We start from the raw sequence: 141,338 nt of genomic DNA, 5'->3' as shown, positions 1-141,338 counted from the left end.
TTGTTTCCAGCTTTTGGCTATTGTGATTAATGCCATAATGAACATTGACATAGACATATCTGTTTCAGTCCCTGTTTTCAATTCTTTAGGAGGGAAATTGCTGGGTCATATGGTAATTCAGTGTTAGATGTTTGGAAAAATGTCAAACTGTTTTCCACAGTGGTTGCATCATTTTACGTTCCCACTAGCAATGTACCACATTCCAATTTCTCCATGTCATCACCAACACTTGTAATTCTCTGTGTGTTTATATATATATATGATAAACATCCTAATAGATGTGAAGTGGTATCTCATTGTGATTTTGGTTTGCATTTGCTTAATGGCTACTGATGTTGAACATCTTTTTATGTGCTTGGTGCCATTTGTCTATCTTCTCTGGGGAAATGTCTACTCCATTCTTTTGCCAATTTCTTAAATTGGGTTGTTTGTCTTATTGTTGTTAGGAGTTCTTTATACATTCTGGATATTAAACCTTTATCACATATATGGTCTGCAAATATTTTCTATTCCATTGGTTGTCTTTTCACTTTGACAATGTCCTTTGGTGCACGAAAGTTTTTAATTTTTTAAGTGCAATTTATGTTTTCTTTTGTTGCTTATGGTTTGGTGTCATATCTAAGAATTCATTGCTAATAAATCCAAGGTAATGATTGATTAGTGTTTTCTTCTAAGAGTTTTATGGATTTAGCTCTTATTTTTAGGTCATTGATCCATTTGAATTAATTTTTGCTTATGGTGTAAGATAGGGATTCAACTTCATTCTTTTGCATATGAAAGTCCAATTTTCCTGGCACCATTTGTTGAAAAGACTTTTCTTTCCCCATTGAATGGACTTGGCACCCTCACTGAAAATCATTTGACCAGAGACACACAGGTTTATTTCTATGCTCTCAATTCTATTCCATTGGTCCATAAGTTTATCCTTAGGCCAGTGCCACACTGTTTTGATTATTATATCTTTGTAGCAAGTTTTGGAATTGGGATGTGTGAGTCTCCCAACTTTGTTCTTCTGTCTCAAGATTCTTCTGGCCCTTTGGGTACTCTTGCAATTCCATATGAATTTGAGGACCACCATTTACATTTCTGCAAAAAATACCTCCAGTTGTTCTTTGTCCTCTTCCCATAAAGAGCATTCAAACAACTGCCTACTTCCCCAAAGGCCACTCTGGCGCCAGCTCCTCAGGCTGTCTGTGTGATTCTTATCACTGGTGTTGGTCCTATCTGCCTCCCAGGACAGAGTAATCATCTCCTTGGCTGCAGACTTCCAAAAGCCTGACCTGCTCAACTCCTTTATCAACAAGCTCCTTTTGGAGGCCTAAGAACACTTTCTGATATGGGGCTAATGGATTTTTGAGCTGCATTAAGAGAATAAGGGGAGAGGTAGTTGGGTTGGGACTTAAGGACTATTTCTATGGAGAGGAATAAATATGATTGCATTCTATCTCTGACCTTTTTGCCAACCTACCCCATTCCCTGAGCCAAGGGAAGAATCCTACATGGAGTTATGGGGTGTTAGCTATCATCTTAGCATGAATTTGTTGAGCCTCTAATATGTACTTGGTTGGGCAGTGTAACCATCAGTACACAAGAAACCCTAAATTCATAACCTCAAGGAGTTTACCATCTCCTGGGGGATTTTTCTAGACATATGAGTGTTCCAAATATCTAAAGCATGTGCATGATGCATTATTCAATATCATGATGCATTTTCTGGTATAGACAATGCATGTGATTGAGGTTCAACTAAGGGAGAGTGCCATGTGAGCCGCAGTCATCAGAGGGCTGCATGGAGAAGGCAGTATACAAACAGGGATGGATTTCCAGAGGTAAGGAACAGAGGACATTCTAATAGGTGCAAGAAGTGTGAGGAGAGGAGATGACAACAAAATCCAAGACGTAGTGGAGATTTAATGCCTCTGTGAACCAGTAAGAATCTCAGTTTGAGTGTAACCTACTCATATGGGAGAAGAGAAAGGACCCACTTGCAGAGCCAGGGTGGAGCTAAATTGAGAAGTCCTTGAGTCAAGAGGAGTTGTCTGGAATTGTGGTGTTCTGGGACTTAGGAGCTCATCCTATGCAGCTCTGGCAGCCACTGCCTTTCCAGTTTCTATAGGACTCATTGTTCTCAAGGTGAACGTGAAATGTGGCTCTCACGGACACATCAGCAGGTGCAGGAGTTTGGAACAACTGCCAGGCACACCCATCTGTATCCAGCTTTTATCCAGGCCACCACCCTGGTCAAGGCCCTTGTCACTTCATAACCTGGAATGACTGACTAGTCTCTCATCTGATCTCCCTGCCCTCAGGCTCAACTGTCTCCAAACCCCGGGACAAATGAACACCAGTTAAATGTGCCTGCAACAATGTCAATGCCATGTTATTCCTTTGCTCAAGAGCATCCTACAGCTAGGATCTGGACTTCTCTCTCTGGAGCTCAAGGCTCTCCATGATCTTATCTGCTTTTAGTGTCCCACCAACCTCCCACTGTATCTGCAAACAAAGTAATCCCATTTACTTCATTCATTCAGCTTTTCAACTATTTCCTGGCTATCTACTGCGTCTCAGGCATAGGAACTGTTGTGGGCTGAACGGTGTCTCCCTTTAATTCGTATGTTGAAGTCGTAACCCCTAGTATCTCAGAATGTGACTATATTTGCAGAGAGAGTCTTTAAAGAGGTTATTAAGTTAAAAATGAGGTCACATGGGTGGGCCCTAATCCAATATGACTGGTGTCCTTCTAAGAGGAGGAGATGAGGACACAGACACAGACACACAGAGAAGACTACGTGAAGACAGAGGGAGGAAACAATGTCTACAAGCCAAGGACAGAGGCCTCAAGAGAAACTAACCCTTCTGACACCTTGCTCTTGGACTTCCAGCCTCCAGAACTATAAGGAAATAACCTCTGTTGTTTAAGCCCCCCACGCTCTGGTACTTTGCTATGGCAGCTCTGGCTGACGGAGACAGATCACTTTGCCAGGCCGCCTCAATAGCAGCATCTATGTGCAGTGCACACGCCATTTCCTTACAGAAAAAAATGAGATGATACTGTACATATTCTGCAACTAAATTTTTCAGTGTAGCAATATTCATAAGCATCTTCCATGTCGGTACTTATAAATCTGCATTCTTTTTAGTATGTGCACAGTATTCCGTGTTCTTCCCTCGGTCTTTTTTTTTTTTTTTTTTTTTTTTTTTTGAGACAGAGTCTTCCTCTGTCACCTAGGCTGGACTCTGTCACCTAGGCTGGAGTGCAATGGCATGATCCTGGCTCACTGCAGCCTCCACCTCCCAGGTTCAAACGATTCTCCTGCCTCAGCCTCCTGAGTAGCTGGGATTACAGGCACACACCACCATGCCCGGCTGGTTTTTGTATTTTTAGTAGAGACAGTGTTTTACCATGTTAGCCAGGCTGGTCTCGAACTCCTGACCTCAAGCGATCCACCTGCCTCAGCCTCCCAAGGTGCTGGGATTATAGGCATGAGCCACCGTGCCTGGCCCCCTATGTCTTTTTAATAGCAAAATTCGCATGACATCAATTTTATTAAAACTCCTAGAACCTATATAGCATGAGTGAATCTTTTTGATTCAAAGCTCTATGTTGCCTTCAGAATGTGAAGATGGATTAGAATGCCAACTTTCTATGAAAAGGATCATAGACGCCCCCTTCTAGAACTCCCATATTTTAGAGATGCAAAGACAAAGGGCCAAATAATTTCATTACTTTCTCAAGGTCATTTCAATGGTAAATACTGAATCCAGGGGAAGAGGTCACACCTCCAGGGTTATTTCCACTGTATCACAGTGCCACTGAGATGGAGAGACCATGAGTACCTTTCCTGGGATTGCTATGCCAGGTTCTATTCCTTAGCCCATTTAACCATTGTTTTTTATTAACATGGAACAAAAAAACCCAGAGAATTACACGTGACCCTAGAGTCAGCTGGTCTACCCTCATCTTATAAATAAGAACACTGAGGACTGGAGTTCCCTAGGGAGGGTTCAGAGGTTGATCAATATTTCCTATAACTGAAATCATACAATACGAGTCTGGCTTTTAAAATAACTTAAATCTGATTTTGTTCATTTTAGATTTCAGTCCCTCCAAGAGTTGCCTGTTAAACTTACAATGAAGCACATAGTCCTCCAGGCTCCAGGCCTGATCTGGGCCCCGAGGCTCAGCCTGTTGTCTCCTCTGCCTACCACACTTTTTCATACTGTCCTCCTTGCTGTTCTTTAAACCACAAAATATTTATTGAGAAGCTATTTCATGTAAGACCCACTGGCAGATATTAGAGGAAATACGAGTCAGATTTAACCCTGGTCTTTTTAAATATTTTTATTTAAAAAAATGCTTAATTAAAAAAAATTGTAGTAGAGACGGGGTCTCACTTTGTTGTCCAGGCTGGTCTCAAACTCCTGGGCTCAAGTGATCCTCCTTCCTTGGCCTCCCAAAGTGCTGGGATTACAGGTGTGAGAGCCACTATGCCCAGCAAACCCTGGTCTTAAATTAGCTTTATATGTATTTCTCTAGGTGGATAGACAGATAGAAAGATAGAATGGGCTGGGGTTCACTCTTTCCTTCAATTCCTTAATACAAAATTATTATCTGTCTATACGTTCTAAGTCCAGAGCTAAGCACAGTGGACACAAAACCCAGCAAGGCAAGAGCCCGGAGTCCAGCAGGGAGAACAGCCTGGCACATCACTCATAAGAACAGCATGCACTGAGTGCTGGGAATGATTGGAACAGTGAAGAGGGCTCTCTCCTCAGCCTAGGAGGGTCGGGGGACCTCTCAGAGGAGGTGATAGTTGAGTTGTGTCTTGGAATGACAGGGAGTTAGTAAATGTGGGAAGTAGGGAGTAAGGTGGAGGTGGGCCGGGGAGGAGGGGAGACAGTGAGAACTGCCTGTGTGAGACTCGAGTGCGTGGAAGGACATGTGGAAGGGCGTGCTGCACGGGAGAACTGTTCATACTTCTGTCTTGGTAAAGGGGGCACGTCAGAGTAGTGGGCGGAGCAACCGGGGCAGCTGGGCTGCTGCGTGAACAGCCTTACAGGCTAAGCTAAAAAACCATCCCCACTGCACTTTTATTCTAAACACATTCTATTTTATTTGATTAGCATTAAAAGAAAAGTTATGTATAGAATTTTATGTCTTTTATAGAGTTCATTGGTAGTGTAGTGGGCACAGGATTTTATTTGTGTGTTGTGGCAGCCAGGGGCTAGTTAGGAAGTTACTTTATTAACTCAAGCAAAAAGAGTCATAAATTGATAATTTTATTAGTACTTATTATACATGGTAATTTCTCTCTCTCTCTCTCCCTCTCTGGATCAGGATATATATATATATATGTGTGTGCGTGTGTGTGTATATAATAATCACTGATTATTATGTGTGTGTGTATATATATATAATAATCACATAATAATATATATATAAAATAATCACTGATCCCAAAATCTGAAACCTTAAATGCTCCAAAATTCAAAACGTATTGAGCACCCAAGACATCACAGGTAGAAAATTCCACAACAAACTTATGAAACAGGTCATACTCAAAACTTTGTTTCATGCACAAAATTAAAAATATTGTACAAAGTTGCCTTCAGGCTATGTATATAAGGTGTGTATGAAACATAAATGAATTTCCTGTTTTGGCTTGGGTCTGATTCCCAACATTATCTTATTATATGCAGGCATACCTCGAAGACATTGTGGGTTTAGTTCCAGACCACCCCACAATAAAGTAAATGTAGCAATTAAAGTGAGGTACAAATGTTTTGGTTTCCCAGTTCATATAGAAGTTATGTCTATACTATATTGTCATCTATTAAGTGTGCAATAGCATTATGTCTAAAAAAGGTATATACCTTAATTTTAAAATTGTTTATTGCTAAAAATGCTAAAAATCATCTGAGCCTTCAGGGAGTCATAATCTTTTGGCTGGTGCAGGGTCTTTTGTGAATGTTGGTGGCTGCTGGAGGTTGCGGTGACTGTGGCAATTTCTTAAAATGAGACAACAATGAAATTTGCCACACCAATGGACTCTTCTTTTTAACCTCTCCTGACTTCAAACTTATCTTTTGCAGCTTCCTCATCTTTCTCAGCCTTCACAGAATTGAAGAGAGTTGGAGCCTTGCTCTGGAAAAACAAAAGATTTCTGTAGCAGGTGATGCTGTTCGATAGCATTTTACCCACAGTAGAACTCCTTTCAAAATTGGAGTCAAGCCTCTTAAACCCTGCCACTGCTTTATCAACTAAGTTTATGTAATGGTCTAAATCCTGTGTTCTCATCTCTACAGCGTTCATGGTATCTTCACCAGAAGCAGATTCCATCTCAAGAAACCACTTTCTTCGCTCATCTTTAAAAAGCAGCTCCTCATCTGTTCAAGTTTTCCCATGAAATTGCAGCAATTCAATCACACCTTCAGGTTCCACTTCTAATTCTAGCTCTCTTGCTATTTCCACTACATCTGCAGTGACTTCCTCCACTGAAGTCTTGAACCCCTCAAAGTCATCCATGACGGTTGGAATCAATTTCTTCCAAACTGCTGTTAATGTCATATTTTGACCTCCTCCCATGAATTACAAATGTTCTTAATGGCATCTAGAACAGTGAATCCTTTTCAGAAGGTTTTTAATTTGCTATGCCCTCATCTAACCAAGGAATCATTGTCTATGGAAACTATAGCTTTATGAAATGTATTTCTTAAATATTAAGACTTGAAAGTTGAAATTACTCCTTGATCCGTGAGCTGCAGAATGAATGTTGTGTTAGCAGGCATAAAAACTACATTCATCTCCTTGTACATCTCCGTCAGGGTTATTGGGTGACTAGGTGCATTGTCATTGAGCAGTCATATTTTGAAAAGAATCTTTTGTTCTGAACAATGGGTCTCAAGAGTGGGCTTAATATATTTAGTAAACCATGCTATGCTGTAAATGGATGTGCTGTCACCTAGGCTTTGTTGTTCCATTTATAGAGTACAGGCAGAGTAGATTTAGCATCATTCTTAACAGCCCTAGGATTATTGAAATGGTAAGTCAGCATTGGCTTCAACTTAAAGTCACCAGGTGCGTTAGTCTCTAACAAGAGAGGCAGGCTGTTCTTTGACGCTTTGAAACCAGGCATTGACTTCCTCTCTTCTAGGATGAAAGTCCTAGATGGCGTCTTCTTCCCCAGAAGCCTGTTTTGTCTAAATTGAAAATCCATTATTTAGTGCAACCACCTTCATCAATGCTTTTATAGCTGGATCTTCTGGATAACTTGCTGCAGCTTCTCCATCAGCACTTGCTGTTTCACCTTGCATTTCTATGTTATGGAAATGACTGTGCTCCTTAAGCCTCATGAACCAACCTCTCCTAACTTCAAACTTATCTTCTGCAGCTTCCTCATCTTTCTCAGCCTTCACAGAATTGAAGCAAGTTAGAGCCTTCTCTGGATTAGTTTTGGCTTAAGGGAATGTTGTGGCTGGTTTGATCTTCTATCCACACCACTCAGACCTTCTCCGTATCAGCAAAAGGCTGTTCTGCTTTCTTATCATTCATGTGCTCACTGGAGTAGCACTTTTAATTTTCTTCAAGAACTTTTCCTTTGCATTCACAACTTGGCTAACTCTCTGGTGCAAGAGCCCACCTTAGCTTTTGACATGCCTTCCTCACCAAGCTGCACCATTCCCAGCCTCTGCTTTAAGGTGACAGACTTGCAACACTTCCTTTCCCTTGAACACTTAGAGGCCATTGTAGGTTATTAACTGGCCTAATTTCAATATTGTTGTATCTCAGGGAATAGGGAGGCCTGAGGAGAGGGAGAAAGATGTGGGAAAGGCCAAGTGGTGGAGCACAGAACCCATGCAACATTTATCAATGAAGTTCACTGTCTTATATGGGCGTGGCTTGTGTTACCTCAAAACAATCACAATAGTGACATCAAAGATCACTGGTCTCAGCTCACCATAGCAGATATAATAATAATGAAAAACTTTGAAATATTGCAAAAACTACTAACATGTGACACAGGAATGAAGTGAGCATATGCTGTTGGAAAAATGGCGCTGAGAGACTTGCTTGACACAGAGTTGGCCACAAACCTTCAATTTGTAAGACATGCAATATCTGCAAAGCATAATGAAGCAAATTGCAATAAAATGAGGTATGCCTGTATATATACAAATATTCCAAAATCTGAAAAAATCCAAAGTTCAAAATATATCAAGTCCCAGGCATTTCAGATAAGGGATACTCAATCTGTGTGTGTATGAATTTTGAGGGTGTTGTTTATTTTTATTTTGTAAAGACAAGGTCTTGCTCTGTCACCCAGGCTGGAGATCAGTAACACGATCATAGTTCACTGCTGCCTTGAACTCCGACTCAAGGAATCCTCCCTCCTACCTCAGCCTCCCAAGTAGGTAGGACTCCCAAGTAGATGGCGTATACCACCATGCCTGGCTAATTTATTTTATTTTTTCTAAAGACTAGGACTCTCTGTGTTGCCAAGGTTGATCTCGAACTTCTGGCGTCAAGTGATCCTCCCTTCTCAGCTCCCCAAGTGTGTGTGGTTTTTTAAAATCCCCTTTTGCAGGTGAGGCAACTGAGGAAAGGCTGAGGACACACAGGTCATGAGCGAGCAGGGAGGAGGTGGGGGGCTGCCTACCTCAGGGACACATAGAAAGTCCTGCCCCAGCTCCCTAGATGAGTGTGGCCTGAGCCAAGGGAGGGAAAGGAAGGCTGAACAGAAGGGGGTAAAAGGAGGGAGGTTTCAGGGGCAGACTTGGGAGCACTGAAGTACGGGGTGGGGGAGAGGAAGGAATCTAGAACAATTTCTAAGTTTCTGGTGTGGACAACTGAGAGATCATGGCATTCCCGGAGGTGGGCGGGGGGAAAGGAAGAAGGCACAGGTGAAAGAAAACAAGCCCAGGCATTGCTGTGGGACACGGCAGAAGAGGACGCATGCCCCAGACCAGGAGCATGGTGCCATGAGCGGGTACCAGGAAAGGCCCCGAGGGTGCCGTGTGTTTTAAAATGGGCCTTGCAGCCGGGCGCAGTGGCTTACACCTGTAATCCCAGCACTTTGGGAGGCCGAGGCATGTGGATCACCTGAGGTCAGGAGTTCGAGACCAGCCTGGCCAACATGGTGAAACCCTGTCTCTACTGAAATACAAAATTTAGCCGGGCTTGGTGGTGTGCACCTGTCATGCCAGCTATTCGGGGGGGCGGGGATGCAGGAGGAGGGCTGTGGCAGGGGTCTGAGGCAGGGATCTGAGGCAGGAGAATCGCTTGAACTCAGGAGGCAGAGGTTGCAGTGAGCCGAGATTGCACCACTGTACTCCAGCCTAGGCAACAGAGCCAGACTCCATCTCAAAAAAAAAAAAAAAAGAAAAAAAACGAAACAAAGGGCCTTGGATTAGGTTCAAAGGTCTTTCCGCAGGTGAGGTTGCAATGGAGAGTGTTCCGTAGAGAAGAAACAGTAGGGAAACATGAGATTGTGTGTAGGGAGTAGTGACTGTATATTTTGGTCAAGGCACTCCATCTGTGGCTGGAAAGATGTTTCAGGTGGCGGCATAGAAATCCTGGGCTGGGCTTCCTGATGGAAGGCTGTCAGGGTGGATCTAGGTTGATTTAGAATGGGGAGATATTGCAAGTGGGGAGACCAGTTTGCAGGGTTTTGCAATGATGCAGGGAAGTGGTAAGGCACCCTTGGATTGGGTGGTGATGCTGGTATTGGAAAGAGGAGGGTGTAAAGGGACCAGGGACATAGAGTCAACAGGCTTTGATAACTAGAAATAGGGCTAAGTGGGTAGGGAGATAGTCCAAGGCCATCCTGAAATTGTTGAGCTTGGGGTGAAAGAAATAAATTCCTTTTGGGGAATACTGTGGTAAGACGACCATTGCCTATCCAGGTAGTGCAGCCCAGAAGGTTGACAATGTGTCTGGAGAAAGTCAGTGCTAGATTTGGGATTGTCCTCCCAAGGTTACAACTGAAGTCTTGAACAGCAGATGATACTGTGGAGAAAAGAGTGAAGAGACAGGAAGGCAGCAGAGGACGCAGCCTCGCCAAACAGCCCGTTTACGGGGCAGGAGAAGAAGGAGGCATCAAAGGTGACTGAGGCGATGTAGGAGGAGAATGAGGGCAGTGCCGAGATTCAGAAGTCTGGAGAGGGATTACAAAGAGGAGGTGGCATAAATAAAAAATCACCTCAAAACCCAGGACCCGGCAGGGCGTGGTGGCTCAAGCCTGTAATCCCAGCACTTTGGGAGGCTGAGGTGGGTGGATCACCTGAGGTCAGGAGTTCAAGACCACGCTGGCCAACATGGTGAAACCCCATCTCTACTAAAAATATAAAAATTAGCTGGGTGTGGTGGCACGTTCCTGTAATTCCAGCTACTCAGGAGGCTGAGGCAGGAGAATTGCTTGAACCTGGGAGGCGGAGGTTGCAGTGAGCTGAGATCGCGCCACTGCACTCCAGCCTGGGTGACACAGTGAAACTCCAACTCAAAAAGACAAAACAGCCAGGCGCAGTGGCTCACACTTGTAATCCCAGCACTTCGGGAGGCCGAGGCAGGCAGATCACCTGAAGTTAGGAGTTCGAGACCAGCCTGACCAACATGGAGAAACCCTGTTTCTACTAAAAATACAAAATTAGCTGGGCATGGTGGCACATGCCTGTAATCCCAACTACTCAGGAGGCTGAGGCAGGAAAATCACTTGAACCTGGGAGACGAAGGTTGCAGTGAACCAAGATCATACCATTTCACACTCCAGCCTGGGCAAAAAGAGTGAAACTCCGTCTCAAAAAAAAAAAAAAAAAAAGCAACAACCACCACCACCAAAACCCATAACTAGCAAGCTACTGCTGCTTTAGTATTTTGGCCAAGAGTAGATACAACCCTTTCCTTCTTTTTCCCCTCTTACTGTTAGATGCTGGGACTTCCAAAGACTTTTCTAAGTATTGCCAACAGAGAGCGGAAGAGAATGGAGTAAGTAAACATCAGATCTGCAGGGCATACGGTTCTCATGCCAGCACAGCCCTGGTGCCCTACGGGGCTCGTGGGTCTCCCTCCAAAAAGGAGCGGAGTTCCTCACACCCCAGCCCGAAGTTGGTAAGGCCCCTTGGAGTTCTTGGCTGGGCCCCCTGCTTCAGTGGGTGGTTGCCACTCGCTGGCCTTTTTCTGCTCCCCCCACATAGGGGCCCCTGCTCTGACAACTGGCATTTGCATCTGGACAAGATGGCAGCCTGTCCAGGCCTGACCTCCCTCTTCCTTTGCCCAGCATGAGTGACCCCTTGTCCTGGTCAGGGACACCAGGAATCCTGTCACCCTTCCCCAGAGACAGTGACTATAAGCAGGGCCAAGAGCACAGTGATAGGCTAAGAGCTACCAGCACCGCAGTGTGTAAAGTACAGGGTCATGGGGTACAGCTGGGGCGGCTGGGAAAGGAGGCAGTGCTCTCCCTCGGAACCAGGTGTAGCAAACACTGCTGTGGCGGAGGAGGCTGGGACTGAGATGAGCCTCTAGGAAAGGACAAGAAGGATGCTGGTGGCTTTTGGCAGAGCTCACTCATCGTGGGACAGGTCGGACCAGACAAACTGCAGACGGCTACAGTGTGAGTGTGGAGGCTGTGGTGTGGACAGCCCTGCTGGAGGGATCTGGCCAATTCCTCCCTTCTCCTGCATCCCGTGCAACCTAGCCGCTCCAGTTCCTGTTCAGGTCTCACTGGTCCGGGTGGTTCAACCACACAGAAGCAGAGGCCCCATCATTCCCCGCAGGCTCACTGCCCTCTGTGGGGTGGGGTTGTCCCTTTACCTTTCTGAGAGTCAGCTCTTGAGGCTGCACCCTCTAACTTAGGTTTGGGGTGTATCCTGGCAATTTAAAGAATCACCCAGTGTTGCAGTCATAGAATTGTGGCATTTTAGGGCTGAAACGGATTTCACATATACAATGTCATAGAACTTCAGAATTTAAGTAACATGTGGTATTGATCCTGTCTGTTGTTGTCCCGTAACTGGTTCATCCTGGCTCCCCAGAGTCACCCTAAGAAGGTGGAATGCACCCTCTAACTACAGTTTCCATCTCTTCCATCCATCCTTTCCTTGCCTTGCCTGTCTTATACTTTATTATTTTTTTTTTCTTTTGGTGACAGTCTTGCTCTGTTGCCCAGGCTGGAGTGCTATGGCTCAATCAGGGCTCCAGTGATCCTCCAACCTCAGCCTCCCGAGTAGCTGAGACTACAGGCTTGAGCCACCACACCTGGCTAGCTTTCAAGATTTTTGTAGAGATGGGGTCTTACTATGGTGCCCAGGCTGGCCCTCAAACTCCTGACCTTAAGTGATTCTCCTGCCTTGGCCTCCCAAAGTGCTGGGATTCCAGGCGTGAGCCGCCGTGACTGCTGCTCTGGTTTATAAGTGTCCATGCTTTCTTGACTTTTATCCTCCTGTAAAAGTCCTAACCAGAACTTTGAGCTCAGCTGTGCAAGTACAGAAAAATCACACTGTGGGGAAAAAATGCAAACCTCAAAGTTAATTTGCTTTTGTGTTGGAGTCACATTTATCACAAAGACAATAAAGCAAGTCCAAGAAACCATCCTAAATGACATATTGCCAGTCTAGTTTGTTTCTTCTTACTTGTGGTCATGCTGTTGACCCCAGCCTACAGGGCATGCCACTGTAACCTCAAGGGCAACGAAGCCTCTTATTGTTGAGGATATTACAAATACACGATTGTGTCTGCATCTCCCTGTTGCATTCTATGTAAGTATAATAAGAACATTGCCCCATATTCAGCTTAAACTATGACAGGGAATTCCAGAAGGGTTTAATAGTAGTCAGTCTCTTTCCCCTGAGAACCTATTTCCAGAGGAATTATTTATCCCTCACTCCCTATTGACAGTGCAGTAACATCCTCCTGCTTCTATTTTTTTGGCAGGATTCTAGGCTGGGGTGACAGGACTATGCTTTCGGTATCCACTCATTGAAATAAAATGCAAAAGGCCAGGCACGGTGGCTCACGTCTAGGACTTTAGGAGGCCGAGGCAGGTGGATCACTTGAGGTCAGGAGTTCAAGACTGGCCAACATGGTGAAACCCTGTCTTTACAAAAAATACAAAAATTAGCCGGGTGTGGTGGCGAGTGCCTGTAATCTCAGCTACTCAGGAGGCTGAGGCAGGAGAATCACTTGAACCCAAGAGGTAGAGGTTGCAGTGAGCTGAGATTGTGCCACTGCATTCCAGCCTGGGCAACAGAGTGAGACTGTGCCTCAAAAAAAAAAAAAAAAAAAAAAAAAAAAAGAACACAAAAGATTTGGATTCTAAATTCTGCTGCTAATTAATAGCGTGACCCTGGGTAAGTCGTTTCCTGTCTCTAGGCCGAGGTTTTCTCATCTATAAGTGAAGGATTTGCACAAGGTCAATGATGGGCTAGTACATTTTTTTTAGCAATCAGCTCTTAGTGGAGTGGGAGGAGACAGAAGCCTGATTTGTAGTGTTTGTCAGTTTCTGTGGTGTAAATAATCCCACTAAAGGCCCATTTCAAACTACCAATTTGAAGTAAACCGGCTTGAAAGTATCCTGAAAATTAAGCCATTGGCTCTGGTGAGCCAGTTATTTAAATTCTGAAGTTCTATGACATTGTATATGTAAAATCCGTTTCAGCCCTAAAATGCCACAATTCTATGATTGCAACACTGGGTGATTCTTTAAATTGCCAGGATACACCCCAGACCTAATTAACAGCACTCGCTTGCTGCGTCAGTGCACCGGCATCCTGATGAAAGCTGGCTCTGGTCCAGATCCGGAGCCAGACGCCGTGGAAGCAGAAGCTGCTCTGATGCTGTCGTGGCTGTGAGTTGGGGAACTCAGGCCTTGAAACTCAGTCAATCAAGAGCTGCTCCTGCCTTCCCTTCTTTTGGTCAGATGGGATGATTCATCCCTGTGTTATTTCAGCCACTGTTTCCCAGGGTGCCTGGAAGCAGGGAAGGTCTGAGAGCTTGAAGCAGACAGAGGAAAACAGGGAGGAGGAGGAGAAAGGGATCCGCCTTGGGTAGGGCCCCTGCTGAGTCGTGAGCAGGTGTGAGTCATTCCTCTCTGCTTCAGCAGCCACACCTTTTGTCAAGTTCTGAATGCCAGGTGGAGAATCTGCCTAGACCAAGCGCCCTTGATCAAGTCAGAACAGGTTTCCTGAAAGCTCATTCCCATTAAAATTAATGGAATCAGAATAGGCTGATCTTTTCTGTAACGCAACGTGTTTCTTTTCAACGTGTTTCCTAAATGCTTAGAGAGACCCCAAAAAGTATAGAAGAGGGAGAAAAGAGGAAGAAATGTGCTTTCACATCGCCAGGACTTGGGACTAGACAGAGAAGGTGGTTTTATATTATCCATTCCGGCCCTCCCAACCAGCCACCTAACCAACTTGCCAAAGAACTGACCAGTGAGGGCAGTGAGGAGTGTAATGAGCATGAATTCTCATGGGCTGCCGTGTTATGATCAAGATCTTTCCACTGAGTGTGTGTGTTGCTATTGAATTAGGAAGAAAAGGTCTAGAAGGGAAAGACTTGGCATATAACTAATTTCAAAGTCTTAGGGACACACTTCACAACCATAAGGACGGCTACTATTGAAAACAGAAACAGCTCCTCTCTCCGGTCCATGTCTTCAGGGTGACAAAGAAAAGAAGGACCAATAGTCGCGCCAAAAAGGGCCGCAGCCACGTACAGCCTATTCGCTGTAACTGTGCCCGATGTGCGCCCAGCAACAAACCCATTAGGAAATTCACCTTTTGAAACGTAGCGGAGACCGCAGCGGTCAGGGACGTTTCGGAAGCGAGCATCTTTGTTGTCTATGTGGTTCCCAAGCTGTTTGTGAAGCTACAATACTGCGTGAGTTGTGCATTTCACAGCAAAGTAGTCAGAAATCAATCTCATGAAGCCCGCAAGGACCAAACACCCCCACCCCGTTTAGACCTGTGGGTGCTGCCCCGCAACCACCAGCAAATCCCGTGTAAAGAGCTGAGTCCTTAAAGACTGAAGACGAACTATTATCTGGAAAAAAATTAAATGGAAATTGTACTAAAAAAAAAAAAAAAAAAGAAAACAGAAACAAACAGAAAATAACAATGGTGGGTGAGGGTGTAGAGAAATTGGAGCCCTTGTGCATGGTTGGTGGAATGTAAAATGGTGCCGCCAGTGTGGAAAGCAGTATGGCAGTCCCTCAAAAAAACTACAGACAATCACCATATGATCCAGCAATCTCACCACTGGGTATACCTCCAGGAGAATTGAAAACAGAGTCTTGGCTGGGCACAATGACTCACGCTTGTAACTCTAGCACGTTGGGAGGCCGAGGCAGGCAGATCACTTGAGGTCAGGGGTTCAAGACCAGCCTGGCTAACATGGTGAAACCCCGTCTATACTAAAAATGCAAAAATGAGCCGGGCGGCCAGGTGAAGTGGCTCATGCCTGTAATCCCAGCACTTTGGGAGGCCGAGGTGAGTGAATCACTTGAGGTCAGGAGTTTGAGACTAGCCTGGCCAACATGGTGAAACCCCATCTTTACTAAAAATACAAAATTAGCTGGATGTGGTGGCGCATGCCCGTAATCCCAGCTACTAGGGAGGCTGAGGCAGAAGAATCGCTTGAACCCGGGAGGTGGAGGTTGCGGTGAGCCCAGATCATGCCATTGCACTCCAGCCTGGGCAACAAGAGTGAAACTCTGTCTCAAAAATAAATTAGCCAGATGTGGTGCCACGCGCCTATAATCCCAGCACTTTGGGAGGCTGAGGCTGAGGCAGGTGGATCACCTGAGGTCAGGACTTCAAGACCAGCCTGGCTAAATGGTGAAACCCAATCTTTACTAAAAATACAAAAATTAGCCAGGCGTGGTGGTGGGCGCTTGTAATCCTAGCTACTCAGGAGGCTGAGGTAGGAGAATCACTTGAACCCAGGAGGGGGAGTTTGCAGTGAGCTGAGATCACGCCACTGTACTCAAGCCTGGGTGACAGAGCAAGACTCTGTCGAAAGGAAAAGAAAAGAAAAGAAAAGAAAAGAAAAGAAAAGAAAAGAAAAGAAAAGAAAAGAAAACAGGGTCTTGAAGGTATATTTGTACACCAGTGTTCATGGCAATATTATTCGTGGTAACCAAAAGGTGGAAGCAAGCGAGTAACCACTGATGATGGATGAATGGATAAACACAATGTGGCCTATCCATACAATGGAATATTATTCAGCCTTATATAGGCAAGAAATGCTGGCACATGGGACAACAAGGATGAACCTCGAGGACATCACGCTTAGTAAAAGTAAGCCAGACACAGAAAAACAAATACTGGATAGTTCCATTTATTTGAGATACCTAGAGGAGTCAGATTCATAGAGTGAGAGGGGATGGGAGTTATTGTTTAATGGGTACAGAGCTTCAGTTTGGAAAGATGAAAATGTTCTGGAAATGGGTGGTGGTGACGGTGCACAGCGTGTGAATGTGCTTAATATCAGTGAACTGTACACTTAAAAACAGTTCAGATTTCTGTAACGTGTATTTTACCACAATCTGGAAAAGATTCTACACATACACATAAGGATGACAATAACCAAAAACATTGGAGACAAACTCCCTGGGAAAAAAAACTATCTTTTTTATTTATTTATTTATTTTTTTGAGACAAAGTCTCACTGTGTCACCCAGGCTGTTGTGCACTGGCATGATCAGGGCTCACTGTGGCCTCAACCTCCTGGGCTCAAGGGATCCTCCCACCTCAGCCTCCCAAGTCGCTAGGAGTATAGGCACATGCCACCGCACCCAGCTAATTTTTAAAATTTTTTTTATAGAGACAGAGTTTCGTTATGTTGCCCAGGCTGGTCTCGAACTCCTGGCCTCAGGCAATTCTCCTGCCTCAGCCTCCGAAAATGCTGGAATTACAGGCGTGAGCCACCGTGCTGGGCCTTGAATCTCTATTTTGTGTCTTTATAAGAAATACGAGCTCGAGCCGGGCTCGTGTGGTTATAGATGTGGTTACAGATGTAGTGGCTCACATCTATAATCCCAGCACTTTGGAAGGCCAAGGCAGGTGGATTGCTCGAGGCCGGGAATTCAAGACCAGCCTGGCCAACGTGGTGAAACCCCCTCTTTATTAAAAATACAAAAATTAGTTGGGCATGGTGGTACATGCCTGTGATCCCAGCTACTAGGGAGGCTGAGACACAAGAATTGTTTGAACCTGGGAGGCAGAGGTTGCAGTGAGCCAAGATCGTGCTATTGTACTCCAGCCTGGGCAATAAAGCAAGATTCTGTCTCAAAAAAAAAAAAAAAAAAAAAAAAAAGGGAAATGAGTGTGTTTGGTTATCTGTAAAATGGAGATGATAATGACATGTACTTCTTAAACCTGCCGTCAGGTTAAAGCGAGACAGTCAAGTAAAGCCCTTGGTACCGTTTTGGCACATAGTATGTGTTCAATAAGTGTTAGTGGCTGGGCGTGGTGGCTTACACCTATAATCCCAGTACTTTGGGAGGCTGAGGAGGGAGGATCGCTTGAGCCCAGGAGTTCAACACCAGCCTGGACAATACAGCAAGATCTCATCTCTTAAAAACAAAAAGGTGTTAGCCATTGCTGTTATTGAATCATCGGACATCATGGTTGAAAGTCAATTAGAAGCTGTCCACGGGCAGTCTTATCTAATTTATCGTTTTAAACTGGATCCAAAAAATGCAAACAATTTTCTGCCACATATTCACATCCATCAATACATGCATCATTGAGACCTACATGTAAGTGGAGCAAAAGCAAGCTACCCTCTCTAGTCAGCACTCTTAACCCCTCTTCGTTGCTTATTCTGTGTATCAGAGTCCTGCCTTTGTCCTTAGGCAAACTGCACTTAGAGCACAGGTGTCTTATGTTTATCAACACCATCAAAGAGGAGACATTTGTTTTCTATAAGAAACTACCAGAATAATGTCTGTGGTGCTATGGTGTCCACATAAACTTAAGAGGAAGGCCCGCAGGAGCAAGCCAGCTCTGCAGATGAGGCAGTGGTGATGGTAGAGCATGCCTGCATCCCCCAGGGTCCCACCCTGGGATACATGGATCCTCCAAAGCCGTCTCCGTGCTCCCAGCTGCAGCAGCCAGCGTGTCACCTTCAGGATATTTCCTGGAGAGTTCATCCAATGAGGGCTCAAAAGGCAAGGACAGGGAGAAAAACAGAGAAACAATACTAGGAACACCTAATACGTCACCTTGAAATCTTTGAGACAATAGTTAAGGATGCAATATGGCAAAATGTGAACGTGTGGGGTTGCAATGCCACTGAATATTTCCAAAACAGTGGTTCTCAACCTGGGGTGATTTGCCCCTCCCTCTCTACTCCACAGGGGACATGAGGCAAGACATTTTTGGTTGTCACACTGAAATGAGGTGCTGCTGTGTCTACTGGGTAGAGGCCAGGGATCCTGCAGAAAATCCTACAATTTACAGGACAGCCCTCCATAACAAAGAATTATCCCATCCAAAATGTCAGTAGCGCTCAGGTAGAGAAGTTCTACTCTAGAACAACCAGAAGGGATGAAAGGAAATTATTTCCTCCTCAGTGAGAGAAGGATGAAAGAAAAGAGCTATTACTATGGATGGTTACAGACGAGGCCTAAAGAAAAAGAATCTAAAGAAAAAGACTGCCCTGCCAGGTGTGGTGGTTCACACCTGTAATCCCAGCACTTTGGGAGGCCGAGGTGCATGGATCACCTGAGGTCAGGAGTTCAAGACCAGCCTGGCCAACATGGTGAAAAGCCGTCTCTACTAAAAATACAAAAATCAATCGAGTGTGGTGGCACATGCCTGTAATCTCAGCTACTTGGGAGGCTGAGGCAAGAGGATCACTCGGGAGGCAGAGGTTGCAGTGAGCTGAGATTGCACCACTGCATTCCAGCCTGGGCAACAGAGCGAGGCTCCGTCTCAAAAAAAAAAAAAAAAAAGCAATAATTTTAAAAATGCCCTTTGCCTTTTTTAGTTTTTTTCTTTCATTTCTTTCTTTTTTTTTTTTTTTAAGAGATAGGGTCTTGCTATTTTGCCCAGGGCTGGCCTTGAACTCCTGGGCCCAAGGAATCCTCCCACCTTAGCCTCTCAAAGTGCTGGGATTACAGGTGTGAGCCACCACGCCCAGCCCAAGAATGCCTTTTGTATACTATTGGACATTTCTTAACTTTCTGACCTTTATATTCACACCCATACATCCACTACTGAGCAAAGGATACATTATTTATCATCTTTTTGCAACAGAGATATCAACATTTAAAACTGGATCTGGCGAGGAGGGGAAAATTCCTTTAAAAAAATAAGACTTCTTCATTCAGACCTTCATCTGTATTAGTCAGAACTTGTTTCCTATGTAGCTTAACATTCAGTAGGAATGTGTCCAAACATGAAATCATTGTAAACTTCACAGTGGGTTATACCTGTGGGAATGGTTTTACGGACCACAGATTAAAGTGGGGAAAAGGTTTAGAAAACTGTACTCAATGATCTGTTGAGAACTAAGAAAGAAGCAGCAGCTCCCCCAGGTCCTGGAATCCTAATCCGCATCTCTGTGTTCCTGGAGCACCGTCCCCCATAGAGCAAGTGGCCCAATAGTGACCAGCATGTTCTATGACTGCCTGGGTTTGGATCCCATCTTCAGGAAGACAAGTTGTGTGGGCTTAGGCCAGTTACTGAACTTCTTTGTGCTGCTGTTTTTTCATCCAAAAACTAGAGATAACAATAGAATGTACCTCATAGCAATGTCGGGTCGATCAAGTGAGATAATAGAGGTAAAACACTTAGCACCTGTCAGGGCATTGCAAGCCCTCTGGAAGTCTTAGCTGTTACAGTTTGGATGAGAAACTGAAACATAATATATTGATCAAAGTTAAAGAACTAGGTCTGTTTGCTTTTAAATATAATCAACTTTTGTATCTCTGTGGCTTAAAATAATCTGTAGGTTGTTTTAAAACTAGACAAAATAAATTTAATTTTCTGGAACTGACAAGCCAAAATTATACCGGTACCAAAGAATGCTTATAAAATTAGAAAACAGCGTTAGTGGAGAAAGAGCCCAAGAAAGGTAATTTAGATAATTTACTGTGAAAGGAAGCTTAAGAATGGGTTTTGTGTTTGTGCAAATCCTAGGTGCTCAATGAATGTCTACTGAGAAATAAAACTGAGTGATATTTTTATGGAAGATGAGAAGTAATACAATCTTAAGGAAAAGTTGCGTGGGGAAAATAAAAGGAAATCACTATAGAGGCGACACACTGGACTCACAAAATATTGTAGGAGATGTGGGGAGTTCCCATGAAGACACTCACAGTGGTTCTCTTCCCTGGCAGCTCACTGGGGCTCTAAGAATCCTATTGTTGGCCAGGGTGTGGTGGCTCACACCTGTAATCTCAGTAGTTTGGGAGACTGAGGTGGGCGGATCGCTTGAGCCCAGGAGTTCAAGACCAGCCTGGGCGACAAAAAATATAAAAATTAGCTGGGTGTGGTGGTGTGTATCTGTAGTCCCAGCTACTTGGGAGGATGAGGTAGGAGGATGGCCTGAGCCTGGGGAGACCGAGGCTGCAACGCCACTGCACGCCAGCCTGGGCAACAGAGCGAGACCCTGTCCCCAAAAAAGAAGAATCCTATTGCTCAGGGGGGATTGCTTAAATCAGGATGGGCAGAAGAGGGCTGGAGCTCAGGCATCTGTATTTTTAGAGTTTTTTATATTATTCCAATGCGCAGCCAAGGTTGAGAGCCAAGGCTCTAGTCTACACCAATGGTTCTCAACCTTGAATGCCAAAGGAATGGCCTGGGATTTTATTAAAACTCAGATTCCAGTTCCGTCGGTGTGTATAAGGGAAGTGGGGAGCAGAAGGGAGCAGGAGGCCAAGATATCTGTTTCCTAAGTAACTCCAAGAAGATATTAATTTTGCAGTTCTATGGATTCCATTTGCAGCTGCAAGGCTCATATGCTTTGAAAATGGCTCTATATAAACAAATGTATGATATCATTATAAAGTGCTACTACTGTTCTTTCAGAGGAAACTCATTTGTTCTACAAATTTATAGGAGCCTACGTGCTTTTGGAGGGATACAAAGATTGATAAATAGATGACTTCCCTCAAGTTATTTACAATTCAATTTATAATAGATGACATTTAAGTTAAGCAGAAAATAAAACTTCCTGATTGTAAGGCTTTCTGATGATGGTGAGATGGGATGGGTGTTCGAGGACACTGGAGGGGTATTGATGGGTATTGAGGTTGAGGATATTAAGGGAAACTTTTGCTTCAGGAAAGTAATGAAGGAAGAATATCTGTATCACGCAACAGAGGAAAAGTGGAAAATTCAGGAAAGAGGTGGAAGAAGTTCATAGCAAAAAGAGATTGAGCATCAGGGTTTGGGTTTGTTTTTTTGAGACAGGGTCTCACCCTGTTGCCCAGGCTAAGTGTAGTGCTGCAATCATAGCTCACTGCATCCTTGACCTCCCAGGCTCAAGCAATCCTCCCATCTCAGCCTCCTGAGTAGCTGGGACTGCAGGCATTCACCAGCACACCTGGCTAATTTTTGTATTTTTTGTAGAGACAGGGTTTGGCTAATGCCGCCCAGGCTAGTCTTGAACTCCTGGATGCAAGCAATCCTCCCACCTCGGCCTCCCAAAATGCTGGGATCACAGGCATGAGCCACTGCACCAGACCATGAAAGTTTGAAAGAAGTAGTCTTATAGATGGTTATGAAGAGTTGGAAGTTTCTGAGGAAAGAGAGCCTTGTTTCTGAAGGTAAGAGGACATTGCTACTGGATTTGAGGTTTTATCTGGGAGCTCCTACTGGTCTATGATACTCACTGGGCTTCTCACGTAAGCCAAGCACATGAGTTCAGCTAAATTTTCTCTAAAAGATTCGTCCATATGCCATTTGCATCTGACTTCCAAACCAAATAGATTTATAAACATTGAGAGCAGCTTTAGTCAAGTATTGGAACCTGGTGGTTTATACCATGAATCTTTCTGAATAGTTTCTCCTGGTGTCTTCTCCATGTATTTAACATTATCAATCAACAGCAGTCTGACATCAAGAGTGTTCAAATCCATTCATTTGCATCAGGCTGGGCACCAAGTGGACAGAGGTTGCTGGAACTTCATCTTTATTGGTCACCTGGCTGATACCAACTTTGCTGAGGCTGGCAAGCTCCACACCAGGCTTGCAAAATCTCCACCTGCTGACGAAAGCACTAATGGATCTGCTGAGCTTTCAAGCTGTCGGACAAACCTGCTCCTCCTTGTCTAAGTGCCAGCAGATTTAGAAATGCCTCTGAGAGTCATTCCCCAGACTTGAGCACCTTAAATTTTTTTTAACCCACCTTCTGTACACACACATACACATACACACACATCCACAATTTTTAAAGGGTAGTGTTTTTTTTTCTTATTAAAAGTAATATCTGTACTAGGCAAAACATTCAGAAAACAGAAAAGTGTAAAGGAAAACATAAAAATCACCATAATCTCTCTATCCAAAGATAAACATGAGCTCTGTTCATATTTTGGTAAATTTCTTCCAGGTCACGTTTATTACAAATGTGGGATTATGCAGCAGAGGTGCTTTGCTATTCTACTTTGTCAGTTAACATTCTTGTTAAATAAGTTGAAAGGGGGAATCATTTTTCTTTTCCTAGTCTGCTCATATCCATGAAGGCAAATAGCTCTTCCACAGTGTCAATTCCCACTGGTGGGTCATGGCCTTCATTATATACTGGAAACAGCGTTTGGTAAGAGAATTATCTGGTGTTCCAGATGCCATGTGCTGAGACTGCTGTTGGATTCAGTAAAGAATGGCTCTGTCCGAGGTAGGGATTAGTTAAGGTAGGTAGAATTTGCTGATTCTCTCTCTCACAATATTCTTGGGGATAAGGTGTTGTGCCAAACTCCTATTAATCTCAATAGGGAAGGTACCAGGTTCAAGAGGCCAAAGAAGAGACCAAGAGCTGGCAAATGAGACACGGGGTTTTATTAGGGGGTTACATACAGGGGAGAGAGTCCGGCAGTGGCAGGCTGGACAACACAACCACGTAGCCCAGTGGCAGTGGGTTGGGCAGGAAAACTGCAGCTGCCTGCAAACAGCATGAAGTTTTTATAGCATTTCCACTAATACCCTCCCTGTGACGACCTCCACCTGGCAACCTTCGTTTAACCCAAAACTCAGGTCCTCGATGTACAGCCTGTGTTCCATGGAACGTGCCAGGGGTTCAGATGTTTATCATAGAAAAGGAACGAACTTCTGGGTTAGCTACTTGGGTTCCCTAGATTGGAACACACATTTAGATGCATCTGCCATCCAGGGTCATTCTCAGAGTATGCTTAAATAATTGCTACCAGGTGTGTTTACCCTACATAAGACTATCCCAGGTTTAGGATAGCAGCCTCAACTACTTAAGAAGGCCACCTTTGTGTTCGTAAGATAATCTGCATATTGTCATAATATTTGCTTAACTAACTACATAATCCCCCCTCAGGACATTTTCATATTAAATGCTCATTATTTCTTAAATTTGCCCTTTTCTTCTCACCTGTCAATAGACATTGATTCTCATGAGGCAATTCTTTCAACAAGCACTTACTGAACACTGACGGTGCTAGACTTTTCAGAATGCTGATGGTCAGGCCCTTCCCTGAGAGATGATTTTAGACTAAGGATGCATGGTTTGGGGAGCCTGTGAGCAATGGTTCTCATACCTGCCACACATTAGCATCACCTGGAAAGCTTTTGCAAAGGCCGGGGCCCAGGATACACCCAGACCAGGTGATTGACTGTTTCTGAGGATGGGTCTTAGGCCTGTAGTTTTCAAAGCTCCCCAAGTGATTTTAATGTGCAGCACGGGTTGAGAACCAGTGCCAGAAAACAATGATTCTCATCAAATTGGCTGCATATGAGAATCATCCAGGGACATTTTTTAAATAAATTAAACTACCTGGGCCGCACCCCAGAACAAATGAGTCAGAATCTTTGGAAGAGGGATCTGGGCAACTGTATGTTTTCCACAACTCCTTCATATAATCCGGTACATGGCAAGCATTGAGAATCATTGCCACAGGCAATCTAGCGAATGAGAAAATCTGGAGTTGAACCTGTTTCTGGCTCTTTGGCTTTGCAAGCCACGCATAGCTGTAGGATGAAGAGTTACCTCTGAGTGGCCGTGTTGGGTAATGGTAACAGCAGGGCTGAGAACCTGAAGGTGTGGGTCAAGTCTTGGCTTTGCCATGTAACATTTGCTCTGCAATGTCGCACAAATCACAGAACTTCTCTGGGTTAGGAGTCCTGTCTACCTGCCTAAAAATCCAGTGCTCTTTCTACCATACCTGTTTTTAGACTTTTTTTCTACCTTAATTGATATTTTACTGTTTTTTTGTTTGTTTGTTTGTTTGTCTTAGTGATCAGTACATAGACCTAATGATTCATATACATATACAACTATATACATATAATGTATATAGTTGTTTTATTTTTTTTCCACACCTCCAGGTAGTATTTATCCCAGATTCCAAACTCTCCTGTGGCCTGAAAAATACTTAGTCTATTGGAAACATTCAGCAAGCTCTTTACAAAAATGACTGCAGTATCTTCAACACATTTTAATTGTATTCATAGTTTGTTCCAGTCATGTGCAAGTTTAATGTACAGCTCTACGTCACGTAATGGGACATCTTTAACAACAAAACCTCCCTGTGCCCAAGGTCATGGACAGGAGAAGAAGGGTGTAAATTTCTACTTTATGCATATCCTAGGGAACAATACTGTGGCTATCATTGACCCTTTTGAGCACTCTTGATTTTGGTCATTTATAATAGAACATGAGAAACAGTGACAGTGAATACAAATGAGTACTAAGCAAATTCCTAGGCTGCTACCAGAAAATAAAATGTAAAGTCCCTTGCCACATTCACAAAGGTGGCAATAACTATATATAAGAAAAAGACTATAAACTTATAGAAAAGATAAACTCTGGCTTCTAAACAAATTACAAAATAGATTTTGCCTTTAGCCTTGAGTGTGACACAGAAAAATGTAAACCTGTAGACCTAGTTGCCAAAAGATACTTATCCTCCTCAGCCCAGATATGAATTTCAAGTTTGGCCTGAGCCAGTTTGATCTTCAAGTTTTCTCCAAGTTTGTCCATGAACTCAAACATATTCAAGTAGTCAGAACATTGCACACTGGGTAAACCTTTAATGCTAGCAGCCAAGTCCTCGGTCGTGAAACCAGCCTCAATTGTCTCAGAAGCCAAGCTCTTTATCGTTATCAATCTTTGCTCTGAGGGCCAATCCTCTGGTACAGGCAAAAATAGAAGCAATGGGATTGATGGACGTCTCCTGGCCTTTCTGGGACATGCGGTAGTGACAGGTTACAGTCCAGTGGGCAGCCACTGCTTCTACTGTCTTACCTTGCGGACACACCAGCACAGTGGTCGTCATGCCAAGAGAGACATACCCTTGAGCCACAGAGTCTGACTGCACGTCACCAGTATACTTTTTAGAGGCCCAAATGAAGCCTCCTTCTGATTTCATAGCTTGGACCACCATGTCATCGATGGGCCTATGCTCATACAAGATCTTTTGGGCTTCAAATTGGGACTTGTACTGCTTGTTATATATCTCCTAAAAGATGTCTTTAAAACGTTCATCATATTTCTTCAAAATAGTGTTTTAGTGCTCAGATACAAAGGCCAACCCTTAGAGCCATTTGGAAGGAACTGTGTGCAAAATCTTTAATTGACTTATCTTGGTTATACATCCCCATGGCAACACTATCATCCTCTTCCAAGTTATGTACCAGGTATGTCACCTTTTGGGTGCTGTCACTTAGTGTGTAGGTTAGCTCTACTTTTCCAGGCCCAGGAACAATAAAATAAGTTGCTCTGTATTGATCCCCATAAGCATGACGACCTACGATGGTGGGTTTTACCCATCCACTCATAAGCTGGCGGATATTTTTGCAGATAATGGCTTTTCTGAAGACTGTGCCACCCAGAATAATATTTTGGATGGTGCCATTTAGCGATTTCCACATTTGTTTCAACTTGAACTCCTCAACCCTTTTCTCATCAGGGATGACGGTGGCACACTTGACACCAATGTTATACTTTTTTATAGCTTCTGCAGCATCCGTGGTGACCTGGTGGTTGGTGGTATCACGATTCTCTATGCCTAAATCATAGCTATGTAGATCCAGTTCCACATAGGGAAAAATGAGTTTCTGTTGAATCAATTCCCAAATGATTTGTGTCATTTCATCTCCTTGAATCTCTACCACAGAACTGCCACTGATTTTTAAATATATTTTGACTTTAATAAACCTTGAAAGTGAATCAATTTTTTAAAATTATTTTTTATTTTTTTTTGAGACGGAGTTTTGCTCTTGTTGCCCAGGCTGGAGTGCAATGGCATGATCTCGGCTCACTGCAAACCTCCACCTCCAGGGGTTCAAGTGATTCTCCTGCCTCAGCCTCCCAAGTAGCTGGGATTACAGGCATGCGCCACCATGCCTGGCTAATTTTGCGTTTTTAGTAGAGACGGGGTTTCTCCATGTTGGTCAGGCTGGTCTCAAACTCCTGACCTCAGGTGGTCTGCCCGCCTCAGCCTTCCAAAGTGCTGGGATTACAGGTGAGAGCCACCATGTCCCGCCAACAGTGAATCAATTTCTTATCACCCCAATTCCTTCCAGTCTTGCAGACTTAACTGAATGTAGTTTATCTCCTGCCGGGATGATATGCTGACGAGGACCTGGGGCGCCACAGCTGCTCACGTACTCAGACTCACACACGCAGGCTGGCAATCCCAAACGGGACTCCCGCTGCCTTGGTTTCTGTCACAGCCTCTGCAGAAACCCTGTATATAGTTCTTAACAGCGAGTACTGAAAATTTAAAAAGCTATGCAACTGTAATTCTTTTCCAAACAGTTATTCTATTGACTTTTTAGCTTACAATTTGGAGACAAATTTTTTTTTTTTTAGAAAGAGGTTTTCAAATGCCATTATCTTAAAACATTGAAAATTTGTTTGGTCTAAAATTTGACTAATTCTCGATTTAATATAGATAACTACATGCTCAAACCTGTCCAATCTTTCACAACACATTGATAAAATTATTAGGAAAAACTGGATTACCAGGAACAAAGGTGTCATGGAGGACACCCAAGGCCGTCAGGGAATCCAGATCAGGGAATAGTTTTATAAATAATTTTAGTAAAAGACAAGGGAACAAAGCTAAGCAGTATAAAATGCTTACAAGTTAATTGCATGATCACGACTTTAAATTGCCATTTGATTGTGCTACTTTTTTTTTTTTTTTTTTTTGAGACAGGGTTTCCCTCTGTGGCCCAGGCTGGAATACAGCGACCTGGTGCATCTCAGCTCACTGCAACCTCTGCATCCTGGGCTTGGGTGATTCTCTCAAGTAGCTGGGACTATAGGCGTGCACCACCACGCCCGGTTAATTTTTCTATTTTTAGTAGAGACAGGGTTTCTCTTTGCTGCCCAGGCTGGTCCCAAACCCCTGGGCTCAAGTGATCCACCAGCCTCGGCCTCCCAAAGGTCTGGGATTAGAGACATGCACCACCACACCCGGCCTGATTGTGCTTCTGGTTATGGGATGTTGGAAACTGCCAGCTCAGCTTCCACCACCTCCCCTCCCCCATCCACAGACTATAGTCAATATCTCCCTTAATTTGATTTCCACTTATTCTATGAATAGCTAAATTGAAAAATGTATGATGTATATAGAAAAGTATACAACCAGGGTGGGGAAGGGGCGTTAAATAAAAGAAAAAGAAATCTAACGCCAGGCCATGAGCTTATTTCTTTAAAAAAGTATTTACACTTATCAAAAACAATTTTTTTTTAAGGGATGGGGTAGGTTTCCTGCTTCTTACAAGTGTGTTTCTGGAACTACTAAAAACTTGCATTTACAAAATAGTTGGTAAAATGGCTCTTCTGGTGTCTGCAAGAAGGCAATGCTGAGATAATCGAGGGTACTCGGTTGAGGATACTCACCAGATTTGGCTGCTTTCTCTCCTGCTTCACCAGAGTCTGGCCTCTTCTGGTTTAGCATCTTCATTTTCTGCAGGTGAGTCTGATTTCATAGTTTTGCTCCTCCTTTCCCTTTTGTTTACAGTTTCTCACTTTCACTGTTTGCATATTTTAAAATCAGTTTCAGCATCTGCAGGAGCAGGTTTGGATACCATCCTGCTGATCTCTCCATGACTGTCTCTTGAACTGAACTGCTCCTTTTCCCTGGCTTCCTGGCAGAGGCCGTGTTCCAGGATGGCACTGTGAGGGCCTCTGCAGAGCTGCACTAGCTGCAATTCTTACCACCCCTAAGCTGCTGGGACCCTTAAAACTTCTTAAAAGCATCAAAACTCCTTTTTACTTGTGCAATCTTGCACAGAATCCTGATATTTCATAGGGATAGAGCTGTAACTGTCCCTGTTGAAGTGGGAGTAAGTACATTTCTGTGGAATGCTCATACCCTCGACCTAAAAATTCCACCCGTCATCATGATGCTGACAGATTTTTTACCTCTGAATATGAAAAATGATTAAGAATCCTTTGGGGGATTTTCTTTTCATAAAGATAAATTACCAGTCACTTCTCCCAATTCTTTTTATTTTTTATTTTTATTAATTTTACAGAGATGGAGTCTCACTGCGTTGCCCAGGCTGGCCTCAAACTCCTGAGCTTAAGGAATCCTCCCACCTTGACCTCCCAAAGTGCTGAGATTACAGAAATGAGCCATCATGCCTGAGCTCCCAATTCTCAAAGTTGGAGAAAACAGGGGAAAAAGGCGACGTTGATGGTGAGGAGCTTGGGAATCAGTAGCCCTCATGTTCCTGTCTGCTCATGTCAATGAGGGAGAGGATCCTTGGTGGAATACCTCACATGAGAGGCAGGAGTCAAAATCTGACGGGGTAAGAATACAGGACCCCGGCAGGCCCACGTTGTATTGGCCTCCTTTATCCATAAAGGGTGAGGTGGAAAGTGAAAGGAATTCTAACAGCATATATCTCTCATTTCCTCCTGAGAGAATAGGGTTGTGACACAGCCATATTGGACCTGGTCATCCCTGATGGTCCATTAGGTACTACATAAGACCAACAGAAACTACTCACTGAGCCATCCCTATTAGGTGACCCGTGACCTTGATTAATGACCACTAATCTGTGTTCATTGTTTACCAGCAGGTTAATAAGCCTTTAGTAATACCGGAGAAGAAAACAATTAGGAAAGTACAGGCTAGATGACTGTATGACCTGCAGAGAGCCTAGACTTTTATCTGGCCCATCAGTTTGGGCTCTGTGCTAAGTGGAGCCCAGTATTTCCTTTAATAATTACGTAGGACTAACGTCTCATCTCCCTTGGTAGCTCCAAACACTTGACTTATGAATAGGCTGTCTTTCTCTTCATTGCTAGAATTCTATCCATCACCACCCTTGTTAAAGAAAATATATATATAGGCCGGGCACGGTGGCTCAAGCCTGTAATCCCAGCACTTTGGGAGGCCGAGACGGGCGGATCACAAGGTCAGGAGTTCGAGACCATCCTGGCTAACACGGTGAAACCCCGTCTCTACTAAAAAATACAAAAAACTAGCCGGGCGAGGTGGCGGGCGCCTGTAGTCCCGGCTACTCAGGAGGCTGAGGCAGGAGAATGGCGTAAAAACCCGGGAGGCAGAGCTTGCAGTGAGCTGAGATCCGGCCACTGCACTCCAGCCTGGGCGACACAGCGAGACTCCGTCTCAAAAAAAAAAAAAAAAAAAGAAAAGAAAAGAAAAAAAAAAATATATATATATATAAGTTTTGAAATTGCTTATGTTTTTATAGAGATTCAATTGCCAATGAAATAATCTTGAAATTTCTAGATAGCACTGGGCGTGGTGGCTCACGCCTGTAATCCAAGCACTTTGGGAGGCTGAGGTGGGAGGATCACTTGAGTCCAGGAGTCTGAGACCAGCCTGGGCAATATGGCAAAAGCCTATCTCTACAAACAATACAAAAATTAGCCAGATGTGCTGGCAGGCCCCTGTAGTCCCAGCTCCTTGGGAGGCTGAGGTAGGAGGGATCACCTGAGCCCAGAGAGGTTGAGGCTGCAGTGAGCTGTGATTGTGCCACTGCACTCCTTTGGGTGACAGAGTGAGACCCTATCTCAAAACAAAACAAAACAAAACAAAACCAAACAAATGTCTATGTAGGCATTTTGAGTGAATTAAAGTGCGATATTCATATAGAAATATATACAGATCATTAAGTACAGAGTGGGATGAATTTTCTCACTCATCAACACACCACGTCCCCGGGTCAAGAAACAAAACATTACTGTCATCCCAGAAGTCCCCTCTTTGGACCCTTTCGGTCACTCCCCACCCAATGTAACCATTATCCTAATTCTTCTTCTTCTTTTTTTTTTTTTTTTTTGAGGCAGAGTCTCACTCTGTCACCAGACTGGAGTGCAGTGGTTCGATCTTGGCTCACTGCAACCTCTGCCTCCCAGGTTCGAGTGATTCTTGTGCCTCAGTCTCTTGAGTAGCTGGAATTACGGGTGCATACCACCACACCTGGCTAATTTTTGTATTTTTAGTAGAGATGGGGTTTCACCATGTTGGGCAGGCTGGTCTCAAACTCCTGGCCTCAAGTAATCCGCCTGCCTCGGCCTCCCAAAATGCTGGGATTACAGGTGTCAGCCATTGTGCCTGGCCACCACTACCCTAATTCTAACACCATATATTAATATTATCTATTTTTGAATGTTTCCTTTTCAAGTTAACCAGTTTAACTTTGTTCCTGTGGACAGAAAACCTTCCTGTTAGTATTTTTATCTCATCAATTATAAGGATAAGGAATGCTATTTTTTTCATCTTTTCCCTTAGTGCCTTAGAGTGGTTGGACCAGCTTGATATAAAGCTGTAGAGCTCAAAGGCTAAAGCATCTTTCCCACAGATGCTGTCAGTCTATTTGTTTAATCGTTTGACTGAGAGGCGCTGTGAACATCTCTTTGGTAGCTGGTGCATTTTAGTGCTTATTTGTGGATCCGATTCAAGCCATATATATTTGCATATTTTACTTTTATGCACGTGTGAAATGTGCACATACACACACACAGAGCTCCTGTTTTTCCTGCATTGATTTCTCCTTTCCTATTTCTACCCTCAGTAGACGTCCTTCTCTACCCCATGCTATCCTTGCCTTGGGCTCCTCGTACAAACCTTCCTCAACAAATCCCATTCTCCAGAATCAGTCACCCCTGTACACACTGCCTTAAAACGATTGACTATTTATCATTCAAAAGGCGCACACAACCATGGAGAATCCCCTTTCACTTCTACTTTTGATGTAAAGCCCATAAGAAATCCAGGTTTGGAAGGGGAAACCGTGTAGTTAAAGCAACTGGTAGAATGTGTGGCTTTTCATTATCTGCCTGAAGTTCCATTCTGAGTTTTTCCTGAATGAGGATGGAATGTCTGTGTTTATACATTTTTTTCTTTTTCAAATATATCTCAGGCTGGAGTGCAGTGGCTATTCACAAGTGCAATCATAGTGCACTATAGCCTCAAACTACTGGGCTCAGGCAATCCTCCCACTTCAGCCTCCCGAGTAGCTGGGCCTACAGGCAGACACCACTGCTTGTGGTTCTGTGTTGAGACATTTGTTTGCTGAAGTGACAGGCACCCTGTTTATGAGCTCATTCATTCATTCTTTCACTCACTCACTCATTCATTCATTCATTCAACACATCTTTCCTGAGTCCTATAATGTGCCTGACATTGTTTGAGGGGCTGAACTTCTCGGGGGAGAGATCTGTTCTTCAGACCAGAGGGAAATTGGGAAGCCCAAATAGAGAACAGTATTTATAGATCTGACCTTTAGACTACAAGAGGCACCTAATTCCTTAAAATAGAATATTGTTGCTTTTCATTATGCCATGCACATGATAAGAGCTCTGTATATATTTTGGGATGAGGGCAATAGTATTGTACATGTTTCTCTGAAATAAACTGGTAAAACTCTGGATTGTTTAGATTGAAATGAATACAGATCATTATTACTTTTTAAATTAAGTCTAATTTCTTAGTTAAGTCACCACAACGTATTTGCAGTTGTTTGTGTATGGGCCTGTTTCTTTCTTGGAATAATACTCACTCCTTTTTAAGCTGCCACCTTTCCTGTTAGTTCTACTATGATGGTGAGCATCATATTCTACCTTTGTATATTGCCTTTCATTTTAAAGGCTTATGGCAGAAGGATCTGAGGCATCCTTAAGGAAGCATTAGGTAGATGTATGAACAAAATACTACATATCCATTTTGTGTTATGCAATAAATCATATAGTGCTTGCTTCAGATGATTTCTTCCAGGTTCACTCAGCAACATTCTCTACCCAGACTATATAGCCTTGACTTTCAATAAAAAACAAATATGAGGCCAGGTGTGGTGGCTCACGTCTGTAATCCCAGCACTTTGGGAGGCTGAGGTGGGAGAATCACCTGAGGCCAGGAGTTTGAGACCGGCCTGGCCAACACGGTGAAACCCCGTCTCTACTAAAAATACAAAAATTAGCTGGGTGTGGTGGCACATGCCTGTAATCTCAGCCACTTGGGTGGGTGAGGCACAAGAATCACTTGGACCCAGGAAGCAGAGGTTGCAGTGAGCCGAGACCACTCCAGGGTGGTGTGTGGGTGACAAAGTGAGACCCTGTTTAAAAAAAAAACCAAAGATGAGTTACCACAAAAGTTTTAACAAAGGGCACAGCGAGGAGAAAGTCCTCCTTTTCATGGCCAGCATTCTGTTTCCGGTTGATAGTTCGCACATAGCCAGGTTTGACTGAACTCACCCCTGTCAGTGCAAATTTCTCTGAGATCTGAACTGGGAAGAGGAAAGAGACATTAAAAATGAGCTCTGTGAGTTGTGTTTAAATTCGTCACACTGAACCCATGACTGTTAAGCCCATTCACAGCTGTAGTAATTATATTGCATAATCAGTGAGGGGAAACCCTCCCCCTTTTGTATTCTTATTAAATAGAGAAGACAGATAAATGTCAGAGCTCTGCCCTAAACTAAGATTACTTCCTACAAAAGAATTCTGGACTCAGAAGGGAAGCATGATCCTTTACAAGTGAGCTCACCTTGTCCACTCTCAGCTCAGGGATCGCAAACTCATAGATCAGTGATTCCTAGTCTGTAGGACATGGATGCCTGATGAGGCATTTAAAATCGTGGGATTGCATTGCAAGCATTATCTATAGACTGCATACACAATATTTTACACCTACATGTACTATTCAAAAACATGGGGATGTGTAATTCCAATTAATAAAATACAAATTTGCTCAAAGGCATCGCTAAATTCATGACAGTTTTAAAAATAATACTAATACATAGTGTTTCCTTCATTGGTTATTGTCAGAAGATTTTCTTTGCTTAGAAGAAAATTAGCAGTTTTGGGTAACAAGATGGTCCTCGTAATTTAGAAGTTTGGGGGTCACTGTTTGAGAGTGCTGGTGATTTATGTTTAACTCATGGATGACTTCCTCCTAGCTCTATAAAATATTGAGGTGTTGACATCCCAAACTTGTTAAAACTGGAACATACATATGAATCCTACTCTGCACAAGGCACAATATTCTTGATTTCATATTTTCCTAACTCCCTTTGTCTCATGGCATTTACAAATCTTTTTTCTTTTTCTTGTTTGAGATGGAGTCTTACTCTTATCACCAGGCTGGAGTGCAGTGGTGTGATCTCGGCTCACTGCAACCTCTGCTTCCTGGGTTCCAACGATTCTCCTCCCTCAGCCTCCCAAGTAGCTGGGACTACAGGTGCACACCACCATGCCCAGCTAAGTTTTTTGTATTTTTAGTAGAGATGGGGTTTCACCATGTTGGCCAGGATGGTCTTGATCTCTTGACCTTGTGATCCGCCCGCCTTGGCCTCCCAAAGTGCTGGGATTATAGGTGTGAGCCACCACGCCCGGCCCAGCATTTACAAATCTAACTGAAGAAACATGAAATAAGTGCACACAAAAGTTACATAACAAGTTAAGAAATGCAAGGAGAAAACATACAGTACACGAACAATTGCCGAATGCTGTGAACTCAGAGACAGCAGAGAGGGAAAGGTAGAGAGAGAGAGGGAGAGGAAGGTGAGTGGTATGGTGAGAGGAAGTGTGTTCCCAGGGCGCACATCAGAGCAGGTTTTTATAGACTCTCATTCCTGACTCTGCTGATTGCCACCCAAGTAACCATGGGTAGACAACCTGACCCCACTAAGCCTCTGTTTTATCATCAATAAAATCAAGATTATAATAATAATACCTCTCATATTGTGTTATTGTGAAGATAATTTGTGACAAAATATATTAAATGCTTCGTACTATAGCTAGTGTATAATATGTGCAAACTAAATGGCAGCTGGTATTTATTCTATTAGACTGTAAATCCCTCCAGGATGGGAAGTATGACTAACTTATTTTTGCTTCCATAGAATCTAGCACAATGCTTGACTCATAAGTACTCAATTAAAGGAAAACATTTGCTAAATGTTTTGAATGTAATGAAGGGAAGGATAAATGGATAGATGGTGGGATGAAATTTTTTTTAAATGAACTATGGGCTTTGGTGACATGAAAGGGTGTCATGGAGAGCAAAAGGTGAATCTAACCATGCATGGAGAAGAGAGGAGGGCACTGCAGTGGGAGAGGGCAGGAACCAAAGCACAGAGGCAGGAAGGCACCTGGGATTGGGTACTGGGATTCGGCTGTGGAGGGAGTGGCCTGCCAGGCTGGGGAGTATGTATCTTACCTGTGAACAGTGGGAGCCCATGAAGATTTGTGAGGGGGAGAATGGCATGAGGAGGGAACTTTCCAGAGGGTTAGCCTGGTGCTGGTGTGGAAAGGAAAGGGGCAATCCATGCTAAGCAAGAGGTGTTTAAGTCCCTAACCAGACTGACAACTATGGAAATAGAGACAAAGGACTGATTGAGGAGAGGACAGAGGTCCCACATCTCAATTCTTTCGGAATTGGTAAGGTGGTCACTTAAGTCATCTACCAACACGCAGGCTGACTCTTGAAAGGGCACATTTTTCGCTGGGCGTGGTGGCTTAGGGCTGTAATCCCAGCACTTTGGGAGGCCAAGGCGGGCAGATCACCTGACCTCAGGAGTTCGAGACCAGCCCGGCCAACATGGTGAAAACTTGTCTCTACTAAAAATACAAAAATTAGCTGGGCATGGTGGCACATGCCTGTAATCCCAGGAGGATGTAGTTGGGAGGCTGAGTCAGGAGAATCGCTTGAACCCGGGAGTCGGAGGTTGCCGTGAGCCAAGATCATGTCATTGCACTCCAGCCTGGGCAACAAGAGCAAAACTCTGTTTCAGAAAGAAAGAAAGAAAGAACGAAAGCAAGCAAGCAAGAAAAGAAAGAAAGAAAGAAAGAAAGAAAGAAAGAAAGAAAGAAAGAAAGAAAGAAAGAAAGAAAGAAAGAAAGAAAGAAAGAAGGGAGGGAGGGAGGGAGGGAGGGAAGGAGGGAGGGAAGGGAGGGAGGGAGGAAGGAAGGAAGGAAAGAGAAAGAAAGAGAGAAGGAAGGAAGGAAGGAAGGACCACATTTTTGAAAATTACTATGGGTGAGTATTGAGTTAGAGAAGAGACAATGGAGGGATGGATTGACAAGGAGTGCGGAGCCTGAGTCAAGGAAAGGTGATTTGAGTGGTAGGGTTTTTTTTTTTTTTTTTTTTTTTTTTAAGAGAGATGGGAAGATCAACAGTGGTGAGTATTAGAATGGGCAATGGAGAGGGAATAATCTATAAATGTGGAATTGAACTCGGGGCTAAACTGCCAATGACAGAGACTCACTTGCCTGAACAAAAGTGAACTGGAAGTCTAGCAACACGGGCAGAGCCCAACGGCTCTGCCTGTGGTGGGGCCGAGGGCACAGGTGAAGCCTGCTGGATGGAGCCAGACTGGGCCACTCCCCCTCCCTGTGGAGGAAGCAGAGCTATGGTCACCTCCCTTCCCCCTCCACACTCCATGGAGATCTCCCCTCTCTCCTCCACGACCCATGGATACTTCCCTTCCCCTCCACATCCCACGGAGACCTCCCCTGCCGCCTTCAATTTCACTTGGCTAGGAAGACACAGTGGAGCTAGCGCAGGTGGCCTGCTTCTTTTATGTTTTTGGGAAAGCAGTCTGTCTCTCTGGAAGAAGTTATTTTTTCTTAGATAAAGGGACTATCTCTGGGGGAAAAAATGATTCCAAAAAAAGAAATAAAGAATGAAGAAAAATAAGGACGCTCCTTTCTCCTACCCTTGGGGGGAATTCACTCATTCATTACCACATTTAATTGAATTGAAAAATAGCCACTTTCTTCTTCCAATAACTACTATTGCCGGTGACTACTTGATGTTGTCTTCTGTTAACCACATGACATCCTCTGTCTGTGAGTTTGTGGAGCACCAGGGAAGAGGTAAGAACACCCAAATCTACTGCTTTTCTGTGACACAGGAAGATGCTGTCAGGGCTAGGTATTCTCTGGGGTTCTTAAAAACTCTTTGGAGAATTAGATCAATCCAAGAAGACTGAGAAAAATCACATGTAGTGTTTCGCCAAAGAACTTTACAAAGGGTAAGATGCTCTAGCCTGAAACTAGAACTTTAGCATAAATCTGGTCTGAAACCTTGGTTAAGGATGTAACAGTTCATATTGGGGAATCTGTATGTGGATCTGAAAAGCAGGCAGCTTTCTAGATTTCTTATACACATCTGGTGCAGACATAAAGTGGTGCCACCATCTCAGATGACACTTTGACCTTTTTGTGTGTGAAAATTGACATACTCTACGTGAAAATTCATATATTCTATGGTCTAACCTTCCATCCTTGGGTATACCAACAAGAAAACCAGGAGACATATATAAAGATGTTCAGAGCAGACCTTTTTGTAATAGCAAAAATGTATAAATCAACCAACTGTCCATCAACAGCAGAAAAGATAAATCCAATGTAATACATTCATACAATGGAAAGTTATTAAATCATTAAACAGCAGATGGTCTTTTTTTTTTTTTTTTTTTTTTTTTTTTTTTTTTTTTTTTTTTTTTTTGAGACAGAGTCTCGCTCTGTCGCCCAGGCTGGAGTGCAGTGGCGCAATCTCGGCTCACTGCAAGCTCCGCCTCCCGGGTTCACGCCATTCTCCTGCCTCAGCCTCCTGAGTAGCTGGGACTACAGGCGCCCGCCACCGCCGGCTAATTTTTTGTATTTTTAGTAGAAACGGGGTTTCACCGTGGTCTCGATCTCCTGACCTTGTGATCCGCCCGCCTCGGCCTCCCAAAGTGCTGGGATTACAGGCGTGAGCCACCGCGCCCGGCATAACAGCAGATGGTCTTATAGCCATATGCAACAAAGTGGATGAATCTGAAAAATATAATAGTGAGAAAGTTAAAGCCGGGCACAGTGGCTCATGCCTGTAATCCACTTTGGGAGGCCGAGGCAGGCAGATCACTTGAGGTCAGGAGTTTGAGACCAGCCTGGCCAACGTAATTAAACCTGACTCTACTAAAAATACAGAAATTAGCTGAATGTGGTGGAGGGCACCTGTAATCCCAGCTACTCAGGAGGTTGAGGCATGAGAATCACTTGAACCCAGGAGGTAGAGGTTGCAGTGAGCTGAGATCGCACCACTGCACTCCAGCCTGGGTGACAGAGCAAGACCCTATTTCAAAAACAAACAAACAAACAAACAAAAAAGCAAGTTACGTCCAAGAATTACACACATTAAACTCCGTTCACAATGTTAAAAACAACTAAAATGAAACCACAAAGTTTTCCAGAATAGGTATATTTATGATAAAACTAGAAAACACACATATACTTAACAGGAAGTGAATAGTAAGCCGAAAACTCAATATCCCGGAGAGTTCACTCAGCTGAGCAGATGGATGTAAATTACACTCATTTTGGGTGGTGAGCTGGTGGATGTTCTTTATCTTGTTTTACAAATAGGGTGATGGGGAATGCAGGGACAATGAGGAGTGTGTCATGAGCCGTGACGTATGATTAATCCAGTTCTGCACATCTGAGTGGAGTAGGGGTTGTGGGAAACCATCGCAGGTCTTGTGGGACACAGACAGATCTGATGACTTTTCAGATAGAATTGCAGGCTGAGTAGGCAGAGGAATGGAGTAGATATATTATTAGAGTTTGTCATCCAGGGCCTGGCAGGATAATCAGTGTCATGAAGGACAGCACTCCTGCCTGGAGGAATTTTCAGCTTATTCCAGACAAAACAACAATGGAGACATTGAGTCTGAGTTAAACATTACAGCCATGGAGTCTATTGTTTTTATTTTTCTAATGATAAAGTTATTGTAACTCAAATGTCTTTATTTTATTTTTTCTATCAAGAAAGTTATGGCAGAGATGAAAATTTGGAAAATAAAGGATAAAAAAGAAAATATTATTCCAATACCCAGAGATCATCACTGTCAATCTTTTGGTACGTTTGCCTCCTGCGGACTGGGATTAGATAAGAACCACTACTACCCACCCATTGTATATTTTCTGACCAAGGCAACCTAGCAAAACAGTTCAGAGCTTGGTTCTTTGGAGTGAGAAGAACTGAATTTGAATCCCAGCTTTGCACTAACCAGCTCATGGCAAGTCAATAGCCTTCCCTGAACCCCAGCTGGGTCATGGCACTAGTGGGGTTTGAGGATTAACCAAGATGAAACGTGGTGCAATTAGCATTTACAGCATCTGGCACACAGTCAACCTTCAATGAGAGTTGTGATTTATTATTAAGATGATGTGCCTGGCTTGGGGCAGTGAGGTTCATTTAGTTAAAAGATGGGGAACTCCAAAAAACACCCAAACAGCGGAAGGGATTCTAGGGTTGTGAAGGTAGAAAGAGGTATGTTATGTTTGATTGGAAGACAACCTGATGGGTGACTTCCAATATGTGAAGAATGAAGGCTGTCTCAGAGGATTTGAGAGCTCAGAAGATAAGCTTAATCCTGCTCTTTCAGCATAATAGAAAGTTTATTTATCCTCCTCCAGTGAGAAAAAAAATACCTTCAACATGAGAAGAGGAAGGGGCAGTGGAGAAAATGACGGGGACAAGCAGTATCATCTTTTGAGCCTTTGTCTTGGCCACAGCAACTCTCTGAGAATAATAATATACTCTATTTCTCCTGCATTGGGCACTGAACAAGATGGGTGTCTAGGTTGAACGCCTCCAAATTTACGTTCTAAAAGTGATGGATCATCCTCACGACTGAAGGTTTTATAAAAGGCACAAAGGACCAGAGTGGCTTTGGGCTTCTCAACAGCACCTCTGCAAACAGCAGATAATGGAGAAATGCTTCCAATAGTCTGAAGGGCCATTATTTCCAAACTTAAATTTGACATCTGGCCAGATGATCAGTGAAGTTTGTAGTGGAATAAAGACACTTTCAAACACACAGGTTCTCAAAAACTTTACCTCCCATGTCAGTGGAAGTTGCGTGCCACCCCAGTGAAGGAGTAAACCAAGAAAGCAAGAGACACTGGACCCAGAAAAGAGAGGATCCAACCAACACGCAGCAGGCAGAGGGGATGATGGTGAAGGAGACCCCACCTCAGCAGCTGAGAAGCAGGTCAGGTCTGGAGAGCAACTGGTTCAGATTGGAGCCAGCCAGAAGGTGCCAGGAAAGATTGCTTCAAGCAATGAAATTAACAGAATAACTGATATGAATATAGTGAGAAAATCTTTACTCAGCTAGGGGAGAGTGTAGGGATAAATTAATAATGGTAACAGACTACTAAGCAAAAGGGGAAAAAAAGACAGTTCTTAACACTGGGTAATAGGGAAATTGTAATGAAAAGGAACATTAAGGCCGGGCACAGTCATTCACGCCTGTAATCCCAGCACTTTGGGAGGCCAAGGTGGGTGGATCACCTGAGGTTAGGAGTTCAAGACCAGCCTGGCCCACACAGTAAAACCCCGTCTCTACTAAAAATACCAAAAAAAAAAAAAAAAAATTAGCTTGGCATGTTGGCATGTGCCTGTAATCCCAGATACTCGGGAGGCTGAGGCAGGAGAGTCGCTTGAACCTGGGAGGTGGAGGTTGCAGTGAGCTGAGGTTGTGCCATTGCACTCCAGCCTGGGCAACAAGAGCGAGATTCTGTCTCAAAAAAAAGAAAAAAAAAAAAAAGGAAAAGTTTATAGTAATTTTACTACTTAAAAACAACATAGCAGTGTTATTTATAAAAGCTAAAAAGTGGAAGCAATCCAAATGTCCATCAACTGATGACTGGTAAACAAAATGTGGTGTATTCATACAGTGAAATGTTAGCCTTAAAAAGGAGAAAAATTCTGACGCGTGATATAACAAGGATCAACCTTGAGGACGTTATGCTAAGTGAAACAAGCCAGACACAAAAGCACAAATACTATGTGATTCCACATTCATATGAGGTCCCTGGAGTAGTCAAATGTATTATAGAAACAGAAAGTAGAATGGCGGTTACCAGGGGCGGTTGGAGAATGGGGAGTTCGTGATTTTTGTTTCTGTTTTTTTGTTTTTGAGACAGGGTCTCGCTCTGTTACCCAGGCTGGAGTGTAGTCACGGCTCACTGCAACCGCCGCCTCCGGGGCTCAAGTGGTCCTCCCACCTCAGCCTCCCAAGTAGCTGGGACTACGGGTGCACACCTGTATTTCTGTAGAGACAGGGTTTTGCCGTGTCATCCAGGCTGGTCTCGAACTCCTGAGCTCAAGTGATCCACCCGCCTCAGCCTCCCAAAGTGCTGAGATTACAGGTGTGTGCCATCGCGTCTAGCTGGGAGTTAGTGTTTAATGGGGACAGCTTCTATTTGAGATGACAAAAAAGTTCTAGAAGTGGATAGTGGTGATGATTGCACAACAATGTGAATGTACTTAAGATCACTGAACTGTACACTTACAAATGATTAAAAAGATAAATTGTATGTTATTTATATTTTACTACAATAAAATATCTGTGAAGAAAAGCCCAAAACACCCTGTAAAGTGCTATTCAAATGAATTGAATTACTATTATTTTTCTCATAGTGATATCAGATTTTAAAGACCGAGATATTAGTGAGATCCCAATACCTCAATTTGGTAAGGAAAAAGAAATTACCTTTTCCCAACAAAATCACATGTCTTTATTTTTAAAATCTGTGATTAGAAAGGTATACCCTAACAAATAATCCTGTATATCCATCTTCCAGTGATAACCCCTATGCCTCAATATCACTTTATCTGTCTCTTCTAACATATAATTTTCAGTGTAAAAAACGTCTGACCATACTACATATATGGTTTAAAAATTGCTTTTTAAATAACTTTACAATATATTTCGCCTTCTTTCCACATCTATGTTTATATGAACACATTCATTTTTGTAACATTTTTAATAATTCTGGGATCAAGATATATTTTATATTAATGTAAGTTCCTCTTCTAAGGACAAGTCCCTCTGTAGTTAGAGGTTTTCAAAAGCCTCTTTTGTTATTTTCTATTGTCTCAGAGACATATGAAATATTGATTTTTGTTTTAAGAACACAGAAATTCCAATTTTAGATCATGAGATTATTTTTTCCTTATTCAGTAAAGCAAAATAAAAACTTGTTTAGAGATGATGGTGACGTTTCTTCTGTGTGCCTTGGTGGAAAAGGACTCGGAGTTGCTTTGTTCATTTCCACCTGAAGCCAAACTGCTAAGCAGTTAAAACTCAAGGAGCCGTCGGACAGGTTTAACGAGAGTGAAGTGTGCAGCTCCACACCCACCTTTGCAAGACAGAACTGCTTCACGGGTTTGTTGAAACTGCTGTGGAACTGTGCTATAACTTTTTTCCTATATTGGAAATGCTTCTGTCTCAAGCCAGCGTGGTTTAAATGTTTCAGATTAAAATTCTGCAAATTAGTAAAAAATGCACCAATTGAATCAGGTTAAATCTGCTGTCACGTATATTAACTTATTATTGGAGAAGAAACAATCTCTGGGGCTGTTCTGATTTGCGTGACTTTTTCCTGAATCCAGCTCTTGCTGAAGGGAAGCTTTCTCATTTGGAGGTCAATTTATTAAATTGCGAGGAGCTGGTTAAAGAAAGTAGAAGTATCCCAGTTTTCTTAGAGCTTCCTAAGTATGAATGGCTGTGAATTTCTCAAAGTTTCAGGGGGAAACTCTCCTGTTTCTGACATTTTCAGCCCGCCCTTCATTGAGGGCTAAGAAAGGATTGCTGAGAAGATTCTACAAGGAATTGTCTGCATCCCACAGGACTGGATTGTTTTCTTCAACACCATTTGGTGGTGGTTGTAACTCCCGCCACTGAGTGATCGCCACTGCCTCACCCCTTCCTGTTTCCCATCTATAGTGAATGCTATTTGCCATTGATGTGAAAAGTTCTAGGACAAGGGTGGGTCACTCGCATGGAAAGCTCCAGGACCGGCTGGGTGTGGTGGCTCATGCCTGTAGTTCCAGCACGTAGGTGGCATCGCCTGAGCTCAGGAGTTTGAGACCAGTCAGGACAACATGGCAAAACCCTGTCTCAAAAAAGGAAAAAAAAAAAAAAAAAGCTCCAGGATCTGTACCTTGTCACTTTCAGAGCCTTTTTAAAAAATCAAACGCCACCAGAAAATATTATGCACCTTTAAGAGCAATGCTAACAAGACATTTACACAAGGTTGGAAAATGCTCATGATATTATGTTCAATTAAGAAGGTGAGGCTGGGCGTGGTGGCTCACACCTGTAATCCTAGCACTTTGGGAGGCTGAGGCAGGTGGACCACCTGAGGTCAGGAGTTTGAGAGCAGCCTGGCCAACATAGTGAAACCCCGTCTCTACTAAAAATACAAAAATTAGCCGGGAGTGGTGGCGGGAGCCTATAGTCCCAGCCACTAGGGAGGCTGAGGCAGAAGAATCGCTGGAACCTGGGAGGCGGAGGTTGCAGTGAGCCGAGATCACACCACTGCACTCCAGCCATGGTGACAATGCGATACTCTGTCTAAAAAAAAAAAAAAAAAAAAAGCTGAATAGAAACTTGTATACTTGTATATAACCTGACATTTGTTGGTTTGGTAAAAAGTTCATTAGGGGAAAAAACTGGAAGGAATCTTCCAAAAATATCTAGCACGATCACCTTGTCTGGTTGGTAATTTTCGTTGCTTCTCTCCATTCCCTTCTGCCTTTTCTGAGTATTTTACAGCAAATACATACACTTTTATAAGCAGGAGGAAAAAAAATCCTAACTCTGGGTACATCCTTCTAAACAAGCCTGTTAATTGATTTGCTGAGTGAGCTCTCAGCTCCAATCTGGGATTTCCCTTTACAGACTTGGGCCTTGGCAAGTAATGCAGGTTCTTTCTCATGGCCTGACTTTTCTTGGCCGGTGTAGGATAAGGTGAGGAGTTTGAATAGGGTTTCTTTCCTGTGATCTGTGATCTTACCAAGCTTCTGACAAAAAACAAAACAAAACCAAACAAAACTAACAAAAACAAAACAAACCAAAAAATCCCCAAACTTTTTTGGACCCTAGATAAGAGTCAGTTGAAACTAAAGATGATTTCCCTCAGCTCCTGCTCTATTTAAATTTCCACAAAGTTAAGTACCTTCCCCCAGCAAAAACAAAAAATCACTGCAAACAGAGAAACTCCCCCGTTCCTGAAGGACACTTAAACCAAGTAAACCAAAGATAGTTTGGGGTTGGTGTACATATTTTACAAACATTTTCCTATTTTTGAAATGGGCTTTGTCAAACAGCTTTCTTCAATGACAGCTTTAAATCATTTCAACAATTTTAATTAGGAGAGATTAATCTTATTTTTGTGATAATTCAGATCCTAGATTCATTATTTCTGGAGGATTCTAATTTATCCAGACAAATGGAAGAGAAAAGAAGGAGTAAAATATACATATACATTTTATTATTAAGATTTTGTCTGCCATTTTAATAGGCATTTTCTTTTCCTTCACATTATGGTTCCAATCCTAGCTTCTACCTGTAATTTTGATTTATTAATTATCTAGTTTTTATTAAAATACTACTCCTTGGCTGGACACTGTGGCTCATGCCTGTAATCCCAGCACTTTGGGAGGCCAAGGTTGGTGGATTGCTCGGCCCAGGAGTTCCAGACCAGCTTGGGCAACATGGTGAAACCCTGTATCTACAAAAAATACAAAAATTAGTCCAGTGTGGTGGTGTGCACCTATAGTCTCAGCTACTGGGGAGGCTGAGGCAGGAGGATCACTTGAGCTCAGAAGGCAGAGGTTGTAGCGAGCCAAGATCATGTCACTGCACTCCAGCCTGGGTGACAGAGTGAGACTGTCTCAAACAAAACAAAACAAAATAAAAACCCCCAAACTACTCCTCTGTAAGGCAGAACAGTTATTTTAACTCATGGGCTATAAATCTTCTTGTGACAAAGAGATATCATCTACTAACACAAAGGTATAGGGAGTTCCCATGGGATTTTGAGCAAGTAAACGATTCTTCTTAATCTCACTGAAATCAAAGTGCCTATTTTCTTTTAAAAATCTGCTCTGAATATGACTGATTCCTCTTTCCTAACTGCAAGGTCATTTCTAAGGTCAGCCGGAGAGAGAGTTGCCTGTCAGGGATCTGTTTCTATCAGCACAAGGGGAGCTATCTATGAGTGGCAGGCAAAAAATAGCTGACCTTAGGTCAGCCAGGGAAGACTCTGCCAGACTTTGAATTCTGATTTTTTAAACAAGTTGTAGGAAAACAAGCTACTTTTAAACCTCTTTGCTGTGCTTCCAAGAGTCTATAAATGTACCTTCATTACAGCATACTTCATGTTGTGTTGTAGTTATTTGTTTTACTACTGCAGACTTTGATATCCTGCAGAAAAAGAGTCATGCCTTATTCATCTTCACGTGTCTAGCATTGAATCTGTTGTGTAACGTCGTAGATGTTCAATAGCTGCTTTTTCAATGAATGCATGTTAAATGTCTCCAAGAGGGAGGTTTACTGATTTACACATGGGATAAAGACAGGAACATTAACAGTTAAAATTTCACATCCAGCAAAGAACTTTTGGCTTAACAGATAGTACCTTATGGAGCTTTATATGTTTCACAGTGTTCAAGAATGTGCAAGTATTTTATCTCATTTGACCTCACTGTGGATTTGGAAGGTTGGCAGAACAAGTGTTATTTCCATTATAACGCATGAAGAAATTGAGCTCTTGTCCAAGTAAATTGTAGCACTAAGATGATAACTATGGGCAAGTTACCCTAGCTCTTCATTGTGTGATGAGCCAGCCTATATAACTGATGTGTGTGCGTGCATGTGCATGTGTGTGTGTTGAGGTGGGGGGTTTCCATCTGTCGGGCATGTCAATCTATTTATTTTATCCTCTTATCTTTCTTTATCACCCTTAGAGAAAGATAAATGAGAGCAGGCAAGTTTGGTAGCTGGAAGCCATTCGTGTTCTTCGGGATGCCTGGAGAAGCCCAGGAAGCAGTAAGATGGGCGAGGAAGCAACGCAGCCAGAGGTGTGATTGGTGATGTGGGCTCTTCACCTCCTCCTCTGTTTTGCCTGCAAATTGAACAGTTTTATGAGTCTGGGTGGTGTTTGGGTCTGTGTGGATCCTGGTTCCTAGGACCCAAAGGGGCCCCTTGGCTAAGAAGAGCTTTTGTTACCACGGGGGGGTGGTTTATAGATTTTTTTTTAAAGGATAATTCTACCGTGCAATTGTGTGGCCTTTTTATTACACATTAGAGAAGAATAATCCCGGATTTTTTTTTTTTTTTACTTACATATATTTTATTGTTTCAAAGATAATTTACACTTTTAGCAAAACTATGCATATTGCTTGTCTCCCATAAACAAATGATATAAAGTTGTATGGCATTAATAATCAAGATCTGTACCAAATAGTGCCAAAAAAAAAGTGTACGCATTGAATAAAGCAAACGTATTTTTGTTGGAAGAAACAAAAACAAGTATTAAATTTTCAGGTTTTCAAGCAGTCATGAAACAAATAATTTTACAAAGTGTAGAAGTTATGAAATTATCCTTCCTTTTTTATTATTTTTTGCCTTGAGTATGTAATTGATACTTTATGACATATTAAACTACTTTTTTTTTTTTTTTTTGAGATGGAGTCTTGATCTGTCACCCGGGCTGGAGTACAATGACACGATCTCTGCTCAATACAATCTCTACCTCCCGAATTCAAGTGATACTCGTGTCTCAGCCTCCCAAGTAGCTAGGATTACAGGCGCCTGCCGCCACATCCAGCTAATTTTTGTATTTTTAGTAGAGATGGGGTTTCATCATGTTGGCCAGGCTGGTCTCGAACTCCTGACCTCAGGTGATCTGCCCGCCTTGGCCTCCCAAAGTGCTGGGATTACAGGTGTGAGCCACCGCATGGGCCCCTGAATTTCTTTTTTTTTTTTTTTTTTTTTTTGAGACGGAGTCTCACTCTGTCACCCAGGCTGGAGTGCAGTGGCGCGATCTCGGCTCACTGCAAGCTCCGCCTCCCGGGTTCACGCCATTCTCCCGCCTCAGCCTCCGAGTAGCTGGGACTACAGGCGCCCACCACCGCGCCCGGCTAGTTTTTTGTATTTTTAGTAGAGACAGGGTTTCACCATGTTAGCCAGGATGGTCTCGATCTCCTGACCTCGTGATCCACCCGCCTCGGCCTCCCAAAGTGCTGGGATTACAGGCTTGAGCCACCGCGCCCAGCCCCCTGAATTTCTTAAATCAAAGTTTTACTATAACATGTTTAAGGGCAGTGACTGGACCCTATTTATCTTTGTATGTTGTAGAGTATTTCCATATCCTAGGTTATAATTATTTGCTGAACAAATGAGATGCACAGAGGGAAAGCATCCTAAATGAAATTTTGTACCTTATGCACTTCCCTCCATGCATGTACTTCTCTCCTCCACCAATGGATATCATGGGCTGTTTGTGCAGAGGCTGACTTCCAGCCATTGATTCTGTTTGAGAAAAACCACTGTCTTGTCTATACATCAGTGTTTGTACAGGTTGAGCATCCCTAATCTGAAAATCTGAAATCCAAAATGCTCCCAAATCCAAACTTTCTGAGCACTGACATGATGACCACAAGTGGTGAATTCCACACCTGACCTCATGTGATGCCTTGTAGTCAAAATGCAGACAAAACTTTGTTTCATGTACAAAATGATCTAAAATATTGTATAAAATTCCTTTCAGGCTATGTGTATAAGGTATATAGAAAACATTAATAACTTTCCTTTTTAGGCTTGAGTTCCATCCCCAAAGATCTTTCATTACGTCTATGCAAATATACCAAAAATCCGAGAAAATCCAGAATCCAAAATATTTCTGGTCCCAAGCATTTTGGATAAGGGGTACTCAATCTGCATAATCATTTAAACACTTGCCCACTTTGCTTTTATTAAAGATTCGAGGAAATTGAGACTACGATGCAAATTATTGGTTGTGCTAACAGTGATAAACTTTCATCTCATTATATGTGTTTACTCCTTGAATTTAAGACGTTCAGCTGTAAAAAGAAAAAGAACAAGACATTTGGTCAAAGATTATGCCTTAAAGGGTCAAGGTGTCATGAGAAATGGTATAATATGACACATTTTAGAAAGTCCCCCCCACTCTCTTTACAACATGAAAATGTAGTTTTTTATTTTTGTTTCCAGTTCATAAACATTTTGGAAACGCATTTTATCAGAAGGTAATTAGCGGCATTGTTTGGAAAGATGAAAAATTTATTAGAAAGATCTTTAAATGGCTTTTACTAAAGCGTCATTTAACAGTTTTCCATATTATAGAAACAGCTTTTCATGGATGGTGTGGCTGTGTCTGTATCCAAACCCGGTTCGGTTCGTGGAGCCTACGGTGTAGATAACACTCAGTCTCTTAACTGGGAGTGGCTCTGGAGCAAGTCGCTGGAATGTTCAAGCTCCGCGTCACTCATCGGTACCAAGCTGATCTCTGTCTAGGGTTCTTTGCCACCCTCAGGCTCAAGTCCCAGGAGGCCTCCGCCGCTGACTTGGGTGAACAGCTCTGAGTTCCGGAGAGGGTTGGGTCTGCGGAGAAGGGCGCGAGAGACAAGCATCCGCAAGGTTCTGGTACAAAATCTGGAAACTGGACCTGGAGTTGAAATCTTTACTCCTCGTTTAAAAAGAGCATCAAAAGGGAAAAGATAAAATAAATTGGAACCTATATTTTTATGTTATCCCACGAAAAGATAGCTGTAGTGTTTTCCTCTTTATGCCAAAGAGATTAATATTTACGGGGAAGACTTTTCCAGGAAGTCGTGGTTTTCTGTAAAAAAAGGTTTTACGCATCAGAAATCGGACTTCGGAGGCAATTTCCTGAATTCCTGGAATAAAACAAAACAGAACAAGCCCCCAAACAAAACTCTATCATCTAAAACGTTCCCTCCTCACTGTGGTTCTAGTCAATGCGTGGTAGGTAGCGTTTCCAGTGATGAACAAAAGTAAATATTTGACCAGTAACTCTCCAATCGAGAGGCCCCTCCATTCCAGCTATCTGCGCCCGGGGACCAAGGAAATCCTCAAAAGCCGAGCCAAGCATTCCCCGCCCGAGCGGCCCCAGCGCAGAGCGCAGCGGCCCCCGCAAGCGCAAGTCCTCCTCGCGGTGGCCGCGCCCAGGGCGCTCGGGTCGCGGGGACCCCGCCCCGCCCGGCGTTACTCAGGCCTCGGTGGCGCAGGGCGGAGCCGCGGGCGGCGGGCGGCGGGCGCAGGTGGGGAGGGGCGGTCGGAGCGCGTCGGTGACACCCGCGGGGGGGCGGGGAAGGCGCGGCGGCCGCACCCCGCCCTGGGAAGAAACCGGCCAGGTGTGGCCTCGGCGCCCGGTGCCAGCGGGGAGGAGACTCGCGCCGCCGCCGACCAACACCAACACCCAGCCCCGACGCAGCTCCTCTGCGCCCTTGCAGCCCTTCGAGCCACAGCTCTTCCTCCCGCTCCTGCCCCCGGCCCGTCGCCGTCTCCGCGCTCGCAGCGGCCTCGGGAGGGCCCAGGTAGCGAGCAGCGACCTCGCGAGCCCCCCGCACTCCCGCCCGGTTCCCCGGCCGTCCGCCTGTCCTTTGCCCCCTCTGCCTTCTCCGCGCCTGCCCGCCTCGCTTATGCCTCGGCGCTGAGCCGCTCTCCCAATTGCCCGCCGACATGAGCTGCAACGGAGGCTCCCACCCGCGGATCAACACTCTGGGCCGCATGACCCGCGCCGAATCTGGCCCGGACCTGCGCTACGAGATGACCAGCGGCGGCGGGGGCACCAGCAGGATCTACTACTCGCGGCGCGGCGTGATCACCGACCAGAACTCGGACGGCTACTGGTGGGTACCTGCCTGGAGAGCGCGGGCTGCGGGGCGCGCGGGACGAGGAGGGAGCTTCCTCCTCTGGGCGACGGGGAGACTCGAGTCCCGAAGGTGGAAAGGTTTTTTGCCCCGGGTCCCGAAAGAGCTTCCCGGCCGCGCTGGGAGCAGGACCCGGGTGTCCTGACGCGTGCAGGGACAGGTTGGCCCTGTCCTGCGAGCGGGGACTCGGTCCTACCTTTCTCCCCCCACGCGAGCCCGGGCGGGTGGTCAGAGGGGGCGTCGGGCCAGCGCGGGGCTGTCCTCTGCCTGCCGAACTCGGCTGCAGTCGCCTTTGTCCCAGCCCGCGAATGGGAGGTCAGGGGAGGTGGGCCTGCGACCACAAAACCCAACCTCTCCAACCGTAATCAATGTAAAAGAGGAAAGGAGCGGGGCCCCGGCACTATCTGGTGGCCGAGTGGTGCTCGGGGCTCCGCGGTCTTTACCCGCTCACCCCCAATCCCCGGTAACCCCGAGACCACAACTGCGGCGGTTCTTGGACTCCTCGGCCACCCGAGGACGTTTGTATGAAGGCTGCACGTCCGGGCGGCGCGGGATCCTGTCCCGAGGAGGCCCCGCTTCGGCTTCCCCTGTCCCGCAAACGAAACTTGCCCGCCGGGGTGGCTGCCGGGCCCGGCGCTGGAAGTTCGGCGGGGACTTGCCTGTTCTCCTCGGTCGTCCTCCGTAGCCCCGCGGGCGAGCGCACCTGTGGCCCTGCCTCTGAGCCTTTTGTTTCCTCCTTTTTAAAAACACCGGATGAAAGACCCCAGTGTGCCTTGGATCGCAGAGCGCCAGCCGCGCGTCTGCTTTCATCCAGAATGTGTGGGCAGGGGAGTGTGGGGGGGAGGACGACGCTGGGGGCCCGCCCTGGCCCAGGTGCCCCGGGAAGACCCCCCGCTGAGAGGGTCCGCTTCTCCGGATCCTCGCGGAAACAGACCGAGGGCGTCGTTTGGGTGGGTGGGGAGAGACCCTGTCCCAGGTCTCGGGAGCTGGACTCTAGATGCCCACGTGAGCGGTGCGCGTTTTGCACCTCCCCGCCCCCTGCTAGTTCTTCCCACATTGGGCTTTTGGGAAAGAGGCTGAGCGTCGGACGTTATTTACCAGGCGTTGTGGCCCTAGGCCTGGGAGGAGCAACCTGAATGCGCTCCAGGGCAGTTTTGTTTTGCAAGCAGTTTTGAAGGCAGGGACTACTCGAGTTGCAACCTGTTTGCTGCTTGGATTCATTTATTTCTGGAGCATCCTGAAAATCTATTTCACCTGTTTTTTTTTTTTTTTTTTTTTTTTTTTTGAGTTAGCAAAGAATTGTCTCAATCTTGGGAGTTCTTTGTTTCCTGAACAAAATGTGTCTGGGGATTTCCAGGGAAAATGTGCCAAGCAATAGGAGGAATGAAAAGTTGGGTTTTCATTACATTTGTTTTTAAATTTTGCCAGCCATTTAAATCTGAAATTTAAATTTTCTCTCGCAGTCCTCCAGGATTTGAGACGCACTTCTACCTTTAAATGTGCGGGTTACACATAGTTTAAATCCAAGTCAGAATGGAATGTGAAGGATTCTTTAGCAGCTCTTTTTGGCATTTTTATGAACCAAGTATTTATTTTGATTATTATTTGTAACTATGCTTTTGCTAGCCTGGATTTCTTATCTTTTAAATAGACAATAATCAGTATTATTAATCGAATATTTCACTCCCTTGGTTTCTTATACCTTTTGTAGAGAAGTAAAACTTTAATAAATTAATTGGTTAATGAACTGCATCAAGATACATGTTTTGTTAGGATTCCTCACTGAAACATTTAATTTTGGGCAGGCTCCATGTTTTTTCATCGTGTAGTATCATTTCTTGTGTTCTGTTTTTCCAACTTAAAGCCTACTTATAAAACTTACCAAGTCTCCCATCTCTGGGAAGGGGAAAGAGACCCAAGTGAAAAATTACCTGACTTTGAGGAAGGATGTTTTCTCTCCTCATTAATGTTGCTCTGCCTGGCAGCAGGGCGTCAGGCTCAGGGCTTGAGTTGGGAGGCGGTCATTCTTTCTGGGGATCCTGGCAATGGAGTTTCCTCCCGAGCCTGTCCCAGCCTGCAATGGTGCTACTGACTACAAAATCGCCCACAAATGCTGACTGCTGCGTTTTCAAATAATAGCGACTGGCTGAAGACAGGGCATGTCGCAGTTTTTCTGGTGGCATTCTGGTTTTGTGTGGAGGGATATGTTTGGCCGTGCCATGCACTTTGTAGAAGCAGGGTGCCCTCTATGCCCAAGGGAGCCACTGCCCTCTGCTAAGTGAATGATGATTAAGAATTTCATAAGTATTTTTCTGACCCGAAGATTTTCTAAATAAAGGTTTTTATGGTTTTCTTCTTTTCTTTCTTCCTTTTTTTTTTAAGCTCCAAAACTAGTATAAAAACTATTGGTTGACTTTAAACTCATTTATTTCAAAAACTGCTATTTATGGCTGAATTATTAATAGATTGGTGATTTTCGAGCTGAGTGTTTTGTATTTAGCCCTTCCCTAAATAAAGTAATTTGAATGTGTAGAGGGCCCAACTCTTAGTTTTCCTTTGAAAATGACTTTAAAACAGCTCTCTCCCTCTCTCTGTCCTTTCCACGAACAGCACTTACCCATTTTTAGGACAGTATTAGATCTCACTGTATCATAATCCCCTTTTTTTCCCCTACCACCCGCCTGTTCTTTGTGTCTTTATTTTAGATTGAATTGAATCTGCAGCTACTTAATTTTGTTAACATTTGGTAAATGTTACAACCTTGATAATGAAATAATAGACATGTACATGTCTTGAAATGTAAATTTTGGATTCTTCTTGGATAGGATGTTATATTAATACTGTTTTCAATTACAGCAGAATTACTCTAGTCTTATTCCTGTCATTAAAACAAATTACAAATCTGTAGTGAAATTTGTTATCAAAGTAACAAAGCCTCACAGTTAGATCTTTCACCCATCAAAGGGTGGATTTGTGGGAGGATTAAAAGCAGAAAATAGTCATTAAGCTTCAGAAATATGTGGTTATAATATTAATGCTTATTTTTCTTCAGATCTCATGATTTCAAAACTGAGATACATGTGATCATTATTTCATAAACATTTTAAAGTTAGTCTTAAATTAGGTTTTAAGAGAAGCTTATTTCTTACCATGAGACAAACAGGTCCATTTGCCTGAATTTTAGAGCAGGGGGCCCCTAAGGATCACTTAGCCTAGGCAGAAACCCCACATGCACACTTTAGAGACAGGAAGCTGAGGACGTGCCCAAGATCCCAGAATCCACTTATGGCTGGGTTGGCCTGAGGACCCAAGGATCCTCACCTTGGTTTTCCCTGTGCCTTCACAGCCTGACTTTTAGAATGGACAGGCCTGTAATTACACCATGAAAGTATCTCACATTCCATTAAGTCCTTCATTCAGCAAGTGTTTACTGAGCATCGGCTGCATTCTGTGTTGTGTCAGGGGAGATCGAGGTGGAAATCTATAGTCTTGAAAGGAGCGTAGGCCCTTCCAAGGATAAGTACACGAAGACTAGCACACAAAAGCGGAATGCCCAGGAGCGGTGTACATGACTTCAGAGACGTCACAAGGAGGTGAGAGAACATCTGTCGTGGGGGCACTGGGAAGACTTTATAAGGGAAGTGATGTCGAACTGGACTTTGGAGGATTTCAGCTGCGTCAAGATGGGTGGGCAGAGAGCCTTCCGGGGGAGAGAAGAGCTTGAGAAAAGTCTGCAAAGCCTGTGGAGTGATCTCCTTTTTGAGCATTCGCTCTGAGCAGGGAGGCAGTCAGGTGAAAGGAGGAAGCATCCTCTTTGACCAAGGCATTCCAGACCTTGAATGCCCTGGAGAGGGATTTGGATAGGCAGAGGGAAGCTGGTGCAGGTTTTCACTGAAGCCATTGAAAGTCTCTTCCATGGGAGGAGCAGGGAAGTTAGACGATCATAACTGAGCTTCTGGACTGCTTAGGCATTGGCTTAAGGAAGCCATTGCACCAGTGAAGGAGGGAGGGAATGAAAGTCTGAACCAGGGTGAGGGCGGTGGATGGGAAAGTAGGTATTGCCAAGGTGGAGTGACAGCTTCAGCTAAGAATTGGATGCGACAGGCAAGGGAGAGTCTGAGAAAACAGGCGCAGAGCTCGAGTGACTCAGAGCTTAGATAGTCTAAACACTTTTCTGGGAAACGATTGCAAAGCAAGATCTAGTTTAGCTGAGTATATGGCAGGTAACATTTACATGATTATGAAATTTAACTTGTATATTTTATAAAAATATCAGGTCTGTGGTTAATAATAGTTACCATTACCCGGCAAACACACGGTGATGTGCCTGGTATAGTACGTTTGTTATCTCAAGCCTCATAACAAACTTCCCAGTTTACAGATGGGAAACTGAGGTTAAAATATTTAAATGACTTGCCTAAGGTCACACAGCTGGTTAAGTGGTTAAGCTAGATTTGAATCCAGTATACCGCAAGGACCCAAGAGAAGATTAAACCTGCAGTGTGAGAATTCACCTTTTCTACTTGTAAACCCTTTTCGATCTGAGTTATTGCTTATTTTGAATCTGTTGAATTCCTCAGCCTGCATTCCTGTGAAATATTTCATAATCATTGTATTCTTTCATTAATACTCCTGTAGAGTTTCTATCGGCTTAGGAAAAGAGAAACTCAAGTTGATTCTGCATTAAGCCAACTAATTGTTAGTCAGATCTATTTAATGGAACAATACAGCTTTCAACAGTCATTTTTTTCTCTAAATATGGGCATAATTTCATTGTTCAGGTAATGGAAATGTCTTGGAAAGGGGAAAACTGCTGATGCCCCTGATGCCTCATGCTGACTTCTCAGGGTAGAGCAAAGGAGGGCTTGGGCGTGAGACTTGGGGAGTGTGTCTTCACTCTCAGCTAACCAGTCTTTCCAGACCAGGAGGTTCTAGAAGGAGTGGTTTCAGTCTGGAGGCCTTGTCGCTGCAGCTGGGAGCAGTGCCACACCCCTTGGTTTTCTCCATCTCCCTCCTGCTGGGCTGGTCCCAGTGGCCCTGCCACTTGAAAACGTTCAGGTGTGGTTCTGAATTTGAAGCCATGGCCCCACAGATCCCAAGACTCAGACATGAGCTGCTCATTTGAGGTGACATCTTGTAAAATACTAGTGCAGTCCAATAATGTATGCCTCGCCACCGACACCTTGGGCTGGAAGGGCTCATGAATGTGAAATCTACATTTCATGAAAATGAAGACAGTTTAGTGAGAAGCTGCAGCAACCAGATCTAAGGTTCTGCTTGGAATTACATTTTGTTTGTTTGTTTTGAGATGGGGTCTTGCTCTGTGGCTCAGGCTGGAGTGCAGTGGCATGATCATAGCTCACTGCAGTCTTGACCACTCAGGGTCAAGTGACTCTCCCACCTCAGCCTCTCGAGTAGCTAGGACCACAGGCATGCGCCACCATACCCAACTAATTAAAAAAATTTTTTTTTTTATCGAGACCATCCTGGCTAACATGGTGAAACCCCGTCTCTACTAAAAAAAATACAAAAAACTAGCCGGGCGAGGTGGTGGGCGCCTGTAGTCCCAGCTACTCGGGAGGCTGAGGCAGGAGAATGGCGTAAACCCGGGAGGCGGAGCTTGCAGTGAGCTGAGATCCGGCCACTGCACTCCAGCCTGGGCGGCAGAGCGAGACTCCGTCTCAAAAAAAAAAAAAAAAAAAAATTTTTTTTTTTTGTAGAGACAAGATCTCACTATCTTGCCCAGGCTGGTCTTAAACTCCTGGGCTCAAACAATCCTCCCACCTTGGCCTCCTAAAGTACTGGAATTACAGGCAAGAGCCAGTGCACCTGGCCTTTGAATTTTCTTACCCTCAATAAGTTTCTTTCGTGCTGTTAAAGTGTATCACTCTCTATGAATTGTCTCAGTTATATTTGAGTCTTGTAAGGAACCTTAGGAACTCCTGAAAATACCTCACACTTAATACCCAATCCATTACTTCCTTCTCCTCTTTCTCTTTTTTTTCTTTTCACCCCACCCCCATTTTGCTGTGGGACATCCTTAAAGTTGTGGACTGGGGCAAAGACAAAACACAAAAATGAAATTTCAGCTGGGTGTGGTGGCTCATGCCTGTAATCCAGCCCTTTGGGAGGCCGAGGCAGGTGGATCACAAGGTCAGGAGTTCCAGACCAGCCTGGCCAATATGGTGAAACCCCGTCTCTACTAAAAATACAAAAATTAGCCGGGCATGGTGGTGTGCTCCTGTAGTCCCAACTGCTCAGGAGGCTGAGGCAGGAGAATCGCTTGAACCCGGGAGGCGGAGGTTGCAGTGAGCTGAGATCGTGCCACTGCACTCCAGCCTGGGTGACAGAGTGAGACTCCATGAAAAAAAAAAAAAAAGAAAGAAATTTCAGAACCATAACAACAGCAGCAGCCTCCGCAAGTAAAAGCTATCTCCGCCTCTGCAGTGCCCCTCTGAGCCTCACCTCAGCCCCAGGATGGGGGTGTTCTACCTGTCCTAGAGGCAGAAGCTCCAGGCACCGCCAGTGGATGTCACTTTAAGTTGCTCAAGGTCACAGGCTGTATAACTGGAAGTGGCTGAGCTGGGCGTGGACTCCAACTGTGCCCTACTTCAAAGCCCTTCTGAAGTTAATGATATGTGATCAGTTTCCCACTACCCCGCAAACACAATCTGCCAAGCACTCAGTGTGAAAATCAAGAAAACCGCTTGGAAAAGAAGCAGAACTTTTATTAGAGAACTGTTTCTGTAGCTCCTGGGCGAAGACAAAATGCAGGATCAAAGGAGGCTGCCTTTCTAAAATCTATAGAGAAAAACATCCACCATGTTTGTTCACTGCTGGAGTGGGAGTGGGGAGGGGACAGCTGTGCTCTCTGGTTGAGCTTTGAAATCAGGGTAATGCGATGAGCCAAAATATCTTCAGATCGGTCTTTTGTTTGCCTTGTTTTTCTTCCACTTTACTAAGCCAAACAAACATGCATTAAGTACCTTTTGTGTGCAGAACCTTATGTTGTTAGGTTAAGTGTTTGTAGGAGTCCAAGATGACTAAGACGTGGGACTTTGCTCTCCAGGAGTACGTAGCCAGGTGTGTATAAACTAATGCAAGAGAGGAGAGGATGCATAGGTGTGATATGGAAAGCTCCATGCAGAAGGCTGTAACTTTTGAAGTTTTGAACTTTTGAAGGATGGCTAACACGGCATTTCAGCTGATGTATATATAGGGTGTTTAATGAATTTTTTTTTCTTGAGACGGAGTTTCGCTCTTGTTGCCCAGGCTGGAGTGTAGTGGTGCAGTCTTGGCTCACTGCAACCTTTGTCTCCCAGGTAAAACCATCTCATCTCAACCTCCCATCTCAGCCTCCCAAGTAGCTGGGACTTACAGGCGTGCGTCATCACGTCCAGCTAAGTTTTATATTTTTTTTTTGTAGAGATGGGGTTTTGCCATGTTGCCCAGGCTGATCTTAAACTCCTGGGTTCAAGCAATCAGACGGCCTCGGCCTCCCAAAGTGCTGGGATTACAGGCATGAGCCACGGCGCCCAACCTTGTCTTGTATTTTTAAAAATAATATTTTTGGGAACACATGTAAAGCTAATGCCTTAGGACAGCTAGTTTTGGAGTCCTATTTTTAAAGAAAATTTTTTTCGAAGGTAGTAAAATAAAACCTTGAAATCTTGGTAATACTGTTCACACATTCATGTGGCCCGTCTTTGGATTAGAATGCAGAACTTGTTTTCTTTTAACCACCGGTGAAGGGCTCTCTATGCAAATATTTGGAACCCTTTCTTGTTTAAACAAGTTTTAGCATGAACTTTAAAAAAAATATGTGCAGGTAGGTTCTTTGTAGTATGACTCATTTATCTCTCAGAAGAGTTAAAAACTTTTAAGGATGAGTTATTTTTTTAAAGGGCACCTATTACTTTGGTTTAGGAGTCAATATTCTTTTGATAAATTTGACCCAAATGAGTTATTTTCTTTTTCTTTCTTTTTTTCTTTTTTTAAAGGAAAGCACATGACATCTGCCATCTTCTGTGCCACCAAAATGGGATTTAAAAATTGAACTTCATGGCTTGTTACTTTAATTCGTAACATGATTTGAAAATCTCTTAACCCCTAACACCCATATGTAGCAGTATTAAAAATTTCTTTGAGGCTAGGGGTTAAAAAAAATTTTATACACTTGTTAGTAAGTACATCATTTTAAAATTATTTATTTATACATAATAGAATTTTGCATTTTTCCAAACTGAACTATATGAATTAAATTTAATTCAATTACCATGAATATATTTATTTACCATGAACTTAACATAGACATTTGTATTATTTTCAGTAAGGAAGAATGACTTTGGTGGTTTCCTAAAATTGAGTTACAGAATGAATGAGGTAAAGAAATCTTACATACCATTTAGCCCAACAGATGGAGATAGAAATTTCTGAGATTAAAAAAAAATCTAAAATTATGTGGTCAATAAAAAAATACATATATATATATATATATATAATCTGACTTAGAAGGGTTTGAATTACAGCTTTTAAAAACATGCTTTTCCTGGCCAGGTGCGGTGGCTCACATCTGTAATCCCAGCACTTTGGGAGGCCAAGGTGGGCAGATCACTTGAGGTCAGGAGTTTGAGACCAGTCTGGCCAAAATTTGGTGAAACCTTGTCTCTACTAAAACTACAAAAATTAGCTTTGCGCGGTGGCAGTGTGCCTGTAATCCTAGATATGTGGGACACTGAGGCAGAAGAATCACTTGAACCCAGGAGGTGGAGGTTGCAATGAACCGAGATTGTCCCACTGCACTCCAACCTGGGCGACAGAGTGAGACTCCTCAAAATAAATAAATAAATAAATAAATAGGCATGTTTCCTGAAGCAAGCTCTTCTGGCTCTTGTGCTGAAGAATCCATTGCTACACATACAGCTGGTGTCTGTCTGACATCAGCCTGACTCGATGGGTCGGAATCCTTTCCCCAGACTTCTTCCCTGATTAAGTACAGTGAGTTCTGTGTGGATTCTTCACTGGGCTAAAACAAGCAAACTGACCTGTCAAGGTGGCCTGAGTCTCCCTCTGTCTTGTTTTGATGGGCTGAGTCATTCACGAGGTGTATACCTAGTTCCCTTTCTCGCCTCAGTCTGTTTCCTGAGGGAATTCTTGGCCACACCTAAGACTGAAGTTGGATTCTTACAGATGAAAGATAGAAATAGACCTTGTTTTAAGGATCAGATGCAGTCTTGAAAAGTTGTGTATATGATGAAATTTGGTTAAGCAGATCACACTTCCCAGTGGACAAATAGTGATATCAAAGATTCTTTATTTCATTGTTCCAACACTTTAGCTTTTTATTTTTTCAACCCTTTAAAGGATTAGATTTTTGTGCATTCCCCATTCCTATGCAGTTGTTAATTTATTTACTAACATGCCATGCAAAACATTTAAATGTTTTAGTGGATATCAGGAACATATGAGACAGGGTGCAGTGTCTCACGCCTGAAATCCTAACACTTTGGGAGGCCGAGGCGGGCAGATCATTTGAGGTCAGGAGTTTGAGACCAGCCTGATCAACATGGTGAAACCCTATCTCTACTAAAAATACAAAAAAAATAGCTGGGTGTGGTGGTGCATGCTTGTAGTCCCAGCTACTTGGGAGGCTGAGGCAGGATAATCACTTGAACCTGGGAAGTGGAGGTTGAAGTGAGCCAAGATCGCACCACTGCACTCCAGCCTGGGTGAGAGAGCAAGACTCCATCTCGAGGGGGAGGGGAAAAGAAGAACATATGGAAATCCTTTAGAAAAGCACGAAGAATTTATTTGGTATTATTAGCAGCATATGAAGTTACCTGTTTTTTTTGTTTGTTTTTTTTTAAGTTCAAATATGGGTAGGCAAGGGGAGGCAGGTAAGGTGTCTTCTCTTTATAGGATGCCAACTGATCTCTAGAGAAATAGGAATGTCTTCTAAAACTAGGGGGAGGGAATTAAAACATAGAGAAAACCCACCAATGTTTTAAGCCAATGTTTGGTTGCCTTACCTCCTTTATCCTGGATGTAATTCATTTCTAACTGTTGTATAACTAACTAGTCTAAGTTCTTGGGTAAAAAGAAGCTGGTGAGTTTTGTATTTTGTGGTCAAATGAATTTGGTCTCATAAATTCACTTTTAAAAAGGTGTATGTACACTTCGGTGCATTCATTCACAATTGTGTGAATAAAAACATTCACACAATTCGGTGCGTTCATTCACAATTGTGAATGAACAATTGTGTTTGTCCTCCCTGTCTCTGTTTTTTAATACATTTTAATTCTACAACAGTTTTAGATTTGTAGAAAAGTTACAGAATAGTACAAAGTTTGTGTGTACCCTCACCCAGTTTCCCCTGCCTCCATCATTTTGTTTTCTTAACAGCTGGGGTTTATGCTGTGTTGCCCAGGCTAGTCTTGAACTGCTGAGCTCAAGCGATCCGTTTACCTTGGCCTCCCAAAGTGCTGGGATTACAGGCGTGCCCCACCCTCATCTTATAGCTCAGTTTGTGATCCTTTTTACAGCAGCACACATTAAATCATTTAGGAAACTGACTTTCCATTGTGCTAAGAGACAGCTCTTTCATTTATCTGCTTGGAACTGGCATTCTTTGTGGGAATCACCCTTGGAGCCAAATTGCTGAACAGAATTTCTTAATGTTTCAGAATAAAGGTATTCCTATGTCCCTTCAATAAAGAAAATAAAAATAATTACACAGGACCTTCCTAATTTTTTAATTCATCCTAGGGTTCTAAGTGAGGTTGCCGGGTTTCTTAATGGTTTCCTTTGTCTCTCGAATTTCTTTCCTCTGTTTTATAACAGATATGTTTTGGAAGGTGTTCTAAGTCAGCTGGAATTCTGTACAAGTTAGGACAACACATGTGATCTTGCTTATATCTCAGCAGTATGAGAAATGGACCTCATTTCCTGTATAATCTGGAGTGGAAGACAGAGACTGGTTGCGTTGGTGATGGGTGGGGGCAGTCCTGGTTTTGAGAGGTGGATGACTCTGGCACCACCTCACCTTTACCTGCCTGGAGGAGGCTGTGTCTTCTCTGGGGAGTAGTTCCCAGGGAGGTCTGGGCTCCTCACCCACATTCATCTAGTCCTGGCTTGTTGGGGAGTCTTGCCTGCAGGGAGGAACCCCAAATGGGTGGCCAAAAAAAGAAAGTGCTTTCCTATGGTGAGACAGTGCAGGCAGGTGCTGCGAAGAACTCCCACATTACTGTGGGCTTATCCCATCTATGCATAATGCAGCCATTGTTTGTCAAACTTTTTTTTTTAAACGGTGAAATTCTTTCTTTAAAACACACACACACACACACACACACACACACACACACACACACACACACAATATCCAGTTGGTTAGACAGGCATCAGATAAAAGCAGGCTCAGGCTGGCCCTGACTGAAGGACTGGGTAGGAAGAGCCAATTTCTTGTAGCACATCCGTGAGGACTTTTCACAGATGTTAAATAATCACTTGGTCTGCTTTAAAATTCTCTGAAACCAAACTACAGTGGGCTGTGCTGTGGCATACTACATCTTGGTAGATTTAAAAGCCAGATTTCGGTTATGCCTTGCTTGAAGAGCAAATGAAACTCTGCCATCTCTTTCTTTAAGATACAGACCGTCTGCAACATTTTTCGTCAACACCACTGTTGTTTTAAGGTTTCTTCTAGGAGTCTTCCAGAAAAGTGCCTCATTTGGAATGTACATTGAATGAGCTTCATTGTAGAGAAAAATAGGTATTCTAGGAACATCTTGAAAGGAGAATGGGTTTGTTTTGCAATAAAGATAATGTATTTAAATTTTCCATCACTTTCTTCACACCATGATTTTTAAAAAACCATTATTGTCTTTTACAGGAATTACAGAATATATATATATGTGTGTGTGTGTGTGTGTGTGTATATATATATATATATATATATACATATTTTTTTTTTTTTTACAGACAGGGTCTCACTCTGTCACCTAGGCAAGAGTACAGTGGTGTGATCATAACTCATCGCAGCCTCCAACTCGTGGGCTCAAGTGATCCTCCCACCTCCGCTTCCTGAGTAGCTAGAGCTACAGGCACGCATCACCATGTTTGGCTAATTTAAAAACAATCTTTTTTTTTTTTTTTTTTTTTTTTGTAAGACATGGTCTTGCTATGTTGCTCAGGCTGGTCTCCAACTTCTGGACTTAATCAGTCCTCCTGCCTTGGCCTCCCAAAGCACTGGGATTACAGGCGTGAACCACTGTGTCTGGTCAATACTTTTGTAATGTAAGCTTTTTTCTCCTCTCCTACCTTTCCTTCAGCCAGACTTGCCAGTGAAATCTTCATGCTCTGTGTCTGACACCGTGAGGTCTTCCTGCAGAGGGACTTGTGGTGTTGGGGACTGTCATTAGGGACCGCTGTGGAATGAAGCAGGAGTGAAGCTGAAATAGCTCTGTGTCATTGTCATTGCCGGAAGTGTGTTTTTATAACTCAAAGAGATAATGTCTGTATTGGATCCTGGACCTGGGAGGGGAAAACTTGCTATGAAGGACATTATTGGGCTAATTGGTGAAATCTGAACAAGTTCTATTAATTGGAAAATTGTTCGTGTCAATCGTAAATTTTCTGATTTTGATCATTGTTTTGTGGTTATATATAAGTGAATGTTTTTATCCTTAGGAATGATATGCTGAGATATTTGGAGGTTAAAAAGGCATGTTTATTCTCAAATGATTCAGAAAAAAATAATATGTATACAGAGATACATACATGCTGAAATATTTGGCGGTAGAAGGGCATGGTTATTCTCAAATGGTTCAGAAAAAAATAATATATACACATAGATAAACACACACACATCTATGGAGAGTGGAGAAGGGGGATGAAGGAAACATAAGAAAATGTTAACAATTGGGATTGCAGGTAAAGGGTCTCACAGGAGTGGTTTTGTCCCGTTTTGCAACTTTTGCAAGTTTGAAATTATTTCAGAATTGAAGTAAGTTATTTTATGTCTGGTTTATTTGTGTTTGCCTCCTTAGTCAAACCGGCACGATGTCCAGGCACCAGAACCAGAACACCATCCAGGAGCTGCTGCAGAACTGCTCCGACTGCTTGATGCGAGCAGAGCTCATCGTGCAGCCTGTAAGCTTTCTCTGTTCCCATCGCTTCTCCCAAAGCCTTGGCCACACCCAACTGTGCTCCGGTTAGCTTCTGCTGCCCAGGGCCACCCTATTCACTGACCTCTGTCACGGAGTGTTTAGAGATGCTGTTTTTCAGACCAGACTACAGAGAGATGTGTGTCTTCTTAACCTATTTGTAATGTTGGTTTAACAATGGGAACCAGCTTTCAAACACTTCTCCGTCGTCCCCCAACAAATGTTTACATTACAGATTGCCACCTTTTTGGAAATAAAGCAATTTATGATTTACGTGACATTTTGATATTTGCCATTCTGAGAAATGCAGCCTGGCATGTTTCTGTGCCTGGGCTGGGATGGATCTTCATGTGCACCATCAATTTAGTATGATTTTTTTTTTTCAGGGAAAATGACTGTATTGAGATAACAGTTCTATCCAGGAAACAGAAAAATGTGGAAAAATAGGCAGTTGAAAATTGAGGAGAAATGGTAACATTTGCGAGAACCTTGAGATGTTTCTTGAGATAACTGAGATATCCTAGGATCTCATCTAATCCAGATTAGAAATCATGGAGTTCGTGGTATTTGCTGTGTAAAGTCTTCATTTTAAAACACTAGCATTCACCTTTGCTCCGAGTGTGCTAAAAACAGAATAGAGAATGGTGGGGCCGTAGCCATCTTTTCTATCCCTTTCCTGAGTTACTGAATCTTTTCAGAGAAGTTTCCCTAATGCTGACATCGGTATCAAGGTTACATCTGGAATCTGCCTCATTACAAAGTACCCCTTTTAAATAACCTACATTTGAAACAGATTTTAACCAAATGAATTTTTTATATTTTAATGTTCTAATTTCTTAATTTAGATACCGTGTGGGTTCTAGTTCTGAGTTTCTTTATCCAATTAAAAAAATAATGTCACTTTAGTCCATTTTTAGAGATATTTGGGGCTCAGCAAACTAGCTTGGCTCTAGTTCTAGTTGTTTCGAGTGTCTGATTTGAAACATACTCCTTGAAATGTTCCTCACAGTGGCCCAATTCCTTTACACAAAACAAAATAGTAGAACCAGTGACTTAATAATGAACACACACACACCAGTCGTGTGTAGTGACTATGGATACGTTTTACATGTAGCTCTGAAAACTTGCATGGCCTCATGTTCTCAGTTTATTTTTACTTATATGCATCAACGTGCAATAAAAACAGGTTAGGGAAATAGTGTCACATTTGCTAACATTTCTGTTTAGAGAAATGAGGTTCATTTGGCTAAAGCCAAGTAAAGGCAGCAGATAGAAAATTCCAGAGAATTTTGCTCCAGGTGGCACTGAAGCAGAGGAGGAAGCTTTCTGTTTTTGTTTTTATTTTTCTAAATACAAAACCCTTTCTAAATTTTGAAATAGTTATAGACTCATAAGAAGTTGCAAAAATAGTACAGAGGGGTCTCTACTCAGTACCCAGCTTCTCCCAGTGGTGACATCTTATATGATTATAGTCATCATCAAAACCAGGACATTGATTGGCCCAATACAGTTAACCAGGCAGAAGCCTTCTTTTTAAGAACTAAAACATTGGTCGGGCATGGTGGCTTATGCTTATAATCCCAGCACTTTGGGAGGCCGAGGCAGGTGGATCACTTGAGGTCAGGAGTTCGAGACCAGCCTGGCCAACATGGTGAAAACCCGTCTCTACTAAAAATACAAAAATTAGCCTGGCGTGGTGGCACATGCCTGTAGTCCCAGCTACTCAGGAGCCTGAGGCAGAAGAATCGCTTGAACCCTGGAGGCAGAGGTTGCAGTGAGCCGAGATCGCGCCACTGCATTCCAGCCTAGGCAACAGCAAGGCTTTGTCTCAAAAAAAAAAAAAAAAAAAAAAGAACTAAAACGTTATGTTCCCATAAGGTATAGGAAAAACCCAGTTTGTGCGTAAGAGGCCCCATCTGGCATAACCGTACGGTGTCCCTATCACAGTGAAATTCCCATTAGATGAGAGTTGTGTGTAAATATGAAAGATCAGCATGTAACATGTTGAAGCAAGGGGAAGGTTAGCATTCGGTAAATGTGCCTTTAAAAGCCAAGCAAATTTAAAAGATAGTCCACAAACTTTGGTTCATGAATCTCCCTCTGTTTACCTTCTTAACTCAATAAGATCATTTTCAGTGAGGAAACTTACAGTTTTTGTCAGGCTTACAGTGGAAGCTCTTGCTTCCATTAATGCACAGGAAGCTTTTCCTTGATGTGAATGCTTTCTTTCAGGAATTGAAGTATGGAGATGGAATGCAGCTGACTCGGAGTCGAGACTTGGATGAGTGTTTTGCCCAGGCCAATGACCAGATGGAAATCCTCGACGGCTTGATCAGAGAGATGCGGCAGATGGGCCAGCCCTGTGATGCTTACCAGAAAAGGTATTGTCCACAGAGCATGGATCGGGCAGTCCCCATGAAAAAGAACACCACATATCCAGTTACACTCAATTCCATGACCTAGGTCGTCCTTTGAAGGCAGCACAAATGTTCTCAAGGAAAGGCTTGCTTAGTTGGTATTTTGCAGCTTTATTATGTATCTCTAATACAATAAAGTGATTGGTTCATTATAGATGTTAACTGTACCTCCCTTCAGAGGACAGAAAGGCCTTTTTTTTTTTTTTTTTTTGAGACAGGGTCTCTTTGTCACCCAAGTGGGACTGCAGTGGCACAAATGTGGCTCACCGCAGCTTCGACCTCCTGGGCTCAAGCAATCCTCCCACTTCAGCCTCTCAAGTAGCTGGGCTATAGGCATGTGCCACACCTGGCAAATTAAAAAATTTTTTTTGTGGAGACAGGATTTTGCCATGTTGCTCAGGCTGATCTGGAACTCCTAGGCTCAAGCAATCCTCCGTCTTGGGCTCCCCAAAGTGCTGGGATTACAGGTGTGAGTCACTTAAGGGTCTAAAATATCAAGTCAAGCTTAGTTGAATAAATACAAAAATGAGACCCTTAGAGTTGGAAGCAGAGACTATAAGGCAGAAAAATGTAGTCTAAATTTGTTCTACTACTGCCTGGGGCTCAGGGTACTAGGAAAACTCCCAGGACAAAACTCATGAGAAAATGAAAGTTGCAGCTGGGCGCAGTGGCTCAGGCCTGTAATCCTAGCACTTTGGGAGGCTGAGGCAGATGGATCAGGAGGTCAGGAGATCGAGACTATCCTGGCTAACACGGTGAAACCCCATCTCTACTAAAAATACAAAAAAGTAGCCAGGCGTGGTGGCGGGCACCTGTAGTCCCTGCTACTTGGGAGGCTGAGGCAGGAGAATGGCATGAACCCGGGAGGCAGAGCTTGCAGTAAGCCGAGATCGCGCCACTGCACTCCAGCCTGGGTGACAGAGCCAGACTCCGTCTCAAAAAAAAAAGAAAGTTACTCTCAGATTAGGCAAAGGCAGTGATGCTTTCTATGCTGTTTCACGCTCTGAACCTCTTCCTAAGATTTAACTTGTATGCGATTAAGACTTAAGTCCTGGGGTAAAGAAAAAAAAATCTTCAAATACCATAAAACGTTTATAGCTTCTCTTTTGACACGAAAGACTCAGAAAAGGGGAAATTGGCCCAGAATGGGTTTTCATAGGCTGTTTTCCTGCAGTGGTTTAAAGGTTTGTTTTTTTTCTTTTCAGACTTCTTCAGCTCCAAGAGCAAATGCGAGCCCTTTATAAAGCCATCAGTGTCCCTCGAGTCCGCAGGGCCAGCTCCAAGGGTGGTGGAGGCTACACTTGTCAGAGCGGCTCTGGCTGGGATGAGTTCACCAAGCACGTCACCAGTGAATGTTTGGGGTGGATGAGGCAGCAAAGGGTAAGTAGCTTCCTGAACAGCCCAAACCCGTGCAGGCCAGGCCCTCCAGCACGATGGGGTCAGCCCATGTGTTGGTGTGACCAAGAGTCTTCTAGACCTCAGGTGGCAGCAGCAGCTTGCTGTTTGCAGGATTTTCCTCCTACACAATTTGAAAAATGGTCTTCTATTTTGGAATGAATGAGATTTCAGTGTGGCTTGGGGACTCAACCTCATTGCTTTATAGTCATCCTTTATCACACAGGTCATATTTAACATGTGTAATTTAGTTAGTAGACTTTGAATATCCAGTTCTTATATTGACCCCCGGAAAAATCTGTTGTGGGAGTTTATGTGCTAAATAACTTCATTGTTCTATGTGAGTGGCAACTGACCTCATCTGTTTTACTCATAGGTACTTGAAAACCAGCCCATTGTGGTGGTTCATTTAAAATGTTCACAGATTGCAGGAGCTGGAAACAGTGAAACTAGCCGTTCTGGTTTGGGATCATTGGTTGCTTACCTTATACTTTTGAAGTCTCAGTTGTCTCATTGTGCAACCATCACGTCACCGGTGTGGGAGTGAAGTAAAATAATGTTGGAAGGATCTGCTGATCCTTTCCCTAGAACTGGAGTTTCTGCAAAGTATTTGTCAAGACTAATGATTGTTGTGTTGTTTCATGTAATCATTATGTCCCATAATGAACAGGTGGTGGTAGAAATATGCCACAATCATGTAGATGGGAATTTTATAATGAAAACCTACTCCTAACCCTTCCCTTGAGAATGTGGATGTGTTAGAGTGATAAGTTGTGGAGAGACTGTTACGCAATGTAGATGTGGTCGTAAGAAAGCTGGTTTGTTTAGTTGTTAGACTAATTCAGCAGTGGTTCTAAAACGTCTCAACTTTAAAATTTTTGTGTATTCTTTCCTAAGTAGTGAGGACTTCAGTGACTAAACATTCATTCATTCATTCATTCATTCATTCAGTTAACTTTTTCTCCCATTTATTATAAAGAATATAAGCTATTACACAAGGTAGGGCTTAGAGAGAACAAAAGTCAGTTAAAATATCAGAAACCTAAATACAAACCTATTTGTATATTTTTCAAATTTCCTTCTAATCTTTGAGCACGTTTCTTGAGGATTTTATATGTCTTGGCACCCGAGGGTTCAAAGATGATGGTCCCTAGTCCTGAAAATGAATATTATTGAAGAAAACAAGATGCATACCAAATGCCAAATTTCTGTCTAGATCAGTTATAATACATTCTTGCTTAGTTGGGAGTAGAGGGGAGGGTGGCCTGCTCCTGTGGAGTGGAGCAGTCAAAGGAAGACATGGCGGAGGTGATGGGGCTTAACTACGTCTTAAGGATCTGCAATGATGGGCAAAACAGCCTTCCAATCAAATTAGTTAATGAAACATTGTATCCCCTAAAGTTGTCTTAGTATGACAGTTATAAGAAGATGACAGCCTGTAATTTGTCATTTTTTTTTTTTTGTATTTATGTTAAGTGTAGCTTTTTAAGAATATAGTAAATACTCAATGGTTTTAAATTTTGGAAAAGTATTACCACATGAATTCAGTTTTATGTCATTTTCTTTTTTTTTTTTGAGACAGAGTCTCACTCTGTTGCCTAGGCTGGAGTGCAGTGGCATGATCTTGGCTCACTGCAACCTCCGCCTCCCGGGTTGAAGCGATTCTCCTGCCTCAGCCTCCCGAGTAGCTGGGACTACAGGCGCCTGCCACCATGCCTGGCTAATTTTTTGTATTTTTAGTAGAGACGGGGTTTCGCCATGTTGGTCAGGCTGATCTCGAACTCCTGACCTTGTGATCGGCCCACCTTGGCCTCCTAAAGTATTGGGATTACAGGTGTGAGCCACCGTGCCTGGCCAGTTTTATGTCATTTTCTAACAGAAGCAATTGATAAGCGATGCTTTCCAGATTAGGCAGGCAGCCCTCATGGTTGCAAACAAACTAAAAGTTGTTTGATTGCTTACTGCAGGTTTGCTCTGGGATTTGCTCTGCCTCCTTTTCCCTTATCCCTTGTTCCCCTGCATTCTTTACCTTGTTCCCAGGAGACTGAGCTGCAGAGCCCAGCTGATAAGGGAACTGTTGCCCCAGCAGCCAATCAGGAGGCAGGCACTCCTGAGCCTTTGTTTTGTTTCCCCGATTTGTGTTTGCCGATGGACAGGTCAGATACTATACACCTGGCTGGTAATGAGAGGCGTGAGCCGGAGCCTGGTCTCGTTGCTAATGTCCCACTGCATGCACCTGGCTGTCTCTGGTTTAAAGCCGAGACAGCTGTGGGAGAGAAGGGTCAAAGTCCTGGGTAACCTTCTGTTGTCTGACTCTGAAATGGCTCCCTTTTCTGAAGCCTTGCCAAGTGTATTAGAACATGGATGTGGCTTAGAACAATGTGTTTTATGTTCTTACTGCAATCCCCGATTGGAATGTTTGCCCTTGGCATGTCCAAGAGATGACACAGGTGATTTGGAAATTTATATGTACTCATGCAAAAGAAGGGTGAGATAATGGATCTGCCTTAGTGTGAAACTGGTGGAACAATGTGTGTGATTCTTATTGTGAAATATTTTTAAATTTGAGGCTCAAATAATAAATTTAGTCAGATTTAATTTTTTTAAAAAGGTAACTTAAGCCCACAATCCTAATATTGCCAACACTTATGGAAAGTGAATCTTTGAGTAGATATAGTAACTTCCCTTTAAAATGGGCCACAGGGAGTTTTACATCCTGAAAGGGAATGGTGTATGCTGGATTTTAAAAAGCCAATAATTACATCCATCAAGACAATATAAAGAAATAAACAATGAAAGATACTTTTAGGTCAACTATTTAGTTTGGGGAACAGTGTATGATTGCATTTACTCAGTGATTTTTGATGCACATTTAAGAATGATTAAATGAGTATTTTATAACATAGCGTACATACATATGCACACATATGTTCTGTGCACATGCTTGCTTGCCTGTGCACAGGTAGATTTGTTTTTCTTCAGAAGACATGATCTTGGTTTTAAGGTTCCCATTTCCAAATTTCCTCCTCTGCCCATCTTGAGCTGGGGTCAAACAAGTTGAGGGAAGTATTTGGCAACCCTGCATTAGCCATTTGGGAACCTTGAATCTTTAAAAAATATTCTGGCTTCAAAAATATTCCATATTTATAGGCCAGGCGTGGTGGCTCACGCCTGTGATCCCAGCACTCTGGGAGGCCGAGGCGGGCGGATCAGGAGATGGAGACCATCCTGGCTAACACAGTGAAACCCTGTGTCTACTAAAAATACAAAAAAATTAGCCGGGCGTGGTGACGGGCGCCTGTAGTCCCAGCTACTCAGGAGGCTGAGGCAGGAGAATGGCGTGAACCCGGGAGGTGGAGCTTGCAGTGAGCCTAGATCGCGCCACTGCACCCCAGCCTGGGCAACACAGCGAGACTCCGTATCAAAAAAAAAAAAATACTCCATATTTACATCTTTGGTTCTACCCGAAGTAAAGCCGTGATGCTGTACGTAAGTGAATCAGGTGCAAAGGTGCGAAAACAAAGGGTGCCTCTCTTTGTCTTTCCTTCCCAGGCGGAGATGGACTTGGTGGCCTGGGGCGTGGACCTGGCCTCAGTGGAGCAGCACATCAACAGCCACCGGAGCATCCACAATGCCATCGGCGACTATCGCTGGCAGCTGGACAAAATTAAAGCCGACCTGGTACTTTTCAGTGTTTCATTTTAGAGTCTTAATTCAAATTATCTACTGAAGGATCATGTAATTACTCAATCCCAGGGAGTTTCTTCTGAAACACTGCTATTATTTCTTTCCCAAAAGACTGGAAAGGTTTAGAAATCCCATTTCTTAAATGGGGAAGTGGAATTAGTAGTCAGGTTAGAGATTATGTTAACACTTGAAGAGGAGTTAAACGAGAGGCTGAGGGTGTGCAAACACTCATTTGCAGTGTGTGAATAAGTATCTCTGGAGGTGGCAGGTTGTTTCTGCAGTAAGCAGAACATCTTTTTGAATGGGAAATGCAACAGTCATATGCAGTAGTTTGTGTCATTGGTGAATCCTTTCCTAGGTGGTAATTAAAACATTATTTCTACTGAGCAAAGCCCTATCTCATCCTGACACCGGCTCCCGTGCTGAAAAAGTCAGACTTGAAACTGGGTTGAGAATTACAGCATAAAATCATAACTGATCTTAAGTGCTTCGTTTCCCCCAGGTCTCTACACTTGTAAATCACTAAACTTTTTTTTTTTTTTTTTCAATCTTAGACCAAAGCTTCTCATCCTCACTTCTTCTGGCTTTTTGGGGGGCTTACTTTTGTCCACCTGAGCACCTGACCAACTTTCTCCTTCATTTCTGTAAGACCTAGGGAATCCTAAATCGTGTCTTTAAACTTTGAGACAATTTTCTAACAAGTGAGCCTGTAAGTGACCCTGATCTGGGCTTTCCTTTGTGGAGACGGTGCTGCCAGGCCAGCAAGGGTTTGCTTTCCAACCGCCTAGGAAAAAGTCCCCATGGGTGAAATATTTCATAGAGCAAGTACTTCTTTCTTTGTACGGAGGGATCTGAGGCCAGTATCTGATGAAAAGGAGGTTGAGAAGGACCAATCTTTTCTATACAGTCCACGAGGGGATTTATATCTGCCTGCTTTTTGTTGTGTTCTAGCGTGAGAAATCTGCCATCTACCAGTTGGAGGAGGAGTATGAAAACCTGCTGGTAAGCTGATTTATTTCTCAAGTGCACAGACTTTCAGTTGTTTCCAATTCAATTCAGTTCGAGAACTACCAAGCACATCCTGGCGGGGAGGCGCCTGTTCATCGATGCTAATGTTGTTGCTGCTGCTGAGTTTCCTTTAGAAGTGAATTTTAAAAGTTGTTTTTTCTTTTTTTCTTTTAAGTAGAGACAGGGTTTCACCAGGTTCACCGTGTTAGCCTAGGTGGTCTCAAACTCCTGACCTCAAGTGATCCGCCCGCCTCGGCCTCCCAAAGTGCTGGGATTACAGGCGTGAGCCACCGCACCTGGCCTAAAAGTTGTTTTCAGGAGACAGTCCCTACTGCTGTTCTGTTTTCAAGTTGTGTCACATAAATGGCACTTGTTAAATACTTGCAGTTGAAGCAAGAAAACGTTGCCACTTGTGAATTGCAGTCTTTTTTATGAAGTCTAAGCAAAAATAAAAGTTATTTTTCTCAAGATAGAGGTCTACCAGATCATCACCACAATTTTATGACAGACTCTGTCATAGCAGTTACTTGATTCGTAAGAGGAGAGATTTCCATTCTTCTGCCTATTTGTGTCACTGAATCTTTACTTTTTAATGTTTCCTTGTTGGCAATGATAATTTTAAATAACATCACTGGTGGTGACACAGTGATTTTCCTATTGGGCTGGGGTGTGAGTTATAGCACTTTGAATTTTTGGGGAGAAGGTAGGAAAAGCTTGATTTCTCTGAGTCCATTTTCCCCCTTATAGTCCAAAACTAATTATTGGTGGGTACAAAAATACAGTTAGATAGAAGGAATAAGTTCTAATAGTTGATAGTACAATAGGGATATTATAGTTAATGATAATTTATTGTATATTTCAAAATAGCTGGAAGAAAATATTTGTAATGTTCCCAACACACAGAAAAGATAAATGTTAGAGGTGATGGATATCCCAGTTATCCTGATTTGATCATTATACATTGTATGCATGTGTCCAGGTATCATGTGTACCCCAAAATATGTACAACTATATCAGTAAAAAATACCAAAAAAAGACCTTATGTAGAAGAATAAAAAAATTTAAGGCCAGACTTGGTGGCTGACGCCCATAATTCCAGCACTTTGGGAGGCCGAGGCAGGAGGATCATCTGAGGTTGGGAGCTCGAGACCAGCCTGGCCAACTGGTGAGACGCCGTCTCTACTAAAAATACAAAAATTAGCGGGACGTGGTGGTGCATGTCTGTAATCCCAGCTACTCAGGAAGATGAGGCAGGAGAATCGCTTAAACCTGGGAGGCGGAGGTTGCAGTGAGCCGAGATCGCGCCACTGCACTCCAGCCTGGGCGACAGAGTGACACTCTGTCTCAAAAAAAAAAAAAAAGAGTTGCTGCCTTCTTATTCACTGCAAGTTTGGATAGGTCTTTTCCCATACCAGGTGGTCAGTGAATGCACAAGGTTAACATTTTTTCCTATCCGTGTGATTTTTTTTTTTTTTTTGTAAAAGGGACTACAGGGTTAATCTATAAACCTGTAGAGAACACCAGTCATCCACGTATTGTTATTTTAATGCTGCCTTTGAACTTCCTGTGTAGAAAGCGTCCTTTGAGAGGATGGATCACCTGCGACAGCTGCAGAACATCATCCAGGCCACGTCCCGGGAGATCATGTGGATCAATGACTGCGAGGAGGAGGAGCTGCTGTACGACTGGAGCGACAAGAACACCAACATCGCTCAGAAACAGGAGGCCTTCTCCGTAAGTTCGCCCCACGTGGCTGTAGACGCTTGCCTTGAGCCTGTTGCCTCGAAGAGCTGGGAGCTCGGGGAATGAATGGCCTATGAATAGTTTAATCAGCCCCTTGCAATTCAACTTTCTTTGAAATGGTCATGAAAAACGCTTCCTTCCTGAAAACTTCTCCATGTGGAGGCCATTATCCTTAGCAAACTTATGCAGGAACAGAAAACCAAGTTCCACATGTTCTCACTTAAGAGTGGGAACTAAATGATGAGAACACATGGATACATCGAGGGGAACAACACACACTGGGGCCTTTCGGAGGGCAGAGGGTGGAGGTGGAAGGAGGGAGAGGATCAGGAGAGATCACTAATGGGTACTAGGCTTAATCCGTGGGTGATGAAATAAACTGTACAACAAATCCCTATGATACAAGTTTACCTGTGTAACAAGCCTGCACATGTATCCCTGAACTTAATGTTAAAAAGAAAAAGAGGGGCAATACATTGTTTAATATGCCGGAAGAACATAGTTTGTTTAGAGAGGGTAAGAACTGGTACATTCAGATAACCCAGGGTGTGTGTGGCACTGCAGGAGGGTGGGTGGAAGCCTGGGATTAGAAAACCTCAGGATGGTTGTAGCTCTTCTTTCCTCCTGTGTCATTTTGAGTAAGCCTCAGCCACATCCTCACCTGGAGCAAACATCCTTTTCAGCCTTAAAAATGCTGTGATTCTTGGGGAAAACAGCATGATTCTTTGGCATTGTTCCTTTCCAAAATGCAGTTTTGTATTTCACTTTTAAAAAGTGCTATGGGAGTGATGGAAGTTTAATGATGACTTGCTCCAAAGGATTTCTTATTTCTTCATTCACAGATACGCATGAGTCAACTGGAAGTTAAAGAAAAAGAGCTCAATAAGCTGAAACAAGAAAGTGACCAACTTGTCCTCAATCAGCATCCAGCTTCAGACAAAATTGAGGTAGGCTTCATGAGGTTTATATTTTTGTTAGGAAACAAAAAGGAAACTTTTCATAAAGTAAGACTATCCAAATGAGTAATTCTTATAAGACTTAAAGCCATGCCAACTTTATTTTTTATTCTGGGATCAATTCCCTACGCCAGGAGTTGGCAAACTCTTTCAGGAAAGGAACAGACAATCAGTATTTTAGCCTTTCAGGCCATTTGATCTCTGTTACAATTACTTAACTCTGCTATTAAATTGCAGAAGGAGACATAGACACTGTGTAAAGGAATGTGGTTGTATTCCAATAAAACTTTATTTAAAAACACAGGAAGTGGGCCAGATGTGGCCCTTGAGCTATAGTTTGCTGACCACTGCCCTAGACTGCCATCTGTGGGCCATGCTCAAGGCTGATATTAGCTGGTAGCACTGGTATGGCCTTACTGCTTGTTAAAAAAACCAGAAACTTCCTGGCTGGGCACGGTGGCTCACGCCTGTAATCCCAGCACTTTGGGAGGCCGAGGCGGGCGGATCACGAGGTCAGGAGATCAAGACCATCCTCGCTAACACGATGAAACCCCGTCTCTACTAAAAATACAAAAAATTAGCTGGGCGCGGTGGCGGGCGCCTGTAGTCCCAGCTACTCTGGAGGCTGAGGCAGGAGAATGGTGTGAACCCGGGAGGTGGAGCTTGCAGTGAAGTGAGCCGAGATCGCGCCACTGCACTCCAGCCTGGGTGACAGAGCGAGACTCCGTCTCAAAAATAAATAAATAAATAAATAAATAAATAAATAAACGAGAAACTTTCATATCAGTTGGTAAGAATCACTGTCTTGAGCCCCCTAAGCCCTTTGCTTGGATGTCTTGAACCTCCCCATGATTCAGCAACCCTCCAGGAACAGGGCTTGGTGTGGCAAAGGGACGCCACTCTGGTGCTAGCCCCAGTGATGGTTCTGATTGGTCAGTATCTCTGCTATTCGGGTGATACATATTTTGACTAAGACTCCTCATGGTGTCTATTTGTGAAAGCTGATTGTAAAATCCAGTTTTGACCTTACCAAGAGTTATATGGTGAGAAATTCTCTTTCCAACTTTTAGAAAAATATCTGCTCGACTTAGAATGGGATAAAAACGGCTTACTAGCTTTCATGCAAGCTCACCTATCTCTTGGTGCGTACGCATCTGTACAACTGAGCTAGGCTAAGACAGCTGACATTTTCTTGTTTCAGGCCTATATGGACACTCTGCAGACGCAGTGGAGCTGGATTCTTCAGATCACCAAGTGCATTGATGTTCATCTGAAAGAAAATGCTGCCTACTTTCAGGTTTTTATATTTAGGAATAATTTCATTACTATTTAGGTCTTAATACCTAATCTTTTGAGTGTGTTTTATAAAGCACTGAAAATAATCTTGAAAATGTTGCATAAATCCTCTTCATTGGTTTTGAGTGCAGAGGAGCATAGATTGGTAACCTTGCCATCAGTCCCACAGATAGTTTCCCGCTGTCACATACCTAAATACTTTCTGCACGAATTTTTTCCTGTAGCCACCTGTCAAAGAGAGGCTTAGGGATAACAGTCCTTGAAACAGAACTACGAGATGAAATTGCTCTTTGAGTTGCTGTTCATTCACTGATCACTCTGATCCTTCACAGTTTTTTGAAGAGGCCCAGTCGACGGAAGCATACCTGAAGGGGCTTCAGGACTCCATCAGGAAGAAGTACCCCTGCGACAAGAACATGCCCCTGCAGCACCTGCTGGAACAGATCAAGGAGCTGGAGGTATCGTCTCAGACCCAGAACCTCCCCAGCTGTGCCTGGTCAGGGAGCTAAAACACATGCCTTGGATGCAGCTGGCTCTGATTAGTATTATTGTACAACTCACGCCCAGAGCCAAGCCAGCGCCTTCTTCAGCTTCCGGTGGCTTTTCTCAAAATGAACTTCTTTACATGCCCAACTACTCTTGACAGTTACTTTTGCTTCAGTCTGGGCAATTTGTTGAAAATAAGAACAGAGAGAACATTACTTCACATGACAATTCCTTTGGGAAAGCATACTTCAAATTTTATCAACATAGCCGTTTCACACAAGGATGTTCTTCCCTGCCCACTTAATTCCTGCCTGTGTAGCTTCTGGAGAGTGTTATCATGAAAGGTTCTCCTGTTTCCTGCTGACGAATTTGTGACTTTTTACAGTGAATGCAACTGCAGTGATAGTGTGTCGTGTAGCTACATTAATGCAGTTTGAAAATCTCCTCTTAAACTCACAGGGTTCCTATGTTAAAGTATGATCTTTTTCACAATTGCAGAAAGAACGAGAGAAAATCCTTGAATACAAGCGTCAGGTGCAGAACTTGGTAAACAAGTCTAAGAAGATTGTACAGCTGAAGCCTCGTAACCCAGACTACAGAAGCAATAAACCCATTATTCTCAGGGCTCTCTGTGACTACAAACAAGACCAGGTATGTACTCATTTAGAATGATACAAAAGTTTTCCCTGTCTTTACATGCAAATTTTTGTCCATCAAGAAAGCAACACTTAATCTAGAGTTCAAAAATCACCATAGTCAATGTCTTTGATCTATGAAAGCAGCAGCTATGGAACAAAAGCAGCAGCTCTGTTGTGAATCATATGGTAGTTGTCAATAATAAGGACAATAGTTAATTTTAGAACTTTTAAAAATTCATAAGGCTTAATACTTTTCTTCTAGTATGTAAAACTTGTCTGTGATCACTCTCATCTTTAAATTTCTGATAAAAGAAATGAGAAATGATACTTTTATGTTGCATATAAAGTAAATGTCACTCACTATGGGTGACATAGTGAGACCAAGTAAATAAAGTGTAGCTTACTTCATGTATACCTTTTAGGCTCACATATATCATTTAAAGCGTCAGTATTGTTGAGTTGTATGATGATCAGTTTCATTTGAGGGGAACAAGTAAGGTAAAAGCTTTAATAATTTACATGTGTTCATCTCTGTTTCTATCTTTGAGAAAAACAATAAAAACACATACTTATGAATAAAGACAAACCCCGGGGCTGCTTGCCTTACAGAAAATCGTGCATAAGGGGGATGAGTGTATCCTGAAGGACAACAATGAGCGCAGCAAGTGGTACGTGACGGGCCCGGGAGGTGTTGACATGCTCGTTCCCTCCGTGGGGCTGATCATCCCTCCTCCGAACCCACTGGCCGTGGACCTCTCTGGCAAGTAAGTCATCCAGGTTCCCAAAGCCATGCATGCGTGCATGAACGTGAGGGTGGAGGAAGAGGGCAGGTGCTTACATCTGAAGCTTGGACACACGCTGCCTTGTTATAATAACCATCTTTTAAAAAAAAAGGAACCTTGTGAAGGTCACCTTCACTTTGTCTTGCAAATTGTTGAAGAGACAATAGTTATTGAAGGATAAAAGGGAATGTCTGGCTGGGCGTGGTGGCTCATGCTTGTAATCCCAGCACTTTGGGAGACCATGGCAGGTGGATCACCTGAGGTCAGGAGTTTGCGACCAGTCTGACCAACATGGAGAAACCCCGTCTCTACTAAAAATACAATATTAGCTGGGTGTGGTGGCACATGCCTGTAATCCCAGCTACTCGGGAGGTTGAGGCAGGAGAATCACTTGAACCCGGGAGTTGGAGGTTGTGGTGAGCTAAGATCGTGCCATTGCACTCCAGCCCGGGCAAGAAGAGCAAAACTCCGTCTCCAAAAAACAAAAAAAAAAAGGAATGTCTGACTGCAGGGGGTTCAGAGTGAATAATACTTGTCATGTACTTCAAAGACATCATTTTAAGGTTCTCCTTTTCTTCTTAGAAAATCAATTGTTTTACATGTAGTCACAAATATAATATGCCTTTAATATCAACATTCACTCACTGTAGGAAGAACATTCATTTAACAGATTGTCCATGGCAGATTCCTTTAAACCATTTAGTATGGAAATCTTCAACCACACACAGAATAGGGAGAGTAGTGTAGTGAGCTGCTGTGCGCTCATGACCAAGCTTTGGGTCATTGGCATCTAATGCACCTACCATCCTGCCTTAGACCTCTGTCAATCACAAAGTTGCCGAAAAACAAGACAACAACAAAAAGTTGCAGTATATATGTCAGCCAATAATGTAGATAATTCAGAATGTACTTTTGGGGAGTAGAAGAATCCAAATCCATGAACTGTTTTCAAAGTTATACCTCCACCTGTTACTTTATGAGTGACTGTCGTAGGTTTTTGTGCAGTGGTGTGAGCATGTCCAAGTTTCCCATTTGGGATGAAGTGTGAAAGCCTGGCTCTAGCATGTTTTCCCTTTGTGCCTGTTAGGATTGAGCAGTACTACGAAGCCATCTTGGCTCTGTGGAACCAACTCTACATCAACATGAAGAGCCTGGTGTCCTGGCACTACTGCATGATTGACATAGAGAAGATCAGGGCCATGACGATCGCCAAGGTATGTCCTCAGGGCCACTTAAGCTGCCTGGAGGTAGGGCCGCGCTGCCCTCCGCAGTGCCTGTGTCCAACAGTTCGACCTTCTTGCTGTGTAGCAGTGCTTTTGTGTCTCATCAAGCAAGTCAGCTCAGCCCTCCTTAGAGATTCTAGTCTGTCCAATAGAGAACGGGAGGGATTAGCATATGGCTGATTATGAGAGAAAGAGGTAATACTAATTCAGGTGGCCTGACAAGCAAGCCCGAAGTGCCTGTGGAAAAGCCATGCACTCCTGTAAGATTCTGGACCCTATGCTCCTTTGATGTAATGGAAAGTTAGGTCATAAAGGATTAACTGGGTATCACAGAAGTAAAAGGTGGGATGGAATTCTTGGAAGAGCACCCTAAGTGTTAGTTACTCTAAATCAGTTGTTTTCAGATTGTGGTCTGAAGAGTCCTAGCAGGGGAGGGAGATCCTTTAGGAGTGACAAGGATGGAAGTGAGGAGAGGGGCACAGAAAATACCTTTTGGGGTCCCCTGAGCCCTTTTTCTCATTTTAGTTGGAGCAGCTTTGCTGGGCTCTGCTTTACATTTAGGGCTTCTGCATAATATTTCGCAAAAAGAAAAAATAAATTAGCAGCCCATTCCTGTGGTTCTTGGGAGCAATGTCTAAGCCCTAAAAGACCTTTTATATCTTCATGAGCCTGTGATGAGTGTTGCTTTGAGTCCTATCTAGCAGGTGGCATTTTTTGGCCACCTCTTCTTGATTGCACTGTGGGGCAGCCATAAATCCCAGATCACTTCGGCCTGTTTCCTTTCAGCTGAAAACAATGCGGCAGGAAGATTACACGAAGACGATAGCTGACCTTGAGTTACATTACCAAGAGTTCATCAGAAATAGCCAAGGCTCGGAGATGTTTGGAGATGATGACAAACGGAAAATACAGTCTCAGTTCACCGATGCCCAGAAGCATTACCAGACCCTGGTCATTCAGCTCCCTGGCCACCCCCAGCACCAGACAGGTCAGCTTGGGACATCTTTCTCTTTGTATCAACCATCCATACCATTTTAAAAAGAAAGGAGTTTGCATAAAACTAGTTTCAGAACCATTTCTCTGAATGCTATATAGCCAGTGTTCTTCAAGCACTAAATTTTCAGAATTGATTCTGAAATTCAAAGGAAGAAGGTATACTTTTAGGTAGTGTGGATGTTTTTTGAGGCCTAGCACCTTGATAGTTAGGTATTCTCTGATTTTTGTGGCCCTAACTTCTTTTTACAGTGACCAAAACTGAAATCACTCATCATGGAACCTGCCAAGATGTCAATCATAATAAAGTAATTGAAACCAACAGAGAAAATGACAAGCAAGAAACATGGATGCTGATGGAGCTGCAGAAGATTCGCAGGCAGATAGAGCACTGCGAGGGCAGGATGACTCTCAAAAACCTCCCTCTAGCAGACCAGGGGTCTTCACACCACATCACAGTGAAAATTAATGAGCTTAAGGTAGGTGTCTGCTAGTATTTGCCTGATTTCCCTGTATATTTTTATTTACCTGCAAATGAATAAAAAAAATCCTAGTTTAAATGTTTTTAGGCAAAAATATTAATTTTCAAGAAAACAGGCTTCTGGCAGGATTTCCTTATGTCTTATGTTTCCAAATTTGTAGACGGTTATCAGGCGGGGGGTTAAACTGTTCGTTTGTGTGTTGCTGATCAGGCTACAGTTCATCTCAAAAGTTTTCACAAGCATTTCACGGCCCATCTCAAAAGTTTTCACAGTTTTTGGGTTGTTGAATCAGGCTACAGTCCATCTCAAAAGTTTTCACAAGCATTAAATTGGCTTCTTGCAGAGAACAACCTATGATATGGGTTAGACAGGGGGAATGATCTTTATCTGTAGACATGACACTGACATGAACAACCTATAATATGGGTTAGACAGGGGGAATGATCTTTATTTGTAGACATGACACTGACATGAAGAGATTTGGTTGGTGAGATACAATCTCAAAGCCATAGACAGAGTGTGACTACGGCCCACGTGTGTCAGCTCCTAACTCAGTGAGTTTTCTCCTCAACCAAGCCTGGGCACACGGCACTGGAAGGCCAAAATACAGATATTCTAAGTAAGAGGACCACATTTACAGTGCTAATGAGGCCATACTCAAGAAAGAAATAGAAGGTCAACTCCTCTCTCTTTCTTGAATCCTTTACTTTTAGTGGACTTTTTAAGGGCAAAAACGGTCATCAGAATCACACAACTCCAATGCAGAGTACTAACCTCTGTGGGATCAGTATGCCGACACTGCGGTATGCAGTTGTGTTGCTTAGTGACAGGGGTACATTCTAAGCAATGCATGGTTAGGCGATTTGGTCATGCAGGCATCATAGAGCATACTTACACAAACCTAGAAGGTATAGCCCACTATACACCTATGCTACAAACCTGTAGGGCATGTTACTGTACTAAATACTGTAGGCAATTGTGACACAATGGTAAGTATTTGTGTATCTAAATATATCTAAATGTCAAAAAGATACAATAAAAATATAGTATTGTAATCTTATGGGGGCTGGATGCAGTGGCACATGCCTATAATCCCAGCTACTTGCTTGAGCTCAGGAGTTAGAGGCTGTAGGGAGCTGTGATTGTACCACTATACTCCAGTCTGGGCAACAGAGCAAGACCCTTCTGTTTAAAAAAAATGTGTGTGTGTGTGTGTATGTGTTTATATGTATGTGTGTATGTATATATGTGTGTGTGTGTATCTTATGGGACCACCATTGTGTATGCAGTTCATCATTGACCAAAACATCATTATTGGACACATGACTCTACACACACAGTGGAGTACTATTTACCTTTAAAAAAGAAAGAGATCCTGGGGCCAGGTGTGGTGGCTCACACCTGTAATCCCAGCACTTTGGGAGGCCCAGGTGGGTGGATCACGAGGTCAGAAGTTCAAGACCAGCATGACTAACATGGTGAAACCCCATCTCTACTAAAACGTACAAAAATTAGCCGGGTGTGGTGGCGTGCACCTGTAATCACAGCTACTCAGGAGGCTGAGGCAGGAGAATTGCTTGAACCCAGGAGGCAGAGGTTGCAGTGAGCCAAGATCGCGCCATTGCATTCCAGCCTGGGAGACAGAGCGAGACCCTGTCTCAAAAAAAAAAAAAAAATAGAGATCCTGCCATTTTCAAAAGCATGGATGAACGTGGAGGACATTATGCTAAGTGAAATACACCAGACACAAATACTGCATGATTTAACTTATGTGTAAATTCTAAGAAAAAAGTTGAATGCATAGAAACAGAGAGTAGGATGGTGGTTACCAGGGGTGGGGAGGGAGGAGGAAATGGGCAGATGTAAAGGATACAAACTTGCATTTGTGTGGAATAAATAAATCTAGAGATCTAAATTCAGCAGGAAGACTACAGGTAGTAATCTTGTAGTGTGTTGTATATTGAAATTTTTCTAAGAGAGTAGATATTAGGTGCTCTTACCACACATACAAAAAAAGATAACCATGGAAAGTGACTGATATGTTAACTCACTTACCTGATGTAATCATTTCACTGTGTCTATGTGTATTAAAACAGCATATTGTACACCTTAAATATATACAGTAATAAAAAGAATCAGACAGCTAAATCAAAAGAGCTTTCCTTCATTTTTGACAGAGTGTGCAGAATGATTCACAAGCAATTGCTGAGGTTCTCAACCAGCTTAAAGATATGCTTGCCAACTTCAGAGGTTCTGAAAAGTACTGCTATTTACAGAATGAAGTATTTGGACTATTTCAGAAACTGGAAAATATCAATGGTGTTACAGATGGCTACTTAAATAGGTAAACTCAGCTATTACTAATCTCATATTTTCCTTTTCTCAAGCTTTCTTTTTGTCAGACTTCATTTGCTTTAGATGCTTGCCTTACAGTTTCTCTGTTACTAGAGATTTACTTACATCCTTCGGTGGTTTGGAGAGCATGTTAATTCCGCTAGCCTCACATGTTAATTCCACTATTCTGAACTATAATGTTATCTTAGAACTAAGTTATGCTCTAAGGAGAACTTGAGAATTCTTCAGTGAATACAAAACGTTGGTCTGAATCACAATAGATACAAAAAAAAGACAAAATAAAATTTTATCTGCTTTGACATTGTTCTCTTTCATTACTAGCTGTGAGAGCCAAATCTTCACAGACTAATTCTGTCACTGGCAACTTTATCTGCTTCTTTTGTCCTTTCCAGCTTATGCACAGTAAGGGCACTGCTCCAGGCTATTCTCCAAACAGAAGACATGTTAAAGGTTTATGAAGCCAGGCTCACTGAGGAGGAAACTGTCTGTCTGGACCTGGATAAAGTGGAAGCTTACCGCTGTGGACTGAAGGTAACTTGAAAGCTTATAACCGTGGCCCAATTTACAGGAACTAATTCAGAACTGAGCTCCCAATTATAAAGCTTCACTAGGTTTTCATGAGTTTTGAGGATTATTGGGTTCCTGTGGCCACACAGGTTGACATCAGTTGTCATCTGTATAACTCTGTTTTCCAGACTGTGTTAGCAGGAACTATATGAGAAAGTAAGTCGTGATGGGATTATTTTGGGGAATGCTGAGTTAAACTGGTTTCTTTTCTGTGGGACTTCTTAGAAACTTCATATACATTATAATTGTAACAGGATAGCACAAGGAACTAGATTATTGGAACAAATACTGGGAAATGCAATTCAGTAAATATATTTTCCTGGATTGACTGTTAACACTTTAAATTATGAATATTCTAAAGTGTTTTGTAAACTTTTCCCCCCGATTTGGTGACTGGTGGTGTAGCATACAATGGGAGAAGGGATTAATTTGCAATCTTTTTTTTTTCATCTTGCAGAAAATAAAAAATGACTTGAACTTGAAGAAGTCGTTGTTGGCCACCATGAAGACAGAACTACAGAAAGCCCAGCAGATCCACTCTCAGACTTCACAGCAGTATCCGCTTTATGACCTGGACCTGGGCAAGTTCAGTGAAAAAGTCACACAGCTGACAGACCGCTGGCAAAGGATAGACAAACAGATCGACTTCAGGTGTGCCAGCCTCCTTCCCATCCTTCCCCATCTTCTCCTCTTTTGGTTGTTCACAAGATAATGTCACTTGAGGGGAGCCATTGTAGAAAACAGGTTTTGTTTTTTGTGTAAGTTAGGCATAACAGATGCTGTTTTCATGGACTGCTTGTATGCAGCTTTGTTAGAAATGGAAGGAGAATGCATCGCAATAGCCAACCCTGTACAGGCCAGGTGCCATCCAGGGTCTTAGAGAAACAGCAGAAGCCCTTTAGCCAGCTCTTTTGTGCCCTATAAACTCTTGTTATGACTCTTGGAAGGAGTAGCTGCTTTGAGTTAGCATTCTTCAAAAGTTTATGAAAATGAAATCTTAGACCAAAAAAAAAAGGCCTTTCTGCAAATAAGAGTTTAAAAAAATCTCTGGAGTATGAATTTGCCTATTCTGGAAATTTTATATAACTGGAATCATACAATATGTAGTCCATTGTGACTGGCTTCTTTCACTTAGTATCATGCTTTCAAAGTTCATCTGTGTTGTAGCATGTTTCAGTATGTCATTTTCTATTTTTTTAATGTGTTTTTACAATTGAATAATACTCCATTGTTTGGCAGTACCACATTTTGTGGATCCTTTCATCAGTTGATACCTGAGTTTTTTCCAGTTTTTGGCTGGGATAAAAAGTGCTGCTATGAACATTCATGTATAAGTTTTTGTGTGGGAATATGATCAGTTTTCTTGGGTCTATACCAAGTGAATTTCTGGGTGACTCTCTGTTACATATTTTAGGAACTAATAAGATAATCATTTTATTGTATCTATTTCCCCCCAGATTATGGGACTTGGAGAAACAAATCAAGCAATTGAGGAATTATCGTGATAACTATCAGGCCTTCTGCAAGTGGCTCTATGATGCTAAACGCCGTCAGGATTCCTTAGAATCCATGAAATTTGGAGATTCCAACACAGTCATGCGGTTTTTGAATGAGCAGAAGGTATAGGCCAACTTTTTGTTCCATAGCTGTTTTGAGATTAATTGGGTGTAATTCGTCTTCTCCTCTGGCTTTTGCATCAGAGCCTAGGTTTGAAATGATGAATATTTAATATTATTAATCCGTTTTGTGAAGGCTTAAAGAATGCCCAGAGGAAAAGCAACTGAGATGTCTATAAGGAAATGCAATTATGAACATAGAAATAATGTAATATTGTTCTCTTCATGTTATCATAAATTATCTTTATAAATTGAAGGGATAGGCCCAGAAAACAGGCTGAACAGAAAATAAACTCTTACAGATAGTAAGTTAAAGAGCTTGCTTCTCTTTTTGGAATGGAAAAAATGCTCATCTCCTAAGCTCTAACTATAAGAATATGAGACAAGTATATGTAGTAATAAGCTGAAAAAAAAGGTACACATAACAGTGGTAAAAGAGTGAAATCACATTTATTTAAAAATACTTGTATGCATTAACACTGGTAAATATTTTACTTTTTGTATAGAACTTGCACAATGAAATATCTGGCAAACGAGACAAATCAGAGGAAGTACAAAAAATTGCTGAACTTTGTGCAAATTCAATTAAGGTATGTTGGTTTCATAAAGAATGTTGGTGTTTCACCAAGATTATTATTAACTGCATAACTTGCTGATTTGTTGTGAAGAGTATACACTTCTTGAGGATAGTAATTATGGTCTGTATATATTCTTTTCTGAACAAACCATAAAAATTAAAAATCTGTTAGCTTCAATTCATTCTACATTGGTAGTATCCATTTGAATGGCTGGTTTCTATTCTTCGACTGGTGGTAGGTGCTGCATTCTTCATTTAGCATACAAAGATCTACTGCTTGGTTTAGTAATGGTTTTTTGTTTGTTTGTTTTGATGGAGTTTCGCTCTTATTGCCCAGGCTGGAGTGCAGTGGTGTGATCTCAACTGACTGCAACTTCTGCCTCCTGGGTTCAAGTGATTCTCCTGCCTCAGCTTCCTGAGTAATTGGGATTACAGGCACGCACCACCATGCCCAGCTAATTTTGTATTTTTAGTAGAGACAGGGTTTCTCCGTGTTGGTCAGGCTGGTCTTGAACTCCCGATCTCAGGGGATCTGCCTGCCTCGGTCTCCCGAAGTGCTGGGATTACAGGTGTGAGCCACCACTCCCGGCCGGTTTTGTAATGTAGTATTAGCTGCTTGGCCACTAGTGGTGCATTGTCTTTGGGGTTGGCAATTAGACATGCAGTCCAATGATTTGAAACTGTGGAACTGTAGCTGTTAGTGATGCTTTTTAAGTCCATGAAGAACACTTTTCTTAAACTTCATTATGCTGAAGGATTATGAGCTGCAGCTGGCCTCATATACCTCCGGACTGGAAACTCTGCTGAACATACCTATCAAGAGGACCATGATACAGTCCCCTTCTGGGGTGATTCTGCAAGAGGTATATATGTCATCGCGTATCTCTTAAAACCTGCCCCTCCTTCTTCTTCCCTTTTCCCGGTCTCCTGCCTGTCTTCCTTACCATCGCTGATTTCATCCCGTTATAGGGTATCCACTTTAAGAGGTTTAATAGCAGGTTATGCGCCCTCCGGTGTGAGTCATTGATGTATGACACATTTTCAGAAATGATCAGTTATTTAGAGTCTTTGTAGAAACTGGGCTTAAATTTGTGGGTTTGATGAGAGAGACTTCTAAAAAGTGGAAAATATAGAAATTTCCAAAAGACAGCCTCTTCTCAAACATGTCAGAGACTATCGCCTGTCAGATGGTTTAGGGGAAACAGCCTGGAGAGATGAGAATGGGATGCATTTTTGGCCCTTTGTTTTGCTGTACTTTCTTTTGCTGATTTTGGAATGAACACACTAAAAAAGAGAATTCACTCTTCATAATCTCACTATTTTAGAAAACAAAATTGGTCAAATTACATAGGACTTTTTTTTTTTTTTTAATGCAATATCTTTTTCTTTCTTTCCTTCCTTTTCTCCAAGGCGGCAGATGTTCATGCTCGGTACATTGAACTACTTACAAGATCTGGAGACTATTACAGGTTCTTAAGTGAGATGCTGAAGAGTCTGGAAGATCTGAAGGTAATTTACTACTATCTTTCCTTGGAGCATCAACAAAGAAAATAGAATAGAACCTTATTATTACTTCCACATTATAACGTGGATTTGGACACATCCTGGTAAAACTGTATTTCCTCTAAAGGTTTAATATAATACTGCTTGTTTGTAAGTCTGGGGTTATTTCCATGCTCCAAAATGAACTTAAGTAATATTCATAATATTGCAACAACTTTGCTAAACAAGTCATTTTATTTAATGTTTGGTCAAGGAATTTGCTTTATTTCTTTGTATTAAGGATAACATCTTGGACTAGGTATATTTGAATTTTTTATATTGAGTGATCTCTTTATTCCTCATTTATGATACTTAAATTGAGTTTATATGTAAACTTACTTTAGTGTAAACTGGAAATAAAGGGAACATAATTTATGAAATCATAAGCTTTTGATCTTGAAAGAAATTACCTCATTTTACAGATGAGGTAGCTCAGACTCAAAGGTAATATATCATTTGCTAAGATCATATGAGCAGCTGGTGGAAGAATTATGATGAGAATCCAGATTTCTTGAATTTTTGCCTAGTCACTCTTTACATGTGTGTCCACGTGTATAAAGAGAAATGAGAATGCACATTGGTCTGGGAGGGGAAAAGTACTGCTTCTTTCTTGGAATGTGAGGTGTTTTTCTTTTGACATAATTTCTGATTTCACTTCCACAGCTGAAAAATACCAAGATCGAAGTTTTGGAAGAAGAGCTCAGACTGGCCCGAGATGCCAACTCGGAAAACTGTAATAAGAACAAATTCCTGGACCAGAACCTGCAGAAATACCAGGCAGAGTGTTCCCAGTTCAAAACGAAGCTTGCGAGCCTGGAGGAGCTGAAGAGACAGGCCGAGCTGGACGGGAAGTCGGCTAAGCAAAATCTAGACAAGTGCTACGGCCAAATAAAAGAACTCAATGAGAAGATCACCCGACTGACTTATGAGATTGAAGATGAAAAGAGAAGAAGAAAATCTGTGGAAGACAGATTTGACCAACAGAAGAATGACTATGACCAACTGCAGAAAGCAAGGCAATGTGAAAAGGAGAACCTTGGTTGGCAGAAGTTAGAGTCTGAGAAAGCCATCAAGGAGAAGGAGTACGAGATCGAAAGGCTGAGGGTTCTTCTGCAGGACGAAGGCGCCCGGAAGAGAGAATATGAAAATGAGCTGGCAAAGGTAAGAAACCACTATAATGAGGAGATGAGTAATTTAAGGAACAAGTATGAAACAGAGATTAACATTACGAAGACCACCATCAAGGAGATATCCATGCAAAAAGAGGATGATTCCAAAAATCTTAGAAACCAGCTTGATAGACTCTCAAGGGAAAATCGAGATCTGAAGGATGAAATTGTCAGGCTCAATGACAGCATCTTGCAGGCCACTGAGCAGCGAAGGCGAGCTGAAGAAAATGCCCTTCAGCAAAAGGCCTGTGGCTCTGAGATAATGCAGAAGAAGCAGCATCTGGAGATAGAGCTGAAGCAGGTCATGCAGCAGCGCTCTGAGGACAATGCCCGGCACAAGCAGTCCCTGGAGGAGGCTGCCAAGACCATTCAGGACAAAAATAAGGAGATCGAGAGACTCAAAGCTGAGTTTCAGGAGGAGGCCAAGCGCCGCTGGGAATATGAAAATGAACTGAGTAAGGTAAGAAACAATTACGATGAGGAGATCATTAGCTTAAAAAATCAGTTCGAGACCGAGATCAACATCACCAAGACCACCATCCACCAGCTCACCATGCAGAAGGAAGAGGATACCAGTGGCTACCGGGCTCAGATAGACAATCTCACCCGTGAAAACAGGAGCTTATCTGAAGAAATAAAGAGGCTGAAGAACACTCTAACCAAGACCACAGAGAATCTCAGGAGGGTGGAAGAAGATGTCCAACAGCAAAAGGCCACTGGCTCTGAGGTGTCTCAGAGGAAACAGCAGCTGGAGGTTGAGCTGAGACAAGTCACTCAGATGCGAACAGAGGAGAGTGTAAGATACAAGCAATCTCTTGATGATGCTGCCAAAACCATCCAGGATAAAAACAAGGAGATAGAAAGGTTAAAACAACTGATCGACAAAGAAACAAATGAGCGGAAATGCCTGGAAGATGAAAACGCGAGATTACAAAGGGTCCAGTATGACCTGCAGAAAGCAAACAGTAGTGCAACAGAGTCAATAAACAAACTGAAGGTTCAGGAGCAAGAACTGACACGCCTGAGAATCGACTATGAAAGGGTTTCCCAGGAGAGGACTGTGAAGGACCAGGACATCACGCGGTTCCAGAGCTCTGTGAAAGACCTGCAGTTGCAGAAGCAGAAGGTGGAAGAGGAGCTGAATCGGCTGAAGAGGACGGCGTCAGAAGACTCCTGCAAGAGGAAGAAGCTGGAGGAAGAGCTGGAAGGCATGAGGAGGTCGCTGAAGGAGCAAGCCATCAAAATCACCAACCTGACCCAGCAGCTGGAGCAGGCGTCCATTGTTAAGAAGAGGAGCGAGGATGACCTCCGGCAGCAGAGGGACGTGCTGGATGGCCACCTGAGGGAAAAGCAGAGGACCCAGGAAGAGCTGAGGAGGCTCTCCTGTGAGGTCGAGGCCCTGAGGCGGCAGTTACTCCAGGAACAGGACAGTGTCAAACAAGCTCACTTGAGGAATGAGCATTTCCAGAAGGCGATAGAAGATAAAAGCAGAAGCTTAAATGAAAGCAAAATAGAAATTGAGAGGCTGCAGTCTCTCACAGAGAACCTGACCAAGGAGCACTTGATGTTGGAAGAAGAACTGCGGAACTTGAGGCTGGAGTACGATGACCTGAGGAGGGGACGAAGCGAAGCGGACAGTGATAAAAATGCAACCATCTCGGAACTAAGGAACCAGCTGCAGATCAGCAACAACCGGACCCTGGAACTGCAGGGGCTGATTAATGATTTACAGAGAGAGAGGGAAAATTTGAGACAGGAAATTGAGAAATTCCAAAAGCAGGCTTTAGAGGTATTCACAAATATTTGATCACAGCTTCACTGTTTCTCCAATTATTCATCACATTATTATCTAATCTGAACTGTGCTCTTGCTGCTTAAATAGATGCTTATAGAAAATCTAATTTTTCTTTTTATTTCTCTACTACTTCCTGTCATAATCCAGATAACTGCTTTAAAATAATTTCAATGCTGTGTGCCCTGCTGTTCTTTCATTGCATCAAATGCTGATCTCTGGGTAGCCTGTGTTTGGCCCTGCTTTTAAGAACACTAATACATGTATAACTTCCTCCAAATGTTCCATTCTGCTTCTTAGAAGTTAGCTCTTATTTAGTGAGCTATGGCACACATTTGTAATGAAAATTTTCTTAAATAGAAGTCATACTAAAGTGTTTCCCTATGCAATTTTTTTTTTTTTTTTTTTTGAGACGGAGTCTAGCTCTGTTGCCCAGGCTGGAGTGCAGTGGCCGGATCTCAGCGCACTGCAAGCCCCGCCTCCCGGGTTCACGCCATTCTCCTGCCTCAGCCTCCCGAGTAGCTGGGAGTACAGGCGCCCGCCACCTCGCCCGGCTAATTTTTTTTGTATTTTAGTAGAGACGGGGTTTCACCGTGTTAGCCAGGATGGTCTCGATCTCCCGAACTCGTGATCCGCCCGTCTCGGCCTCCCAAAGTGCTGGGATTACAGGCTTGAGCCACCGCGCCCGGCCTCCCTATGCAATTTTTAAAGCACTTTTTCTTTTGCCTGTTTAGATGATTTTTTTGCATGGATTATTTGGTGTTCGCTTTTGATCATGGCCTTAGTGTGTTTCCTTTTGTTTGGCTTTTCTTCTCCTAACCCTTAATTTAAAAATAACTTCTTTAACTTCTAATACATTTAACTTCTACAGACAAATATTGTGTATGGCTGGGTTGGTGTGTGTATGTGTGTGTGTATATATGTATGTATTATATATTATATATAAAATTATAAAATTATATAATATATATTTATATATTTATCTATAATAGATACCTTCATATATTTGTATTGCTTCATTAAGTATGTTCGTCTAGCTGTAACAGGTGAGATGTAGGTATAGCGGTATGATAACCTGGAACAAAACTCCCCACATTTTTCAAGCATAATTATTGTTAAGAGTAAGACAGGTCTACAACTTATAGTTCCTTCTATAGAAAAAAATAGTAACTATGAGGCCATTTATCAAAGTGGCAACATATATCTGCAGAATTTTTCCCACAAATTTGTAAAATAGCAAGCTTACAGTGTACCTAGGGAAAATGTAGAAAGAAAAAATAAGCAAGGCTTTTTTTTTTTTTTAAGATAGATACAAGAATAGAAGTTGTGATAGTAATATGATATGATTCGAAACATTATTTTTTTCCCATTTCTTTCTTTTTCAATTCTAGGCATCTAATAGGATTCAGGAATCAAAGAATCAGTGCACTCAGGTGGTGCAGGAAAGAGAGAGCCTTCTGGTGAAAATCAAAGTCCTGGAGCAAGACAAGGCAAGGCTGCAGAGGCTGGAGGATGAGCTGAATCGTGCAAAAGCAACTCTAGAGGCAGAAACCAGGGTGAAACAGCGCCTGGAGTGTGAGAAACAGCAAATTCAGAATGACCTGAATCAGTGGAAGACTCAATATTCCCGCAAGGAGGAGGCTATTAGGAAGATAGAATCAGAAAGAGAAAAGAGTGAGAGAGAGAAGAACAGTCTTAGGAGTGAGATCGAAAGACTCCAAGCAGAGATCAAGAGAATTGAAGAGAGGTGCAGGCGTAAGCTGGAGGATTCTACCAGGGAGACACAGTCACAGTTAGAAACAGAACGCTCCCGATATCAGAGGGAGATCGATAAACTCAGACAGCGCCCATATGGGTCCCATCGGGAGACCCAGACTGAGTGTGAGTGGACCGTTGACACCTCCAAGCTGGTGTTTGATGGGCTGAGGAAGAAGGTGACAGCAATGCAGCTCTATGAGTGTCAGCTCATCGACAAAACAACCTTGGACAAACTACTGAAGGGGAAGAAGTCAGTGGAAGAAGTTGCTTCTGAAATCCAGCCATTCCTTCGGGGTGCAGGATCTATCGCTGGAGCATCTGCTTCTCCTAAGGAAAAGTACTCTTTGGTAGAGGCCAAGAGAAAGAAATTAATCAGCCCAGAATCCACAGTCATGCTTCTGGAGGCCCAGGCAGCTACAGGTGGTATAATTGATCCCCATCGGAATGAGAAGCTGACTGTCGACAGTGCCATAGCTCGGGACCTCATTGACTTTGATGACCGCCAGCAGATATATACAGCAGAGAAAGCTATCACTGGTTTTGACGATCCATTTTCAGGCAAGACAGTATCTGTTTCGGAAGCCATCAAGAAAAATTTGATTGATAGAGAAACTGGAATGCGCCTGCTGGAAGCCCAGATTGCTTCAGGGGGTGTAGTAGACCCTGTGAACAGTGTCTTTTTGCCAAAAGATGTCGCCTTGGCCCGGGGGCTGATTGATAGAGATTTGTATCGATCCCTGAATGATCCCCGAGATAGTCAGAAAAACTTTGTGGATCCAATCACCAAAAAGAAGGTCAGTTATGTGCAGCTGAAGGAACGGTGTAGAATCGAACCACATACTGGTCTGCTCTTGCTTTCAGTACAGAAGAGAAGCATGTCCTTCCAAGGAATCAGACAACCTGTGACCGTCACTGAGCTAGTAGATTCTGGTATATTGAGACCGTCCACTGTCAATGAACTGGAGTCTGGTCAGATTTCTTATGACGAGGTTGGTGAGAGAATTAAGGACTTCCTCCAGGGTTCAAGCTGCATAGCAGGCATATACAATGAGACCACAAAACAGAAGCTTGGCATTTATGAGGCCATGAAAATTGGCTTAGTCCGACCCGGTACTGCTCTGGAGTTACTGGAAGCCCAAGCAGCTACTGGCTTTATAGTGGATCCTGTTAGCAACTTGAGGTTACCAGTGGAGGAAGCCTACAAGAGAGGTCTGGTGGGCATTGAGTTCAAAGAGAAGCTCCTGTCTGCGGAACGAGCTGTCACTGGGTATAATGATCCTGAAACAGGAAACATCATCTCTTTGTTTCAAGCCATGAATAAGGAACTCATCGAAAAGGGCCATGGTATTCGCTTATTAGAAGCACAGATTGCAACCGGGGGTATCATTGACCCAAAGGAGAGCCATCGTTTACCAGTTGACATAGCATATAAGAGGGGCTATTTCAATGAGGAACTCAGTGAGATTCTCTCAGATCCAAGTGATGATACCAAAGGATTTTTTGACCCCAACACTGAAGAAAATCTTACCTATCTGCAACTAAAAGAAAGATGCATTAAGGATGAGGATACAGGGCTCTGTCTTCTGCCTCTGAAAGAAAAGAAGAAACAGGTGCAGACGTCACAAAAGAATACCCTCAGGAAGCGTAGAGTGGTCATAGTTGACCCAGAAACCAATAAAGAAATGTCTGTTCAGGAGGCCTACAAGAAGGGCCTAATTGATTATGAAACCTTCAAAGAACTGTGTGAGCAGGAATGTGAATGGGAAGAAATAACCATCACGGGATCAGATGGCTCCACCAGGGTGGTCCTGGTAGACAGAAAGACAGGCAGTCAGTATGATATTCAAGATGCTATTGACAAGGGCCTTGTTGACAGGAAGTTCTTTGATCAGTACCGATCCGGCAGCCTCAGCCTCACTCAATTTGCTGACATGATCTCCTTGAAAAATGGTGTTGGCACCAGCAGCAGCATGGGCAGTGGTGTCAGCGATGATGTTTTTAGCAGCACCCGCCATGATTCAGTAAGTAAGATTTCCACCATATCCAGCGTCAGGAATTTAACCATAAGGAGCAGCTCTTTTTCCGACACCCTGGAAGAATCGAGCCCCATTGCAGCCATCTTTGACACAGAAAACCTGGAGAAAATCTCCATTACAGAAGGTATAGAGCGGGGCATCGTCGACAGCATCACCGGTCAGAGGCTTCTGGAGGCTCAGGCCTGCACAGGCGGCATCATCCACCCAACCACGGGCCAGAAGCTGTCACTTCAGGATGCAGTCTCCCAGGGTGTGATTGACCAAGACATGGCCACCAGGCTGAAGCCTGCTCAGAAAGCCTTCATAGGCTTTGAGGGTGTAAAGGGAAAGAAGAAGATGTCGGCGGCAGAGGCAGTGAAAGAAAAATGGCTCCCGTACGAGGCTGGCCAGCGCTTCCTGGAGTTCCAGTACCTCACGGGAGGTCTTGTTGACCCGGAAGTGCATGGGAGGATAAGCACAGAAGAAGCCATCCGGAAGGGTTTCATTGATGGCCGCGCCGCACAGAGGCTGCAAGACACCAGCAGCTATGCCAAAATCCTGACATGCCCCAAAACCAAATTAAAAATATCCTATAAGGATGCCATAAATCGCTCCATGGTAGAAGATATCACTGGGCTGCGCCTTCTGGAAGCCGCCTCCGTGTCGTCCAAGGGCTTACCCAGCCCTTACAACATGTCTTCGGCTCCGGGCTCCCGCTCCGGCTCCCGCTCTGGATCCCGCTCCGGATCTCGCTCCGGGTCCCGCAGTGGGTCCCGGAGAGGAAGCTTTGACGCCACAGGGAATTCTTCCTACTCTTACTCCTACTCATTTAGCAGTAGTTCTATTGGGCACTAGTAGTCAGTTGGGAGTGGTTGCTATACCTTGGCTTCATTTATATGAATTGTCAATTTATTAAATAATAAAAAAGAAAATCCCAGTTATTGCAGTAGAGTGGTAGGACGTTCTATGCTTACAGAAAATATAGCCATGATTGAAATCAAATAGTAAAGGCTGTTCTGGCTTTTATCTCCTTAGCTCATCTTAAATAAGTAGTACACTTGGATGCAGTGCGTCTGAAGTGCCAATCAGTTGTAACACAAATTGAACTTAGGATTTGTTTCTTCTCTTCTGTGTTTGGATTTTTGATCAATTCTTTAATTTTGGAAGCCTATAATACAGTTTTCTATGCTTGGAGAAAAAAATTAAACGGATCACTGATATTTTAGTCATTCTGCTTCTCATCTAAATATTTCCATATTCTTTATTAGGAGAAAATTACCCTCCCAGTACCAGCTCCCCTCTCAAACCCCCAACCCAAAACCAAGCATTTTGGAATAAGTCTCCTTAGTTTTAGAGTGTGGATTGTATAACCGATATAGTCTTTGACGTACTTATTTGGTTTGGTGTTAATTTGACTGTATGTGCATGACAGCAGCAATCTTTGCTTTTCTTTGGTCAAAGTTTTCTGTTTATTTTGCTTGTCATTTTCGATGTACTTTAAAAAGGTGTCTTTATGAAGTTTGCTATTCTGGCAATAAACTTTTAGACTTTTGAAGTTTTTGTGTTTTAATTTAATATGTTTATAAGCATATGTAAACATTTAGGAGCATATTTTTATCATAGGTCTAAAAACATTTATTAAATACCTGTGAAGAAATACCATTAAAAAAACTATTTGGTTCTGAATTTTTATTAGAAGATGGTCTTTTGAAGTTAGTCCTTTCAGTACTTCTCAGATGCCTGTCATGTACCCAATGGAGTCCTTGGAAAGAAGGCCTATGTAAAGAGGCCAGCCTGGAGGTCAATACCGTGTTCTAGTTTATTCTGGACATTGAGTACCAAGTAGCATTGGCAAAAGTCACCATCATAGCATTGAAAAAACATGAAGTTGCTAAGATGCTTTTTGAGTATCCTCAAAATAGATAGTGTTTCAGTTTGTCCCATAAGAGGAAAGACTTGTCCTGGAACCCATGAAAATGATTTCTGAAGAGTTCTTGGCTCTCTGTTGAAAGACAAGAAAATATAAGCCTGTTCCTTTGGATCAAAGAGAAACTACTGAAATTCACACATTTGTCATTAGATTAACATGACTTCACCGAACACTACCATGTCTAGTATTGGCTTAGTTACTATGAAGATTGAGTAGAATTTACTTTTTTTTGAGACAGAGTCTTGCTCTGTCACCCAGGCTGCAGTGCAGTGGCGCTATCTCAGCTCACTCAAGCTCTGCCTCCCGGGTTCACGCCATTCTGCCTCAGTCTCCCGAGTAGCTGGGACTACAGGCACCCGCTACCATGCCTGGCTAATTTTTTATATTTTTAGTAGAGACAGGGTCTCACCCTGTTAGCCAGGATGATCTCGATCTCCTGACCTCGTAATTCGCCCACCTCAGCCTCCCAGAGTGCTGGGATTACAGGCATGAGCACCGCGCCTGGCCTGAGTAGAATTTACAAGCCCCTTGACAAAGCATTTGCAATGTGGGTAGGGACAGAAACAGATAAAGCAATCAGTGGGACAACTTTCAAATGTCAGCAGTATATATTAATACAAATTTTATAGTACAGATAGGAAAACATGCTAATTGTATGGAACAAAAAAACATCATTAAGATTAGATAAATTATTGGGGGCTTTTGGTACTTAGAGTGAAAGTTAGCTCCATTCTCATTGCATGGGCCATTTTTCCTCCACAGCACTCTTCCTTATCTCACCTCTTCTTCCTCTTACTCCCTTTCCCCATTTGCAGGAGTTGAAACTAATTTTATGCATTAAATACTGAGTTCGTGTGCCATGCATTGTGCCAGAAGCCATGGAGTCTGTGCTAGAAATACATGGTGCAAAAATAGCCCTCATAACCCAAAAGGAAGAAGAAAAATGTGGTAAATGTTGTATTGAGAAAAATGAAGGAAATCCTTTATGCTAGAGCTGGGAGACTGTATTAGTCACCTCACCCTACCATAACAAGATGCCACAGACTGAGTGGCTTAAACGGAAGTTTATTTTCTCACAGTTCTGGAAGCTAAAAGTACATGATCAAGGTGCAGGCAGGGTTGGTTTCTAGTGAGACTTGGCTCATGGGTGGCTATCAGTCTTATCTGGTTAGAGTACCCCGTCCTCTATGACCTCATTTAATCTTAATTACCTCTTAGGGCCCTATCTCCTTATATAGTCACACTGTGGGTTAGTACTTAAACATATGCATTTTTGAGGGACCCAATCCAATCCATAACGGAGGCCAGGAGTCTGGACACCACTCCAGGAAAGTGATAATCAAAACAGGTCAGCAGCGTCAGTGTAGAGCAGTTCCTCGGGCTGAAACAGTAACTAGAGAGTAGAGTCAACTGACAAATCTTTCCTACTCCCTCCAGGCTTCTGCCAAAGTTGTCATGAAGCGCTGAGATGACATGGGGCTGTATCCTGAAGAGAGGACATGTTTGATGTGGGCTAAGTTTTAATTTGATTCACGTATACAAACAGGGAAATATACACTAGAACTTTTTTTTTTTTTTTTTTTTTTTTTTTGTTGAGACAGAGTCTCGCTCTGCCGCTGGGGCTGGAGTGCAGTGGCCGGATCTCAGCTCACTGCAAGCTCTGCCTCCCGGGTTTACGCCATTCTCCTGCCTCAGCCTCCCGAGTAGCTGGGACTACAGGCGCCCGCCACCTCGCCCGGCTAGTTTTTTGTATTTTTAGTAGAGACAGGGTTTCACTGTGTTAGCCAGGATGGTCTCGATCTCCTGACCTCGTGATCCGCCCGTCTCAGCCTCCCAAAGTGCTGGGATTACAGGCTTGAGCCACCGCGCCCGGCCTACACTAGAACTTTTTATCAGGAGTCATGTCACATCAGAAATAGTCTCACATTTTTCCAGACCAACTGGTTAACTATGGAAATGCAAATAAAAAGTAAGGATACCGGGCTGGGCGCAGTGGCTCAGGTCTGTAATCCCAGCACTTTGGCAGGCCGAGGCAGGCGGATCACAAGGTCAGGAGTTCAAGACCAGCCTGGCCAATATGATGAAACCCCGTCTCTACTAAAAATACAAAAATTAGCCAGGCGTGGTGGCATGTGTCTGTAGTCCCAGCTACTCATGAGGCTATGGCAGAAGAATTGCTTGAACCTGGGAAGTGGAGGTTGCAGTGAGCTGAGAGTATGCCACTGCATTCCATCCTGGGTGACAGAGCCAGACTCCATCTCAAAAAAAAAAAGGTAAGGATACCATAGGCAGAGTATGAATACATTAACTTCATACTCCCCTCTCTTACCAGCTTCTAGACACTTCTGTATTTTATGGTGCTGCCTATTTATAGTGTTATGACCATTTTTTTAAAGTGAGAACTGTGCTGTTTACCTTTAGAAATAATTGTTCACCAAAAAATTCCTCCACAGTTCCTTCACAGGTGTAAACAAAGTGCAAAAGGAAACCGAGGTTTGACACTCGGACTTGAAAAAATTTTAAAAAGTAATATAAAATTGGTTAGATTTTGGGAGTTAAAACCATTTGGGGAAACTACAAGGGCTAATTCCAGGTCTTGGGTAGGAAATATACAAAGTTAAGCTTGTGTTATCAAAGCAAGAAAGCATTCAAGGACTAATAGGGATACGTCAAAGACACAGATGGCTTAATGTGGCTTCCACTGGCCACATTTGGGACAATTTGAGCATCAACAAGAATTACGATGTTAAAGGAGTATATTATATTGAATTAAAAAAAACCCTTTAAATCAATAACTTTAAAAACACCTTGATTCCCATAGTGATGAAAACACTAAAATGGAGGTGTGGAAAGAAAGCCAGTTAACAAACACAGAAGGCATGATACTATTACAGAATCATTTATAACTCCTATTGTAACAACAGAGTCAGTGAAGGACTGTATAAAGCAGTTGGGGAACAGGGTATTCATATGGCCTCAAGGTATAATCTACAGATTGCTTACCAGTTCCTAAGGGGAAAATGGGGGAAAATGTACTATTAGAATGAAGAGATGTAGCCACCATCTTTACCAAGTGATCAAAGTTAGCATTACTAATATAATTGAGTTATGTGTCCCTGTGAGTTGGCAACACCTCTTAGGTAGTATTCTTGCTAAAGTGCTCGATCTGAATCTAATCACGAGGGAAACAAAATCTGACAAATCCAGAATGAGGGATATTCTACAAGACAACTGGCCTAGGCTCATCACAACATTTAATTATTTAATTTTAAAAAGAGGGTGAAGGAGGCTGATCTGGATTAAAAGAGACAATAACTAATAATAGCTTATGGGTTGAAAAAAATAAAACTGCTATAGAAATAATTTTGGGGACAATGGGGAAATTTGAATATGAACAGTATAATAAATGATTTTATGGAATTACTAATTTTCTTAGGTTTGATCATGTATTGCGGTTACACAGGAAAATGTTCGTATTCTTGGAAGAAGCATGTTAACATATTCGGGGGTGAAGAATCTGCAACTTACTTTCAAAGAATTTAGTAAAAATCATTGGGTGGGGCTGTGAATGTGGAGAGAACAGATGGAGAGAAATCAAACGTGGCAAAATGCTAACAACGAGCTGAAGGACAGCTAAACGAAAGCTCACTGTACTATTTTTAAAACTTTTCTGTAGCTATAAACCGTTTTTTCTGAGAAAGTCGAGGAGCGTGAACGTCTTTCAAGAAAGGCCAGCGCAACTGCACCCAAAAGCTGAGAGGAGATTGGAAAACGCCTCTCAAAATAACAGTCCCGCCCTTCCCGAGGCGCTTCCCTACAGGCTGTTCCAGTCACGTGGTGGCTGTGGCCCCGCCCACAGCTCCCAGAGGCCCGCGCGCGCCGTCTGCAGTTCGGCCGCTTCCTCTTGGCGGGTGGGCTGCAGCCATGGAAGGCGAGCCTCCACCTGTGGAGGAGCGGCGGCGGCTGCAGGAGGAGCTGAGCGAGTTCGTGGAGAGCTGCTGCCGGACGCTGGAGGAGGTGACGGCGTCCCTGGGCTGGGACCTGGATAGTCTGGATCCCGGGGAAGAGGAGGCGGCGGAGGTGAGGGGCGCGGCCGCGGGGCCCTTTCGGGGACTATCGGCCCGCGGTCTTCTCTGGAAGAAGGGAGATCCGCACTGGCAGCCGCGGAGGAAGGGCGAGGAATCGTCGTCCGTGTGCAGAGCCGCGATGGGCGCCCGGGACCCGAGGGGAGCCGCGGGCCCTGGAGCAACCCTGACCTCCCTGAGTCCTGGGCTCGGGCGCGCGAGGGCCTCCCGAAGGCTCCACGCCGACCTCCGGTGCGGCGCTCCTCCCGCGGAACTTCGAGCTTAAAGAAAACGGGGGGCCGGGCGCGGTGGCTTACACCTGTAATCCCAGCACTTTGAGAGGCCAAGGCGGGAGGATCCCTTGAGCCCAGGAGTTCGAGACTAGCCTGGGCAATATGGGGAAACCTCTTCCTACCAAAAATACAAAAATTAGCCGAGTGTGATGGTGTGAGCCTGTGGCCCCAGCTGTTTGGGAGGCTGGAGTGGGAGGATCGCTTGAGCCCAGGAGGTCGAGGTTGCGGTGAGCCGAGATCGCTCCGCTGCATTCCAGCCTGGGCGATAGAGCAAGACCCTGTCTCAAAACACAAACAAACAAAATTCCGGAAGATGTGTTGAGTGAGGAGGGAATGGCAGATTTGGTATTTATTTAGAAAGTAAGTGAATGGGTCTCAGAGTGCTGCAGAGGGATTGGCGGTTTGCATTGTCATCTGTCATATGGATTCCGCAGTTGCACCAGATTCGGTGTCAGGAGAGCTGGGAGTTTGCCAGTTCGCCTTTCTATGCCTTAAAATTGGACACTTCTTACTGGGACAGCCCCGATTCTAGGATTATTAAAGGATGTCACCAAGAAATGGTAACTGGCAACTCCCGTGGACATTAGCATTGCTTTTTTTAAAATGTAGGCAAGTGTATTTAGAGTGAACAATGGTGATTTTTGTTTTTTGTGGGGTGTTTTTTGGTGGAGTGAGAGGAAGGGAAGTGCTCCAATGTGGGGTAATTCATTATCTTTAATATTACTTCTGGGTTTACCACGCTGTAATAATTTCTCCTGGGTTTAAGTTACTGATTCCTGAGACATTTAAAATATATTTGATTTCTGCATATACCATTCATTATTTATTGTATTAAAAGCACAGAAGAAATTAAAGGATCTTTATTGTTCATTTAGAGGGGTATTTGAAGCTGGGAATTCCATTGAGTGGGACTTACCAGACCTTTCCATACATTGTTTACTCAGCATTGGAGTAACATTGGATTCCTTGTATTAACATTTAAATAGCACTTTGTTTGTGCCACTTAAAATACATTGCTTCATTTAATACTCAGAATAACCCTGTGAGGTAGGTATTGTTGACCACATTTCATAGACAAGGAAAGGGACACAGAGGTAATAATTTGTCCAAGGATACACTGCTAGTAAATGGCAATTAGGATTTCCACCGGTGTTTTAGTACTAAAATTTAGTGAACAACAGTTACAGTTCCTGGTCCTCACAGAGCTTATTGTCTGGTGGTGGTGAGGGGGAATACGGAGAACTCAACTGTTACATTATCATGGGTCTATGATGGGTGGGGTTGGAATTGCTATAGTACAGTTTATTATAGGCTGTGGTGGACAAAGTGGTGGTCAACAAAGGCTTCCTGGACAAAGTGAATTCTAAGCTGGTAAATAAAAGTGATCTGAATTAACTAGGGGATTGGGGAGTGAGAAGAAGCATCAACAGCATGTGTAGAAGTTCAGAGACAGGGAGTAACCATATCAGGAAGCAACTAGTTAAGGATAGCTAGAGCATAGGGTGTAGAGTTACCGCAGAGGGGTAGAGGTCAGATCTTAAATGTCCTTGTTAGCCATATTAGAAAGTCTAGATTTTTTTTTTTTTTTAAATGAAGGCAGTGGGGAGGCATGGAAGTATTTTAAGCTGGGGCATATCATAATCATATTTACCTTTTAGTAAAATAATAACATACATTTATTGAATGCTTGCTATGTACCAGGCCCTATTTGAATTCCTTTATGTGTATAAACTTTGGTATACTTTTTTAAATCTTCACAATCACTTTTTGAGAGAGGTCCTGCTATTATTTTCATTTTATATAATAGATAAGGAAAATGAGACAAAGAGAGATTAAGTACCTCACCCAAATTCATGCAGCCAGTAAGTGGCAGAGCTGGAATTCAGACCAGCTACAGGATGGAAAATGAAGGGGAGGGCAGCAATACTGGAAACAGAGAGAGAAAGCGAGCGTAGTCAGGAGATGGCTGTTGTATTCCAGCAGAGAGTTGATGATCCCTGATTTGGGGAAGTGGCAGTGGGGATGGAGGATGTTGAGGGATTTTCAGAAATATTCAGGAGTTAAATTGGCAGGGCTAGGTGATTGATTGGATATGGGTGATGAGGGAGAAGATGTGGTTTCTTGCTTGAGCAAGTGGGACCTTTCACTGAAATGGAAAGTACAAGAGGAGTAGGTTTGAGGGTTAGGAGACGATGAGTAGAATGAATTTATTTTTGTTTGTGTTGAACTTTTAGTGTCTTTAGTATATGGTACTGGACAGAAACAAGGTTTAAAGATATAAATTTTGGGAGTCCTCACTGTATAGTGAGAGTTGCAGCCTTGCGATCTTTCTTTCAGTAAGCAGATACTAAATAGCAAAAGGTCAGTGGTTATATTAATTTATGAAAACCAACATCTAAAGGGGGACAAATAGAGCAAGGTAGACAGATATTTAGAGGAGACCAAATAGAAGAAGCCAGAGAGGTAGAAAGAACATGAGGGGTGTGTCTGAATGACAAATGAACAATTGGAGTGCGACCTTCCAAGAGTTCAGATATGACAAGACAGTGACATGTTCTTTGGCTTTAGTAGCAAGGTTGTTAGTGACCTATTGACTGGTTTCAGTGGGGTGATGGTGGCAGTGAGTGAGGAATGGTTATAGATGAGGTTGTTTAGACAGTGAGTGTAAATACACATTTCAAAGAGTTAGGCTTTGAAGGAGTGGACAGAGGACAGGGGCATTAGAGAGTTAGGGGTTGAAGGAGTTTTGTTTTTCTTTAATACACACCCACATGGGGGTTGAGAGAGGCCTGTAAAAGAGGATGCACTAGACAGTACTGGTACATAATTAAATGGTAAACATTTAATGGTAATAATTATTTATTTTAATATTATGTACCGATTTTCTTTGTTTCTGTTTTTTATAGGATGAAGTTGTGTTATGTCCTTACGATTCCAATCATCACATGCCTAAATCGTCTTTAGCAAAGCACATGGCATCTTGTAGATTGAGGAAAATGGGCTATACCAAAGAAGAAGAGGTACCATATATTTATTATTTTATAGTAAAATATATATGTATATGTCATGCATTTCATGCCTTAATTCACAATTTTTGGAAGTTATATTGTGAGGCTCACCAACATGAAATAATAGCCCTTACTTGAAGGGTAGGATGGTACTTGCCTAATTTCACAAATTATTATGAGAAATAATTAAGTGATACTAATCTATTGTTTATGTCAAGTCTTAAAATAGTCAATTATCTGATACTTAAGAACACTAAGATTTTTTTTTTCAGGATGAAATGTATAATCCTGAGTTTTTCTATGAGAATGTGAAGATACCTTCAATTACTTTGAGTAAGTATTAAGTTATTATAATTTTAAAATATCTTAGTGTAGATACTGATTTTTCATTTTTGCATTATCGAAAGAATGGATTTTATAAGCATGCTTACGATTAAGAAGGACATTTAGTATCTTAAAAGCATGTAGAATTAATTAATGTACAAGGCAACTAATTCACATAATCTGAAGTTTAGAGACCAGACTTGTATTAATAGGCAGTGAAAACCTTACAAAGCTTTGTGTAGTAGAGCAGACACCTTCCTTCTCAGTTACAACAAAAATTTGAGCCTGTGACATAGATTGAAGGATGAGACTGAAGATGGACATGTGTTCCAGGGATTCACAGCATATATAGAGGTTAAAGTCTTGGGCTCTTGAAAGAGAATGTCCTGATTCAACTCCTGTTTTTATCATGAACAGATGTGACTTTCAGTGAGGTAATTAACCTGTTTGTTGCCTAAATTTCTTTATAAAATGGAGATGGTTATAATAGCACTTTGCGAGGATTAAGTGATATATATATAATATTCTTAGAATAATGTCAGGCACTTAGCTGGAGTCAGCTAAAGGGTCACAGAGTTGTGACCATTACAGCACAGGCTTCGAGAATGTTAGCTGTTACTGGTCAGTAAAATTTGTCGCTGCTACTGCTGCATGCCTAATTATAGGCATGAACTGCTTGAAGTCTGATTACTTACTGGGCTGTAGATAAATCTGAAAGGATTCTGTGTTCAGATTTCATAGACAGGGATGTGGATATTTCTTAAGATTCTGGAAGGTTTGTCCACGTGCCCAAAGGGCTTGGATCAGAAACCAGTTAATCATTTAATTATGGTCACTGATGATTCATATTATATTTATGGATTTTTTTTTTTTTGACAGATAAGGACTCACAATTCCAGATAATTAAACAAGCTAGAACTGCAGTTGGGAAAGACAGTGATTGTTATAATCAAAGTAAGTGGCATTACAGTTTAAGTGAATTAATGAATCAAATTATTATTTTTCTCATAAACATGTTACTAATTTCAAGAAAAACCTGTGAAAACTGTTACATGGGAAAGGTTAAGTTTTACATTTAGCATTAGGCTAATTTGCTTCATTTCACCATCATTTGTTAGATGTTTCCTGTTGAGATACACTAGAGTCTCACTAGGACACTGTCTTAGCTAGGGGTTCATCCTTTGGAATAACCTGGTGATTTATAGGTGAGATTGTCTTGTGGCTAATACAAAAAACTGTTATTTAGTAAATACAGATGGTCCCAACTTAATGATGATTTGATTTAGGATTTTTTCAATTTTATGATGGTATGAAAACAATGCACAATCACAAGGTTTTAGACTTTAAGTACTAGTGATTCTTTTATCAGACTCTGGGCTGCATTTTCAACTTAACCGTATAAAGTTTATGATGGGTTTATCGGGATGTAACCCCATGTAAGTCAAGGAACATCTATAAATGCCACTGAGTGAGACTCTTTTACCCTGAGATTTCCTCTCTTTAGAGTATTGAAATGCAATGTAAAGAAAAGGCTTAGGCTGAAAGAGATTAGTCTCCACAGGTACCCTCAGATTGCTACACAGTAAGTGAGTTGGTTTGAAGTGATGAATGCTTGGGATCCCCTTCTCAGAAAAAAAGTACAAACACAAAAGTTTTACATATAATTTCAGAGGATTCATATTAATAGATCCTTTCATGCCCACCTTTAGAGCTGGGTTAAAGAGTTCTCCCTGGGAACTTCAGCAGAGAATAGGTTAGAAGTTTTAAGCATAAGCTTTTAGGAAATTGAAAGAAAACTTAATCCATCAAAAACAGAGACATAGGCCAGACACGGTGGCTCACGCCTGTCATCCCAGCACTTTGGGAGGCTGAGGCGGGTGGATCACCTGAGGTCAGGAGTTGAAGACCACCCTGGCCAACATGGCGAAACACTAAAAAATACAAAAATTAGCTGGGCATGGTGGCAAGTGCCTGTAATCCCAGCTACCTGAGAGACCGAGGCAGGAATTATTGCTGGAACCCAGGAGGCGGAGGTTTCAGTGAGTCCAGATCGCACCATTGCACTCCAGTGTGGGCAACAGAGCGAAACTCCATCTCAAAAACAAACCAACAAACAAACACATAGACAAATGAGTTAATAAAAGTTTAAATTTCTCATGAATGTAGATATGATATGACATCTAGCCAAAACCTGAGTGGCTTCTCTTATAAGGATTTCTATTTCTGCATTGTCTTCTTTGAACCTTCTGTAGGTAGCTTTCTCTGCACAACTTACCTTTTTTTCCTCATTCTTTTTTCTAGCTGAATTATATTTACCAGCTGTAGTCATGGTTGGTTTTCTCCCTCATTGAAGTTGAGGATCTTTACCAAATATTGTTTTAAGTCAGTATCTGGACTTGATTTCTCAGAGTTGCACTGTGGCTACAGAAGGAAGACCATCCTTAGCTGTCTATATTACATGGGTTCTCTACAACAGCCAGAAGCACATTTCTTGTATTTTTTGTTTTGAGGTTCCCACTTTTGTCCCTGTCAGCGAAATTCCAGATTTTTTTCTTTGAGGGAGACAGTTGACTCTCATTTTATTTATTCGGACAGATTACTGAGCTGTGACTAGACTGGTCAAGCCTTTTTTGGCCTCTGCTATTGGTTCTACTCATATCCCCTGGTAGTGTACCCATAAAAAAGTTGGAGGTTTTTGGTTTTTGAAGAGGTTAATAATACTTAAAGGACTTTGTTTGACTCTTAAGTGGTTAGATTTACTGAATTTATTTTAGAGTTGAAAGAGAACTTGGAGATCATCTAATACAGTGTCTGCATTTTACAGATAAGAAAAACTATCTGATGGAGACATGATAAAGTTCTAGTGTGTTGGTTCTAAAAGTCCTCCATATTTTTATTTTTTAAAAGGTTGTTTTTTTAAAGCTCTTTTATGAATTAAATTTCTCTTTCACAACAAACTTGTGATAAACTGAATGATATTTTCCCCTCCATGATAGGTGAAGAAACAGACACAAAAAAGTGAAGTAACTCGCCTTTGCTAGATAATAGCAAAGTGGATCCAGAACTAAGTTCTGAATTTTGACACAAACTCTGAACTGAGTTGATTTGCTGTTAGATACCCTACATTTAGTAAAATTTGTGGACTAGGATTCTAGATATTGCTCAAATTTATTTATCATGTCTTTCATGATTAAGTGGAAGAATATCACAAACTTCGTATCTCTACATACTAATTGTGACTATTGGTGCTGTTAATTGTTAATTCTGCTTTGCGTAAACCTGTTTTAGAGAAATAAAAGTAGCTGCTTGGCCATGTATTAATGATGACAACTCTGAGTTTTTGTTTCTTTATCTGTAATATAAAACTCTATTTATAGAGTTGTTGAGAGGAACAGAGATAATGGATGCTAAACAAGCCCTAGCTCCAAAAATTGGTAGCTTCTGTGGTCTAAGTGGAAATTAATGTACAGAAAGTAATATTAAGATAATGAAATGGATGAGTTTTATATATATAAGTAATTTAGAAAATGTTCTGCTTTTTAATTTTTATAACGGTAATAAGGGAGATTTGGACATGGAGCTTAGTTCTTTTCAAAAGCAAATAATTACTTCGAATGAATAGTTCTTTTGCTAGGTAAGAGGAACTTTGATTTTGAATTCTTACACTATCTTAAATTAAGATATAATTGTTACCAGTAACTTTTTTTTCTTTTTTTTTGAGGCTGTCTTGCTCTGCCATCCAGGCTGGAGTTTAATGGCACAATCTCGGCTCACTGCTAACTCGGCCTCCTGGGTTCACGCCATTCTCCTGCCTCAGGCTACCGAGTAGCAGGGACTGCAGGCACCTGCCACCATACCGGGCTAATTTTTTTGTATTTTTTTAGTAGAGATGGAGTTTCACCATGTTAGCCAGGATGGTCTCGATTTCCTGACCTCGTGATCCACCCACCTTGGCCTCCCAAAGTGTTGGGATTACAGGCGTGAGCTACTGTGCCTGGCCAACAGTAACTTTTTATATGATCTTTAACCTTGTTTAAAAATTTTTTTTTGGCTGTGCATGGTGGCGCATGCCTGTAATCCCAGCACTTTGGGAGGCCGAGGTAGGCAGATCACCTGAGGTCAGGAGTTTGAGACCAGCCTGGCCAACATGGTGAAACCCTGTCTCTACTAAAAATACAAAAATTAGCCAGACGCTATGGTGCATGCCTGTAATCCAGCTACTCAGGAGGCTGAGGCAGGAGAATCGCTTGAACCTGGGAGGCGGAGGTTGCAGTGAGCCAAGATGGCGCCACTGCAGTCTAGTCTGGGCGACAGAGTGAGACTCTGTCTCAAAAAAAAAAAAAATTTTGTTTTATGTTCTCTGTAGAGAGTTATGCAATTTCTGAACAGATTATTTTTGTGGCTCATTTATGTCTTAGACATTTTAAGATCTTTTCCCTCAGGACAAGACTTTCTTTAAATATCTTATTGATGTATTTACTTCGAAGGGAGAATGACTCACATGAAAAATTTTACATTTCTCCATCTAATTCATATTTTGTTTGTTACACACTGAAATGTAAGTTTTTTGACAAGGTTTTATATGCATGTTTTCATTTCATCTGTCATGTCAGGCCTAAACTCAGTGTACAGAATTCTCAATCTTAAACTTTATGAAAGCTCGAACAGCTATTAGATGTACATACTTATTTTCAGATATAGTTACTTCGGCTAATTTTTTAACCAAGATATTTCAATCATAAACAATCAGTTTATGTTTAGTGGTTTATCTTTTTCCTTCAATATTAAATATTCAAGTTGTATATTTCAGTATCGTGAAGTGTGTTTGAGTCATGGCCATGATCAGTGTGCTATCAAAGATACTTTAAAAGACAGGATAGAATGGCTTTAGATCCAGTCTGTTCCTATCACTTGTGAGACTTTGGGCAAGTCATGTTACTTCTATGACCCTTAATTTCTTTATCTGTAATGTTAGGGAATTGACTCTGAATGAATTCTCCCTAAAATTCTGAATTTGTATCTTTGTGACAACACCTGCTACTACTATTTAATGTTGTATGTTATATGTTTAAGATCCCCTTTGATAACAAAAGTAACTAACAAGAATTAGAATTGGCATTATTAAAACAATAGATTAGAGTTTCAGTTTGGGGTGATGAAAAAATTCTAGAGATGGATAGAGGTTGCACAACAATGTGAATGCACTTCATGTCTCTGAACAGTACGCCGAAAATATAGTTAGAATGTTAAATTTTATGTTATATATTTTGCCACAAAAAACCTGCAAAAACAGGCAGCCAAAGGGTCTTAGAGTTATTATAATTACAGCGCATTCATATGTACCTTTAAATCATTTAGAAACATGCATTTTGAAAATTTACATTTTATGTAAATGTAAGTTTATTTAAGTATGTTTATCCTTTTTGTTGTCAGAAATATCTATGTTCCGAATGAATTGAATGCAGTTTGTTGCTTAACCTTTCCTGTACTTTTTCTTTTTCAGTAATTGGGGTGAGTATAAAGAGGAATTAGGAACCTGAATGTACTCCTTATTTAAAGATATGCAGTATCCTTTTTGCAAATGATATCCTTTTAAAAGTATCACTCAAATTTCTAAACTTTATCTTAATACCTGTCACATATTATAGTCTTGAATTGGAATTTTGGTTGAATTACAAGGAATTTAAGTGTCAGTCTTCATCATAAACTTAAGATGAATAAATTGAAGAAAATGCTAAAATAATTTAAGAAAGAAATTATATTTCTTTGTTTAAAAATAACAGGCAAAGGTTTATATGGAGCTTGTTTGTAATACATCATTACTTTCTAATCTTTGTTTTTCTCCCAAATTTTTATAGCCTATATTCAAAGGAATTAGGCTTATCAAAGCTGTTTTTATAATTTTGTATTATAAAATGCTTACTATAATTAGAATAAAATTGATTGACTTGAAAGGGAACCCTTTTTTTTCCATTAATTCAAAACCCTTTGACTAGTAAAAATGGCCATGTATTGTTATGTAAAGCCGTGTTAAACCATGGCCTCAGATTCACTGCAGCTCTCCTCTTAATATGTAGACAAGTAGTACCTCTTTTTGTTGTAATGCTTAGTTCATAGTATGCTCTCATTTGAATTCTTTTTGCCTCTACCTAGGAACTTAATGAGGTTAGACTTTATCAAATATAAGTATCTGGAAAGAGCTACTGATTTTATGTTGTTCTATGAACCAGTTACTACTTTAGAATAAGTTAGCAAACAATAAAAGGATTCCTTTAGTAGCTCATGTTCTTTGTTTGCATTAGTGAATAATGAAGTCTAGAAAGAATTGTTTTAAATTGCTTTTTTTACAGTTCCAATCATTTTTTTATTTGAGAAAATTTGAATCTCAAAACAAAAATTTTCTTCAATGTTTAATACATCACATCAAGGTATTGTATTTACTTTTTTTCACTAATGAGCAGATTTTAGAAAATTCTGTAATTACTGGGGGGCACTGCTATTAACTTTTTTCAGTTAATTTGGTTAAGCCACTATGCTTCCTCCTCAGGAAATTAAAATGAGTTTAGTTTCAATTTAATCTGTTCTTTTCTGGCCTGACGAGGTGTGGGATTTCTGCTACTTAATTATTTTTTGGCCCCTAGCTCTAAGTCCTTGCACAAGTGGGATATATTTTGAATATTGACCATCTAGCTTGATGTCTCATACAAAAGATATTTTTTACACAGTTTTTAATATTTCCATAGTTTATTTTCAAAGGGACTATAATGCATATTACTTATTAAAAGCATTTTCTTCCCAACTTTGATGGGGAAAAGCCTATCAACAGATACCTACTTTTGTAGATGGCTATAAAAATTGTTACCCAAAAGGTTTTCTTAGAGCAAATTGTCTTTTATGATTATTCCTGCCTGCCTTCTTGGGATCTGTCTTTATATTGTTGGAGAGAATAGCAAACATCCATAATACATTGTATTTTTTTTGTGGATATAACATTCAGGATAGAATTGTTGTTTGTCATTTATTGCTTAGATTGATATTTTGTATATTTAGAGATTATGAAAAAGAGTTTGTGTTAATATTGCATTATTAAAGCACATGTTTGAAGATAATTAGTAGATTTTAAGTTCACAGTGCTTCATGTATTGTTTATTCTTGTGATTTTATTTTCACTTTAGGGATTTATTCTTCTTTGCCTGTTGAAGTTCCTCTGAATCACAAACGGTTTGTTTGTGATCTAACTCAAGCTGATCGTCTTGCCCTCTATGATTTCGTAGTTGAGGAGACAAAGAAAAAGCGCTCTGATTCTCAGATTATTGAAAATGACAGCGATCTCTTTGTAGACTTGGCTGCCAAAATCAATCAAGGTTTGAGATGCACATCATAGCTTTACTTTTTTTCATTATCATTTTATTCTGTGAGTGTTATTAAGATGATTTAATTGTCGGGCCACTTTGCGTTAGAGTAAAATGGTTTTATATCATTTAATATTGAAGTGAAGTTGGCCCTCTGTAACTGTGGGTTCCACATCCATCAATTTGACCAACTGTGGATTGAAAATATTTGGAAAAAATAAAAATGGGTGGTTGCCCCTGTACTATACATGTAGAGACTTTTTATTGTCATAATTCCATAAACAATATATTAACAACTATTCATACAGCATTTACTTCGTATCAGGTTTTTGGTGTTTTTTTTGTTTTTGTTTTTTTGTTTGTTTGTTTGTTTGTTTGAGACAGAGTCTTACTCTGTCGCCCAGGCTGGAGTGCCGTAGCGCTATCTCTGTTTGTTGCAATCTCCGCCTCCCAAGCTCAAGCGATTCTTGTGCCTCAGCCTCCTGAGTAGCTGAGATTACAGACGTGTGCCACCATGCCTGGCTAATTTTTGTATTTTTAGTAGAGATGAGGTTTTGCTACGTTGGTCAGGCTAGTCTCAAACCCCTGGCCTCAAGTGATCCTCCTGTCTTGGCCTCCCAAAGTGCTGGGATTACAGGCTTGAGCCACTGTACCTGGCCTGTATTAGGTATTGAAAGTAGTTTAGAGATGACTTCAAGTGTACAGGAGGGTGTGTGTAGGTTATATATAAATACTGCACCATTTTATATCAGAGACTTGAGCATCCATGGATTTTGGTATCCTTGGGGGTTCCTGAACAAATCCTCCACGGATACTGAGGGATATTTACTCAGTACCTGAGGTTTTACTCTGACTTTTACATTAAATGTACCTTCTTTCTGTAAGAATATTACAACTGTGCTGTTACTTTAATCCATGTACCTAAGCACTCTTATGTTCAACTAATGGCTGGAGAAAAGGAATGATATAAAACTTAGCCCGTGTATATAAATAATATACAATTTTTAGAATGTTTTTATGTGCTACTTTGAAACGAGTTAAAAATATAGGATTGTGATGTGTTTATTTGATAATTCATAGAATTTAAAAGGTTTGAAGGATATAATAATTTTATTTTATCCTTTCATTAGATAATAGTCGAAAAAGTCCAAAATCCTACCTTGAAATCCTAGCAGAAGTAAGAGATTATAAAAGAAGACGCCAGTCCTATAGAGCTAAGAATGTTCACATAACCAAGAAATCATATACTGAGGTAAGTTTTACATAATCTTTGTTGATAACAAAAATTTTCTTTTGGTAATTTTCTAAATCTGTTCTATGAATTTCCACAATTTTTTGGAAATTTTCTGAAAGTGTCTTCAGGGTGGCCACACCTGATTTGTATCTGTTCCATCAGTTCTAGACCCACCCTTTAGCAAGCAAAGGCTTTCATAGTACAAGAACCTTATATAAAACAATTGTACAATCTTAAAAGGTATCTCCTTGTGAGAAAATAGTAGTGTATCATGGTAAGAGCATGAGTTTGGGCTTTAGGTAGACCTCACATTGAGTTTTGATTCTGCTATTTCTCATTGGCTCTTTGACTTGAGCAAGTTGTTGAGATTTTTAGATTGAATGTTTTCTTTTCGTAATAAGAATATAATCTTTGCAGGGTTGTTATGAGAATTGACTGACAATGCATGCAAACACAAATTTCTTCATGGATATTAGCTATTATCTTTTTTGGCAGAAAGCATGTTTTTATGTACTCTAGTAAATATTTGGGCTTAAGAAATGTGTTGATATACATTATTTATACATTAGTCTCTTAGTGTATATCTAGACTTATTTTCAGATGCCATTTAATGGCTCATTAGCGTTGATGAATTTTTTTGGTGTATGAATTACCTTGCCCAGACTCTACAAATAATTTCCTCATCAATTCCCTAATTGTTCCCATATTTTTTCTTACTTCTCTCTGATGTAAAAGACCTTCCATAATTTGGCCTCCTTTTCCCAAGCATTTTCTTTTGCTTTAGTCAAGCATGTCTCTTAAACTGTATCTGATTGCATATAATTACTCTTACCTCCATGCCCTATTACCTGATATTTTCTTACCTGAAATGCTCTGTTTTTGCCATTTTAAATGTTGTTGAGTTTAAAGGCCACCATTTCCATGAGGTGCTAGTTGACTAATCTATCACTAGTTTATTGTACTTATACTTTGTACCACACAGCTTAACTCTAAATTTTATGCTGTTCTTTTTTACAATTAAAGTCTGTGTTTTAGACTTACCTTCCCAAGTAGAGGCCTGGGTCCCTGTCATACTACCTTGGTGATTCTTACAGTCCCTAAGATACTTGGCTCATCAGTTGTTCATTCTCTGGCCTCATAACCCTTGTAATCAAGCTTAAATTGTTGCTGCTAGCATTCTTCATGATTTTATAGTTTATATTTTATTGTGGAAATATTCAAACATACTAAAGTGGATAGCATTGTCTAAGGAACCCTTATGTACCCATCACCCAGCTTCAAAAATTGAAATATAAGATTGGCAAGGGCTTCATAGAGAATGTAGCATTTGAGCAAAAGGGAGAAGCAAGGAGGAGTAAAGGAATGTCTGCTTATTGACTCTTTCGTATGTGGTGGACCTGAGCTGGGTGGGTTCTGTGCAAATAGCAGACTTCAAGGCACTTATGTAGAGCTGCTGACAGGGAGGCTTGTAGGCCTGCTAGGGAAGTGCAAGAGCTGGAACTGGAGATAGGTGTGTGTGACTCATGTCACTCCGCTAGGTTTGACCTTGGTGTATCTTAGGTTTTCCATGGGAGAATATAGTGGAGGAGGAGAAGTGGTGGATAAGGATTTTCTGGGTAGAAAAACTAGCATTCTGAAAAGCAGATAAAAGTTTAGGAGTTTTTCAGAAACTCATTAGTAACCCAGGGTGGCTAGAGCTTAGGGCTTCATTGAGAGATGAGGCTAGGTTGTATCTGATGTAGTAAAATCCTGGAGGGCTTTGAAGGCTTCATTAAGGAGTTTGGATATTGTTCCATTTTACTTTGAGAGCCATTGAAAGTTTCTTTAAGGTAAGGAGAAATGCAGTCAGGCCTGAATGATAGTGTTTCTGAGATTGCCTCTTGTCCCCTATACCTTTTTTCTGGAAACATTTTCTGTTTAATCATGAGGGAAGTGTAAGCTCCTATTTTAGTTTTGTCTTTGCTTCTGCAGTGACTAACCCTGTGCTTGGTGGCATGGGTGAATAGGAAAGTTTCCTTGTAGAGTCATTCAGAAAGTATCTGTGAAGTGGCTGTATGTTTCATATTTTGTCTTAAGTCATATGATTAAGTCCAGATGACTTAATTATAAGGTTTTTAGAAAATCATTTGTAAATAATCTCTAACAGAGAGATAAATTGCAAAACTAAAAATAGTACCAAGAACTCCCATATTGCCTTTACCCAGGTTACCCATTGTTAGCATTTTGCCACGTAGCTTATCATTGGCACTCTCTCTTTCTCTGTCTCGATCTGTACATATTGTTTTCTCCTGAATTCTTTAAGGGTTAAATTACATACATCATAACCCTTTATCCCCGGTGTGTATTTTGTAAGAACAGAGATATTTTCTCACATAAAGGTAGTACAGTTTTAGCAACTTCAAATTTAATATTGCTATAAAACTTTTATCTGCTATTCATATTCCAGTTTGACCATTGCCTTTTCTGTGTTCTCTAAACTACACAAGTCCCACAGTCTATTATGTCATAGCGCTTAGTAAATATTTGATTGTTAGCACTGATTTTTCTAGCGCTATAGTCTTAATTTTTTGAGCAGTTTCCTTACCTGAAGTTCGGTGCTTACCTCTCCCAAGGTGATTCGAGATGTGATAAATGTGCACATGGAAGAACTCAGCAATCACTGGCAAGAAGAACAAGAGAAGGCAGAGGATGATGCTGAAAAGTACGTCGTTATCTTTATTGGTGAAAATACTCTCTTTGATAACAGATAACAATTAACTTATAATTGTTAAATTTTAGCATCTCCAAAACCCTTGATAGCACATAATATCCTCATGAAAATGCTTTTTGTTTTTTGTTATCGGTGCCCAGAGTTATTATACCAGAGTTGTTCTGACATTACCCTTTGACAGTTTTCAGGGGACAACCATATTAGTGAAATATTTAAATAGCAAAACATACTAATATTTATGCCTAGTGTTCCATTATTGGAACGCCAAACCTGTGGGAATTATTTATATCCTACTGCCCACCAAGGTCTCATTGCAAAAATTTTAAAAATTGCAACCTCAGGCATAAAAGGGTTACGAGCTCTGTTTATTTGTTGTCTTATATGGGTTATAAGATTGTGTGTATTGAGACCATATCTACCATTGGTTTGATATAGAATATTACACTTTAGACTGGTGTGTCTGTGTATGTATACTGGAGACCAGTGGTAAAACAAACTGATTAACATTCTTTTCTATGTTTTAGGAATGAAGAAAGGCGATCAGCTTCAGTAGATTCACGGCAGTCTGGTGGAAGCTATTTGGATGCTGAGTGTTCACGACATAGAAGGGACCGGAGTAGAAGCCCACATAAAAGAAAAAGAAATAAAGATAAGGATAAAAACTGTGAGTCGAGAAGAAGGAAAGAGAGGTGGGTCTAACCCTGCATCATCCAACATTGAATTCTCTACTTTTTAAAAGTAGAACAGGTTCTTCTGTTGTAAACCATGCTGAGAAAATAGATTTTAAGAATAAGCTAAAGTAAGGAGAGTAAACAATTGATTATGATTCTTAACATTCATTATAGTTCAGTTCAAATAGCCACCACTCTAGTGACATAGTTCTCTACATGTGTGATTGGATATTTTTTTCCCTTTTTTATCTCTTGCTTGCTTGCTTCCTAAACAGGACATATGAAAGTATTGTCTAGGCAGGATGTTAACTGTATTAAACACGTGCTTTCCTAGATCCCTTTCTTTTGCTCCTTCCTTCCTTCCTCTTTCTCTTATTCTTTCTTTTTCCTGCTAATTCCTCAAATAAGGGTATATTGACATTGTCAAAATTGACAGTCAATTTTGCCCTTGTTAGTAAAATTTTTATAGCTCGAGAGATATGAATTAACACCGAATTAATAAATGTAAATCATTTGCGGTCTATTTCTGTATTCCAGCTGCTTACAATGTACCTGGATCTCAAGTTCATCAGGTCTAGAACTAAACTTACCTTTTTCTCAGTCTGCTCCTTTTTCCCCAGCATTACTATCCTGGTTAAAGAGATGACTCTCATCTATTAACTTAAGTCAGAAATCAAGGAGTCATTTTAGATACTTACTTCCACTCCTTACCATCTGGTCAGTTCCTAATGAAATGATGGTCATTTTCCTGATTTTTCTAGTTTTCTCTAAACTTACTGCATATAATTGCATCCCTTGTGTACTGCTTAGAGTGAATAGTCACCTCATAGAACTCTTCAGTGGTGGCCTGGCATGGTGGCTCATGCCTGTAACCCCTAAATTTTGGGAGGCTGAGGCAGGTGGATCACTTGAGCTCAGGAGTTCAAGGCCATCCCGGGCAACCTGGCAAAACCTCGTCTCTACAAAGAATACAAAGATTAGCCGGTCCCAGTCTCTTGTGGGGCTGAGGCAGGAAGAGTGCTTGAGCCTGGGAGGTTGAGGCTGCAGTGAGCCATATTCTCACTCCTGCACTCCAGCCTGGGCAACAAAGTGAGACCCTGTCTCAAAAAAAGTGGGAACTCTTCAGTGGCAAAATTCACATTCTTTTGAATGGCTCTCAAGACTTCTGGGATCCTGGCTCCTACCTACTTCTTGTATTTTGCTACTACCCCATGAAATGCATAACTTGTGCTCTAGCCAGCCTGAGTTAATTAGAGTTCCTCATCCACACCGTGCCACATCTGTGCCTTTCCACTTTGTGTTCTGCTGCCTACCTGGTTTTCAAAGCCTCCTTACTCCTCCTTATCCTTTAAGACCCATCTCAGCCATTTCCTGAAGCCTTTTTCTCACTGGTTCAAGCAGAGCAGATCATCTTTTCCATTTTGTCGCCACCTTACCTAGCTCATATTTGTTCTTGAGCTTAATAGTTATTATTATCGCTGCTAGACTGTGAGCTCCATAAAGGCAAGGTCTGTATCTTACTTAGTTTTATATACAAAGTGCTTTCAAATATTAGGCTCTCAAATAATATCCTGTCTCTCCAGGGCCACTGGTAATCAGGAATTAAAGCTGATTGTATTGGTTTGGTAATTTTGTTCATCTTACTATCATTCAGTTAATTAGGTTTAAAGCCAACTATGACTTAGTCCTTTTTTTTAACTTAGTCCTTTTCTTGTACAAATGAAATATTTGCTTAGTAATCCTTTTTGATTCATATGCTGTTTTGTAATAACTATAGTGCTGCTTCTACTTAAGTAATTTTTGACATCTCTAATCAATCCCTGTTGACTTAAATACATTAGAAGTCCTCAAAATCCAAACATTAAATAATTTTTATTTGAAGAAGATAAACTGGATATAAGCAAGAAATACTTCTCAACAGGCTAATCTTTGATATCCAACCCTGGGGTGGACTGAATTATAGGGACTTGGTTTATCTGACATAAACCAGAACAAGTAAAACATTCATTTAGAAGTAAAGTGTTTTTTTTTTTTTTTTTAAGAGTATGTATGAAAAATGCATTATTAAAACTAAGAGACAGGCCGGGCGCGGTGGCTCATGCCTGTAATCCCAGCACTTTGGGAGGCTGAGGCGGGCAGATCACCTAAGGTCAGGAGTTAAGGACCAGCCTGATCAACATGGCGAAACCCTGTCTCTACTAAAAATACAAAAAATAGCCGGGCGTGTTGGTGCACACCTGAAATCCCAGCTACTAGGGAGGCTGAGACAGGAGAATCACTTGAATCTGGGAGACGGAGGTTGCAGTGAGCCGAGACTGTGCCATTGCGCTCTAGCCTGGGCAACAAGAGTGAAACTCCATCTCAAGAAAACAAAAACAAACAAAAAAACGAAGAGACAAAACTGAAATAGGAATAATCAAAATGATTTTTTTTAATTACACTTTGAAGTTCTGCTTTAAAATTAACTTTGAGTATATGTAAATGATAGATACTCAGAAAATTCATTTCAATAGAATATTAAAGTAGTATATTACTGTTGAATTATTTTAAAGCTCTGATATTAAAATGTCCATCATTTATAACCATTTTTTTAATACCTCTTTTATTGCAGGGATGGAGAAAGACACCATAGTCATAAAAGAAGAAAGCAAAAAATATAAATGAAGTACTTGTACATGTATTAATTATGCTTATGCCATGGTAACCAATATGCTGATATATTAATTGGAATTGCTTTGCATAGGAGAATGTTTTTATGATCTGTTTAGTGCTTATTATTTTCCAATAAATATGCTTCAAACCATGAGTACACTATTAGGCCCTACAACTTTGTTTTCCTTATATTTTATTAGATGATTTGCTTCCTATAACTGATCTTGTTTTGTTCTTTTTGCTAATATTTGTATCTCAAAATTCTTTAATTAAAAAGTCAATATTTATCATATGTAAATTAAATGTGAATACATTCTCATTGCAAAAAAACTACATCTTATAAATAAGGCTAACCCTTAGAACACTATCTGCAGTCCTGTCCTCACCCCAGCAGCGACTGCTGTTTACCAGTACGCTGGTGAATTGTAGTAGGGACAAACAATGTAAATATTGAAGAGAAATGGCCTGACTAATTAAAATATGATGTAGTCATGGAGGATAGATTATTGTATTGGAGTTAAAGAATCTAGATCCATATTAACCTGGATTGGTCTCAAAAACATAATGCTCAGTGAAAATAGCAAGTTGTGGAAAGTTATATACAAATTATATATATGTACAAAACAATACTATGCATTTTCTATGGCTATATAATGTATGTAAGTCTATTTTTAAAGGTTCATAAGAATCCATACCAGAGTTCTAACAGCGAGTAGGGGGTATAGATGAGAGATTAGAGGTGCAAATCAGGATTGGGAGGGTGGTCAAAGGGAACTTTAGCTTTATCCATAACACATTTTTTTAAAAAAAAAAAAAGGTATTCATGTTTCATTTAATTTAAAATATACTGTCATGTTGTGTTTTATAAATCAACTCAATTGAGGTACTATTTATAGCTCTGTGCAACCACCATCACAATCAAGATACAAATATTTTCATTACCCCCAAAATTCTCATACCCCTTTTCCCAATCAATTCCTCTACCCCTAGCCCTAGGCAGCCACAGATCTGCTTTTGGTTACCATTGATTAGATTTGTCCTTTGTAGAATTCGTGTAAATGGAATACTGCAGTATGTACTCTGCCTTCTTCCACACTACAGATTTTTGAGATTGATCCCTGTGCGTCAGTTGTCCTATTTTTTTTTTTTTGTTACTGAGTAGTATGTTCTATTGTATGTCAGATCATTCAGGTGAGACTTTGGCGTGAAATGTTAAGCATCTGACATCTAAATAGCAATATTTTGAATATTGGAAACTCAGGTTAAAGATTTTGTTTCCAAGTAGAAATGAAATCTTATTGTTTCAATAAGTAGCTGACAGTGACAGAAAGATTGACTGGATTTGGATCAGATTGGCTCTTAGGCTTCAGGTATGGGAAACAGCTCTCAGATTTATAAATTGGAAATCACCAGGTTACTTGCCAATATATAGTCATATTGCTGCCATTCTACTTAATTTCTAAATATATAAAATCCACTTTTAAAAATTGTAAAAGCAAGGACTCGGGAGTGACTGATGAATCATGAAATTGCTGCTTTTATAGATCAAAACTACTTGAATCATCAGGAATTGTTTCATATTGTGTGAAAATTTATAATTTTGTTTTAAATTATGATTTCATTTTACTAACTGGAAGAAACAGAAGAGTAAAATTGGCATATTTAGGTTTTTTGTAGAAGAAAGACGTGAAAATTAGGAGTGGATTGGAGAAATTGGGGGAAAATAGAACAGTACGGAGAAAGGAAGAGATTGAAAACGTAACCGAAGTTCTTTAAAGCTCACATTTTATGGTATCACTGCTGCAAACTAATAAAATGTGGCATTGAATGAAAAGAGGCATTTGTTTGATCCTTGAACGAATTAATCTTACATACTTCCCTGTTTGTGTTTTGAACCTTTCGCTAGATATGAGCCACTTGAGGGCAGGGTTTGTACCTTCATCAGTGTGACCCCTGTGCCTGCAACCTCATAGTTGTTAATATGTAATTTCAAATTTTGACAAAAGCATTTTCACTGCCCTGTCACATAAAATCTAGTTTTTATTTCCAGAGTGCTGCTATGAATAATTACTATAGCTGCTGGCCATCTTGCCCATCCATTAAGGTACCTTCTCACAAACATTTCTAATCTACTGGCTGGAGTACATTGGTGCAGTCCATAGTTCACTGCAGCCTCAAACTCATAGGCTCAGGCGATCCTCTTGCCCTGGCCCACCGTGTAGCTGGAACTATAGGTGTGCACCACTACACCTGGCTAATTTTTTGGTTTTTTTAGAGATGGAGTCTTGCTATGTTGCCTAGGCTGGTCTTGAACTCCTGGGCTCAGATGATTCTCCCGTCCTCAGCTTCCCAAAATGCTGGGAGCCACCAGGCATCAGGCGCGAGCTACCACACCTGTCTAAAAAGTATATGTTTTTAAATTTTTTTGTAGAGACAGGATCTCACTATGTTCCCCAGCCGGTCTCAAGCTCCTGGCCTCAGTCAGCCTCCTAAAGTGCTGGGATTACAAGTGTGAGCCACTGTGCCTGGTCACTTTAATTGCAATACTGACAAGTCAACTGCCATGCAGAGCCCAGGGCACTGGTTATATTCAATAAGAAACTGAACTCAGCACTTAGAATTTTAAATTATATCAATGATCTTAAAGTATTTGCCACTTTTGAGTACAGCTAACTGGATAATCTCAAATCAAACCCTTCAGTGAAAATTCATTGTCAAGTGGTAAATTTGAGATAAAATATTTTAAATGCATTGAGAAATATTTTCTAATTACCTGTGTATGCTATAGTACAGATATTAATTCTATAAACCTGTTCATAGGTCTTCCTCCCGGTCTTCTGAGGACATTTTCTGTTTCTTTTTAGTGAGCTCATGAATGTCTAAGGGTTCTTGTGCAAAGCTTTGTTGCATTCTAAGTATAAAAAAATAAAACCCACTTATATTGCTTGAGTTTGTTTACAAGACACTTATGTAGCTTGCTTTTTCATTTGCTGTAATTGATCCTGCAGGTGTGTTAATTATAAACTAATGCTCTTTTAAACCACACTATATTAGTGATTGTGCTTCCTGCTGTGGTCACAAATTTGGGAGGTTTTGGTGTTACAGAAAGTGCTCATAGCTTTTGTATATTTGGACTGGGACCAGTAATTTCTAGAGCTCCCTTCAGGAAAGAAAAAATAAGATTTGCTAGATGTAAGGAACTCAGCTGAGCTAGATTCATCTTTATTGAATAAGCCAAGTCACTTCCCCATTCTAAAAACAAGTAAGTCCACCTAAGAAAAAACAGTCTGCCTTAAAATAGAATATAAATTCCTAAACTAGTTTTTAGTCCTTTGTTTGAGTATTATAAAGCAGGGGGCACTTCCAGTTTACAATGTTGCTACATACTCCATTGGGAGAATGGTAAATGAAGAAAGGCTGCAGGCTCCAGGGAGTCCTGCCTTAGGAGTTTCACATCTTGTGGCACCAATGAAGGGATCTGGGTTTGAGTTACTTGAGTACTCTTTATGAGGCTAATTTCCCGTGAGAGTGGAGCTTTAGTAACCCGTGTACCTCCAGCTGCAAGCCGTGACTCCTAGTCTAGAATGAGGAAGGTCATTAAGGGAGCGTCAGGAATACAGAGATGAAGCAGGAGCCTGGGCTTTGTTTGGTAATGCCAACACAATTAAAATAATGTAATAAATTCTTCTCATACTGACAGAATATCTGATCAAAGAGGGCAGTATGATGAGTCAGGTACAATACAGGCTGTGTAACCCTGGGCCGACTCTTAGTCTCTCCATGCCTTCTCCATACTGTACACCCTCAGAGGATTGTCAGGCTTCATGTGATCTGGCCCATGCGGTGTCTGACATGTGGCAGGTACTGAATGCCCACTGTTGCTGTGCTTTGTAACACAGGTGTGAGCTCTTTCTACTCTGGCTCCTGTGTCTGGTTTTGCTTATGGACCAACCTGGATATCTTACTGTGCCCTCAGAGAATTCTCTCACACAATAGTATTAGCAAATCAGTGAAGACTTCAAAAAGAAGTCTGTATACGAGATGCTTCATGTTACCTACCTCTAGGGCATATATATATATATAGCTGGTACACACATGAATCAACCAGTATTAAAATACTGAAATACTTCTAAACTTGCTGGTAAATAACTTGTTCAAAGCCCCACCTTCCCTTTCGTGCTTTGTCCTGGAAATTCTTGTCCGTCTCCTAGACACCACCATGATCCAACAACAAAAAAATAAAGAAAAGCCAGTGCCTGGAGCAGCTGGGGGCCTTGGAGCACCCTGTTCCAGGAATAAGGCTAATTGGTGGCTGTTCTGATTGATGACAGTGCAGTCAGCATCTCTCCTAAATAATGATGCATATGAATGACATGGGACATACTCTTTCTCACTTTGCCCTATATACGGTGGGCCGTGTGTGCAAGGTGCTGTATTGTGTGGATACTAAGCATGGACATAGTTACACACACTTGAATCAGCCAAGGCTGTCTGTCGACAATGTAGCACAGATTTTGGAAGGGGGAAGTGGAATCATGTTGTAAGGTTCTCATGCTGTACATGAAATGGTGTGTAACATTATTTGTAGATAGATTACGATAAGTTGAGTGTATATTGTAAATTGAGTGTATATTGAAATAAAGCAGAGAGGTATGGCTAATAAGTTACAATGGAGAGGAAATGAGATTATTAGAAACAATCCAAAAGAAAACAGGAAAGAAGGAAAAGGGGAACAAAAGAACAGATAAGACAAATAGAAAACAAATGGCAAGATAGATTTAAACCCACCCATCTTAACAACATTGAATGTTAAATACAGATATTCTAAACACTCCAATGTAAAGGCAGACCCAGTTATGTGATGTCTACAAGGAACCCACTTTAAGTATAAGGACACAATTAGGTTAAAAGTAAAAGGATAGGAAAAGGTATACTATGCTAATACTAATTGAAAGAAAGCTATATTACTATCAGACAAAGTAGACTTCAGAACAATGAATATTATCAGGGATAAAGAGGAACATTTTGAAATGACAAATAATTCATCAAGAAGACAAAATTCTAAATTTTTATGCACCTAAGAAGAGAGATTCAAAATATATGAAACAAATATTGGTAAGACTGAAGGGAAAAATAAGCAAATGTACAGTTATAGGTGAAGATTTCAACACTCTTCCCTCAGTCATTCATAGTATAAGTAGACAGGGAAACCAGTAAATAAATAGAGGCCTTGAACAACACTATCAACCAAGTTGACCTCACTGGCATTTATGAATACTTCACCCAATAACTAGCAGAATACATTTTTTCTAAATGCACTTGTCTGTGCATACCCCTTTTGCACTTCAGCTGAGGGGCCCTGGAAAGCAGCCTACTCAGGACTTTATACCCCAGGCATCACATAGCATGCTGGGCTAAAGTGTTGAAGGACGTCCTGTTTCTAGGGAGGGCAATGGAACAGAGCCTGGGCTGTTCTGGCCATCCCCATCTTATCTTAGGATGTTGCATTTCTGGCACATTCCACAGGTACTTTTGAGAACTGGAAGCACAAAAGGTGGGAGAATTATCCACACATATATTGAGAAGACTGAAATCATACAAAGTATATACTCTGACCATAACAAAAGTAAACTGAAAGTCTTCAAATGTTTGGAAATTAAACAGTATGCATCTAAATAACGCATGGGTCAAAAATAAATCATATGGTCAAGCAGGAAATATTTTTATGGAAAACATCAAAAATTGGTGGGATACAGCTAAAGCAGTGCTTAGAGAGAAATTTATGGCATGAAATGCTTTTTGTTAGAAAGTTCTCAAATTAATAATTTACATTTCCACTCTAAGACATTAGAAAAAGAAGACTGAATTAAGACCAAATCAAGTAGAGGGAAGTCTTATTAGAAGTCTCCAGAGAAACAGAACCAATAAGATAGGGTCATGCAATTATGGAAGCTGGCAACTCCCAAGATCTGCAGGACGAATTGCCAAGCTGGAGACCCAGAAGGGCTAATAGCATAGTTCCAGTCTGAGTCAGACGGCCTGAGCCCCTGGAGAGTTCATGGGGTAGCTGCAGTCCAAAGGCTGGCAGCCTCAAGACCCAGGAAGAGCCGATGTTTCAGTTGGTGTCCAAAGGCAAGAAAAAGCTGACACCCTAGTTCGAAGGCCATCAGGGAGAAATCATTCTCTTACTTGGGAGAGTGGTCAGCGTTTTTGTTCTATTCAGACCTTCAACTGATTGGAGGGGCCCACCCACATTAGAGAGGGCAATCTGCTTTACTCAGTCTGTGGATTCAAATGTTAATTTTATCCAAAAATACAGACTCAGCCAGAATAGTGATTGACCAAATATCTGGACACCCCAATGCCCAGTCAAGTTGACACATAAAATTAACCATCACAGAAAGAAACAATAACAAATAACAAAAGAAACAATAATAAAATGACAGGAACAATAACAAAAGAAACAGAAATAAGTGAAATCGAAAACTGAGAAACAGAGAAAATAAGTGAAACCAAAAATTGGTTCTTTGAAAAGACCAATAAAATGGATAAGCCTCTAAGTAGATGGATCTAGCCAGACCATAGCCAGAAAAAAGAAAAAAAAAAAAAAAAAAAAAGAGACAGAAATTACTGATATCAAGGATGAACATGGGAACATTGTTATATATTCTATGGACTTTAAAATGATTAAAAATATTATGAATGACATTATACTAATATATTCAACAACTTAGATAAAATAAATTCCTTGAAAGACACAAATTACCTAAACTTACTCAAGATGAAACAGATAACTTGAAATAGTTCTATATGTATTAAATACATTGAATTCATAGTTATAAACTTCCCCACAAAGAAAACTCCAGTCCCAGATGGCTTCACTGGTCAATACTACTAGACATTTAAGAAGAATGGTATCAATTCTCAATCCTTTCTAGATAATGGAAGTAGAGGGAAAGTTTCCCAGCCAGCGTTATCCTGAATCTAAAACCAGACAAAGACATTTTCAATAACTACAAAACCAATATCTTTCGTGAACATAGATACCGTAATAAAAATTTGGCAAATATTTTGTGAACAAATGAATACAGCAATATAGTTTTTAGAAAAATACATTATAATCACGTGAGTTTTACTCCAGGAATGCAAGTTTGGTATAACGTTGAAACTCAACCAATGTAATTCCTCATATTAGCCAATTAAAGAAGAAAAATCATATGATCATCCATAGATGCAGAAAAAGCATATGATAAAATTCAACACACATTCATGTGTTGAATATGAATTCAACAGAAATCGAAAATTTTTAATTTTGTTTAAATTTTAAATTTTTGTTTAAAAAATAGAAAACGAAAAACAGACCTACAACAAACTAGAAATGGAAGGAAACCTCCTCATCCCAATAAAGGGCAGCCACAAAAAATGTAGAGCTAACATTGTCCTTAATGATGAAAGACAATAATTTCCTCCTATAATGGGAGCAAAGGAAGTATGTCTGCTTGTACCACTTGCATTCAATGTTGTGCTGGAGGTCCTAGTCGGGGAAATAATGCAATAAAAAGAAATAAAATACATGCAGATTGGAAAGGATGAAATAATGTCTTTATTCACAGATGGCAGATCTATGTAGAAAATCCTAAGGAATTTATAAGAAATAAAAATGAGTAGAACTAACAAATGAATTTATTGAGGCCATAAGATATGTGGTCATTATTTTAAAATCTATCATGTTTTTATATGCTATGAATGAATATTAGAAATAGCATACAAGGCTGGGTGTGGTGGCTCACACCTGTAATCCCAGCATTTTGGGAGGCCGAGGTGGGCGGATAACAAGTTCAGGAGATTGAGACCATCCTGGCTAACACGGTGAAACCCCGTCTCTACTAAAAACACAAAAATTAGCCAGGCATGGTGGCGGGCACCTGTAGTCCCAGCTACTTGGGAGGCTGAGGCAGGAGAATGGTGTGAACCCGGGAGGTAGAGCTTACAGTGAGCCGAGATCACGCCACTGCACTCCATCATGGGTGACAGAGTGAGACTCCATTTCAAAAAAAAGAAAAGAAAAGAAAAGAAAAAGAAATAGCATACAAAAGCATAAATCACCTAGAGATAAATTTAACAAAATATGTGTAATACCTGTACACTGAAAACTACAAATTTTGCTGAGAGAAATTAAGGAAGACCTAAATAAATAAAAGATATACCATGTTCACGAATTAGACCTTGATATTGTTAAGTTATGAGTTATCTGTAGGTGAACCATAGACACAATGCAATTGCAACACAGTCCCAGTAGGCTCTTTTAAAAAAATACATTTTTTTAATCATGGAAAATATACATAACATTTACCATTTTAACAATTTAAAAGTGTACAATTCAGTGGCATTGAGTATACGTTGACATTATTGTGCAACCATCACCACCATCTATCTTCCAAACTTTTTCAGTATCTTAAACTGAAACTCTGTACCCGTTGAACAATAACTCCCCATTCCCTCATGCCCCCAGCCTGGACAATCCCCATTCTACATGCTGTTGCTATGAATTTGACTATTCTAGGGACTTATGTTCGTCCCTTTTTGTCTGAGTTATTTCTCTTAGCATAATGCCTTTAAGATTCATCCGTGTCTGTCTTCTTTTTTAAGGCTGAATAATATTATATTATATGGATATACCACACTTTGTTTATCCATTTATCTGTCCTTTGAAGCAGGATCACCTACTTTAAAAACACATTTTCAAGAAATCTCCAGGAGAGTCTGCTGTCCCACCAAGAGAGGTGTAACAAATGTGGCTGATAAAGCAGTCATTAAATCAAACATGAATGTAATCTAGGCATGGTGGCTTGTGCCTGTAATCCCAGCTACTCAGGACACTGAGGCAGGAGGATGGCTTGAGGCCAGGAATTCGAGACCAGCTTAGGGCAACACAATGAGACCTCATCTCTTTAAAAAAATATGATCGTTGGCAATTTTTGGAATACTGAGAGATCAGCTAGTCTTTGGGCATCATTTAAGAGCAGGCAAGTGAGTGCAAAGCCTCAGGAGCTTGGACCCTTTGGAGCATGCTGCCTTCCCATCTCCCTCAGCTCAGTGCTTTCATTGTTGCTGCCCCAAAAACGTGCATGTGACCCAAACAAAACGCAACAGAAAGACAGCTGAATTTCACCTGCGGGGAGACAAACCTTCAGACATTTTTAGTTTGATAAAAGATTTTTCCAATGTAAAAGGTGGTCTTGGAGACACAGTAAATGCTCGGATTTCATCCTAGAGGTATTAAAATCAAGGTAGAAAATAAATGAGCTTCCAGTTCAGCAAAGGTGATAACATTGATTTCATGACTAGAGAAATTGAATTATCAGGTTGTAAATCCACGGTTTCTTTTGTGTTTTTCAAAAAGACTGTCTCAGAGGAGAAGTTTTTATTGTATTTTATGAACATTTAACATAAAAGGAGCTAAAATGGAACTCCACCATTGGAACACGATGTAACCAGATGGAACAAGTCAGTTCTCACGGTGTTTTGCTCCCTCATTGCGAGACTCATTCTAGGATGGGCTGTGCTATGCTGACGGCACACACTGTTCAGGGAACTCCTTTATTCAGGGCACTTTCAGTCCCATGGTCCATTGTACTGTGCTCATTTGGGGGGAATAACCAGTTCATGTGCCAGGGTGAAAGAGGAGACCAGAATGTGGCAGGCAAAAAGAGGCAATGGGTAAGAGCAACATTTGTAATAATAATATATATTTTCACATCAGATGGGTCATATGCCAATGTGGTAACAAGATTGGAGGGAGGCACATCTCACAAATGCATGTGAAAACCCAATCATCATGCTTATGAACTACAAAAGAATCATTTATTATTTATCCAGCTCCAAGGACATCATTTTAAATAACAACAACTGCCCCCGCTACCAAAGCATGGTTCTCATGGAAGGGAACCTCCACCTTCCTTTGAGCACTCCTGGCTCAGTGTTTTCCTTTTGGCTCATAGCCACATCCATAAGTGCAGGGTGAATGTTTTCCATCCTCCTGGAACACTTGGGATGCTTGAGCTCATCACATGGTTAAGCACATATTGGAATTGACAATATAATGTGGAATTGGCTTTTTTAAAATGGGAAAATACTGTGATTCAGAAGCAGCAAATGTAATTTGAGTGGCTCTGTTCTGCCTGGCAAATCTCTTTAGAAGTGAACAGTCACAGGATATATAGTAGGTGTCGTGCTCAGGTTGACATGGAAACTGTGGTCCATGCAGTCAGGGGGATTCAAAATCAAGGTCAGAATTTGAGACTGCTGTTCAGAGACGGTGCCTGTATAAGTCCATTTTCACGCTGCTGATAAAGACATACCCGAGACTGGGCAATTCACATAAGAAACAGGTTTAATGGACTTATAGTTCCACATGGCTGAGGAGGTCTCACCAACATGGTGAAAGGCAAGGAGGAGCAAGTCATGTCTTACATGCACAGCAGCAGGCAAAGAGAGAGCTTGTGCAGGGAAACTCCTCTGTATAAAACCATCAGATCTCATGAGACTTATTCGCTATCACGAGAACAGCACAGGAAAGACTTGCCTCCATAATTCAGTCACCTCCTACTGGGTCCCTTCCACAACAAGTGGGAATTCAAGATGAGATTTGGGTGGGGACACAACCAAATCATATCAGTGCCCAAGCCTGCTGAGGAAGAGCTTCCAAACGCCTTTATACAGGAGAAACACTTTGAGAAATGCATTTTTCTTCTCTTGTTAGTTTTACCAATTGTGTTATTAAATTCATGAAAACGACCCCTCCCTCCCATATGATCTCAGTTAATACACTATACTAGATTAAAAATGTATGTTATCTCAGTAACTGGCATCAGAATCCTCTCAGAAGTTTCCTCTGAGCTCCCATAGCATTTGGCCTATACTTTATTTTTAAGTTTAAAAAATTTGGTAAAATATACATAACATAAACCATTTTAGGCATACAGTTCAGTGGCATTAAATACATCATACTGTTGTGCAACTATCACTACCATCCATCCACCAGGACCTTTTTCATCTTCCCAAACTGAAACCCAATACCCATTCAATATTAACTCCCTGTTTACTCCTCCTGCTTGCTCCCCCACCCCTGGCAACCTGCAATCTATTTCCCTTTGTCTGAATTTGACTACTCTGGGTACTTCGTATTGGTGGAATCATACAGTATTTGTCCTTTTGTGCCTGACTTATTTGACTGAGCATAATGTCCTTAAGGTGAATCCATGTAGTAGTGTGGGTCAGAATTTCTTGCCTTTTTAAGGCTGAATCATATTCCATCCTATGGATAGACCACATTTTGGCCTATACTTTTGATATGGCACTCACCAGCTACTGTTTCTTCAGGCCTTCAAGCTATCTGGGGACAAAGGCATATAAAGGATTCATACTTTGAATCCAATCACCTTGATTTGTAGCAGAGTGTCTGGCATATCACAAGTACATTTTACTCAAATAGCATTGGCTGTTAATGCTAACCACACACACACACACACACACACACACACACACACAGAGCCCAATGTAGTGGGGGCATGACTATGATACTATGAATGAGAGGGAATAACCTGGTCCTAGAAGTAGATTAACTACTTGATTGACTGGCTAACTGATAAACTCATTCATTATTCACCCCAAGAAATACTTTATATACATCTATCATGTGTCAGGCATTTTGCAAATGACTGAGGCCACAGTGCAGATATGGTCTTTGCCTTCATGGAATTTTCAACAAATGGGAGAAAATTAAAATGTTATTCCCCAAATAAATATATAATCACAAGTGATGATAAGATCCAGGAAGGAAATTTATGTTTTTATGAGTTACTGTAGAAATCCCTTCTAAAATTTTATTTTATTTTTTTCTTCCTTTCTTTTTCTCTCTCTTTCTTTGTCTCTCCTTCCTTCCTTCCTTCCTCTTTCTTTCTTTCCTTCTTCTTTCTTTCTTCTTTCCTTTCTTTCTTTTCTTTTTCTTTCTTGCTTTCTTTCTTCTTTCGTTTCTTCTTTCTTTTCTTTCTTCTTTCTCTTTCTTTCTCTTTCTTTTCTTTTCTTTTCTTTCTTTCTTTCTTTCTTTCTTTCTTTCTTTCTTTCTTTCTTTCTTTCTTTCTTTCTTTCTTTCTCTCTCTCTCTCTCTCTCTCTCTCTTCCTTTTTCTTTTTTTTCTTCCTTCCTTCCTTCAGTGAGACAGAGTCTCACTCTGTCACCCAGGCTGGAGTGCAGTGGAGCCATCCTAGCTCACTGCAGCCTCAAACTTTCAGGCTGAAGTGATCCTCCCATCCCAGCCTCCTGAGTAGATGGGACCACAAGCGCACCCCACTATGCCAGGCTAACTTTTTAATTTTTTGTAGTGCTGAGGGTATTACAGTGTTCCTCAAGCTGGTCTTGAATTCCTGCCCTTAAGCCACCCTCCCACGCTGGCCTCCTGAAGTGCTGGGATTACGGGAGTGAGCCACCTCGCCTGGCCGTGTACTTGTTTTAATAAAGATTTTTTAATATAAAGAAAACATATTCATTGGGTCCCTGACTTTTGATTAAAATTGACAAAGGGAAGTCCAATCTCATAACCTTCCTCCCTGCAAAACCTAACAGTGTGAACAAAGAGGAAGAGTTAGCAAATACCCATCAGCAGCAATAAGGTGAAGGAAAGGGATGGTTTACAATTACAGGCAAGAAAGGAAAATCCAACAGATGGCTCAGCAGCATCTAGTCTCCAGCAACTCCTAACTTCACCCTCCACGGAAACACTACCTTGGAGAAATAAGTCAATGAAATCCCAGCAAATTGCACAAGTGACTTCCAAACTGCAGAAGGCAGAAGAGGGAGGGGCTGCTGAGGAAGGAGGTATACCTAAAACAGGCATCCGTGGAGGCTGCCACACACGACCGTGGAGGAGAGGGCTGAGCTGCACGGGATGCTACCGTTTAGAGGTTAAGTGTGGAATTAGGGCCAGCAAAGAGGAGGGGCCAGGGACAAATGAGAAAAGCCAGGTGATGTCCCAGAGCCAAGAGAAGAGGGTGCGCCACGAAGAAGAATCCATCAGCTGTGACTAGAATTGCCGACTGATTCCATGCCATGAGGATCAATACTGTCACTGGATCTGGCAAAATGGAGTTGAGGAGCTCTGGGCCATGAGCATTTGAATGGAGTCAGATAGGACAGCTCATGGCCCACAGGCCTCTTGAAAGCCACCTTGACCAGTGAGGTTCCATTGCCATCAATCCACAAATGCTCGGTGGAGGTAACTCGTGACTGTCCATTGAGTCATTGTGGCAAGCACAGTTGATGGTCATCGCCCTGGATGTGCGGACGATTAGCCACCTGTAATACATCATGCACCCACATCATATGTACCACTGCAGTTTCTTCTTTCAAAGCTTTCTCAACGTCTCTACCCAAGTCTACCTTCTAGTCTCTCTGTTGCATGAAAAATCTGAAAATCTAAGCTCGAAAGTGCATGTCTATAGAGGAGAAAAGCCCAAAGCCCACCCCAGGTCGCTGTTTCTGCCAGAGATGACTCTCCTTTCTAGGAGTGGCTTCATTTGGTCTTCACATTCTCCTGTCAGCTTCAACCAGGCCCAGGCTGTGAGCTTTGTTATTCTGGGGGAGTAATTTGAAGGCCACTCAGGGGACTAACGGGTCTTCTGAAAGGTATGGTCATATTGGCAGGCAGAATATGAATTGACAGTTAATTATTTTCCATTTGGTATCAATATTTCTAGTAGTTGTATGTGTTCATTTTGTCAACTTTCAAAAACATTAATATTTTTAGCCATGTCACAGACATATTGGCAGGATATTTTGTGTAGTGTTCTTTTATATTTCCGGGTTACTTGGCTGGAAAAGGGGAGTTATCTCCAAGGCCTCCTTTCCCCTGTTTTGTTTTGTTTGACACAGAGTCTAGCTCTGTCACACTGGCTGGAGTGCAGTGCAGCGGCACGATCTCGGCTCAGTGTAGCTTCTGCCTCCCTGGTTCAAGCGATTCTCATGCCTCAGCCTCCTGAGTAGCTGGGATTACAGGCATGAGCCACAATGCCTAGCTAATTTTTGTATTAGATGGGGTCTTGCCATGTTGGCCAAGTTGGTCTGGAACTCCTGACCTCAGGTGATCCACCCGCCTCTGCTTCCCAAAGTGCTGGGATTACAGGCATGAGCCACTGCGCCCGGCCTCCCTGGTTTTTATTTACACACCTCTTTGGGAACTGTATCCCGCGCTCAGGGTGGCACACAAAGCCTCAGAGGGGAACTGGTTGCAGGTCCCCAGCCTTGCCTAGCATTCCTGTACCCCAGGAATCTCATAGGAATATCAGGGGTGCTGGACATTTGCAACTATAGAGAACAACAGGAGCCCATTGTCATCAGTCCCTTAAGATAGGCAGAACCACCTTAGCACAGATGAGTGACCTAAGGACTGGATGACTGATAGCCCAGATGTGCCAGTGACTGTCGACTGCAGGACCCCTTTCTTTTGTTTTGGTCCCTGGCTCCATTCCACTTCTCTGGAGATAAGAAGAAACCCTAAAAATGGCTGAGATTGAGTTTCCCTCCAGCCCGGGGAAGGTGGGCACCTAGCCAAAATTAATTTGACCTAAACAATGTTTTTAAAATGCATGATTTTCTGGTGTGCTTGAATAGGAGGTCAGAGAATAGTCATACCTGTCCCACATTATGTTAATTTGAAGAAGTTAAAGTAGGATCAACTCTTAAATTAAAATAAAAATTGGTGGCCCATAGAAAAGAACAGCACATAGACGTGGAAGCCATTTCTAATCCCAAACTGCTTTTCCCCCTTTAAGCACTTTTCCTGTAGATTTTAAACAACTGCAAATTTTTGGCTCCTTTCCCTACTTTCTCCTGTTGTAAGTTAAAAATCATACATAGCTGCTTTGGAAAACAGTTTGGCAGGTTCTTATAATGTTAAATATACACTTACCATGTGATCCAGCAGTCTCATTCCTGGTTATTTACCCAAAAGAAATGAAAACATATGTCCACACAGAGGCCAGTACTTGAATGTTCACAGCAACTTTATTCATGATAGACAAAAACTGGAAAAAAACCCCCAAAAGTCCAATTGGTAAATGGAACCCAAATCTGGTTTATCCATACAAGGGAGCGCTATGCAGCAAACTGAAGGAAGGAATTATCGACACATGTAACCATACAGAACAATCTCCAAAATACAATGCTAAGTGAAAGAAGCTAGATGCAAGAGTGCCAACTGTATGATTCCACTTACATGAAATTCTTTAAAAAGGAAAGCTACAGTGATAGAAAGCAGAGTGGTTGCCAGGGACTCGGGGGAGGGGATTGGCTGCAGAGGGGCCTGAGGGAACTTTTTTGGCTGCTGGAATATTCCATATTATGATGGCAGTGGTGGCAGCAGGACTGCATGCATCTGCCAGAACTCATCAAATTGTTTACTTAAGATTGGTGGATGTTATTGTCTGTAAGTTACACCTCAAAACAGCTGACAAAATTCATTAAGGGAGGAATAAAGATGGCGGTCGGTCGTAAAGGTGTTGACTGAGTAGTGCCTGAAGGTTTGAGAGACCTGTGGAAGGGACTCCCTAGATTGTGAATACTAATCTTTCTCTCTCTCTCTCTCTCTCTCTCTCTCTCTCTCTCTCTCTTTCCTTTCTTTCTTTCTAGACAGAGTCTTGCCCTGTCGCCAGGCTGGAGTGCAGTGGCGCAATCTCAGCTCACTACAACCTCTGCCTCCTGGGTTCAAGCAATTCTTCTGTCTCAGCTGCCCGAGTAGCTGGGATTACAGGTGCATGCCACCATGCCCAGCTAATTTTTGTATTTTTTTAGTAGAGACGGGGTTTCACCATGTTGGCCAGGCTGGTCTTGAACTCCTGACCTTGTGATCCGCCTGCCTCGGCTTCCCAAAGTGCTGGAATTACAGGCATGAGCCACCGTGCCCGGCTTCTTTAATATTTTTTACTTGTGTATTGCACGTCCCCTCCCTCCACCCACCCAAACCGCAATGCTCCAGTCAGAAGGGACCCTCCTCATCTTCTCCAGCACCCCTTAGTTTAGCATGTCTAAATGGTTCCTGGCTCCAAGTATAGCATGAGCAGGCACTGACTCTTCCCCACCCTGTCCTCTGTGGTAGGTAAGTGTTCCTTTCGCCTCTGTCCTTCACTCTCACAGCGTTACTGCTGATCACGGGCGATCTTTGTCACACTGTACTGGGCAGGGTTCTCCAGAGAAACAGGCCAAATGATCTATCCATCTATCCATCTGCCTACTATCTTTTTCCATATCTATCTATCTATCATCTCTCTATCTATCAATCATCTATCTATCTAATCTATCTATCTATCTTTGGAAAAAGAAGAGAGAAAGATATAAGGATATTTGTTATCAAAGAGTTGGAATGTTGTGAAACAAAAACAGCAAAGAAAGAATATTCTTGTGCAAGAAGTTTTAAAAATTTTTCTTAAATGCTAGAATTTGATTAAATGTCGATATGAAAGTAAGTAGGGAAAGCCTTGGGGCATGTGTGTGAATATTTGATCCTGAAACTCCTGTTTCTTTATCCCCCATAACCTTATGGATCCCCATTCCTTTCCTCTGACTCCTGCTTGAATCAAGTCATGCATTGGCCACAACTGGGGAATGCTTTGACTCATAAATGTAATTTTGAGATAAACAGAAAATGTTATTGAAAATTAGTTAATACGCGTAAAATACTTAAACTAGTGACTGGCATATAGTAATTGGCTTATATGCGCTGAGTACTCTTCTAGGCTCTTTGAATGTAACACTTTTTAATTTTTATTTTTGTTGAGTTGGGGTTTCACTCTGTTACCCTGGCTGGAGTACAGTGCCATGATCATAGCTCACCACAGCCACAAACTCCTGAGCTGAAGCAATCTGCCCATCTCAGCCTCCCAAGTAGCTGGGACTACAGGCATGCACCACCACACAGGGCTAATTTTTGTATTTTATGTAGAGATAAGGTTTCACCACGTTTCCCAGGCTTGTCTCAAATTCGTAGGCTCAAGTGATCCAACTACCTCGGCCTCTCAAAGTGCTGGGATGACAAGCATGTGCCACCGTGCCCAGCCTACTTTTTTTTTAAATCACGAGCTTGGCAGAAGCCTTGGATTTTTCTCTTTTTGGTAGTATGTAAATGGCATTTCTTGTACATTTTGCTTTAAACTGTGTCTGTGGGCTGGTGGAGACCCAGTTACCACAGATCAAATTTTCATGGGAAAAAGTATTCCAAGATCCAAGCAAATTACTTACAAACAAACTTTTTGCAAACAATCTGTCTCTCATTTGATGACTGTCTAAATGCGGACAATACAGCGAAGTGGTTCAGGGCGGAGGCTTAGGAGCTTTCAGACAGTTGCAAGTTTGACTCCCAGCCCCGCCACTGGCAGCAATGTCACTGTGGGAAATTCGTTACTTCCCCAGAGCCTCAACTCCTCAACTCGGTAATAAAAATAATAAAGAATACTTCACCGATTTGTTGTGAGGATTCAATGAATCAAATGGCACATAAAAAGTGCTCAATATGGATACTAGGCTTAGTACCTGGGTGATGAAATAATTTGTATAACAACCCCCTGTAACACGTACACCTATATAACACACTGGCACATGTATCCCTGGACCTAAAAGTTTAAAAAATTGCTCAGTAAATGAAATCATTCTGCTCTAGAGATCATCTCATAATATTTGTAACATTTCAACTCTTTGGTAATAAATATCCTTATATCTTGCTTTACAAGTGAGAAAAGTCATCAGAGGTATTAACAATTATACTTCTAAACTCCCTATGCAAATGAATTTATTTACATTTCTCCAAAGAGTATTCTTTTCCATTCAAGGACTTCCTGTATAATCATCTACTGTCTGGCTTCAGGAAGCATGCCTGAGATCACCAATAGTTTCTGCATTGCCAAACTAAAAGGATCCTTTTCGCCTCTAACTTACTGGGCCTCCTGCACTGTTGGACTCTAGCTACCCTCTCTCTACCCTCCCTTACGTGCTGAGTTTTGTACCCCCCACCCGCTTAAATTTTATGTTAGAATCTTAGCCCCCTGTACCTCAGGTTGTGACTATATTTGAAGACGTGGTCTTTAAGGAGGTAATTGTTGGCCAGTGTGGTGGCTCACGCCTGAAATCGCAACACTTTGGGAGGCCAAGATGGGTGGATCTCGTGAGGTCAGGAGTTCGAGATCAGCTTGGACAACATGGTGAAACCCCGTCTCTACTGGAAATACAAAAATTAGCTGGGTATGGTGGTGCACGCCTGTAATCCCAGCTACTCAGGGGGCTGAGGCACGAGAATCAGTTGAACCCAGAAGGTGGAGGTTGCAGTGATCCGAGATTGCGCCACCGAACTCCAGCCTAGGTGAGAGAGGGAAACTCTATCTTAAAATAAATAAATAAATAAAAATAAAAATAAAGAGGGAATTGTGTTAAAATGGGTCATGAGGGTAGGCCCTAATCCAATCTGACTGGTATCCTTATAAGAAGAGGAGATGGGGACACATGCATGCAAAGAGGGATGGCCCTGTGAGGACACAGGGAGAAGATGCCATCTAGAAGCCAAGGAGACAGACCTTGGAAGGAACCAATCCTGCCCACAGCTGGATCTTGGACTTCCAGACTTCAGCACTGGGAGAAGATGAATTTCCACTGCTGAAGGCACCCAGTCTGTGCTACTTCCCATGGCAGCCCCAGAGAGCTAATATGGCCTCCTTTCTGAAAGCCACTGTTGCCTGGGTTCCCACAGCTACACTTCCTCTCGGTTCTCTTCACACTTTTTCGACTGTTCTTTCTGGATGGACTTCCTGTCCTTTGCCCATCTTTAAATATTGAGGATTTTTAGGTTGGTGTTCTCTCTCATTCTGCATGCTCTGCCCAGCAGCTGTCACCCACTCTTATGTTTTAACTATGCTGACAACCAATTCCATGACTTCAGCCCAGACCTCTCCTCCAAGCGCCGTGTCTATGCATAAAATAGCACAGCTTCTCCTAGTGCTCTCCACGTATTTCTGACTCTACACTGCAAAACTACAGTTACCACCCTTCCGTCAAACCTCTGCCTCCTCACTCTGTCTTTCTGCATTTGGTTCACGTCCCCATCTTCCTTTTCGATCACGCTAAAGACCTGAGAACTGGCCAGGTGAAGTGGCTCATGGCTGTAATCTCAGCACTTTCAGAGGCCAAGGCTGGAGGATCACTTGAGCCCAGGAGTTCAAGACCAACTTGGGCAACATAGCAAGACACCATCTCTATGAAAAATTAGCCAGGTGTGGTGGTACATGCCTGTAGTCCCAGCAGCTGGGGAGGCTGAGGCAGGAGGATCACTTGAGCCCAGGAGGTTGAGGCTGCAGTGAGCTGAGATTGCACCACTGCACTCTAGCCTGTGTGACAGAGTAAGACCCTGTCTCAAATAAAAAAAAAAAAAAAAAAGAGGGACCTGAGAGCCATTCTCGATTCCCCACTTTCCATTACCACTGTAGATTACCTCCTAAGTATCTTGTACAGGTTGAGTACCCTTAATTTGAAAATCTGAAATCTGAAATACTCCAAAATCCAAAACGTGTCGAGCACTGACATGCTCTTGAGCCTCAAGAGGAAAATTCCACACCCAACCTCATGTGATAGGTCTCAGTCAAAACTTTGTTTCGTTCATGGTATTATTTGAAATATTGTATGAAATTGCCTTCAGGCTATGCATATAAAGTATATATGAAACATAAATGAATTTCATGTTAGATTTGGGTCTCATTCGCAAGATATCTCAATCTGCTTATGCAAATATCCCCAAATTTGAAAAATATCAAAAATTGGAAAGGCTTCTGGTCTCAAGCATTTCGGATACAGGAAATTCAACCTGTACTGAACCCACCCCATCTTTCCATACTTACCACTGTTTTAGTAAGAAAAAGCCAGCAGACTGTTCTCTCTTACTAGACTCTCACCACAGAACACTTTTGTGACCAGATGTGCATGGATTTTCCCCACAAGTCACTTCTCTAGGGGCACCAGTTGGGCATCCTACAATTTAACTCATTTCTGACATTGTCCACCTGGAGTTATCATCAGGTCCCACAAGTTAAGGGCTCAGTCCCACAAGACCAATCCCCACTTCAGATACAGTCAGATGCAAGTCTAGGCCCCTGGTACTTCTGACAGACTGGCTATAAATTGGGGATTCCCACAATCTCCTTTTCAGTTTGATCGTTTGCTAACGCAGCTCATAGAACATGGGAGAACAAACACTTTACTTGCTATCACAGATTTATTACAAAGAATATTTTAAAGGCTACAAATGAACAGCCAGATGAGGAGAGACACAAGGCAAGGTTCAGAAGGGTCCCACTCACAGGACCCTCTGTCCCCATGGAGTTGGAGTGCACCGCCCCTTCTGAATGTAGCTGTGTTCAGCAACCCGAAAGGAAACTCTGAACCCAGTCTTTTTAAGTTTTTATGGAAGCTTCAAAAAGTGAGCATGGGCCGGGTGTGGTGGCTCACACGTGTAATCCCAGCATTTTGGGAGGCTGAGGCGGGTGGATCACCTGAGGTCAGGAGTTTGAGACCAGCCTGGCCAACATGGTGAAACCCCGTCTCTACTAAAATACAAAAATTAGTCAGGTGTGGTGGTGGGTGTCAGTAGTCCCAGCTACTCAGGAGGCTGAGGCACGAGAATCACTTGAATCCGGGAGGTGGAGGTTTCAGTGAACCAAGATTGCCGCTGCCCTCCAGCCTTGGCAACAGAGTGAGACTCTGTCTCAAAAAATAAATAAATAAATAAATAAATAAATAAATAAATAAATAAATAAATAAAAGTAAGCATGATTGATGATATCACTGGCTCCCTACTTTCAGCCCCCCTCCCCTCTTCAGAAATGGGGCACAGGGAGGGCTGAAGGTTCCAACCGTGTCATCATGCTGCCAGTTCCCCTGGTAACTAGCCTCCATCCTGAGGCCATCGAGGTGCCCCCAGCCACCTGTCAGCTCATTAGATACAAAAAGACGCCTATCACTGGAGATTCCGAGTTTAGGAGCTATGGCTCGGAAAATGGGACAAAGGCCAAATATATGTTTATTATAAATCACAGTATCTTGCTACCCTGCCTAGTTTGAGTGGCAAACATCTCTTGCCTACACTACTACAACTGTCTCCTCATTGCTTTTCCTGCCTCTTTTTGCCCTCAGACCAGCCCCACTTACAGTTGCCTAAGTAACTGGCTGAATTCCTCCCCGAGCTCTTCCCTCTGCCTCCATGACAACCACGGATGCTTTCGGAGTCTGAACGGTTATCACCTCCAGAAAGCCTTATGGACCTACCTGGAGAGAGGCTGGACAGGGAAGGGCTGACTGGAAAGATGCTATTTAAGACAAGGCCGGGCCTGAAATCCCAAGGACTTGGGAGGCTGAGGCAGGAGAATCACTTGAACTAAGGAGGCAGAGGTTGCAGTGAGCCGAGATTGCACCACTGCATTCCAGCCTGGGGAACAGAGCGAGACTCCATCACAAAAGAAAAAAAAAAAAAAATGAGGCCGGAAGGATGAGGAGCACATTCTTCAGAATACCTGCCATGTCTTTAAAAACATATACTCAAAATCGACTTTAGCCTCTGCCATTTTCCCAAAGGTGTTCACTAAGGGTTGTTTGGTTCATACACAGCTGGCTACTGCCACCTTATGGCAAAAAGTTGAAAAGAAACACGTGCATAAAATTCTGCGAATTTACAAAAGCCTAACAATTTTCCAATTCATCTCACCTGGTACAATGGATGAATTATTCTACATTTGAGCTAAGAATATCACCTCTTCTTGTGTGCTGGAGACCGTTCCCTCTCACCTGCTCAAAGATGTTGTTCATAATATTTCCCTCTATTTTGCGTCACCGACCGTCGTCTCTCTATTGACTCATTCTCACAGGCACTCAAACCTGCTAATAGAATATCTTAAAGCAACAACAAAGACCTTCCCTTAGCCCTACCTTTCTCTAGTTACCACTCCACTTTTCTGCTCTCCTGGATGGCAAGCCTCTTCAAAAGAGGTTTCTATACTTGTCGTCCTCACTTTCTGTTTTCTGATCTCTTGAGTCTCTTCCCAATCAGATTTGCCCCAACACTCCACTCAAACTGGCTAAGGCCAGAAATGGTTTCCACATTGCCAGATCCAATGGGGGAGTCTCAGTCTTCGCCTTGACCTGACCATAGGTGGCGTTGCTCTCTCCCAGTTCTCCCTCCACTTCACAGGCCGTTCCTTCTCAGCATCTATGGCTTGTTCCTCCTCTTATCTCTGAGTTTTAAGCATGGTAATCCCCACGGTTCACTCTTTCCACCTCTTCTCTGTCTGCATTGTCTCCCTAAGCCCCCCACCTCCCCTTTTTTTTTTTTTCTTGAGACAGAGTCACTCTGTTGCCCAGGCTGGGGTGCAGTGGGCAGTGATCTTGGCTCACTGCATCCTCTGCCTCCCGGGTTTAAGCGATTCTCCTGCCTCAGCCTCCTGAGTAGCTGGGACTACAGGCGCTTGCCATCACGCCCAGCTAATTTTTGTAATTTTAGTAGCAACGGGGTTTCACCACGTTGGCCAGGCTGATCTCGAACTCCCGACCTCAGGTGATCCTCCCACCTTGGCCTCCCAAAGTGCTGGGATTACAGGCATGAGCCACCATGCCCCACCTAAGTCCTTTTTATACTGACTAATCCAAACGCCACCAGCTTTTCCCCTGAATTCCAGACTGGGCACCACCACTTGTATACCCAATCTAATTGGCATCTGGAAGCAAATACATTTAACAGCCATTTTTGGATTTCTTCTCCACTTCCCATCCTAACCAGCCTTTCTCTGGTTTGTCTCATCTCAGTAAATTGCAAGTTTACTCTTCCAGTGGCTCATCTTTCACTCTTTTTCTCATATCCGCCTCTAATCCATTGGCAAATTCTACTGATTTCAGTGTTTTCCCATTTCTTACCACCACACTTACCATCAGCCTAATCAAAGCCAGTATCATCCCAGACCATCGGAAAACTTTCTTCTGGGTCTCTCTGCTTCCAGCTTGTCTCCCTTCTTGTCTATTTCTCTGTGTAGGAGCCAGGAGCCTGCATGGTCCTGTAATAATGAAGGTAAGACCATGTCACTTCTCAGCTCAGAACCCTCCAGTGGGTCCGCATCTCGCACAGAGGAAAGTTCAAATTTCTCATCAAGACCTAAAAGGCCCGCATGGTTTGTGCCCGCCCTTCGCTCTAACCTCACTTCCCACCATGGCCTCCCTCACCCATCCTGCGTTCCACTCCTTGCTCCCCAGCCGCATGAGGCTTGGCCCCATCTCATGTTCTCGCTATTCCTCCTGTTGAAAATCTCGTTCTTCAGGTCCTCTGTTCCTCTATTCCAGAGTCATCTTTTCAGAGCAGCCTTTCCAGACCCTCCTATTTAAAATTGTACTTTTCCTACCCTCTCCCCTTCCATTATTTTCTCCTGTAGCGCTTTGTAACCTAACATAGCTTATGAGATTGTAAGTTTCACAAGCACAGGGACTTGGTTTTTCTGCTCCCTGCTGCATCCCCAGTGCCTGGCACATAGTGGACACGCCACAGATATTTGTCAGATGAATGAGTGAGGACCAGTGTCCAAGGCGATTCAATTTTGAAAAAAAGGCACATGCTCTCTCTAACCTGTATACTTATAATTGATTACTTATTTATGTGGAGAGGAGCTGCCATTGCTCATTGTTTCTCTCTCTGGAAGGAGACAGCAAGGCAGATTTTCTCTGTCCTGGGAAGAATCGGGCGAATACATTTGTTTCTGTGGACGTGCAGCAAGCTTTATCCTAGAGGGGTGGGCCAGGGCCTTTTTGGTGACTTCAAGAGGCTGTCCCTTTATTTGGTCCCTCCCTCAAGTGTAGGGAGATAAGGAACTTCCTTTGAAGAAAGAAATGAAAACCCCAATCTTTTCCTTTTTGAGGTTGAGCATTATCCAGACCTCTACATTTGGAGATAGTGCCTGCTGAGGCGGGTCTACTGATGGAAGGAAGCTCTAAGGCCTTCCTCAGGCAGC

At 42.0% G+C, this 141,338-nt stretch overlaps 2 protein-coding genes, 1 non-coding gene and 2 pseudogenes across 4 annotated transcripts; 3 read left to right on the top strand and 2 right to left on the bottom strand.

The window, feature by feature from the left end:
• Window positions 1-9,676: 9,676 nt before the first annotated feature.
• On the top strand, window positions 9,677-14,997 carry LOC105487430 (small ribosomal subunit protein eS26-like; annotated as a pseudogene).
• Window positions 14,998-16,406: 1,409 nt separating this feature from the next.
• LOC139363247 (isocitrate dehydrogenase [NADP] cytoplasmic pseudogene) lies at window positions 16,407-26,280 on the bottom strand (annotated as a pseudogene).
• A 22,581-nt stretch (window positions 26,281-48,861) lies between these two features.
• DS (desmoplakin) lies at window positions 48,862-94,585 on the top strand. Of its 2 annotated transcripts, none has more exons than XM_011750839.3 (24): window positions 48,862-49,352; window positions 62,417-62,519; window positions 64,766-64,914; window positions 66,156-66,330; window positions 69,898-70,026; window positions 70,984-71,034; window positions 72,613-72,774; window positions 73,626-73,730; window positions 74,941-75,036; window positions 75,368-75,493; window positions 76,020-76,172; window positions 76,769-76,923; window positions 78,029-78,155; window positions 78,951-79,152; window positions 79,410-79,636; window positions 81,817-81,983; window positions 82,387-82,525; window positions 83,019-83,212; window positions 84,019-84,181; window positions 84,684-84,767; window positions 85,510-85,617; window positions 86,165-86,263; window positions 86,960-89,254; window positions 90,649-94,585. In XM_011750839.3, the coding sequence occupies exons 1-24, from the start codon at window positions 49,183-49,185 to the stop codon at window positions 93,883-93,885; spliced, it is 8,616 nt and encodes a 2,871-aa protein (XP_011749141.2). In that variant the 5' UTR covers window positions 48,862-49,182; the 3' UTR covers window positions 93,886-94,585. The 2 variants fall into 2 exon arrangements, with proteins under 2 accessions (XP_011749141.2, XP_011749142.1); XM_011750840.3 differs by having other exon boundaries at window positions 48,865-49,352; window positions 86,960-87,457.
• Window positions 94,586-98,854: 4,269 nt separating this feature from the next.
• Window positions 98,855-117,422, top strand: LOC105487388 (small nuclear ribonucleoprotein U11/U12 subunit 48). Its single transcript, XM_011750838.3, has 9 exons — window positions 98,855-99,040; window positions 102,224-102,337; window positions 102,598-102,658; window positions 103,529-103,603; window positions 109,825-110,013; window positions 111,132-111,253; window positions 113,848-113,936; window positions 114,470-114,634; window positions 117,228-117,422. Exons 1-9 carry the CDS (start codon window positions 98,885-98,887, stop codon window positions 117,274-117,276), a joined length of 1,020 nt encoding a protein of 339 aa, XP_011749140.2. The 5' UTR covers window positions 98,855-98,884; the 3' UTR covers window positions 117,277-117,422.
• Window positions 117,423-127,025: 9,603 nt separating this feature from the next.
• LOC112427667 (small nucleolar RNA U13) lies at window positions 127,026-127,129 on the bottom strand. Its single transcript, XR_003019365.1, has one exon. It is a non-coding gene; the product is annotated as a small nucleolar RNA U13 (small nucleolar RNA).
• Window positions 127,130-141,338: the final 14,209 nt, after the last annotated feature.

This window comes from Macaca nemestrina, chromosome 5 (assembly GCF_043159975.1).
Source record: "Macaca nemestrina isolate mMacNem1 chromosome 5, mMacNem.hap1, whole genome shotgun sequence".
NCBI lineage: Eukaryota > Metazoa > Chordata > Mammalia > Primates > Cercopithecidae > Macaca > Macaca nemestrina.
Note: the sequence above shows the minus strand (reverse complement) of the source record. Positions and strands in the feature narration are given on the sequence as shown.

Bases quoted from the DNA above. Each gene is read 5' to 3' on its own strand.
- LOC105487388 (XM_011750838.3), top strand. From the start codon at position 98,885: ATGGAAGGCGAGCCTCCACCTGTGGAGGAGCGGCGGCGGCTGCAGGAG. The intron at 113,937-114,469 runs GTACGTCGTTAT...TCTATGTTTTAG, and splicing joins GCAGAGGATGATGCTGAAAA to GAATGAAGAAAGGCGATCAG. The intron at 114,635-117,227 runs GTGGGTCTAACC...CTTTTATTGCAG, and splicing joins TCGAGAAGAAGGAAAGAGAG to GGATGGAGAAAGACACCATA.
- DS (XM_011750839.3), top strand. From the start codon at position 49,183: ATGAGCTGCAACGGAGGCTCCCACCCGCGGATCAACACTCTGGGCCGC. The intron at 64,915-66,155 runs GTATTGTCCACA...TTTTCTTTTCAG, and splicing joins TGTGATGCTTACCAGAAAAG to ACTTCTTCAGCTCCAAGAGC. The intron at 79,637-81,816 runs GTAGGTGTCTGC...CATTTTTGACAG, and splicing joins TGAAAATTAATGAGCTTAAG to AGTGTGCAGAATGATTCACA.